The 143,863-nt window shown below is 43.5% G+C and overlaps 7 protein-coding genes and 1 pseudogene across 19 annotated transcripts; 6 read left to right on the forward strand and 2 right to left on the reverse strand.

Moving 5' to 3' along the window:
- The first annotated feature begins 8,515 nt into the window (after window positions 1-8,515).
- On the forward strand, window positions 8,516-13,780 carry LOC123999670 (ran GTPase-activating protein 1-like). The gene is given in 16 exon segments (XM_046305649.1): window positions 8,516-8,657; window positions 9,340-9,459; window positions 9,763-9,890; window positions 10,140-10,199; window positions 10,288-10,467; window positions 10,707-10,841; window positions 11,093-11,251; window positions 11,375-11,488; window positions 11,606-11,705; window positions 11,841-11,925; window positions 12,041-12,134; window positions 12,136-12,324; window positions 12,464-12,569; window positions 12,689-12,777; window positions 12,869-12,990; window positions 13,220-13,780. Coding segments are annotated over 15 exon segments (1,755 nt in total). The 5' UTR covers window positions 8,516-8,657; window positions 9,340-9,347; the 3' UTR covers window positions 13,302-13,780.
- A 3,099-nt stretch (window positions 13,781-16,879) lies between these two features.
- Window positions 16,880-20,099, forward strand: LOC123999057 (annotated as a pseudogene).
- A 10,649-nt stretch (window positions 20,100-30,748) lies between these two features.
- LOC124000287 (RING-box protein 1) lies at window positions 30,749-33,713 on the forward strand. The gene is made up of 5 exons (XM_046306551.1): window positions 30,749-30,905; window positions 31,582-31,660; window positions 31,734-31,804; window positions 33,171-33,256; window positions 33,493-33,713. Exons 1-5 carry the CDS (start codon window positions 30,828-30,830, stop codon window positions 33,503-33,505), a joined length of 327 nt encoding a protein of 108 aa, XP_046162507.1. The 5' UTR covers window positions 30,749-30,827; the 3' UTR covers window positions 33,506-33,713.
- A 15,750-nt stretch (window positions 33,714-49,463) lies between these two features.
- On the reverse strand, window positions 49,464-56,246 carry LOC123998801 (hsc70-interacting protein-like). Its single transcript, XM_046303951.1, is given in 14 exon segments — window positions 49,464-50,371; window positions 50,477-50,590; window positions 50,592-50,656; window positions 50,879-50,930; window positions 51,015-51,131; window positions 51,244-51,346; window positions 52,162-52,272; window positions 52,372-52,456; window positions 52,575-52,641; window positions 52,867-52,940; window positions 54,978-55,062; window positions 55,155-55,203; window positions 55,633-55,767; window positions 56,087-56,246. Coding segments are annotated over 13 exon segments (1,164 nt in total). The 5' UTR covers window positions 55,743-55,767; window positions 56,087-56,246; the 3' UTR covers window positions 49,464-50,239.
- Window positions 56,247-56,362: 116 nt separating this feature from the next.
- LOC123998800 (xaa-Pro aminopeptidase 3-like) lies at window positions 56,363-63,067 on the forward strand. Of its 2 annotated transcripts, none has more exons than XM_046303949.1 (10): window positions 56,363-56,694; window positions 57,182-57,304; window positions 57,511-57,918; window positions 58,141-58,325; window positions 58,400-58,462; window positions 58,585-58,698; window positions 58,879-58,964; window positions 59,063-59,246; window positions 61,882-62,002; window positions 62,405-63,067. In XM_046303949.1, exons 1-10 carry the CDS (start codon window positions 56,622-56,624, stop codon window positions 62,575-62,577), a joined length of 1,530 nt encoding a protein of 509 aa, XP_046159905.1. In that variant the 5' UTR covers window positions 56,363-56,621; the 3' UTR covers window positions 62,578-63,067. The 2 variants fall into 2 exon arrangements, with proteins under 2 accessions (XP_046159905.1, XP_046159906.1); XM_046303950.1 differs by having other exon boundaries at window positions 57,182-57,266.
- A 552-nt stretch (window positions 63,068-63,619) lies between these two features.
- Window positions 63,620-95,842, forward strand: LOC123998802 (histone acetyltransferase p300-like). 10 transcript variants are annotated; one of them, XM_046303952.1, is made up of 29 exons: window positions 63,620-66,800; window positions 70,226-70,815; window positions 72,174-72,350; window positions 72,898-73,183; window positions 73,485-73,598; window positions 73,769-73,993; window positions 74,189-74,291; window positions 74,762-74,896; window positions 75,105-75,231; window positions 75,385-75,568; window positions 78,287-78,364; window positions 80,082-80,167; window positions 80,310-80,450; window positions 80,547-81,026; window positions 81,309-81,539; window positions 81,702-81,894; window positions 82,179-82,330; window positions 84,710-84,949; window positions 85,111-85,199; window positions 86,687-86,797; window positions 87,313-87,369; window positions 87,630-87,707; window positions 87,973-88,049; window positions 89,540-89,690; window positions 90,070-90,330; window positions 90,560-90,725; window positions 90,864-91,037; window positions 91,262-91,426; window positions 91,516-95,842. In XM_046303952.1, exons 1-29 carry the CDS (start codon window positions 66,707-66,709, stop codon window positions 94,693-94,695), a joined length of 8,145 nt encoding a protein of 2,714 aa, XP_046159908.1. In that variant the 5' UTR covers window positions 63,620-66,706; the 3' UTR covers window positions 94,696-95,842. The 10 variants fall into 10 exon arrangements, with proteins under 10 accessions (XP_046159908.1, XP_046159909.1, XP_046159911.1 ...); XM_046303953.1 differs by having other exon boundaries at window positions 90,864-91,031; XM_046303955.1 differs by having other exon boundaries at window positions 87,973-88,040.
- A 1,979-nt stretch (window positions 95,843-97,821) lies between these two features.
- LOC124000885 lies at window positions 97,822-117,667 on the reverse strand. Of its 3 annotated transcripts, none has more exons than XM_046307565.1 (6): window positions 117,311-117,667; window positions 116,168-116,211; window positions 113,300-113,365; window positions 113,143-113,209; window positions 99,920-100,214; window positions 97,822-99,778 (listed from the first exon to the last, which is right to left on the reverse strand). In XM_046307565.1, the coding sequence occupies exons 1-6, from the start codon at window positions 117,377-117,379 to the stop codon at window positions 99,105-99,107; spliced, it is 1,215 nt and encodes a 404-aa protein (XP_046163521.1). In that variant the 5' UTR covers window positions 117,380-117,667; the 3' UTR covers window positions 97,822-99,104. The 3 variants fall into 3 exon arrangements, with proteins under 3 accessions (XP_046163521.1, XP_046163520.1, XP_046163523.1); XM_046307564.1 differs by having other exon boundaries at window positions 99,920-100,232; XM_046307567.1 differs by lacking the exon at window positions 117,311-117,667 and adding an exon at window positions 116,696-116,834 and having other exon boundaries at window positions 99,920-100,232.
- A 10,119-nt stretch (window positions 117,668-127,786) lies between these two features.
- desi1a (desumoylating isopeptidase 1a) lies at window positions 127,787-130,927 on the forward strand. Its single transcript, XM_046306021.1, has 6 exons — window positions 127,787-128,277; window positions 128,705-128,726; window positions 128,880-128,949; window positions 129,171-129,280; window positions 129,433-129,555; window positions 129,659-130,927. The coding sequence occupies exons 1-6, from the start codon at window positions 128,184-128,186 to the stop codon at window positions 129,744-129,746; spliced, it is 507 nt and encodes a 168-aa protein (XP_046161977.1). The 5' UTR covers window positions 127,787-128,183; the 3' UTR covers window positions 129,747-130,927.
- Window positions 130,928-143,863: the final 12,936 nt, after the last annotated feature.

Consider the following 143,863-nt stretch of genomic DNA (forward strand, 5'->3'; position numbering starts at 1 on the left):
GAAATGATTTGATCTCGGGCAGCAAGTCAACAAATCGCTGCAGTACTTTCCCAGGACTCAACCACCTTACGCAAGTGTGGAGAATCAAGTCACTGTATGCGGCATCAAGCTCATCTAATAAAGATTTAAACCAGCGGTGCTGATGTCCTTTTGCGCAAATCGAATTAACAGTCATAACGACAAGTGTCATGACATGAGACAAGTCCCCTACTTTACTAGCTAGTCCTTGCTGATGGATTACACTGTGATCGTTCAAAAACTCTGGGAAATCGGCGCAACCGCACAGTGCAACGAAGCCCAAATGCACCCCACGCATTGCCGGTGCCCTGTCTGTAGTGATCGCTACCAGTTTATGAATGATGGGAATGCTGTTATCATGCACGTTGTACATTTCCTCACCTCTTGTTCTCCCTTTTAATGGTTAAAGGGTGAGAAAAGACTCCTTAGTAGTTGAATCCTTAAAAGCCATGAGAACAAACTTCATCAGCTGTGCAGTGTCTGTCATATCCTGGGATTCATCAAATTGCAGCGAAAAGCACACACAAAGTGAAAAATCCTTGAGCAATTGTTGGGTGTAGTCTAGTGGTTAGAGCGTTGGACTAGTAACCGAACGGTTGCAAGTTCGAATCCCTGAGCTGACAAGGTACAAATCTGTTATTCTACCCCTGAACAGGAAGTTAACCCACTGTTCCTAGGCCGTCATTGAAAATAAGAATTTGTTCTTAACTGACTTGCATAGTAAAATAATGGTAAAATACTTTTAAAAATTCACGTCCTCCGATAACGACTCTACCCTTCTTGTTACAGTGGCTGGGCCAAGTGGCACACTTCTGATAGCATTTTTAATGTCCTCTTTGTTTTTGAATCCTTTGAATAATGTCTGGGTGACAACGGCCATTGCCTCCTTGTATAGCTCTCAATCAGTGAATGATTTCTTATGTCTAGCCAAGGGATGGCTGACATGGAAGGATGCCTCTGTTGCAGCCTTACTATTAGCTGTCGGTTTGGTAAAAAGCGACTGCTGTGTTTTCAGTACAGACTTGAGCTCATCAACTTTCTTTGAACAAAGATGGCTCTTTTGCGGGTAGGTTTCTTTGAACTTAGGGTGGATGTTGTTGTGGTGCCGCTCCACATTACCCCTTTTTGCAAGCTCTACAGCCTGGTGAAAAGTCTGGTGTTACAACAAGTGCCTGAGCTAGTTAAGGCGGGAGTCAGGGTGTCACGCCCTGGCCATAGAGAGGCTTTTTATTCTCTATTTTGGTTTGGCCAGGGTGTGACTAGGGTGGGCGTTCTATGTTCTTTTTTCTATGTTTTTGTATTTCTTTGTTTTTCGCCGGGTATGGTTCTCAATCAGGGACAGCTGTCTGTCGTTGTCTCTGATTGAGAACCATACTTAGGTAGCTCTTGCCCACATGGGTTTTGTGGGTAGTTATTTTCTGTTTAGTGTGTTTTGCACCTGACGGAGCTGTTTCGGTTGTTTCTTTTGTTCCATGTTGTATTTAGTGTTCAGTTTTTTAAAATAATGATGAACACTTACCACGTTGCATCTTGGTCCTAGAAACTGTATATGATTGGCCAGATATACCCCGCCTCTCGACCCCATCACTACACACAGGGCTCACACATGGCGCGTTTGAAATTAAATGAATAAATAATAATAAATAAATGAAAACATTTAGACATTTCTGATTTTTTTGTCTCTGATTTTGAAAACTCTAACGATCGACTTGGAATGCTTGCCAGCCCTGCTCTCCAGACCTCCAGTGCATCTCTCGGGCCAGGATATCCTGCGTCAGGCACTGCGCACTGTGTCTCCCGTGTGTCTGCACAGCCCAGTGCTTCCTGTACCTGCGCCCTGCACATGCCAGGCTAAAATCACCATCCAGCCAGGACGGGTTGTGCAGGTCCTTAGTTTGAGACCTCCAGTGCGCCTCCTCGGCCCGGTCTATCCTGTGCCTCCTCCAAGGACCAGGCTGTCTCTCCGTCTCCTTCCTCCAGAGTCTCCCTCCAGCCCGGAGCTGCCAGAGTCTCCCTCCAGCCCGGCGCTGCCAGAGTCTCCCTCCAGCCCGGCGCTGCCAGAGTCTCCCTCCAGCCCGGAGCTGCCAGAGTCTCCCTCCAGCCCGGCGCTGCCAGAGTCTCCCTCCAGCCCGGCGCTGCCAGAGCCTCCCGCCTGTCCGGCGCTGCCAGAACCTCCCGCCTGTCCGGAGCTGCCATAGCCACCCTTCACTTCGGAGCTGCCAGAGCCGCACCTCAGTCCAGAGGCGCCCCTCAGTCCAGAGGCGCCCCTCAGTCCAGAGGCGCCCCTCAGTCCAGAGGCGCCCCTCAGTCCAGAGGCACCCCTCAGTCCAGAGGCACCCCTCAGTCCAGAGGTGCCCTCTACGAGGATCTTCAGTCTGGGGCCCGCTGCGAGGGTGGGCCTTCTCACGGTGGCAGCTCGGGTGCGGGACGTGGACCCCGCTCCACTTCAGTCTTGGCTCACTTAGGTGGCGCCTCTGGAGCGGGGTCCACGTCCCGCACCCCGAGCCGCCGCCATAAGAAGGCCCACCCGTGACCCTCACGCCCTGGCCATAGAGGCTTTTTATTCTCTATTTTGGTTAGGCCAGGGTGTGACTAGGGTGGGCGTTCTATGTTCTTTTTTCTATGTTTTTGTATTTCTTTGTTTTTGCCCAGGTATGGTTCTCATTCAGGGACAGCTGTCTGTCGTTGTCTCTGAGAACCATACTTAGGTAGCTCTTGCCCACATGGGTTTTGTGGATAGTCATTTTCTGTTTAGTGTGTTTTGCATCTGACGGAGCTGTTTCGGTTGTTTCTTTTGTTCCTTGTTGTATTTAGTGTTCAGTTTATTAAAATAATGATGAACACTTACCACGCTGCATCTTGGTCCTAGAAACTGTATATGTTTGGCCAGATATACCCCCTTTTTTTCTCTGATTTTGAAAACTCTTCCGATCGATTTGGAATGCTTCCAAGATTGACTTGTCGACCACGATCAACGGGTTGGTGACGCCTGATTTAGAAAAACAATAGGTAAGCAAAAACGCTCACAGTCATCAAGCTAGGTAAGAGATCATTTTTAAATATGTTATTGACAGTTGGTTTAAGTTAAGACTGTACTAGATCAATGATAATTCAATAATCAATATTGTGTTGCAGCTTTAACCAATAGCCTAACTAATGAACAACTTTTACAAATAAAGTACAAAGATTTAACTTTTGATTGACTTTATTTGTTATGCAGGTGAGTGAGGACCCAAAAGCGACTTAACAGAAACTGAGTTTATTAAAGTCCAAACAGAGAAAACATCATCCTCAATCCTTTACAGGAAATGTCCAAACAGGGAAAACATAAATCCTCTTAGTTGTTGAGGAGAATTGCAGGATAAGCGGCAACAGACTGCAGGTCCCTTCGGGTAGGCGCGGGCCGTAGCGGACAGAGCATCTGATGAAAAGGCAAAACACGACAGGACGGAACAAGGACACAGCAAACAGCAAACAACAAACAGCAAACAAGAATCCGACAAGGACAGAGGCAGAAACCGAGAGAGAAATAGGGACCTAATCAGAGGGCAAAATAGGGGACAGGTGTGAGAGAGTAAACAAGGTCGTTAGGAGAATGAGGAACAGCTGGGAGCAGGAACTGAACATAGAGAGAGAGAGGGATAGAGAGAGAGAAAGAAACCTAATATGACAGCAGGGGGAAACAAGAGAAGAGAAAGCACAGGGACAAGACATGACAATACATGACATTATTAAGACATCCTCTATCAAATTTCAGCCAGTCCGCCCAGCCAGCACGAGCCACCTGCACGCCCGACCCCCACCAGTCTAGTCAATAACTCAACTCTGTCCCAAACACAACTTCCTTCCCCTCTTTTTTTATGTCTCAAGGGAAAGGTTTGGAAAACAAAAATGTAATAAAAAAAAATAAAAAAATGGGGGGGTGTGCCTGTTTTGCATGTTATTTTGCCATTAATACGTGTCACATATCAGTCTGCAAACATTTATTTAAAAAAAAACATTAGTTAGTTAAGCTGCATGCAAACATTATCTCTTTTTTGCTTTCTTGAGTAAGGCAGCTCCAAAATACAGGTATTTCAGCATAGCTCAGTGCTTTCTGTGGGGTTGGGGCAGCCAGCAGAATATACAGGATTGTAGGGGTTGGTAATGTTCTCTAGTTGCGCCGTGATTGGCTCAGTGTTCTGTCACTCATGGGGACACTATGTCACCGCAAAATCTACGGGGAGAGCATAAAAATTCAAGCTCCTTGGGTGCTACCATAGAGTTACAGAAGTACCCATCCAAGAAGGCTCAAGGTCATTGGCCACAGATAAAATGACGTCAAATGACGTTATATCTACTGTAGCTTTGATTGGACTGGTCATGTGTGATGGAACATTTTATGTTTTTGCTTCACTAATAACCAATTTCTGTCTTCATGCAAGTGACTGATTGAACGAATCCTCACTATCAGCATTTGCAATTTGGCAGTACACCCAGAACCTTGTTTTGAGAACGAAATGATATCTCAGTTTCAAGGTCTCAGCTTGGAGAGAAGAAGCCTTGTGAGGTATTGGTCTGTCACATGCATGAACCAGTATTGGTCTGTCACATGTATGAACCAGTATTGGTCTGTCACATGCATGAACCAGTATTGGTCTGTCACATGCATGAACCAGTATTGATCGGTCACATGCATGAACCAGTATTGATCGGTCACATGCATGAACCAGTATTGGTCGGTCACATGCATGAACCAGTATTGGTCGGTCACATGCATGAACCAGTATTGGTCTGTCACATGCATGAACCAGTATTGGTCGGTCACATGCATGAACCAGTATTGATCGGTCACATGCATGGTACCAAACCTTAATGATTAATGAATTATGAATAAGGAATAAGCTGAATCATGCAAATATAACTTGTCTGTGTAAGCAGTATATAAGAGAACTAACGGGACTGCCTTGGTGGAGCTCACTTCAGACTGGTACTTTATGCATCTAAGTTTCACTGTGATCTCTCCAGCTTCTGTTAATAAAGGATTATTCATTTAAGATTGACTTTGAGTGTCCCTGTGTAGAATTTCATCCTCATGAAATAAGTCGACAATCTACTGGCAAATCCTTTTCAATATTTGTCATATGAAGACGAATAATGAAGAGAAATTATAGCTAAAACGTATCTGTGTTGGGACTGCTGTTGGGACTCTGCTGTTTGGACAACTTTTGTAGGCCCTAAGTTTGTGGGCACTGTTTGTCACTGTTATAGTGTAATTAATGTATTGTTTAGTGTTGTGTTGTGCTGTGTAGTGGCTTTGCTGGCTTGCCTCTAAAAATAAATGTTGAGTTTCCCACACCAAGATTTACATGCTAAAATTGCCACTGAAAATGAGTGACAAAACATTACAGATAATTTCAAGTTACCAGTCTTAAATCAAAGTCGAGTCCCGAGTCTTGAGGCTCCACGTCAAAGTCAGATCTCAAGTTATTTTATTTTATTCCAAGTCGAGTCTCAAGTCATCAAATTTGTGGATTGTTTTAGGGGGCATTACAGCCACACAGGGGCTGCAATGCCTATGGTCGTCGATGCCGCCGGGAAATTTGAGGCATGATGCGGGCATTGCCCGGTGTCGAGGGAAGTGACCTCAGAGTGGGCTGCAGGATGCTGGAGTTACCGCTGCTGGGATCACCGCCACTATGGTCACTATAGTTGGTCTGGTCACCGCCACTGAGGTCACTATCGCTGGGGTCACCGCTTCTGGGATCTCCGCCGCTGGGGTCGCAAATCGTTGGTCTGGTCAATGTCGCTGAGGTCACCATCACTGAGTCACTGCCGCTGGGATCCCCATCGCTGGTGTCACTGTCACTGGAGGGCTCACCATCCCTGTGTACAACATTGCCGGGGGCAGCACTGGCACTTCTCTTCTCCCCCTCTCCTCTGGCATTGCTGTTAGGACTGGGTCGCTGCTGCACCTCTCTCCTCTCTTACTGGTCCAAACTTAAATTGAAAATAAAATGAAAAACTAAACATCCAGAAGAGGAAAAATTTATAACTTGAACAAAAATAGGCCTGGCTGTCTCTCTGCAGCGGCAGGGTCTTGTTTTCACAGTTCTAGCTGCCTTTTGGTTGCCATAGCAACAAGTTCAGGGCTTGCACACAGATATAACGACTATAAAAATATTTGGCTTGCAGCACATGGAGAGGGAGGGCAGACCTGAATCTAGCAACTGAATTTAGCTAGCTAACAAGCTAGCTAGCAATGTCACGATCAGTGAGAACACCCCAAAATGTCAGAAAGTCCACAGAAAAGATTGGATGGCTCACAAAAAGAACACACATTTCAACAAAAAGAACTTCTGACACCGGTGTTGTGGTTTGAGATCTTTACTGATCGTGAGCTAATGTTAGCTAATGCTCAATCACCTCAGTACACTAGCTAACCTGGCTAGCACTGTGAATCTAACTAGCTAATTATTTACTATACAGGTAATGTGGAGGACATAGGTGGAAAGACCCTAACAAACCTTCTTTCCCTGATGTTTATTATACACAAACAACAAACACATTTAAAGACTGACTAACTTTAGCACAGAACAATCTGGGTTTTATGCTGTAGCCATACGTCAAGTCAACTGCCCCAAAATGAAAGTTACACAGAACATGAATGTGGTGCTGACTGGTGATTGGCCAACACTATTGCCAGTCACCCCACATGGTAGGTGGGACATAAAAGAGGTATATATCAATATTTGCCCATAAATGAGTTTCCACCAGATGAGGCTGGTGGTATGAGCTATAGGAGGACAGGCTCATTGTAATGGCTGGAATGGATTTCATTGAACGGTATCAAACACATCAAACATATGGAAACCACACGTTTGACTCTGTTCCATTTTTTCCATTCCACCCATTACAATCAGCCTGTCCTCCTATAGCTCCTTCTACCAGCCTCCACTGGTTTCCACCACCATTTCTCACATTATTAATTTTACCGACACAAAAGGATCCCACCATGTCAGATGAACAAATGATTTGTTGGCATTTATAAAATTGTACCGAAACTTCCTATTTTCATCGTAGCTTTCGGTATTTTATTTTATATGTATGACTTTACTCACATTAAAAACTGTGGATGGAAACGTGGTTTATGACTTGAATATCGCCATCTGTCAGCCTTTGGGCTACTGGAGATCTCCCAAGCACTGATAACTCAGAGAACTGATCAAATAAAGCTGTAAATATAGCTACACTGTTCAGTATCACAGGATTTTTTAAAGTGTGTTTGCTTTTTGACATAAAATAAAGCTTCAGATGAGATTAGCCAAAGAGGCTATTTTGATTGTTGAGAGCGGTGGCAGCGAGTAGTGCGGACGAAATGGAGAGAAGGTTGGTGAAGCAACAGCTGTGCTGGAATTCGAACAATATGGATGACCGTTCTGATGGTATGGAGCGGGAGGAAGAGGGCCAGAATGGTCGGTAGTGGAAAGATATAGGAAGAAGAGGGCTCATGATACAGAAAGCAGTGGAGCATCTGGTAAAGAAAGCATAAAGGTAGGAAGCATGAGTAACTTTGTGTTGGAGAGGGAAGTGGTGATGGTGTTTGAGAAGACCACAGGGCCTCATTTCCACCCTATCTGACTAAAAGAAGTCAAATTAGAGAAAGAAGTCAAATTACCTTGGTTAATTGGAAATGGTAGATTGTTCATATTTTGTGGTAGCCAGGCTCAGCAAGTGAAGATTCTGAAAATACTGTAGAAACACTTAAGAATAAAATTCAAAGCCATGTCCCAGGTGCTTATGCTAGGTTATGAGGTGTCATCACTGGGGTCCCAATACCTATGCCCATAGATTATATTAAAGAAAATGTGAAAGGAGTGATTGAGGACAAAAGGTTGATCAGAAGTGAAAGCTTTTCAGTGCTGCTGAGGTTTGATGATAAGGTTTTTTCTGGAAGAGTACAGATAGGATTCCTTAGTTTAAATGTCAGAGTTATTTGTCCCATCCCCATTGCGGTGTTTCAAATGCCAAGGAATGGGACATGTAGCTGTACAATGTAAAGGAAGGAAAACATGTGCCAAGTGTGGAGGGGAACATGATTACAGTGAATGTGGGAGCAATGTGAAAGTTAAGTGTTATAACTGTGGGGGGAACATAGGGCAGCATTTGGTGGATGTCAGGTGCAGAGAGAGGCTAGAGAGGCTCAGATATATAGAAGTAGTCATGATGTTTCGTTTGCAGAATCTGTAAGACAGATTGGTGGAGCTACAGTGTGGAATGATGGAGCTTCCATGGCTGGACCTAATGTCGGGAGGGTGGGGGGGGGGGGTTGGGGGGGGTAGAAGTTTGTAGGGATTTATTTCTTATTGTATTTGTATTCGTATGACTTTTTAACGGTAGTGCAGAATTGAGCAGATCATGATTAATTGTACATTCCTGCACAGTAGGTGGCGGCATACACTTTAACGTTTGTTTGCGGACCGCCATTATGTAATAGAAGAAGATGAGGCAACGAAACTGCCTGGAACTACAAGTCCCGTGTGTCCCGCGTCAGCCATGGTCCTCGAAGTGTTTAAACGTCAGAACCGAGCGGGAGACAGCTTGTGTGACAGATAGCGCTGTTCTGGAAACAACTAGTTATACGCAGAAATTTCGAATTTGTAAGCATTGATACACGTTTCATAGACATTTTCGCTTGCAAATATATTCAGGGAAACGTTAGTAAGGTCACACGTGAGGGGAGGTGCCATATTTATCAGATCAAATTGGTCGATGCCTTACCAGGGCATGCCCTGCTCTTGCTAAGCTAGCTAGCTAGCTAACTAACTATAGCTAGTATGTTATGACTTTGTCAAGTCAGAACAACGTTAAGTAACTTGCTTTGATGGCTGTATTCTTGTAGAACATTTCCAGCTTTATCACACCATTGGAAATGATCAACCATATTCAGCTTTTTCTACCTAGCTAGTTAGCCTCAACTATCCTAGCATGAGATGGTGTGTGCCAAGTGTTTATAACTCGTTGGCAGATAGTTACGACACTATAAACATATATTGCTACTTGGCTAACATTAGTTAGCAAGGGTTTCCACTTCTTCCAGAGGGTAGCACAATGATAGCAAGATAGCAACGTTTACAGACAGAGCAACTTTCCACCCCCTGTGTATATTAGCTAAAGTTAACTAGCTAGCTAACTGAATGTTTATAACGTCACTTCAAACTGCATGTGTTTGGTAACGCTAGGTCTTTGGCAGGTACTCTACTAGGTGGTAATTGATCATATATTATGTGTTGCTTAAGTAAGTAGTGCATATTCTTGTTCATAAGTTAGTATGTTCCCCAGGTGTCCTGATGGCGACGGATGCTGTTGCACAGTTGGCCGACTCTCTGGCAAAAACTCAGGTGACTGAGGGAGAGTTGAGTTATAAAGGCCAAGGACGCAAATTCGACAATGCACAATCTGGTAAGTATTCCAACCATTGACCATTGACTCATTATGCTTATGCTCCTTCAATTGTCATCCAATAGGTTGTTCAAGTACAATGTGGTATCCAATCAATGCCAAATGATTTTTGTTGTTGTATTTAAAAAAACTCTAATCACGTTCGGATGTGATACAGCCTGGATTCTAACCAGGGACTGTAGTGACTCCTCTTGCACTGAGATGCAGTGCCTTAGACCACTGTGCCACTCGGGAGAACAATGTATTGTTCTTCAAACAATCATGGTCTGTGTCTTCAATCTTTCCCTCTCTCTTTCTTTCCAGTGAAAGAGATGGTGAAAGAGATCCAGGAGTTCAAGGGTTTGCAAGCACTCAGGCTGGAGGGGAACACTTATGGGGTGGAGGCAGCACAGGCCATCGCTAAAGCCCTGGAGACAAAGAGTGAATTTAAGGTACCAGTCACAGAGTGATTATGAGATGAAGTGTGTTTTGATTGCATTGTTCATGGTACAGAGGACAGGTATTGATTCCACTGACTGCCACATGGAGAAAGATGGATGATCTCATATGTTGATTTTGATGAGATACCCGCTTTTGGCTCTGTTCCATCTTGCTTTCATATCTGTCATATATATATATATATATATATCTCTAGCTAGACAATACTTAGCTGACCCTTTATATAACCCTCTCTCCCTCAGTACTGTTACTGGAGTGACATGTTTACTGGGCGACTGCGTTCTGAGATCCCTCCAGCCCTGGTGAGAATATTTAAAAAATACTTACTCCCTTTTGATAGATGAAATGTGGTCTGGGATTGTAAACTCAGCCTTCATCACCCCTATTCAGAACTCCCTGGGTGCGGCGCTAATGACAGCAGGCGCCAGACTGACCGTGCTGGACCTCAGTGACAACGCCTTTGGACCAGACGGAGTGAAGGGCATCGAGAAGTTGCTTAAGAGCACTGCCTGTCACACACTGCAGGAACTGAGGCTCAACAACTGCGGCATGGGCATTGGTGGAGGCAAGGTGGGCAGAATGTCTCCAGTTTGATAGGAGCTGCATTGCGTTATTGAGCAGACTCCACAACATAAAGTTGCCCCCCTCAGTATAATTTCAGAGAAGATCTAAAGCTAATTTAACTTCTCATGAAATGTATAGCTTGTGTTAAGGTTGAATAATGATATCATGATTTAATATCTATCATGACAATCATAACTTTTCCAACATAGTTTTTTCACTGTGCTCTGTATGTGTGGTCTCCTCAGATCTTAGCTGCGGCATTGACGGAGTGCTATAAGCAGTCCAGTGCACAGGGCACCCCCCTTGGGCTGAAGGTGTTCATCGCAGGCAGAAACCGTCTGGAGAACGATGGGGCCACTGCCCTTGCCCAGGCCTTCCAGGTACAGACACTGGCTCCTGAGCTGAACATATCAGAATTTCTGACAATCTGGACTTGTAGAGTATATGCAGTTAGTCACCACAGTGGTTCACATGGAGCTCTTTAGCATTAGTACTGGCAGCAGCATGGATAAAAGCTCCTTGAACACTCCCAACGTAATGCCACTGAGTTTATGATTAAACTGTACTGACCGTGACAAGCCATATACTGTCTATATAGCTATCTCTGTCTGATGCTACTGTATGACCTCAGCTGATGGGTAGTCTGGAGGAGGTGCACGTGCCCCAGAATGGGATCAACCACCCTGGGGTGACTGCTCTGGCCACTGCCATGCAACACAACCCCCAGCTCCGGGTCCTCAACCTCAACGACAACACCTTCACCAAGAAAGGAGCTATCGCCATGGCACAGGTACAGTAGTGGTTTGCCTTGTGTACGAAGGCCGCATGACAATGAAACTCTCATGAAGTTGATGTATGCTCAAATGCACTTGCCATACTATGACTGACACTGAGTGTTTTGTTCCACCTTTAGGCTCTGAAACATTTGCGCAGTATCCAGGTGATAAACTTTGGAGACTGTCTGGTGCGTTCCGAGGGGGCTATAGCCATCGCAGAGGCAGTCACTGAGGGGCTTCCCATCCTCAAGGTACAGGGTAGCACTGGTCCCACCCTTGGCTGCAGGAACATCTACTGCACTTGATTGTTAATTCATGTGTGTTCATACACCTGACTCATACCCATATGTTTTTAATGTCTTTGTCAGGAGCTGAATCTGTCATTTGGGGAGATCACAGGAGAAGCTGCACTGCTGGTGGCACAATCAGTTGAGGGCAAAGCCACACTGGAGAAACTGGACCTAAATGGTACATGATGGATACACACTTGACTTACAACACATGAAAACTGGATTGAAAATGTTGCATTGGCTAGTAATGTTTTCGTAGGATCTGTAGAGTTCATCTGTGACTTTGTTGTGTTTTGTGTGTTGGTACTGTCAGGTAACTGCCTGGGGGAGGAGGGCTGTGATGATCTCAGAGAGGTAATGGATGGCCTGAACATGGGAGACCTGCTGGGATCACTCAGGTACTGGATTTAAATATTAAATGAGTTTATACTTTTAGACTTACCCACACTGGACCTCAACCATCCTATCTTTTATCACAAGCCGCCATGAGAAAATCTTTGTCTCTACCTGCAGCGATGATGAAGGGGAGCCGGAGGACGATGAGGAGGAGGATGATGAAGACGAGGAGGAGGGTGATGAAGACGAGGAGGAAGGTGATGAAGATGAGGGAGAATGATGAAGATGATGTGGAGAATGATGAAGATGATGTGGGGGAAGAAGAGGACAGCAGTGTGAATCAGGTTTCCTCTCCTCCGTCAGTGCCCCGATCCCCAGATGCCGCCTCCTTCCTCTGCTTCCCCTCCCCCGACAAGCTGCTCAAACTGGGCACCAAGAGGGCCCTGCTCTTTGAACAGCAGGTTAACACACCCTGTAATGAATTCCTTACACAGCAAACTACTTAGTGGAAACCTGAGGTGACATACAGTGTGTGTCAGTAGGCTGAAACAGGTTGATTTTGACGTGTTTAACCTTTTGTCCATGTTCTTCTCTTTCCAGGTAGATGTGGCTGATGCTGGTAAGACAGCGGAGGCTTTCCTGAAAATCTCCTCTGTGTACAATGAGGACGATGAACAGGTTAAGAGTGCTGTCCTAGATAGTATTGGTAAGGGCCACTTTATCTTAGTTCTGAGTACTTACTGAAGACATGGGGCCAAATATGCGACTGTTTCTGTTCATCTGTATGACCGAATGTTAAGTATATATGTCCTCTTTGTTATGCAGATGCAATTCTCAGGAAAGCCTTCGCAAGTCCCTCCTTCCAAGGTTACAACTTTGTATCATCGCTGTTAGTAATGCTGGGACTCCTCAAGGTACACGTTCTATGAATTTGTAGAAAAACACCTGGTTTTCTTCTGCCTTGTATTATTGTAGTCCTCATGTCTCCCCCTCTCTCTCATTCAGAGTGAGGACAAGGTGAAGCCAGTACATGTGGTGCCTGGTCATTTGCAGGCCCTGGAGTATGTTGTGCGTCAGGACTACTTCCCCCAGGACCACATCGCTGTGCTGGAGGCCTTCATGTCCCGGTAAGGGCATGAGTGATGGGCGGCAGCGTAGCTCTCAGGTACCCTCTCCGACTGCAGATAAACACACCACATTGGCACAAAGTTCACCAAGGATATTGCCAACATGCTCCAAATTGCACATTGTACCCATGTTCCTATGTTGTCAGGCTGCTGTGTCTAAAAACAGTAAAGATGAAAGGTACGACTGTCCATCATTGCAACGGTGTGACTGTATATTTGTGACTTTCAGACACGTCCAGGCCCTGGAGTCGTGCAGCAGCGCCAGGAACATCCTCAAGTCCACGCTGGAGCATTTCAGGCCTGAGAACTGAGTCACACCGGACCACACAGACACTCTCACGGATTTATGAACAGAACAATTCCCACCCCCAGACATAAGGGGGCCCTTAGCGCACACAACAAGGACTTAACTGTTGCACTGCACTCTATTTCGCCAACTCAGAAGACTCACAGCAGGAGCCTTGCCCATCATCTTATGGACGTACATTATTTTATGGATGGACCGATTTGAAATATTACAGACAAACATTTGGGAGATGAATGGTTTATCCTGCCTCACCTGCAGTGAAAGGACTGAAATGTGATCTTAAACACAGGTTCTCTCCATATTTACCCAATAAGTAATGGTTTTATATTAAAATAAAAAAGGGTTAAATGGATATAAAATATAAATGTGTGATATGGGCTGCTGTGGAAATGTAATTTTGATTTTAATCAAAAGGGAAGAACTGAATAAATGTGTTAATTTCTTTGTCGCAGCTATTAAACAGACTATTTCGGTGTCTCCGTATACTGGATGGCCTGGGAACATTACAATTTAGCAAGCACTACCCTGAATAAGGATCTAATTCAACCATATTTACTTTTTACAGTAGGAAGAAACTATTGTTATGGGTGTAGGTTCTTTTTCATCCCAAATTTTGAAACCTACACTGAATAAAAATATAAACGCAACAATTTCAAAGATTTTTCCTAGTTACAGTTGTTCTAAGGAAATCAGTCAATTGAAAAATTAATTTGGCCTTAATCTATGGATTTCACATGACTGGGCAGGGGTGCAGCCATGGGAGGGCATAGGCACACCCACTTGGGAGCCAGGCCCTGCCAATCAGAATGAGTTTTCTGCACAATAGGGCTTTATTATAGACAGAAATACTCCTCAGCACCCCCCACCATTTCTGACGATCCCGCAGGTGAAGAAGCCAGATGTGGAGGTCCTTGGCTGGCGTGGTTGTCTGCAGTTGGGAGGCCGGTTGGGCATACTGCCAAATTCTCTAAAATTACGTTGGAGGTGGCCTATGTTAGAGAAATTGACATTAAATTGTCTGGCAACTGATCTGGTGGACAGCACGCCAATTGCATGCTCCCTCAAAACTTGAGACATCTGTGGCATTGTGTTATGTGACAAAACTGCACATTTTAGAGTGGTATGTTATTGTCATTGTGTAATGATTATGCTGTTTAATCAGCTTCTTGATCTATCACACTTGTCAGGTGGATTGATTATCTTGACAAAGGATAAAATAACCACTAACAGGGATGTAAACACATTTGTGCACAACATTTTTGTGAGTATGGAACATTTCTGGGATATTGTATTACAGCTCATGACACATGGAACCAACACTTTATATGTTGTGTTTATAATTTTGTTCAGTGTATAATGCTCCTGTGGCTAATACTGAGCAAGGTGCACACAACACCTTCTGTTCAACCTTCATTTTTACTGGAAATATTCTCAGATAAGGGAGAATGTGTTGGGGCTAAAATGCATAGAGAAAGCCATCTATTCAAGGAAGCAGCAGACCACTGTACTTGATCCACTTGTATGGGGACCTGCCACTTCATCTGGGAAAGAGATTAGGCCTGGGATGTGCTTTTGAATGAATAAACTGTTTGTTGGACATTAACTCAGTTGAATGGGCTGAAAAGGTCATAGATAAACTACATATCCATAACATTTAACATAACGGATTCATACAGTATTTCTAATATTAAATAAGTACACCACATCAGTCTTTGATCTTTGTTAATTGCATTAACCAATTTAATGGCAAGCTGCTCTACACTTTTAAACTAGTGAAGGTTAGAGCAATGCTTTCACCAGACCCATTCTTGGGCACAGTTTGCTGCCTCTTCTCAAGCATAGAAAAACAGCCCTTTAAAAATATATATTTTATTCAGTGAGTTTGCACTCCAGTGACCTTAGGGTAGTGGGTAGTTTACTGGAAGTGAGATTGGTAGCCAGCCTGGTCTCATAGACTAGACGTAACATAGTAAATGTAAATCCAGGACACTAAACGTAGTATTATATGTTAACGTTTGGCATGGTTACAAAAACTAAAGTCAGGTGGTTAGTCTGGGTGTGTGTGGATGGGTGGGCGTATATCTCGAACATCTAGCAACCCAAAGGTTTTGAATCTCATCTGGACAATTTTAGCTAATTAGCAACTTCAACCACTCTTTAGCTACTTTGTAACTACTTAGAATGAAAGCTTACCCTTTAAACTAACCATTCCATAACCGTAACCATTTTAGCTAACCCTTCCCCTGATCTTAACTCTTTAACCTAACTCCTGAACTTAAACCCTAGCCTAGCTAATGTCAGCAAGCTAGCTAATGTTAGCCACCTAGCTAGAATTCGTAACATATCATACATTTAGCAAATTTGTTACATCTTGTACGTTTTGCAAATTCATAACATTTAATACAAATTGTAATTTGTATAACATTTCATACGAAATTGTTGATGACATCCACAAATTAATACATACCACACAAAGGGTAACATATCATACCAAATGGAGTGTCTCGGATTTACATACAGAATAATAAGAAATGCTCAGAGACCAGGTTGTGGAAGCAGACTACTGTTAATTGAACTCTGGTTTTAAAAGCTACACAAAAAAGCTGTCAAATTATAGAGTAATTTACGTATTTAGAAATAACCCTGGCAGGTTTGGCGTTAAAATCATGTTCTAATTTTATTTTATGTAGGACACGCACACTGGTTGAATCAATGTTGTTTAATCAACTTGGAATATACATTAAATTGACGTCTATGCCAGTGGGACAGTTGGCTACCTTTGACCTCTAATCTATCAAAAAATGTATTGCCAGAGTGTTCATTTGAGGTTAGGTTTCGCAGGGGCCGAGAGACACGACAAAATAATTTATCAAAGCAGTGTTTGTGAGACCCCTCACTGTTGCAAGTGCTCAGTCATTCTAGAAATGTAGAAGTCTAGTATGTACGTGAACCCCTTGGCGCTCATATTCTCCGTTGTGCGCAGCTCCTACGCAGTGGAACAATTATATACAGACCTACACTTCCTTGAGTAGGAAACTTTATAAAGCTATTTGGGAAGGGTACATACTAAAACCATTGGATGTCAAATTTGACAAATTCAACCATAAAGGTACGTTTATCATCTTAAATATACAATAGGAACATTCTAAAAAGTTACAATATTTATCAAATAGCAAATGTTATGGAATGCTGCTGAATAACAACCAGATAAGTATTTTTAGATTCAATAACTAAACTTTTAAGTCTTTAAATATGCGTTAAATAAAAACTTACAATCCTCCTGGCATTGGAAAAGTGTTTTTATGAGTCCCGAGGGAAAGCCTTTCGGTGCGTAAAGGTTTCCAAGTTGGAGACGGGATTCTCCATGTCTTTGAATATTTTTGTTCCATTGTCGCTATAAGAAGTAGTCTATTGTACTATTTTCACTGTATTTACAATATGTATTCAAAGTTGTGAGACTGTAAAAAATGGCATAACTGTCATTACATTAGGCCTACAGTCAAACCCTGTTTGTGTTTGATGTCTTTTTTCCCAAAACCCCCACAGATGTGTTCCTTTGCTGATTGTCTAGTTGCAGTTTTGATGCTCTTGGTCATACTTTTACCAGCTCAAGCGGGAAAGTGCCCAAGGTTCTGCATCTGCGACAACTCCAAACTCACCATGGCCTGTATCGGCAAGAATCTGACTCAGGTTCCCCCCGTCATAGATGAGGTGAGATGCCAATGAATCAAAATTATCAATGATGAATGTTTTGCAAGTTATTTGATATGGTTTAAACGTTAATATATGACATGCACGCAGTGCTGTAATTTTGCTATTCATCCACCCACACATTTTCCTTTTTCCTTTTCCATTTAAACCTCCCCTACCTTTTCTATTTCTCATTCCTAATTCCTTTCCCTCAAATTACAGTGAAACTGGACCTGAGTAAAAATGGCATCCAGGTGCTTCCGACCCATGCGATCCTGCAAATCCTGCACCTCACCCTTCAGCGGTGTAACATCAGGGCGGTGTGCGTGAAGGGGCCTTCCGCACCCTGGGCCGCCTGGTCTCCCTCAACCTGGCCAACATCAACATTGAGATCCTTTACCAGGTGAGGTAGCGGCTGGCACTGTCACTGGGGACATGGGGTAAACAAATAAATGTCAGTTTTGGTGAGTGAAGCACCAGATCAGATTGACGTAGAATACTCTAGTAACATTGATACCTACATGGTACCTTTCAGGTGCAAGTTATGTTGTACATGTAATCGATGTGAAATGGCTAGCTAGTTAGCAGTGGTGCGCGCTAATAGCGTTTCAATCGTTGACGTCACTCGCTCTGAGACCTTGAAGTAATTGTTCCCCTTGCTCTGCAAGGGCCGTGGCTTTTGTGGCGCGATGGGTAACGGTGCTTCGAGGGTGTCAGTTGTCTGTGTGCAGAGGGTTCCTGGTTCGAGCTCGGCGAGGGGATGGCCTAAGTTAAATTGTTACATACACATAGCTATCACTTCTTGCACAAAGGCCATACTCCCATCCACCAACTTTTCTTAGCTGTTTAATGTCACATGCATCATGTCTTCTCCCTCTCTCCTCATCCAACAGGAGTCTTTTGATGGCCTGTCATCCCTAAAGCAGCTGACGTTGGACCATAACCGTGTTGAAGAGATCCAGCCAGGGGCCTTCACTCAGCTGGGCTTCCTCAACATGCTGTCCCTCACACATAACCAGCTGGTCTACATCCCCAACATGGCCTTCCAGGACCTGCACAACATCAAGTGGCTGCGTCTCAGTCGCAACTCCCTCAACAACCTGGCCTCTTCACCGTCACAAGCCTCAGTCTCGACCACAATGAGCTGCATTTCTTCCCCTCAAAGTCTATGACCCGGTGGGAAACTGTGCAGATGTCTGACACTATTGTGCAATGGTGCCCTGGTCCAATAGTATCTTGATGACTCTTGACCTGTTTATGCTCTTTCCATTTTCTTTCCTTTATTTAAGACTGGCTCAAGTCACCCGCCTGGACCTGAGCTACAACCCCATGACCTACCTGGGTGAGGATACTGTCTCCATGCCGAAGCTCACCCACCTCTACCTGGACCACATGTCCCTCCAGGACCTCGCAGACACAGCCATGTGCCAGGCCACCCTCCTCTCCCACCTAGACCTCAGCCACAACCAGCTGCGCTACCTGGAGCCCCTCTCTGGCCCCATGGAGCTAGCCTGCCTCAACCTAACAGGAAACCCCATCCACTGTAACTGCTACCTCAGGCCCCTGAAGGAGTGGGCCAAGAAAGGGAAGGTGAAGTTGATTGGGGTCTGCGCAGGTCCCCCTCACCTCTCTGACGGCAGTGGGGCCTATGGAGCTGCGCTGCCGAAGCAGGGAGGACATGATAAAGGAGGAGTTAAAAGACCAGGAGGAGAGCAGGGAGCGTGCACTGCCCACAGCCAAGCCTAAGAAGAAGAGCAAGTGTCCGGATAACTGTGACTGCGATGTGAGTTGCTGTTGTTGTTAATACTGAGATGGTGTATGGGGTGCTGAGGGATGATGCAATGTTGTGCCACAAATGATGTTCAAACCTGCTGCCATGACAGCACACTTGCCATCATACTCAGAGAAGAATTGGACTGATAATTCAGTCATCCATATAAAAAATGCTCTCCAATTCTTGTTTGAAAATGTCCCTCTGAAACCATCTCCCTCTCTCTGTCCCCTGCTTAGGTGAAGGCTTAGCACGCCACATGTGAGAACCGTGGTCACACCAAAGTCCCCTACGGCTTCCCCTCTAATACCCAGCTCCTGGACCTTCGCAGCAACCATTTCCATTATGTCCCTAGCAACAGTTTCCCTGGTACAGACCAGGTGGTCTCTCTGCATCTGGAGCACTGCAAGGTCCGTGAGATCGAAGGCGGTGCCTTCCGGGGCATGAAGGCCCTGGTCTACCTCTACCTGTCTGACAATCAACTCACCTCCCTGGGCTCACAGACTTTCACTGGGGCCCCTGAGATCACCTACCTCCACCTGGAAGGGAACCAGCTGGCCATGTTCCCTGGAGCTGCCCTGGCCCCCTGCCCAGCCTGCTTGTGCTCCATCTGGGAACACTGTCGGTAAGCTGGAGCGGGCAGGCCAGCTTTCCTCAGTCCCCAAGCTGAGAGGTCTCTACCTGACCAATAGCACCATAGCCACTATAGCCCCCGGCGCTCTCAAGTCCGCCCACCTAGATACTCTTCATCTGGGGTCCAATCAGCTTGCTGAGGTGCTTACCGACGGGTTGTCCAAGGCCTCCAGTTTGACCGAGCTCTACCTCTCCAGAAATTCCATTCGCTGGGTTGAACCAAAGGCGTTCCTTCCTGTGTCCAAGAGCCTAAGGTAGGATGGATGACATGGGTCTGGAGAAGGTTTTAGAGATGGGGCGGCAGGGTAGCCTAGTGGTTAGAGCGTTGGACTAGTAACCGGAAGGTTGCAAGTTCAAACCTCCGAGCTGTTCCTAGGCCGTCATTGAAAATAAGAATTTGTTCTTAACTGACTTGCCTAGTTAAATAAGGGTAAAATAAAAGATAAAGAGATGTATTTTGCCAGGTTTGCATTGAGAAATTATCTCTATCTGCAGAATTCTGGTCAATAGCATTTCAAGTTATCAATGAAAAACTGCCCATTAATTTCTATGAAGAATCCACTTTCTGAGTGGTTGCTTCTATTCCGTTCATAGATGTCCAGAGACTCCCTGGTGGGGCTGGGCTCTGGGCTGACCACTCTGTCTCTGGGGGGGGGGGACCAGCTGGAGGAGTTGCCTGACCTGAGCCCACAACCCCCTGCTATGTGATTGCACCCTGCTGCCACTCCGCAGGTCAGTAGTCCACTGCTACGTGAATGACCAGTTTGTGGATGCTGCTGTGCAAGGCAGTCATGCACATGCATGCACATAAATGAAATCAACATTTTATTTGTCACATGCTTCGTAAACAACAGGTGTAGATTAACAATGAAATCCTTACTTACAGGTCCTTCTCCAACATGGCAGAGTTAAGTTAAAAATATATATATATATTTAAATAGAAGTAGTGACACAAAGAAAAATACACAGTGACTAACAAATAACATTAACAAGGAAAAGTAACATGGCTATATACAGGGAGAACCACTACCGAGTCGATGTGCAGTGATACGAGTTAATTGAGGTAGCAATGTACATATAGGTAGGGATAGCAGCAGCAGCGTGTGGTCATTTTGTAATTTTTATTAGGATCCCTATTAGCTATCGCTGTAGTGTTAGCTAATCTTCCTGGGGTCCAAATGTGAGAGTGAGAGTGTGTGGCGTCAGTACGCATGTGTGCGCGTGTAATGTGCGTGTTGCAATGTCAGTGTAACTATGTGAGTGTGTAGGTAGAGTTCAATGTGTGTCCATAGAGTCAGTGCAAGAGAGCTGGTGCAAAAAAAGGGAAAATGCAGGTAGTCCTGGTAGCGATTTGATTAGCTATTTAGCAGTCTTGTTTAGCAGTCTTATGGCTTGGGGGTTGTCAGCCGGATATTGTCAAGCAAAAGCCTGTCGCTCTCACTGTAATTTACCGTTAATGAACATAAACATGGTTTAGCATCTCCAGGCCTCCATGCATACAAGCTGCATATAAGCGGCTGAATGCATGCCTTTGGAACATCTACATTTTAAAATGTCTGATAAATTAATACAAATGTGGTCCCTTGCAGTCGGATTCCAAGCAGTTGCATTAGTAAACGATGATGAAGCCAGTCAAAATGCTCTCAATGGTGCAGCTTTAGAAGTTTTTGAGGATCTGAGGGCCCATGCCAAATCTTTTCATCCTCCTGAGGGGAAAGAAGCATGGTCGTCCCTTTGTCACAACTGTGTTGGTGTGAGTGGACCATGTTAATTCCTTAGTGATGTGGACACCGAGGAACTTGAAGCTCTCAACCCACTCTACTACAGCCCGGTCAACGTGGATGGGGGTGTGCTCGGCCCTCCTTTTTTTGTAGTCCGCATTGAGGGAGAGATTGTTGTCCTGGCAGTGTGTCTCTGACCACCTCCATATAGGCTGTCTTATCACCGTCGGTGATCAGGCCAACCACCGTCGAGTCTTCAGCAAACTTAATGATGGCATTAGAGTCGTGCGCAGCCACGCAGTCATGGGTGAACAGGGAGTACAGGAGGGGACTAAGCACTCACCCCTGAGGAGCCCCTGTGTGTTGGTTGTGTTGTTGCCTATCCTCACCACCTGGGGTCGACCCATCAGGTATCCAGTTGCAGAGGGAGGTGTTCAGTCCCAGGGTCCTTAGCTTAGTGATGAGCTTGGAGGGCACTATGGTGTTGAACACTGAGCTGTAGTCAATCAACAGCATTTTCACATAGGTGTTCTTCTTGTCCAGGTGGGAGATAGAAGTGTGGCATGCAATAGATTGATCTGTTGGGGCAGTATGCAAATTAGAGTTGGCCCAGTGTGTCTGGGATGATGGTGTTGATGTGAACCATGACCAGCTTTTCAAAGCAAGAGTGCTACGGGGCGATAGTAATTTAGACAGGTTACCTTGGCGTTCTTGGGCATAGGGACTATAGTTGTCTGCTTGAAACATGTAGGTATTACAGACTGGGTCAGGGAGAGGTACACACAAATTATTTAACCTTGCTAACCCTCAGGCTCTAACAACTTTGCGTCCCCTCTCTCTGCTCAGGTGGATGTAGAATGTGATCCTGAAGATGACAGCCACCTGTGGTCACCCTCCTGAGATCCGGGGCCAAAGTGTGAGGAATGTCCATGTCTTTAAGAGTTGTCCAGGGGAGAGTGCTTCTCCTAGCAAGATCCTCAAATGTTTCAAGGATACAAAATCAATCGAACCCAAACTCACTCTCCTCAAGGTGACAATGACAAAGGCCAAGCCAGGAAAGGCTAAACCCATGCCAACCAAGCCCAAAGCAAAGCCTCTGAAGAATCCTAAGGCACCAGCATCCCCAAAAAACAAGAAGACTGTAATAAAAAGTAAGAAATCAGTGATGTAAATGGCTGTAAGTCTACTGCTTGGACAGAACTCTATATGTCCCAAATGGACAAGTACTATTTCACTGAATGTAATTTGAACATGCAGAAATGTGTTTTTTAAATTGTATTTGTGAGTCTGTAAGTTCATTTTCTGATTGATTTTCAGTCTATTTTAGAACTTGGATGCAAGAGACCCAAAGCCCTATTTGCAGTACCATACATTTCCACCATGTGTCACATGATGCTATTAGATTTTTCTGCTCTAGTTCGACCAACTTTTCTATTACACACACAATGTTATGTTTCATATATATCCTTTGTGCAAATGAAGAACAAGGCTGAGTTGTTGCATTTTCAGCTGTTACATAGCGCTTAGATGCATGTACATCAATGCACATTGGCTTCTTGCTCATTAAATCTCCTACAACACTAAGTCAGTGTCTAACAGTTTTGTTTGATTTTCATGTTCCTGACAGAGATGTGCAAGGATTGGTCCATTGCATGCTTTATCTGATCCTCTACATAACAATTCTGGGTAAGTACACCATCAAAGTATTTTATGTAATGTGGCTCCATGCAATTACATGTATGTGCCAGTCAGTGGTACTGTCTTGAGGTAAAGGTATCATCACATTCCAGGTGCCATCTCATTAGTTCATGGTATCTTGTGTGCAGTTGCCTCTTTGTCCATTTTTACAGTCTATGGCTGTTGCAGTTTGTTGTATTTTACATTTAGACTGTAAAATATAATCTGTCACTGTCTCTATTTGCACTGGCACTATCTCTATTTGCAGAGCCCATCGACTGCCACCAGGTGCCAGAACAGGCCTATGGTGTAAGGGTTAGCACTCTGGACTCCAGCCCTCTGAATCCATCGATCTGATTCAAATCTCGGTAGAACATGACTTTTTACCTTCTCTGCTCTTTTGGTGATACTTATCTTCTCAGAGAGTGGGCCTGCATGGACAGAACCTTGGCCACCGTTAACAGATACTTATGACAAGATGGGAAACTCCATTGGAATTGTATGCTGCGTTCAAAACAACTGGGAACTCGGAAATCTCCTACTTCCAACTTAAGTGCATTTAAGACAACTGGGAACTTGGGAGAAAAACGAGATCCAACTGGGAAAATCGTTTTGAACAGTCATCCAATTTGGAATTCCAAGTCGGTATCTTTCTAGAACCAGGCTGTATCACATCCAATAGGGCGGCACACAATTGGCCCAGCATCGTCCGGGTTTGGCCGGAGTAGGATGTCATTGTAAATAAGAATTTGTTCTTAACTGACTTGCCTAGTTAAGTAAAGGTTAAATAAATAAAAATGTATAAAAAATAACTGACTTTCTTACCTGAAAATCACTGTCATGATTTTACCTCATTTTTTCTGAGTTCCTAGTTGTCTTGAAAGCACCACTATTAATGCCCATTGTGTACTTTGCCCTTGTGTCATCAGTAGTTACCACAGCCACAAAGTCCTCCTATAGGGAGGAGGTCAGATACCTGGCCATGTGGTGCCAGCACAACAACCTCTCCCTCCACTAATCAAGACAAAGGAGATGATGGTCACTGGCTTACTGGTGCTCTTTCATGCCGTCCCTAGGAGGGGTGCGTCACTTGAGTGGGTTGAGTCACTGATGTGATCTTCCTGTCTGGGTTGGCGCCCCCCCTTGGGTTGTGCCGTGGCGGAGATCTTTGTGGGTTATACTTGGCCTTGTCTCAGGATGGTAAGTTAGTGGTGTGGGGGCTGTGCTTTGGCAAAGTGGGTGGGGTTATATCCTTCCTGTTTATATCCTTCCCTGTCTGGGGGTATCATCGGATGGGGCCACAGTTTCTCCTGACCCCTCCTGTCTCAGCCTCCAGTATTTATGCTGCAGTAGTTTATGTCTGGGGGCTAGGGTCAGTTTGTTATATCTGGAGTACTTCTCCTGTCTTATCCGGTGTCCTGTGTGAATTTAAGTATGCTCTCTCTAATTCTCTCTTTCTTTCTTTCTCTCTCTCGGAGGACATGAGCCCTAGGACCATGCCTCAGGACTACCTGGCATGATGACTCATTGCTGTCCCCAGTCCACCTGGCCGTGCTGCTGCTCCAGTTTCAACTGTTCTGCCTGCAGCTATGGAATCCTGACCTGTTCACCAGACATGTTACCTGTCCCAGACCTATTATTTGACCATGCTGGTCATTTATGAACATTTGAACATCTTGGCCATGTTCTGTTATCTCCACCCGGCACAGTCAGAAGAAGACTGACCACTCCTCATAGGCTGGTTCCTCTCTAGGTTTCTTCCTAGGTTTTGGCCTGTTTCAACGTGCTTCAACACCTGCATTGCTTGCTGTTTGGGGTTTTAGGCTGGGTTTCTGTACAGCACTTTGAGATATCAGCTGATGTACGAAAGGCTATATAAATACATTTGATTTGATGATGGTGGACTACAGGAAAAGGAGGACCGAGCATGCCCCAGTTCTCAATCGACAAGGCTGCAGTGTAGCAGTTTGAGAGCTACAAGTTCCTTGGTGTCCACATCACCAACAAAATATCATTGTACAAACACACTAGGACAGTCGTGAAGAGGGCACTACAAAGTCTATTCCCCCTCAGGAGTCTGAAAATATTTGGTATGGATCCTCAGATCCTCAAAAGGTTCTACAGCCGCACCATCGAGAGCATCCTGACTGGTTGCATCACTGCCTGGTATGGCAACTGCTCGGCCTCCGACCGCAAATCACTACAGAGGGTAGTGCGTACGGGCCCAGTACATCACCGTGGCCAAGCTTTGTGCCATCCATTACATTTACATTTAAGTCATTTAGCAGACGCTCTTATCCAGAGCGACTTACAAATTGGTGCATTCACCTTATTATCCAGTGGAACAGTCACTTTACAATAGTGCATCTAAATCTTAAAGGGGGGGGGTGAGAGGGAGGATCTCTATACCAGGCAGTGTCAGAGGCAGTGTCAGAGGAAGCCCTAAAAATTGTCAGAGGTTCCAGCCACCCTTGTCATGGACTATTCTCTCTGCTAACGCATGGCAAGTCTAGGTCCAAAAGACTTCTTAACAGCTTCAACCCCCAAGCCATAATACTCCTGAACAGCTAATCAAAGGGCTACCCAGACCCCTCTTTTATGCTGCTGCTACTCTGTTTATTATCTATGCATAGTCACTTTAACTCTACCTACATGTACATATTACCTCAATTACCTCAAAAACCGGTGCCCCTGCACATTGACTCTGTACCGGTACCCCCTGTATATAGCCTCGCTATTGTTATTTTACTGCTGCTGTTTCATTATTTGTTGCTTTTATTTTGTATTTTTTACCTTCTGTTTTTTACTTAACACTTTTTTTTCTTAACTTCTTAAAACATTGTTGATTAAGGGCTTGTAAGTAAGCATTTCAGTGTTGTATTCAGCGCATGTGACAAATAACATTTGATTTGATTTTAAACCTAACCTATTTCTAAAATGTATCTTCTTAAAGGTGCAATAAGAAAATAAATCGCCCCGCAATTTCTTGGTTCTTAAAATTCAAATATTGTATTTTCAGCTGTTTGAAGCTGGTGTACAAAAGTAAAAGACGCAAAAACAAAACTTAAGAACGGGAAGCATAGAAATAACACACATAGAACAGATCTACTCAAGATAGACCACAGCTTGACGTTTCCAGTGGGAGAAAATTAATCACAGAGGGCAGAACAAGCAACATGATGGGTAAAGCCAAGAACGAGCTAGTGAGATCCTATTAGCATATTTTAGCATGTATTTGGTTATTTCCGTTAGGGAACGCCTACTCTGTGAAGTGCATGTGTGCAATAACTCAATTTGCCCCTGCGCTCCTTCTGAAGAACACAAATTTGTTTAAACTTTGGCAAAGGGTAAAGTCTACAAAACTTGTTCGTAACATATAACATATTCTAGTTTTGGAAACAAAACTGTCAAATGTTAATCTATGAGAAAATTATAAGAATATCGGCCAAAATCCATCTCGCTTCATCTTCTCCCACTGCCGGCCACTAGACTTCCTCTCATCATCATATTTGCTAGTGAGTGTAAATGCCAACCGGTTACTTCACATTTGTACATCTGGTGAAATATCTGACTCGTTGTTCTATCGGATGATCTGCCGCTTCTTAGACTTGCTTTCACATGAGAATTACAGATCTGCTTTTTACTCTTAATTTGGCCATCACCCAAAATGTGACCATCATCCACACTGCTAACATTATGCCTAATCTTGAATTGAGACCAAAAAAACAATTTTTTGTTTTCATTACTTTTTACTAAAAAGTCCATTCTAACATTGTGGCTGTACTATCTTGTGGAAATGTCGTCACTGGGTTGCATGGTGCATTCTGGGTGATTCTTGGACAAGAAGAGCTCTCCTTCAAGAAGGGAATAGACCCTAATTGGGCGATAGCTAACAGAAAAAAAACATTAGCATGAATTTCGTCAACAACAAGTACAACATTACAAATATTTTCCGAGATGTGAGATAATTCACTTGTTCTCTGTAATATCATATAGCTTTGGAATTGTTACATTATGTACTTCCGAGGAAAATCGGCAGGTTTCTCAACTCTTGGTGACTTTAAGACAACTGGAAACTCTGGGAAAAACCTTGGTCAAATCATGACGTCAGTGATTTCCAGGTCGTACCGATGGCCGTGCTGCATAGGCAAGATGCAGTAGATGGTATGGAATATAGTATATACATATGAGATTAGTAATGTAGGATATGTAAACATTATTAAAGTGGCGTTATTTAAAGGGACTAGTGATCCATTTATTAAAGTGGTCAGAGATTTGAGTCTGTATGTCTGTTTAACAGTCTGATGGCCTTGAGATAGAAGCTGTTTTTCAGTCTCTCGGTCCCAGCTTTGATGCACAAGTACTGACCTCACCTTCTGGATGATAGCAGGGTGAACAGGCAGTGGCTCGGGTGGTTGTTGTCCTTGATGATCTTTTTGTCCTTCATGTGACATCGGGTGCTGTAGGTGTCCTGGAGGGCAGGTTGTTTGCCCCCGGTGATGCAATGTGCAGACCGCACAACCCTCTGGAGAGCCTTGCGGTTGAGGGCGGTGCAATTGCCATACCAGGCGTTGATACAGCCCGACAGGATGCTCGCGATTGTGCATCTCTAAAAGTTTGTGAGTGTTTTAGATGACACATCAAATTTCTTCAGCCTCCTGAGGTTGAAGAGGTGCTGTTGCGCCTTCACCACGCTGTCTGTGTGGGTGGACCATTTCAGTTTGTCCGTGATGTGTATGCCGAGGAACTTAAAACTTTCCACCTTCTCCACTAATCTCCCGTCGATGTGGATGGGGGGTGCTCCCTCTGCTGTTTCCTGTAGTCCACAATCATCTCCTTTGTTTTGTTGATGTTGAGTGAGAGGTTATTTTCCTGACACCACACTCCAAGGGCCCTCAACTCATCCCTGTAAGCCGTCTCGTCGTTGTTGGTAATCAGGCCTACCACTGTAGTTTCGTCTTCAAACTTAATGATTGAGTTGGAAGCGTGCATGGCCATGCAGTCATGGGTTTTCAGGGAGTACAGTCGAGGACTGATAACGCACGCTTGTGGGGCCCCAGTGTTGAGGATCAGTGGGGTGGAGATGCACTTCATGATGACAGAAGTGAGTGCAATGGGGCAATAGTAATTTAGTTCAGTTACCTTAGCTTTCTTGGGAACTGGAACAATGGTGGCCATCTTGAAGCTTGTAGGGACAACAGACTGGGATAGAGATTGGTTGGATATGACCTTAAACACACCAGCCATCTGGTCTGCCCATGCTCTGAGGACGCGTCTGGGACGGCATCCCTGCGAGGGTTAACAGATTTAAATGTCTTACGTTGGCACTGTTTGTATTTGGTCATGTTTCTGGTTGCCTTGCCATGATTGAAAGCGGTGGTTCGCGCTTTCAGTTTTGCGCGAATGCTTCCATTAATCCACGGTTTCTGGTTAGGGAAGGTTTTAATAGTCAGAGCGGGTACAACATCTACGATGCACTTGCTAATAAACTAGCTCACCGAGTCAGTGTATACATCAATGTTGTTGTCTAAGGCTATCCGGAACATATCCCAGTCCATGTGATCGAAGCAATCTTGAAGCGTGGAATCCGATTGGTCAGACCAGCGTTGTATTAACCTGAGCACAGGCGTTTCCTGTTTTAGTTTCTGTCTATAGGCTGGGAGCAACCAAATGGATTCATGGTCAGATTTTCCGAAGGCAGGGCGTGTGAGGGCTTTATATGCATCGCGGAAGTTCGAGCAGATCCAGAATTCTGCCAGCTCGTGTCGCGCATTCATTATGCTGATAGAATTTATGGAGTATTAATCTTAGGTTTGCTTTGTTAAAATCCCCAGCTACAATAAATGCAGCCTCAGGATGTATGGTTTCCAGTTTAAAAGATTCCAGTGAACTTCTTTCAGGGCCGACGAGGTATTTGCTTGGGGTCACGGCTGTGACGGCATACACCCCGCCCTTCTTCTTACCAGAGAGATGTTTGTTTCTGTCGGCGCGATGTGTGAAGAAATCGGGTGGTTGTACCGACTCTGACAACAGGTTGAGAGCTTCAAATTCCTTGGTGTCCACATCAACAACAAACTAGAATGGTCCAAACACACCAAGGCAGTTGTGAAGAGAGCACGACAAAGCCTTTCCCCCTCAGGAAACTAAAAAGATTTGGCATGGGTCCTGAGATCCTCAAAAGGTTCTACAGCTGCAACATTGAGAGCATCCTGACCGGTTGCATCACTGCCTGGTACGGCAATTGCTCGGCCTCCGACCGCAAGGCACTTCAGAGGGTAGTGCGTACGGCCCAGTACATCACTGGGGCAAAGCTGCCTGCCATCCAGGACCTCTACACCAGGCAGTGTCAGAGGAAGGCCCTGACAATTGTCAAAGACCCCAGTCATAGACTGTTCTCTCTACTACAGCATGGTAAGCGGTACCGGAGTGCCACATCTAGGACAAAAAAGGCTTCTCAAGAGTTTTTACGCCCAAGCCATAAGACTCCTGAACAGGTAACAAAATTGTTACCCGGACTATTTGCATAGTGTGCCCCCCCAACCCCTCTTTTACGATGCTGCTACTCTCTGTTTATCTATTATGCATAGTCACTTCAACTATACATTCATGTACATACTACCTCAATTGGCCCGACCAACCAGTGCTCCTGCACATTGGCTAACCGGGCTATCTGAATTGTGTCCCACCACTCGCCAACCCCTCTTTTTACGCTACTGCTACTCTCTGTTCATCATATGCATAGTCACTTTAACCATACCCACATGTACATACTACCTCAATAAGCCCGACTAACCGGTGTCTGTATATAGCCTTGCTACTCTTATTTTCAAAAAGTAATGTCTTTTTACTATTGCTTTATTTCTTTACTTACCTACACACACACTTGTTTCCGTGAAACAGAGAATGTTACGATCTCTGATGTCTCTCTGGAAGGCAACTCATGCCCTAATTTCATCCACCTTGTTACCTAGAGATTGGACATTGGCGAGTCTGACCAGTAGACCTTCTGAGTCTGACCAGTAGGCCACTCCATCTGCCTCTCCTGTGGCGACTATGTTGTTTTGGGTCGGCCTCTGGGATAAGATCGCATGGCCAGGGTGGAGGTCCGAACCAAGAATCCGCTTCCGGAAAGACGTATTCCTGGTCGTAATGATGGTAAGTTGACATCGCTTTTATATAGTTCTTCCCAACTGTATTTAATAACACCTGAGATTTTCTGGGCTAACAATGCAAGAAATAGTACATAAAAACAACAAATAACTGCATAGTTTTCTAAGGATCTGAAGCGAGGCGACCATCTCTGTCTGCGCCATCTTGCAAAGGGACTTGGAATCGCGAGTTGGATGACCGATCAGAACGATTTTCCATAGTCGGAGTTAGTTTTTTCCGATTTCCCAGTTGTCTTGAACGCACTGAAGTCGGATGTTTCCGGTTCACAGTTGTTTTGAACGAGGGATTCCAACTTGGGAACTCGGGCCTCTTGCAGCGTTCAAAACAATTGGAACTCGGTCATCTCAGAATTCAGAGCATTTAAACAATTGGGAACTCGGTTAAAATGAACTCCTACTGGGAAACATCGATTTCAACGGTAATCCAACTCTTTCTGGAGCTCCAACTTTCCGACCTGAAGATCACTGACGTCATGATTTGCCTCGTATTTTTCCATGTTCCTATGTCGTGTTCAAAACAACTGGAACTTGGAAAAATACGAAGCCAGGGATCTTCGGGTCGGAAAGTCGTAGCTCTAGAAAGGTTCCCAAGTTGGAATTCCGAGTTGGATGTCCGTTCAAATCGATTTTTCAAGTTGAGCTTGTTTTTTCTGAGTTCCGAGGTAGTTTTGAACATGACATTGTATCCCGACTTTGAGAAAGAATTGCGTGACGATTCATTTAGCAAATGTGTGACGCAGCATGACAACGTCAGCACGATTGGTCGACATGCGGTATGGGGCGTTACGTCTTGCTATTCATATGCTAAGGGAGTGTATATCTCCTCCTTTTTCTAATATCTCTGTTCACACGAAAGTTCGATAGTCAACATGGCGGCAGCGATGGATGTTGATACACCAAGCGCCACGAATAGTGGAGCAAGCAAGAAACGTTTTGAAGTGAAGAAGGTATTTATTTTAAAAATAAATCATAGCTACATTTTAGACATACCGTAAGGTTCGATATTATTATAGGCTTAATACGGGTTTGGGTACATTCTACGCGCGATTAGTTAGCATAACTTGCTAGCTCGCGAGCTGAAACTAGACGGAGTCCCTGTTTGGCTGTATCTACTTTTGGGGAGTGAGTTTGCGTTTCACTTTTAGGGCTGATCGCTACCTAATTAGTTAACTAATCTCACTGTTTGTGGTGATAGAAGCTAGCCAACCACTACTTGGTTCGGTTTGAGATGCATTGACACACGAAATCAATGACTAGCTAATTTGCTCAACTGGCTAACGTCAGCTTCCTAGTTATCTTGCTAATATGACAGGCCCAGTTGCACGTGAGGTTGTCTATTTATTGACGCTGAATGAGTGAGAAATTATGTATCAAACACTAACATTTTCACCCTGGCCTTGTTTGTGATCAATGTGGATAGTGAAATAAGCCTAACTTGTCTGATGAAATGCCAATTGCAATAGTGATTTGAATGACTAAATGTCTCCTGACACCAGATTAACATGAATAAATTGTAAATAACAATATGCTAATTTTTTAATACCTATTTGAAGTAGCAGCAATATCAAGCAAACACTAACTGCCAGTGATATGATCTTAATTTCATGTGACTCTTCTTTATAGTGGAATGCAGTGGCACTTTGGGCCTGGGACATTGTGGTGGACAACTGTGCCATCTGTAGGAATCACATAATGGATCTCTGTGAGTATGCATGAACATTATTTGACTACTGGGCTAATAAAGGTGTGTTACACATTTCTCTTGTCCTCCATAGGCATAGAGTGCCAGGCTAACCAGGCCTCTGCCACATCAGAGGAGTGCACCGTAGCCTGGGGAGTCTGCAATGTGAGTCAGACTTATTTGCATTTGTATATTTTGCATGCATCCTGATCAGTTAGATTGTAAAGTTCAGTGTGAGAGTATTGAAATAACAGCAGCATGATCTAAACTAATCTGCATTATATTGAACTACCCTAAAAGTATAGAATTTGAATGTAATTTTTGAGCTGTGTTCGAATACTCATACTAACCCACTAACCATACTATTTGTGATGTAAATTGAATATGTAGTATGCTTATTGGTCATAGAATGGATATAGTTCCTGGATGTTGTACTAAATTTGCCAAATACAAATACAAAGTATACAAGCAGTAAACACTCTTTCTGTGCTTTTTTGGCCCATAAGGCAATTCTTCAGAAAATGGGCGTGGCTTCACAGCGTTTTCAGATTTGAAGAAAATGTTGGGAAACTTTTTAGCCGATGTCCGAGAGTGTATATACAAATTCCTTGCTTTAACTAATTATGACAAATGTTGAGCAATGTAATAAAGTCATGACTTTTCAAATAAGTTACATGTTATGTTGGCTGAAAATTTGTTAGCTTAACTCTCCTTAGGAATAGCATTACAGCAGTATGTACTAGTATGTTAGCTAGTTACCTAATGTTAGTTGGCTACTAATACATCGATCTTACCAGGCAGTATATTAACTATAATCTAACGAACTACACAATGTTTATTTACTAATTATTCACGTAATTCTTAGCTAAGTATTATAGTTGTGTGCTTTCTCAATGGACACGGTTAATTATGGCTATCTACTCCGATTAGAGCACTTTGAGTGTGCCAGAGGCCAGAATAACTGATGAATTTACGAATGCTCAACAGCCGGTGAATATATGGCCGTGGTCAGTTAACTTCAGGGGGAAAAAGCGTAAATAAATTGTTGCCAGCAGCACGTTTAGTCGCCAACGCTCTGTATAACATAAACAGCCTAACCAGCTCTTTGCCAGTCAGCTTGGGTGCTTGACTGCCGTTGTGAGGTCAGAATGCTCGGATCAACCCTATTCCTCAGCAAGAGTGTCCAGTGACGCACTCCTAGGGCAAAATGCTCTGAATTTATGAACGGACAATCTGCCAAGGCTCTGGATTTCCGAACACACAGAGTGCACTCTGGCACTCCAGATTGAATTTACAAACACACAAAATTGTAAAATGTCAAGCTAGTCAATTGTTATGCTAGCGAGAGGTTGCATGGCAACAGCATTAACTTCCAGGTAGACAGGCGAAGGTCTAGTATGATCAACTGAAAGAATACCATTTGTTTACAGTGTACTAAAATGAGCTAATAGGGTAGATGCTCTAAGTATGTGTATTCAAACATGGCTATTGTCTTGGTTTGCTGTTATGTCAATAATATCTTCTCTCCCAGCATGCATTCCATTTCCACTGTATCTCCCGTTGGTTGAAGACCAGGCAGGTGTGCCCCCTAGACAACAGGGAGTGGGAGTTTCAGAAGTGAGTGTCATAATTTTATTCATAACACTTATTCAAAACACTACTACATGGTCCTAGCTAAACTGCAGTCAATCAGAGCTGCAGTATGCTAGCCTTTTGCGGAAGTAGATGGCTGAAAAAAACAACAGCCATGCGTCCATTTTACTGGTGCTAATGCATTATTCCACCGCCTCATTGTAGATGAGTTGTGTATGTCAAACAGTTAATAACTAACACTCCCTTTCCCTCTCTTACAGATATGGACACTAGGTGGAAGACTCTGGACCATTACTTGGGCTTCTGCAAGTTTCATGGTTTCTGTTGCTTTCTTTCTTCGTATGATAGACTCCACTTTAAGTATATTGCAAATACTGAGGACATCCACCCCACATCTCATTGTTTTATGCTTGCTGGAAAACAATGTTTTTTAAGTTAAATTTGCAATGTAGTAAATTATAAATAAACAATGTTCTGTGTAGCTGCCTTGATTTGGAATTGATGACTAGACATGGAAATACAATTTTAGAAATACCATGTAGGCCATCATTTTAAATAAGAATTTATTCTTAACTGACTTGCCTAGTTAAATAGCTGAAATTAAGTTATTTTTCTAATATTATTTAGAAATTGTATTTTTTTCATGTTGGAAGTTACAGATCATTGGTTGAAAGACCAAATTGACAAAACGGTTTTGTAAGATGAAGTGGTTCATAACTTAGTTGCACTATGCAGAAATTGCGCCTCCATTTCCTGGTTGCTAAAACTCTTAATAGTTCGCCTAATTTCAGTTAGTGAAAAAACAAGTTAGTGTAGATAAATATTGTACCTTCTAAATAGCTGTGAAATATTTTCCATAAGCAAAAATTGTTTCAGCTGTGTGAAACTAGTCTACAAAATCGAAAGTAAGAAACAAAACTTAAGAACGGGAAGCATAGAAATTGCGCCCATGGAAAATATCTACGGCTTCTTAGACTTGCTTTCAAGTAGAATAAAACATCTATAACTCACATTTCTTTGAATTTGGTCAGGCCTCCCAAAAAGTTACATATTGCCACTTTAACACAAATTACCACATCCAGCACTAATTTGCAGTCCCATTTTCTATTTGCTATGATTCTCTAGTATGAATGACAGTCATAATGCTACATTGGTTATACTGCTGAGACTACAGTAGTGGTCGATGTGGTTTATCGGACTGGATGGAGGGTAGACCCTTCCAGAACCTCTCGTCCCCAAAATGGAGCCATTTATTGCGGGAGACAATTTTGAAGAGGATAATCTGTGGAGCGAGCATGGACTGTGAGGAGCTGACCCACTATTGGTCACTAATAGTCACCGGCAGAAGATGACCTTGTGAGACCGAGGTAGAGTTTTTACATTTTTTTATTCTGACCTTCAACAGACATTCGCCAAAAGCAATTTAAGAATGTAAATATCAATAACTAATTCACCGTTTGTCACAGAATCATCAAGCTGGATATGATTTAGTCTATAAATGTCTAGCATACTTTTACAACCTCTGTTTTGAGGAAAAATTCCAGTTTTGATTTAATAGAAATACAAAATCTATAAAATGCCATTTAAAGTGGAAATCAACGTTTTCACTGATTATGACAGAATCATCAAACTAGGTATGATTTATTCTATAAGTGTCTAGCATACTTAAACTTTGTTTTGAGTAGAAATTCCAGTTTTGATTTGATAGAAATACATAAAATATATTGCATTTACAGATGAAGAAATCTAATTCAGTGATTGTCCCAGAAAAAAGTGAAAATATGCATTTATTTCCAATAACTTTAAAAAAAATAATTTCAAGTGCAATTTGTTCTATATGAAATTAGTACAACTTTATGTAAACGGTCTACCTTAAATTGTATGCCAAATCAATGTTTGCATATATTAGTGCAACAGTTCCACATGTTAAAGTAGTTACAAGGCACAACAGTAATTTATTTACACGTCTCTAATTTAACAGCGAAGAAGCTCCTTCCAATCATTTTCTATTTTCGCTTTGTTGAAGTCCTTTGTACCATTCAGCTTGTCTGGGGATGACAATCTCTGACACACAGAGCATTCTATCGGAAGTATTAAAAACATAAAACAGGGTTATGTTTATTTACATGTAAATTACAATTCTGGAATACCCCAATTCTGTTACATGCTTTTACAATGAGGAACATTTTCAAATTGAATTGGATTTTTGTTCAATTGCCAAATTGACTTTAAATGACATGCATTTGACCACAACCCTGACAGAAACGCACACAACTGCAGTGTTAATCACCGTTGAGTATTCTGGCAATATAAATCATAGTAATAAAGACATACCTTTTTTATCAACACATATTTTTTGCAAATGTATCACATCAATGTTGTAATATTAAACATTACAATAATAGCAGTCTTTGAAATCCAAATCAGTTTAATCGTCACTTGTGCCAGATACGTGTGTACCTATTACAGGTAATTGCTGTCATAGTATCTCTCATAGTAGAAGACTAACATTAGAGCAATAACTAGGGTTGCAAAGGACGGAAATTTTCCATGGGAAGTTAAGCCCAGGAATTTCCCTTAAATTCATCAAAAAAAGTTAGCTTATAACAGTGAATATTCTTTGGTGGGATACACAAGGCAATTCTAGGTCATGTGGCATATTTTGGTTAAACCATCCCCAATTTAATGGAATTGTAAACCTCTACATGCACAGTGTATTATTCCATCACATGTACAGCTGATTTTTCAAGATCTTGCACACTAATGACATGCTATTGAGCCCACACTACTACACTGTCTGAGCCAATGACTACATGCTTTCTGGTAAGTTTTGATTACAATACTGGGTGGGGTGAATATATTTTATGACATACGTGATTTTTTTGTTAACTAGTAAATAGTAGCCTACAGTAAAGTGTGTTTAAATCATTTCTAACTTATTAACAATTACTGCTAGTTAGTTTTTGCTACCATGTGGGGTTTAGCTTGCTTGAGCCTGCTAACTGAGAAGTGTCAATTCACCTGTTTCCATACATGTTTAATTTTAAACCATTTATCTTATAAAGGAGTTGTTTAATCTAACTGCTTAACTCTATCTGTACATGGAATTGTATTTGTTTTTGTTTACTCCTTTTCTTCTGATCTTTACAGGAAAATGCCACAGGCTCTCTGATGTGTGGAGACATTTCACTGCAGCTAATGTAGAAGGAAAAGCTGTGTACATTTGCAAATACTGAGCCAAATCGTATGTGAAGAATGCAACCAAGATGCAGAATCATCTGGCCAAGTGCATAAAGTTCCCTCAGTGATCACAACAAGCAACCTCTGACAAAAGTCCCTCTACTTTTATTCGAGGTGAAAATGATGAATCAGATACCTTACAGCTGTAATCAGACACTTTTTTCACTCGATGGGGGAACGTAGTCAGAAATGCTGATGGATGACTTGCTCGAGCTGCGTATCCAACTGGTTGACCTCTGATGCTCACAGGCAATGTGTATTGGAAGATATTTCTGAATGTTCTTTGCCCAGCATACACCCCTCCAATCAGACCCGCTTTATCTACTCATTTGCTGGATGCAAAGTTCAGAGTTCAAGTGAAGGTCAAGCAAATCATAGATAAAGCAGACTGTATTGCAATCATCTCTGATGGGGGGGGGGTGAATGTTCGTGGGCAAGGAATAATTAACTACACTCTCCACCCTTCAAACAGTATTCTACAAGAGCATAGACACCAGGGACAACAAACACACCGGTCTCTACATTGCAGTTGAGCTGAAGACAGTCATCAATGATCTGGGACCACAGAATGTATTTGCACTGGTGACAGACAATGTTGAGAACATGAAGGCTGCTTGGTCTAAAGTGGAGTCTTACCCTCACATCACACCCATTGGCTGTGCTGCTCATTCATTGAATCTGCTCCTCAAGGACATCATGGCACTGAAAACAATGCAAACACTCTACAAAGGAGCCAATGAAATGGTTAGGTATGTGAAGGGTCATCAAGTTATAGCAGCAATCTACCTCATCAAGCAAAGTGAGAAGACTAAGAGCACATTGAAGCTGCCCAGCAACACCCATAGAGGTGGTGTCGCCATCATGTTTGACAGTATCCTGGAGGGGAAGGAGTCTCCAAGAAATGGCCATGTCACAGTCTGCCAATATGGACAGCCCCATCAAGAGGATCCTTCTGGATGATGTATTTTGGGAAAGAGTGGTAAGGAGCCTGAAACCTAAACCTAGCAGTAGCCATTGCATGGATTGAGGGAGACAATGCCACCCTGTCTGATGTTCAGACTCTGCTTGCAGATGTAAGAAAATAAATCCGTACTGCCCTGCCCACTTCACTGTTGCTCCAAGCAGAGGGAACTGCAGTTCTTAAATACTGTACATCAAAAAGTGTGAAGACTTCTGCCAGAAGCCCATACACGCCACAGTGTACATGTTGGACCCCAAGTATGCTGGCTGGTGCAGAGATCAACAAGGCCTATGGTGTCATCACTACCGTGTCTTGCCACCTTGGCCTGGATGAGGGCAGGGTTCTTGGCAGTCTGGTGAAGTACACTTCCAAGCAAGGGCTTTGGGATGGAGATGTAATATAGCAGTCGTGCCAACATATCTCATCAGCCATTTGGTGGAAGGGACTTTGTGGATCTGAGGCTCTTTCCCCTGCTGCCTCCATCCTCCAAATTCAACCGTCATCAGCCGCCTCAGAGTGCAACTGGTCCTTGTTTGGGAGCACACACCAAAGCAAGCAACAGGCTGACCAATACAAGGGTTGAAAAATTGGTGGCCAACTGGGCAAATTTGAGACTTTTTTTAGCCTGACAACGAGCAATCCTCAACATTGTTGGAAAGTGACAGTGAAGATGAGGCCTCAGAGTCTGATGTTCAAGAGGTGGACATTGAGGATGTCCAGGGAGAAGACATGGAAGCCTGAGAGGAAGACAACAAAAGCTTTAGTTTCTAGACTATCATTTTACAGATTTATGTTAAACGTTTTTGGGAGATGCGATGGATCATTGGGGATCATTCAATATTCCCTTTCTTTTGTTGTTCAGTGAAATCATCCCATGTGAAGAGTCAACTAATTTAATTCAACTTCAATTCGTAACCCTTTAAGATTTAGATGCACTATTGTAAAGTGACTGTTCTACTGGATGTCATAAGGTGAATGCACCAATTTGTAAGTCGCTCTGGATAAGAGCGTCTGCTAAACGACTTAAATGTAATGTAAATGTAACTAAATTGATTTTTATTTCTATTAGAAGGATTTAATCATTTGCTGTTGTGTCTATTTATGATAAGGTAAAATGTTTGTTTCTGTCTCCATATGATAGATATATCCAATGCAAAAGACATCTACATTTAAATGGTATTAATATTCATTTTCACATATTTCCATTAATTCCCATATTTTCCTGTTAATTTCCACGGAAAGTTTCCACCTCTGAATATTCCCCAAAATGTGCAACTCTAGTAATAACACAAGGATCACCCTGATAAAAAGTTTCAAGACAAAGTTTCATACTTCTAAATGTCTTGAAGGCTGAAACTACATGAGTTTTCATAGCCTACCATTATATTACACCATGACAAACCCAGTTGGTCAGATCATCATTTTTATCTGGATGATGCTCAATGTGTGCTTTGCAGTCTTCCTTCGCATTGAAGACTGTAAAAATAAAAGAGAAAGAGGACCACATTTTTATGCATTGTTGACACATTTAAAGACGCTTTCTGGAACCCATACAAGCAGTGAGCATTCAGACAGATTATTATAGTTTATTCCATTCATGTTGTTATAGTCCATCTCCTGTTTGCTTCTCTACTGATGTAGTGCTTCAAAGACAAAAATGTCCCTCAGTTACATACTACATTGTTCTCTCACTGCCTGCTTTGCCTCCTTCCCACACCCTGTAGCAAAGGGTTCCCGAAAGATTGTTTTTCTGCTTTACATGACCCATTGGAGCCAAACGTTTACCTCAAACACCTAGTCAACCTTGTAAGCTACTGTAAGTCTGAGCTTTTCCCTCCCTTTTTTCTGTATTTCCTGTTAGCCTAATGCAGAATTTAAATAACACCTCCCCTGGCTAAGACATAAAAACAGCAAGGTTCCACATGTGGGATTTAAAAATATATGTAACATGAATCACAATAACTACAGTAGGTTTAACAAACCTACAACAAAGTATATTAAACCTCCCAAAATGTTTTTTCCAGTATCAGTATTTCCTTTTTCAGGCTTTTTTCCCTGAGGTAATATATTCAGCTGTTCAACACTTACAGCCAAATGTTTAATACCCTGGTAATTCCCAGAACACATTCTGGAAAGTCTATAGATTCCGTGGTCACTTTATTAGATACAACCCCCTTTGCATCTGGAACAGTATGAATTCAAAACTGTTGATGAACCTGGGAAAGGAGATGGACTGTTCAAGTTATTAAGTCCAGTTGGAGTTTATTACAGTCAGTACAAGTTTTGGAACTTTTCTGAGTTACAAAAGACCATCACAGACTGTGCTGTCATTTTGCACATTCTAAAGTTCAAACCGTAACAGAATACCTGAATACTTCTCTGCATGCTTTACTTGTCTAGCAAGCCAAGACCACTGGACTTGGTGTGTGTAGGAGCAATTTATTTTTGTGAATAGGGTGGTGAACCTAATAAAGTGGCAACTGAGTGTAGATATCACAAACGACTCCTTTTGAGCAGTGTCTGTCTGTTATACGTTAGATCAATGGGTATAATGGTAAATCTGACCCCCAAAGGTTTCATAGGCTCACTTGGATATATAGAGTTGGAGGTAAAGAAATAAATATGAAACTAGGACATTAAAACACTGGCAGAGTTCTTTCATCCACATCCATTGACATAAAATATGTATTTTAAAGTATAAATACCCTTCTAAGACCACTGTATTTCTGGGTGTTTTAAAAGGTTTGCAAATAGTTATTTCTGCAAGGAATGTGAATGGAAAGGGATTTGGTAATACCTATCTAGGTGATGTAGCTTCTGCACTGGTATAATGGGTCAAATGTGTGGCAATTTCACACCTCCCTGCTGAATTACAGTGGGGAGAACAAGTATTTGATACACAGCCGATTTTGCAGATTTTCCTACTTACAAAGCATGTAGAGGTCTGTATTTTAAAAAAATCATAGGTACACTTCAACTGTGAGAGATGGAATCTAAAACAAAAATCCAGAAAATCACTGATTTTAAGTAATTAATTTGCATTTTATTGCATGACACAAGTATTTGATTACCTACCAACCAGTAAGAATTCTGACTCTCACAGACCTGTTAGATTTTCACCTGTCCACACACTCAATCAATCAGACTCCAACGTCTCCACAATGGCCAAGACCAGGGAGCTGTGTAAGGACATCAGGGTTAAATTGTAGACCTACACAAGGCTGGGATGGGCTACAGGACAATAGGCAAGCAGCTTGGTGAGAAGGCAATAACTGTTGGCGCAATTATTAGAAAATGGAAGAAGTTAAAGACGACGGTCAATCACCCTCGGTCTGGGGCTCCATGCAAGATCTCACCTCGTGGGGCATCAATGATCATGAGGAAGGTGAGGAATCAGCCCAGAACTACACGGCAGGACCTGGTCAATGACCTGAAGAGAGCTGGGACCACAGTCTCAAAGAAAACGATTAGTAACACACTACTCCGCCATGGATTAAAATCCTGCAGCGCACATAAGGTCCCCCTGCTCAAGCCAGCGCATGTCCAGGCCCGTCTGAAGTTTGCCAATTACCATCTGGATGATCCAGAGGAGGAATGGGAGAAGGTCATGTGGTCTGATGAGACAAAAATAGAGCTTTTTGGTTTAATCTCCACTCGCCGTGTTTGAAGGATGAAGAAGGATGAGTACAACCCCAAGAACACCATCCCAACCGTGAAGCATGGAGGTGGAAACATCATTCTTTGGGGATGCTTTTCTGCAAAGGGGACAGGACGTCTACACTGTATTGAGGGGAGGATGGATGGGGCCATGTATCGCGAGATCTTGGCCAACAACCTCCTTCCCTCAGTAAGAGCATTGAAGATGGGTCGTGGCTGGGTCTTCCAGCATGACAACGACCTGAAACACACAGCCAGGGAAACTAAGGAGTGGCTCCGTAAGAAGCATCTCAAGGTCCTGGAGTGGCCTAGCCAGTCTCCAGACCTGAACCCAATAGAAAATCTTTGGAGGGAGCTGAAAGTCCGTATTGCCCAGTGACAGCCCTGAAACCTGAAGGAACTGGAGAAGGTCTGTATGGAGGAGTGGGCCAAAATCCCTGCTGCAGTGTGTGCAAACCTTGGTCGGTAGGGATGTCCTTGTCTTATCGCGCACCAGCGACTCCTGTGGCCGACCGGGCGCAGTGCACGCTAACCAAGGTTGCCAGATGCACGGTGTTTCCTCCGACACATTGGTGCGGCTGGCTTCCGGGTTGGATGCGCGCTGTGTTAAGAAGCAGTACGGCTTGGTTGGGTAGTGTATTGGAGGACGCATGACTTTCAACCTTCGTCTCTTCCGAGCCCGTACGGGAGTTGTAGCAATGAGACAAGATAGTAGCTACTAAAACAATTGGATACCACGAAATTGGGGAGAAAAAGGGGTACATTTTTTAAAATCATAATCATACAATGTGATTTTCTGGGTTTTTGTTTTAGATTCCGTCTCAAAATTTGAAGTGTACCTATGATAAAAATTACAGACCTCTACATGCTTTGTTTTTTTGGAAAACAAAGCTAAATCTGCAAAATCGGCAGTGTATCAAATACGTGCTGCCACCCCCATGCTTCTGTATGTAGAGCTGATTTGGGCCAGTTTATTTTTTTTTTTCATGAACTTTTGTGAAAAAACACATTTTCACATAGGTTTTGTGCTAGCAGTTTAAGAGAGCAAATAGCAGAGGGACAGCTTGGTTGAAGTCCTAGTTTCTAATGGTTAGTGCAAGTAGATTGCAGAGGGGTTCACATACAGTTCAGAAGCAAATCATTAAGTATACATTCAGCCCAAAAACCATACATGTACCTTCTACTTCTTATTAGTGCTTTTTTTGTTATCCACCCTCTAGTATTTTTCAATACACACGTTAATATATATACATACTGTATATGCAGTTGAAATTGGAAGTTTACATACACATTAGTCAAATACATTTAAACTCAGTTTTTCACAATTCCTGACATTTAATCCTAGTAAAAATTGTGTCTTAGGTCAGTTAGGATCACCACTTTATTGTAATGTGAAATGTCAGAATAATAGTAGAGAATGATTTGTTTCAGCTTTTATTTCTTTCATCACATTCCCAGTGGGTCAGAAGTTTACATACACTCAATTAGTATTTGGTAGCATTGCCTTTGAATTGTTTAACTTGGGTCAAACGTTTCAGGTAGCCTTCCACATGTTTCCCCCAATAAGTTGGGTGAATTTTGGCCCATTCCCCTTGACAGAGCTGGTGTAACTGAGTCAGGTTTGTAGGCCTTCTTGCTCGCACACGCTTTTTCAGTTCTGCCCACAAATGTTTTATGGGATTGAGGTCAGGGCTTTGTAATGGCCACTCCAATACCTTGACTTTGTTGTCCTTAAACCATTTGCCACAACTTTGGAAGTATGCTTGGGGTCATGGTCCATTTGGAAGACCCATTTGCGACCAAGCTTTAACTTCCTGACTGATGTCTTGAGATGTTGCTTCAATATATCCACATCATTTTCCGTACTCATGATGCCATCTATTTTGTGAAGTGCACCAGTCCCTCCTGCAGCAAAGCACGCCCACAACATGATGCTGCCAACCCCATGCTTCACGGTTGGGATGGTATTCTTCAGCTTGCACGCATCCCCCTTTTTCCTCCAAACATAACGATGGTCATTATGGCCAAACAGTTCTATTTTTGTGTCATCAGACCAGAGGACATTTCTCCAAAAGTACAATCTTTGTCTACATGTGCAATTGCAAACCATAGTCTGGCTTTTTTAGAGAGGTTTTGGAGCAGTGGCTTCTTCCTTGTTAAGCGGCCTTTCAGCTTATGTCGATATAGGATAGGACTCGTTTTACTGTGAACATAGATACTTTTGTACCTGTTCCCTCCAGCATCTTCACAAGGTCCTTTGCTGTTGTTCTGAGATTGTTTTGCACTTTTCATACCAAAGTACTTTCATCTCTAGGAGACAGAATACGTCTCCTTCCTGAGCAGTATGATGGCTACGTGGTCCCATGGTGTTTATACTTGCGTACTATTGTTTGTACAGATGAATGTGGTACCTTCAGGCATTTGGAAATTTCTCCCAAGGATGAACCAGACTTGTGGAGGTCTACAATTTTTTTTCTGAGGTCTTGGCTGATTTCTTTTGATTTTCCCATGATGTCAAGCAATGAGGCACTGAGTTTGAAGGTAGGCCTTGAAATACATCCACAGCTACACCTCCAATTGACTGAAATGATGTCAATTAGCCTATCAGAAGCTTCTAAATCCATGACATAATTTTCTGGAATTTTCCAAGCTGTTTAAAGGCACAGTCAACTTAGTGTTTGTAAACTTCTGACCCACTGGAATTGTGATACAGTGAATTATAAGTGAAATAATCAGTCTGTAAACAATTATTGGAAAAATTACTTGTGTAATGCACAAACTAGATGTCCTAACCAACTTGCCAAAACTATAGTTCGTTAACAAGACATTTGTGGAGTGGTTGAAAAACGAGTTTTAATGACTCCAACCTAAGTGTATGTCAACTTCCGACTTCAACTGTACGTATGTTATCTTATCACTCTTAGTTTTTCTTATTTCCACTGTGGAATGTCCATGTTGATCCTCTTGGTTGTCTTGGTCCTCTTGATCCATCCACCTGTCTTCTTTGTTAGTCAGGCCTGACCCCTTCATCCTGTACTTTTGTCCTGTAATCTAATTTAATATGACTGAAGATACAGAATTTTATGCCAGACCCCTTCGTATATGGTATACCAGACTCGTTAGAACTTTGACCACACGCCCTCTAGACGGACTACATGCCCTCTAACAAATCAAACCTGGAATTTTTACTCAAAACAAAGGTTGTAAAAGTATGCTCGACATTTATAGAATAAATCACATCTAGCTTGATGATTATGTGACAAACGGTGAATTAGTTATTGATTTTAACATTTTAAATAGCTTTTGGCGAATGTCTGTTGAATGTATTTCTATAAAATTAAAACAGTAATTTTTCCTCAAAACAAAGGTTGTAAAGTATGCTCAACAATTATAGAATAAATCATACATAGTTTTATTATTTTGTGACAAATGGTGAATTAGTTATTGATTTTTAAATGGCTTTTGGCGAATGTCTGTTGAATGTCCGAATGTGTGAATATAAAACCAACTTTACCTCAGTCTTGTGAGACCAGTGGGGAATACTAAAGTTGCCCCGCATACTAAGTTCGGTTTGCTCCTAAACTCAGCAAAAAAAGAAACGTCTCCTTTTCAGGACCCTGTCTTTCAAAGATAATTCGTAAATATCCAAATAACTTCACAGATCTTCATTGTAAAGGGTTTAAACACTTTCCCATGCTTGGTCAATGATCCATAAACAATTAATGAACATGGAACTGTCATTAAGACACTAACAGCTTACAGATGATAGGCAATTAAGGTCACAGTTATGTAAACTTAGGACACTAAAGAAGTCTTTCTACTGAATCTGAAAAACACCAAAAGAAAGATGCCCATGCTTTTCTGCATAAAAGTGCCTTAGGCATGCTGCAAGGAGGCATGAGGACTGCAGATGTAGACAGGGAAATATATTGCAATGTCCGTACTGTGAGACGCCTAAGACAATGCTACAGGGAGACAGGACAGACAGCTGATCGTCCTCGCAGTGGCAGACCACGTGTAGCAACACTTGCACAGGATCGGTACATCCAAACATCACACCTGCAGGACGGGTACAGGATGGCAACAACAACTGCCCGAGTTACACCAGGAATACACAATCCCTCCATCAGTGCTCAGACTGTCCGCAATAGGCTGAGAGAGGCTGGACTGAGGGCTTGTAGGCCTGTTTTGAGGCAGGTCCTCACTAGACATCACCTGCAACAACGTCCCCCATGGGCACAAACCCACTGTCGCTGGACCAGACAGGACTGGCAAAAAGTGCTCTTCACTGAAGAGTTGCGGTCTTTTCTCACCAGAGGTGATGGTCGGATTCGCATTTATCGTCGGAGGAATGAGCGTCATACCAAAGCGGGATCGATTTGGAGGTGGAGGGTCTGTCATGGTCTGGGGCGGTATGTCACAGCATCATCGGACTGGGCTTGTTGTCATTGCAGGAAAACTCAATGCTGTGCGTTTACAGTGAAGAGATCCTAATCCCTCATTTGGTACCCTTCCCGCAGGCTCATCCTGACATAACCTTCTAGCATGACAATGCCAGCAGACAATGATCCCTCCTGTCTCAGCCTCCAGTATTTATGCTGAAATAGTTTGTGTCGGGGGGCTAGGGTCAGTCTGTTATATCTGGAGTATTTCTCCTGTCTTATCCAGTGTCCTATGTGAATTTAAGTATTCTCTCTCTCACTCACTCGCACTCACCTAGCTTGATGACTCCTTGTTGGCCCCAGTCCACCTGGTCGTGCTGCAGCTCCAGTTTCAACTGTTTTGCCTGCGGCTATGGAACCCTGACCTGTTCACTGGACATGCTATTTTCAACTCTCTAGAGACAGCAGGAGCGATAGAAATACTCTGAATTATCTGCTATGAAAAGCCAACTGACATTTACTCATGAGGTGCTGACCTGTTGCACCCTCTACAACCACTGTGATTATTATTATTTGACCCTGCTGGTAATCTATGAACATTTGAACATCTTGGCCATGTTCTGTTATAATATCCACCCGGCACAGCCAGAAGAAGACTGACCACTCCTCATAGTCTGGTTCCTCTTTAGGTTTCATCCTAGGTTCTGGCCTTTCTAGGGAGTTTTTCCTAGCCACCGTGCTTCTACACCTGCATTGCTTGCTGTTTGGGGTTTTAGGCTGGGTTTCTGTACAGCACTTTGTGACATCAGCTGATGTAAGAAGGGCTTTATAAATACATTTGATTGATTGATTGATTGATTGATTGATTGATTGACCGGTCATACTGCACGTTCAGTGCGTGATTTCCTGCAAGACAGGAATGTCAGTGTTCTGCCATGACCAGCAAAGAGCCCGGATCTCAATCCCATTGAGCACATCTGGGACCTGTTGGATTGGAGGGTGAGGGCTAGGGCCATTCCCCCCAGAAATGTCTGGGAACTTGCAGGTGCCTTGGTGGAAGAGTGGGGTAACATCTCACAGCAAGAACTGGCAAATATGGTGCAGTCCATGGGAAGATGCACTGCAGTACTTAATGCAGCTGGTGGCCACACCAGATACATCTGTTACTTTTGATTTTGACCTCCACCTCCTTTGTTCAGTCACAGATTATTCTGTGTCTGTGGAACTTGTTAAGTTTATGTCTCAGTTGTTGAATCTCATGTTCAGACAAATATTTACATATGTTAAGTTTGCTGACAATATATGCAGTTGATAGTGAGAGGACGTTTATTTTTTTGCTGAGTTTAGTAGAACTCGGCTAGGCGAAGACAACGTCTGTGCCTCGTATACTCCCTTCAGCTGTGTAGTGCTAGGGCAAAAACACAAAACATTCACCCCTTGGAGTCTCGGGGACAGAGTGGGAAACCCTGCTCTATACTATAGGATAGAGAGCAATCACTGCAGCTGTTCACGCCATGTTAGTGGCCAAATCAAAACCCAACCTTCATTTATCCGTTGTGACGCAGAGATGTTAATTATTATTACCAAAATACTTTTATTTACACGTTGTAGTCAATTTTGACATTAGAATAACTGTTTGACTCAACTCGATGCAACATAGGCCGTTTTCAAAGGGATTCGTTGCTTTTCAAAAGGCAGTCCTTTTTAAAGTTTTATTTAAGTGTCAATATTACAGTGTCCCTCTTGCGATAAAATAGCTTTCTCAAATTAGTTAATCTAAACTAAATCAAGAAATCTGTAATTCGTTTAGATGTTTTTGCCGAAGAGGTCTTAGAGACGCGAAATTTTACATCTAACTAAGATGCTTGGTGCAGTATTTCTCAAATGGAAACATTTGCACGAAAACAACTATTCTCATTGGAGGAATGACAACAAACACTTCAATAAAGATTCCTGTACATATTTCCCACTGAGGGAGTTATATTACCCTGGCCCAGGTTGAACCGGGCAATGGCCTGACACGTCATTGGGGCAGAAACAGGGAGGGAGGAGGCACTTTTTAAATCAAACCGTAATCTGCGCCCGCTCGGTCATATTGTCAACAAAGGCAGCATGGTACATCTTCCAGAAACATCTCTTTACATAAAATACATTTTGAATTTTCAAACTACTTTGAATTTTGATGGCAGATTAAGCGTTTTTTTTAATAAAGAGTAAAATCACAGAATCCTACTCATCACTCCATGTGCTTAATCATGTCACTTTTGTTTTGAGACGATTTTGCTGTCAGCCAGAGCGGGCACGTCGCTCACGCTCAGGAGGCAAACAGGCTCCTACTCGGAGTAGTTTAAACCGGGTGAAAAGTGATTGCGTCCTACTCGGAGTAGTACTGTTGACCAAACTGAGGAAGCAGATAGATTTCAGCTACCGAACTTCGATTTGCCTCAACAACAAACAAAAAAGTGTGTGCACGAACAGCCGACAGTACTACGAACAGATGGTAATCCCCAGCAGGAAGACAAATAGCCAGGGAAAATCCCGGCCACAGCAGTGAGATCACCTGTGGTACAGGCTGGAGGCCACAAGGCCCAATTAGTCAGTAGCTAGGATTATATCAAATTGGCGACAGATTTGAATGTTTATATTCTAAAATCCGCAAAAAGAAAATATGCGCATTTTCCCACCAGTAACCAGGTTTCCGTACAACTTTAAGTGAGTAAAGTGTAATGACAGGCCTGATGAAAACTGAAAATGTTACGTCAAACTGTCCAAATGTCGACCTAAAAATACGCTAGACAAGGTGGGATCTGTTTCTGGATAAGAGCGATACTATTTATTTTAAACAGCAGTCAAGCATTTATCACCATCTCACCAGAACCTCAATATTTATTGGAAAGAAGCATCAAGATCACCGTGCACTTTCATCACCCTTTGTTGTTCATAAATTATTTAATTTTAGCCTAATAAACTGCATGGTTTCTGGGTTCGTAGTGGGAGGACCACACACCGTATCATCGGGTTTCCAAGTTTACTTTGTTTTTATATCAATATTTGCGCATAAAGGCGTTTCAATCACCATTTTCACAACAAGATCCACCATGTCATACTAACAAATGAGCATTTTTACAATCATACCGAAACCTCTTGTTTCCATCAGAGCGGTCTTAATTTATTTATTACATAAAAGTGTGATTGGAAACGTGTTCTATAGCATCAAAACTGTGAGATCATGGGTAAATTGTGACCGACGGACTTATCTACAAATAAGTTATTTATGATGCAAGGTGATTTGTAAATTAGTCAGTCACGCCTTGCTTTTAAAATCGTCTGCAATGACAAACGCGCCCAGTGATGGCCACTGCCTTTCGAAGCATTATGGAGATAATTGTCTGACTTGCGCCTGCCTACATGATTGTTAGGGCGGAGGCAAGCCATCCATCTCACCATTATATACAGTATCCCTGCAAGTTTCTGTAGTTGCTCCTCAACAACTTCATTCTGCTACCATCGCCTGCATTGTGGGAGGCTCTCTACTGTCAACCAATATATTAGGGTGTTTGACCCACGTGAACAAATGCATGACTGAAATAGGAACCAACGCGATTCATACAGTGGATATCAGTGGAGGCTGGTGAAGGGAGGGCAGTTCCATAGCTGGAATGTAATGAAACACTCCATCCACACATTACATTTCATCTACTCCATTCCAGCTACTAATTTGGCCGTCCTCCACTCACCAGCCTCCACTGGTGGATATATACAAATAAATGTGATAGGAGGCATTCTGGTTGTAGCCAAAAATGTACACGCCTTGTGCCTCTTGACAAGTAGTTGAATGATAAATTGATGGGAATTAATTGACAAATGCACCAAGGGCATTCAGAACTGGTGAAATTAAGCAACGTTTTCCTAATGCCATGATCTGTGTTCATCATGGGAACTTACATTTTAATGATCAACTCATCTGATTAAAACAACCATGACAAATTAATTTGCAACAACCAAATATTTATTGATTCAAATTGATATTTCCATCACAGTTTCAAAATCAAACAAAATAGTAATATTACTTGTTTTTTTGCATTTGGAAGGAGAGTCAGACATTAAAATAATGTACGTTACAGTAAAAGTGAGTAAAACAGAAAACCTGAGGGAAATAGCTTTACCACATCCACTCCTGATAGAAAACAAATAGCCATTGATTTGGTTGGCTCAGTAGAAAACACAGAAGATGACAACTCCATATAATAATGTCTCTAAACTGTTCCTCTGAGCTGATGTCTAATGTGTGAGTCCTGTTTGACTATTCCAGATTCAGGTAAAAAACAACAAGGGATGGGGTGGGTGGGAAGAGAAGTCGATGGGAATTCTGAATGAGAAGGCTCTGACAGGCTGTTTTGATTCCCCATCATTAACCAGTAGTGGTCCCATCAGTATCCATGAGTTGGCTTGAGTAACCACTAAGAGCTAACAGCCCCAAATAGGTGGGCTCCATTTAAGAACATACAGTATAAGAGTTGCTGTTGACCCCCCCCCCCCATCCACAAACCCTTGTCTAGTGTAAAACTTGCTGCATGCCTCTAGTCTCCTCTTTACCCATATGCCAATCAACATTACCCATTTGATCCATACACAGTGGAATAATCTCAAATAAGCTTTTTTAGCTCTCCCAACACCTGACGACATCCATTTGTTACTCTCCCGCCACTCGTTCTTCTTCCCGCTCCCCTCTTTTTAAATCGCCCCTCTTTTTTCTTCACCTCTCCTCTAGGGCGAAGGGCTCCCGAACTTGGCGCTCAGCTTGGTGATGAGGGCCATGACCTTGGGGTTACCCTGGTACTTGGCGATGTTAGCTGGGTTCTGAGCCACATCCTGGAAAGCTGCCATCACCTCAGGGTCCTGGAGAAAAAAACCCAGGAGAGATGAGATTAGATATGGATACTGACAAGGAATCCAAGGGCTAACTGTAAGACTGCAAACACTTCAATTTAAGGGGCATTGTACCTTCATGGCGTTGAGGACCTCTGGGTCGTTAAAGAGCTCTCCCAGACCAGGCATGCCGAAAGGAGAGCCTCCAGCCCCCCCTGGGAAACCGCCAGCCCCCCCTGGGAAACCGCCAGCCCCCTGGGAAACCGCCAGCCCCCCCTGGGAAACCGCCAGCCCCCCCTGGGAAACTGCCAGCTCCTACAGCATGAAACAAGGAACCCAGGATTAATGCGATTACAGGGCTCCAATGGACCCTTGGGTGATGGTCAGATAATGTAGAGCAGTGGTCATCAGCCCAGGTACTGGAGAATTACAGGGCCAGGGATTACAGGCCTTTGTTCAAGCCCTGCACTAACAAACCTGATTTAGCTAATCAACTTATCGTCAAGACATTTCATGAACCCATATTCCCTCTCTTACCTGGGAAACCTGGGAAGCCACCTCCTCCTGCTGCTTGTCTAGCCTCCTCCTCCTGTGCAGAGTTTAAAACATTTTTACACTGAGACACTATTTTGAAATTATTATTCTCCTTTCTGTTCTTGCACCAAACACTCACCCTCTGAGCTTTCTCATGCTCTTCCCTCGCTTTCTTTACCCTCTCCTTCCTGTCCTTGATCTCTCGCTCCTCCCTCTTGCGCTCATACTTGCGCCGGTGCTCAATGATTTTGTTAGCCTGAGGAGAGAAAGAGCATGAGTTGAAAGTCAGACCAGAAGACACTGATTGACCAGACAACCTTGAAACTGCTCTGGTTTCAAAAAGACAGTTAGTGGCTGGGGCTGGGTACCTTGGGCTGGACCTCTTTCAGCATAGCGCTGGCGTCCTCATCGTAGTCCAGTTTGCAGGCAGTGGCCAGGTCCTTAGCTGCCTCCTCCCAGTGCCCCAGCAACCTGACACACAGGGAGGAAAGAGACTCAATCCAAGTATTGTATTAGGGGTGTGCCAAAATGGCCATACTCGTAATCGTATCTGTAAATTGACAGTTGATAGTCAGATCAGATGATACTCGTGAGCGGAAAAAACAGAAGTGTTTTAATATTTTATTTAACTATGGACTTATTAGATGTTAGCAAAATACCTCCCTGCACATTCACTGCAAAATAAAGCTGCAGATTAGGAGCAGCATGCGGCTGTGTGTGTCTGTGTCCTCAACTTGCAGTGGGCTGCCAAGTTTGCTGACACTCATTCAGAATGCCCATCAGAGTTTCATACCCCCCCCCCCTACCCATGCCTCACATGTTAGACATTATGTACATCTTCATAGCAAATGTCATCGCCATGTGATTTATCATAGTAGCAGGCAGCAGCAATCTAAATGATCAGCCTGAAAAATATGCAAGAAAAACTGATCTGGTGAAGGTATGACTTGAGTGGAAATACAGCTTCACTATCCAATCAGAGCATCATGATCAACGTACAGCCAGGCCTTTTCTTTAGACAGCCAGCCAGTTGAGTTATTTAGTGTAGAACCTTGCACATGACTGACTAACTTGAGAAAGATGTGGCTGACACTCAAATGTATTTTTTCCAATCACAAATAATAAAAATGCTGTGATCACAATAGTTTCCAGAAAATTGACAATATCCTTTACGATACTCATTTTGTCCGACTACTTGGCACCCCCATATATTGTATTACTTATAAATCATATACAACTCCACTGTGTCTGATGAGATTGAATATGCAGCCTATCTAGCAGCATACTTGTGAGCTTTCCCCCTCCACTTGTAGGGCTGTGCAGAATCTGGGTTGATGTCAATGGCTCTGTCGCAGTCCCGCTTAGCTGCATTGGGTTTCTGCATCCGGACGTAGACGCTGGCAAAGAACATAAGTCATTCTGTATGAATACTACGTGATCATGTACTAGAGCACATCATGTGGTATGGCATTGTTAAGTCTAGCAGTGGGACTCACCTCGCCCTCTTGGCATACATGATAGCTACCCGTGGATTGAGTTTGATGGCTTCAGTGAAGAGGTCCAGGGCTTTCTGCAAGTCACCTGTATTTGACAGCAACAAAAAGTGATAATTATAACCACTGGTCATTAAAATAATCTTCCCGATTTACTACAAGGTCAGTGCAATGTCAATGCAAGAACCTTAGAACAACCAACCCACCGTCTCCTAACGCTTCGATAGCTTCCATCTTCTTCTCGTTGGCCTGGTCCATCATTTCCTCTGTCACCTAAAAGAAGAACACACTATTTACCTGCAAGACATGAGATGCCATGTGGTCTTCTGCTTTGGCTGGGAAAATTCAAGCAGTCTTTTTCAGGGCTTAAATGCTCACTAGATGCATTTCTCAATAGTTCTCATCTGCAGAAACCCCCAAATGAAGAGCACTTCATGCACTCTCCCATCCTTAAGTTATATTAATAATGGATGTCTTCAGTAGAGTAAATATTCTCACCTCCAGATTTTCAAAGTCTCCCATCTCCTGAGGTTCGTCTGTGTCTGGCTCAATCACCCCATCTTGGTCGATCTCTGAAGTAGCAAGGGGATCCATCAAGGACTTCAGAATTTTAGCAGATATGAGACACTGAAAGCTTGCGCCTCTAATTCCGTTATTGTATGTTGTATACAGTGGCAACCCGTCATTCAGGACAGGTGGGACAGAGCCCAACCTGTTTTGAGCCCAACATTTATTTGTGGGCTTGCCTGTTTAAAACTTTTATTTTAGCATGAATACGAGTCACATATCAGTTCGCAAACAATGTAAAAATAAATATATATCATTGAGTTAATAAATCCGCATACAAATATGGTCTTTCAGCCTAGCTCAGTGCTTTCTGTGGAGGTGGGGAAAGCCTGCAGAAAATAGAGGAGCGTTGCGCCGTGATTGGCTCAGTGTTGTATCACTCACAGGGACACTACGTCACAAACAAGTAGTAAGGGTAGACATAGAAAATTCAAGCCCTTTGGCTCCTGCCATAGAATTACATTAGTAGTGCCCTTCCAAGAAGGTTCAAGTTCTTTGTCGACACATAAAATGACATCAAATCACGTTATGTACAGTAGCTTTGATTGGACTGATCATGTCAAAATCTTAGCTAGCAGTCATCAATTCAACAATCTACTGGCAAATCACTTTTAATTGTTGTCATATGAAAATAAATTGAGAAATTATAGTTAAATGTATTTATAAATAAAATAAAACGTATTGGTGCTCATTGGCCATAAACATTACACAAGTTGGAAAACACAAATTCATCAATGAGTTGTTTGGAAGGAATTTGTGACAGTGGCTAACTGCAAGCATTGCAACTGGGAAGTTGGGGATAAACGAGCTCAGACTGGGAAAATAAGTTTTGAACGGTCATCCAAATCGGAATTGTAAATCCGGCCCAGGTCTTTCTTTGATGACAAAATGTGCCTGCGAAGGATCGCCACACCATCTTCCTTTTCAAGTGAGCAAATCACAACAAGGAGAGTCCAAAAATGTCTTATATGCTGCTGCATAAATGATATAACATGCCAGGGAGATATGTATACTGTAGCTAAGAAAGTAATACTAAGTATATTACATTTACATTACATTTAAGTCATTTAGCAGACGCTCTTATATGTTGTGTAGTAAGCTGTTAGTAGCCCATGCGCCTCACCCTAATAATTTTGTCTATTTTCACCTCTTAATTTCACCTGAAGTTACTGTTCTGACTCGGTGGTGTACATGTAGCCTATAACCTGTTTTTGATAAATGTCATCATTGAATATTGTAAGAGCTTTCATTGTGTGCTTATATGCCCCTTTTATTTATCCTATGGTTCTGATTTGGTGTACAGGGAAAACACTAAGAACGGCCCATGTTCTGAAATATGTCACTGTACATTTCAAAAGTGCAGAACAAATAGTTATATTGACTACATCCGTCCTGGTTCGCTCATTGTATTAATCAAAATTACTGATTACCTCTTATCCGCTTGTCCCCTTATGCCATAGTTTGTACCTCTCAATTGTCAGTAGAAACCACATTTGCTTAAGCAAGTCAGTCATATCAGCTGTTTTTTTAAAAGGCAGTAAATGAGGCTGAATTAACTGTTTTGCTGCCAGACAAGGCTCCGCTGATAGCCAGGTGTAACAGTGGTAAGGTGTTGTAACTGCTGTAGGGACAGCTTTATGTAGGCCCTAACAGTTTGTGGGCATCGTTTGTCACCATTATAGTGCAATTAATGTATCATTTAGTGGAGCAACATTTTTTTGCCCCACCAAGATTTACATGCTGTAATCGCCACTGGTTGTATAAGCACTGCTCAAGAGCTTGGCAAGGCAGCGTTACAAACTGTGTGGTCATGCAACGTATTGTTTGTTGATCTGCGGTCTTCACTGTATCACAATGTATTAGATGGAATGGAACTAAATGTCTGGGTGATGATTTATTGGTATGGTGTGAGAGTCTAAAAAATAATTTCCTTTTCAGAGGATAATAACCCTTTGGCCTGTGTACTCATTTTCTTTATGAACTGGATGGGTGACTGTGGGAAAATGTGTGGGCCAGGTGTGAGAAAGCTGCCATGGACATACCTAGTTCACTCTCCTCACTCTCAGAGGGGGAATGGGGCTCAGGAGCAGAGGCGGGGGGAGGAGCACCAGCACATGGACACCCACCCTGAAATGAATTAAGTTTTATTGGCTGAACTGTACTGGTAGGCTGTCAAATATAGCAACTGGATGGATATATGAAACAAGTCATACTTATACCTTGCATGAGGAGTCATTTTGGGGGGCTTGTGGAATTGTAGCTCCCATTCTGAAAAAAAATATCTTCTTTCAATTTCATACTTTCCAATATGAGCATTTCAATTTTGCCAACTGCTGTCAGTACATGTTGGTGAATTACTTAGTACAGTAGGAATTTCTATCTTTTATTCAATTAAGTCAGTACAACGTACTTTATTATCAGACAGAGAAATATGCCTGATACTTAGCAGCAGCGAGTGGGTGTGACTGCGGCATTCTCGTTCAGGGTAGTTGGAGAATTGGCAACAACAAAAATCACACAAATGCATTAACAATGAATTCATTCATTTAACTCTAATACTCTTGATATCCGGGGAATAAACCGGGTTTTGAACATGGGTTGATCCGACTCCTAACACATAGTGGCCCGCTAATTTTAACGATAAAGAGCAAGTGCACGCTTGACGCTATGCGATAAACAGAAGGATTATCAACTGACCCTTGCAACCAGGCCCGGAGGAAGCCGAGCTCGGGAAGGTGCAATATGGAGGGATTTTCGTCGCACAACTTCACGAAGGCCTTCAACTCATGCACTTTCCGCGGGTCCATTCTCACTTCACAGGTCCAGAACACGCTACACAACAAGAAAGTGCGAGGAAGTAAAAATGAAACTGCTAGCTAGTTAAATATGAGCATTGATAGCATACACTTGTGCTGCACAGCCTCATTTAGTATTATTAGTAAACTAGCTAACTCCTTTATCTCAGAAAACAGTTTGTCCCAGGGCACGTGCATAAATGTAGCATGGATTGTGAGGATAGAATATTCTGGAATTCTGTCGAGTTAGTCATGCCGTGGGGATTATTTGAATGCATGATCAAATCAGAGAAAACAAACCAGAAATGTTAACTATTTCCAATAAAACACAGCACATGAGGGTTAGTTTTAGCTACCTGTATGCCCAGACAGCTCTTCAACGACGGGTAGCTTCGAGTAGAGGGGTGCAATCAAACCTCCACAACAATCGCTTTAAAATACTAGTCGATGGTGTATGTTGTTCCGTAGATGTATTTAACGCAGGCATTAATTAGATAGAAACATATGACAAACAAAACAAGCGATGAGGTCCTGCGTGAATGGATCAAGTCGCAAACAAAAGAGGTCATATAATTGCTATCCAATCAAAAAACGTAAAATTGTACTTCCACCAATGGTAACGATTGTCTTACAGGGGAGGCTGAAACTTGTCACTTCACAAGCACTGCAGACGGACAGACGCATTTAGCGACATGATATAGTCACAGATTCCTAAATGTTGGCTTGGTATGAAGAGGTAGTTGTGTTATATAGTTTATGTTTGGTTTTTAGTCATCTAAAGTATTTATATTTGATGTAATTGTATATACCTCAATACAATTTAGCGACACCACTTGTGACATCATGATGTTGCGAGTTAACTGTCGCTGATAGTCTGACCGAGTTGCAACAATGTTGCCCTCACCTAACATTTTGACCAGATCCGCTACCCAATTGGTGTCATACTCAAAGTTTTGGAGTCAAGGTGAGTGGTGAAATATTTGGTTATTTGTATTTAATGTATTACAATGGCAGAAGGTCATTTTTATATCTTGCCACTGTACAGACAAATTAGCTTATATAACTACTGTAGTCAGGGTCAAGATCACAATTGTGTACTTCTGGCGTCCTTTTCTCAAATCCTATTGGAGGAGAAGGTCTGAGGGGAGGGACCTCTTGCTTTCTCACCGAATGGGTTTTTAGAGAGGACGCGTGGATTATGCAATTGAGATCTTCCCCATGATTTATGCAAGCTAATTTCACATGTCATGTTTGAATTACACAAATGCTTGCCTCAGCAAGATGGAAGGCATAATGCATGTTATTCCCCAATAATGTCATACTTTTATTATAGGTCTTAAATAAGGTAGATTTGTGTGGCCAGCTGATTGTGGAAGATTCTTTAAGACCTAGGTGAAAAAGAACTGTGAATTTATTAGCAAACTTTTCCCTCACTGGCAACCTCTCTGCAGGTCATCTGTGGTGCCCATGCCGGAATGTCTCCGTTAAACCAGAAGGGTGGAAACCGCAGAAGGTTCCACCAAGATACCTCGGCCAGCTAAGCCCCTTCACTCATCCACACCTCATAAAAAATGGTTTATGTACTCATGGGCATACAGCTATTTCCCATTTCTGCCAATCAGTTACTCTACAGCATTTACCTGAAATCAAAGCTCATTGTTATCCTATTCACAACCACAAACTATGGCTATGAATACTGTTGTGTAGTATAGAGCAGTCGCTTCAGGGAGTTTTGAATGGTGGGTTTATAACTTCTTCCCCTTCTTGCTCTCTGTCACAGGTGAGGTGACCCCTGGCTTAACCCAAACAGAGTTTGATCTCCGTCGGCAAAGACTGGCCTCTCTCATTGAGGTTCAAGCAGATCGGCTGGGACCCACTGTTTCGTCCAACAAACACCTCGTCATAGTCCTCTCCCACCCAATCCGCTACATGACCAATGACATCCCCTACCCCTTCCACCAGAACCAGGACTTCCTCTACCTCACAGGCATCCTTGAGCCAGACAGCGCCCTGGTTCTGTGTGGTACCAGCCGCCCGGACCAAGCCATCCTCTTTGTACCCCGCAGGGACCCGGCCAGGGAGCTGTGGGACGGGCCCAGGTCAGGGAAGGACGGGGCGGCAGCATTGACGGGGGTGGAGAGGGTCCACTGCACAGAAGAGTTGGGACTTGTACTCAAAAGCCTTAAAGGTAGGTGTAACTAGGAGAAAGTAATTTGAACATACATATTTTAGAGTAAATGTTACTCTTGGGATGAAAGATTAGGGTTTAAAAGCCTGAGGAACATAGCTCCAAATTGTGGATCACATTTTAATTCCGAACAAATGCAACTGTTTTAACCAATTTAAACTGATGTGAAGAAATTAGACAAACTATATCACTAACAATTCTACTTTGATTGTTCCCTCTCAGGTAGCACTGTGTGGTATGATGGCTCCAAGCCCTGCCACCCTGGGCTCCACCAGACCCATGTTCGGCCCCTGTTGGAAGGGGGGCCCATGGTGCGCTCTCTCAGACCCCTTACACACTCCCTCAGGGCCCTCAAGAGCCCAGCCGAGGTGGCTCTCATGAAGGAGGCTGGTCGCATCACAGCACAGGTGAGTCACCTCACACACGCCATGAGTGAAGCACTCTCAACTGTTCACGTAACCCTTTGCATCCCCTCTTTCAGGCATTCAAGAAGACTATGGGTATGTCTCAAGGGGACATTGATGAATCTCTACTGTATGCTAAGGTGAGTTACAGGTCTTTAGACACTTTATAATTATGGTGTGTTGTCATTGAAAATATGGTTTAACACCTATGGTAGCAACGATAATGTTGAAATGTTAATGTGAATCTCTTTCTCAACCCTAGTTTGATTTTGAGTGCCGTGCCCATGGAGCCAATTTCTTGGCCTATCCTCCTGTGGTTGCTGGTGGAAACCGAGCCAATACACTTCATTACATAAACAACAACCAGATTGTCAAGGTGAAGGGACATATGTAATGTTGCTGCTGAATGTGGGCCCACAATTGAGGTTAGAAGTTTTAGAATTATTAACACCCCAGCTTTGCCACGATGGTACATAATACATCTATAACAGTAACTCTCTGTCTGTGTCCAGACAAACAAGACTTTGCCCAATTCCTTGTCTTTTCTTTCTCTCAGAATGGGGAGATGGTGCTACTTGATGGAGGGTGTGAATACTTCTGTTATGTCAGTGATATTACTCGCACCTGGCCGGTGAACGGAAAGTGAGTTGCATCAACAGAGATACCATTTTGGATATTCTCTCCTTCTCTCCATTCTTTTAAGTCTCCTTTTCTACCCCTCTCTTGCATGGTGAGCCCAGGTTCAGCCCTGCCCAGGCAGAGTTGTATGAGGGGGTGTTGGAGGTGCAGAAGGCCTGTCTGTCTCTGTGCTCCCCAGGAGTCAGTCTGGACCACATCTACAGCACCATGTTGGCTCTGCTGGGACGCCAACTCAAAAAGCTGGGTATCGTGAAGGGCTCCACCAGTGATGCTGATACACTTAAGGTACGCTCAGTGTCGCTGTGTCCTTCTGCTCAAAGTAGTTACATGGTTGGAGAAAATAACTCCATGTCCAGGTTAACTGATAATGGTATCAAATGCATGCATAGATAACTGAAGGGTGTTTTGCATCAACGTAAATTATAATATATCACTTATTAACTCAAATGTTTTAATAGTAATATTTAACTGAAAGTAATAGGTTATATTTTGTGGCTTAAGGGGACTTAACCACGTAGACTCAATGGCTAGGAAAGGGTATTAGAGGTTAATGCTGTTTATCAAAAACCTGATTGTATAACAAACACTTTAATACTAATAACGTTCAGTAATAAACCATTTAGGTTCTTTATAATCCTTAAATTTATGTGCTGAACTTTTTCAATTCAGATGGGTAAGAAATGTCAGGATCTGAGTTTGATTGCACATTTCCTGACAGTAAATGGTCTCCTGAGTGGCGCAGCGGTCTAAGGCACTGCATCTCAGTGCAAGAGGTGACACTGGTTTGATTTCCGGCTGTATCACAACTGGCCGTGATTGGGAGTCCCATAGGGTGGCGCACAATTTTCCCAGCGTCGTCTGGGTTAGGGTAGGCTGTCATTTTAAATAAGAATTAGTTCTTAACTGACTTTCCTAGTTAAATGTATTTTTTACATTTTTTACCTTTATTTAACTAGGCAAGTCAGTTAAGAACAAATTCTTATTTTCAATGACGGCCTAGGAACAGTGGGTTAACTGCCTTGTTCAGGGGCAGAACGACAGATTTTGACCTTGCAAGATCGAATCCCTGAGCTGACAACCTTCCGGTTACTCGTCCAACGCTCTAACCACTAGGCTATCTGCCGCCCCAATAAAATAAAGGTTAAATAAACATTTTTAAAAGCAACAAAAATAATGGCAAGTCTAGTTCGGATTTTACATTTTGATTCAGACAGTACTAGAATCAGTCTTTAACACCACTGATTTCAAAAGGTGCGTACATTCCAGAAACATGGTTAATTACCGACAGAACAATCTAGATATGTAAACGCAAACGTGCAGATTTTTCCGTGTCAAATGTGAAAAACACGCAGTTCTCTAGTGCAATACTTGGGCAAGCGTATCGTTTCTCCCAGGATGCAACATTGTAAAAACACTCAAATCTCTCCGCGTTTATGAGGCATCGGGCACTAAATTCATCATCCTCGGTGTAAGTCTAGGGTAGACAATAGCAACATGTTCATTTGTAGCCTACAGATCAACGTGAGAAATAGCCATACGTTTTCTAAGACTCCGATTTAAAATATTAGGCCTATGAGGTTGCAAAGTAATCAGGCCTGGGTGGTAGTTGGGAGAAGACCGAAAGGTGGGGGACAAGGATTGCAGCACACCACAGGAGTAGCCTAGGTATCACACAGGCTTGGGTGATGCTTGTGTTGGGAGGCTGGGTAGGAGAGAAGGCATTCAGCAAGACTGGTGCGTGGTGGAGGAGCTTTCAGCAATGGCACCGAAGTGATTGATATCTGTTTGTTTTCTCGATTTATAGTTCTTTATAAATGTTTAGAGTGACCCGTGGAATTTCTCAGCAAAAGATGGACATGCCATTGCCATGTTAGGCATTCTAGATGGTCTCAAAATGGCCTAGAATAGGGGTTCCCAAACTTTTGGCCTGCGACCCAATTTTGATAAAATAAACATAAAAATAGTGACCCCACCATGTTAAAAAAAAAATATAATCAACGGCCAATGTAAACTTTTTAAAAATTGGGCTATGACAGTCAGTCATATCAGTCTGACAGTATTTTTGACAGTATTTCAATTGGTATGGTTTGAAATGACTGAAATGCATCAGAAAGGTATTGGGAAATTCAGAAGATTATCAGGCAATAATGTTGTATGATCTTCTGTGTAGAAAAGAACATCACCACCTCAAGTCTGATTTAGTGCCTAATCTTGTCCACTCGGTTGTAGGAAGAAAACAGAAACTGCTCTGTTCATTACAACTGCATTTAGCGGATACCGGTGGTTACTGATGTAACCCCGTTTCTATTAACTAAATGTGAATTCTCTCACGACCCCACTACAAATCAGGTGACCACACATGGGGTCGTGACCCCTAGTTTGGGAAAATCTGGCCTAGAACATGTCAATGTTAAAGGAATAAGAACACAACACAGAATGTTTAAGGAAATATATTGAACATTTTATTCCAGAACAATCACACTGTTGTAGTAGTGTGATGTACTAATGTTGGAGTAATGATTAATAAATGTTGAACAAACTGTTTGTAAATGGTTTATTACTGACCGTTATTATAAAGTGTTAGGCCTACCCATGATGGCAGGTAGCCTAGCGATCAGCGCGTTAGTCCAGGAACTGAAAGGTTGCTGGTTCAAATACCTGAGACGACAAGGTGAAAATCTGACTGTGCCCTTGAGCAAAGCACTTAACCCTAATTTACTCCTGGTGTGCTGTACTACTATGGCTGACCCTGTAAAACAACACATTTCACTGCACCTATCTGGTGTATGTGCCAAATATGTCAAAATAAAAGGCAGACACAGAACTGAAAGAAGGGACCCTATCAAACAGTCACATTCAGTTCAGCGCTTGAGCATGCAGTGTACTTTGTTGCTTCAGTGACCTGTATTGCTGCTTCCAGGCGGCACGGCGCTACTGCCCCCACCATGTTGGTCACTACCTGGGCATGGATGTACACGATACCCCTGAGCTTTCCCGCTCTCAGCCCCTCCAGCCTGGAATGGCAATCACAATAGAGCCAGGTACTGTATCCATGAGCCAGGGTACAATCTCTCTCTCACTCACTCAGTTCTTCATATTAGTCATATTCAACTGATTGACAAACTTTGAAAAACTGTGCACTTTGTAGGCTGGATTAACACTCCACTAGGGGTATTCTGCCCTAGAGGCAACACTTTATTACTGCACCACTCACCGCACGCATGGTGGGCTCCACATAGTTTGCATGGTAGAATTTGTAACTTTACACAAGCATAATTTATGTTTGCTAAGGAGAATGTTTTGTGTAGTCTAAACCCAGCCTTCCCAGTGAAACAGCCAGAGATTCCTATACAAACACTGAAGTACTACTGTTCCAGTGTTTAATGCATGTGTGTGCATGAATACATCAAGTGACTACACTCCAGTCCATCTCTCTCTTTCAGGGCTGTACATATGTGAGGACGATGACCAGGTTCCAGATCGATTCCGTGGACTTGGGGTGAGAATAGAGGACGACGTTGTGATTCAAGACGAGATAAACCCCTTGATCCTGTCCTCTGACACACCCAAAACCATTGCTGATGTTGAAAGAGCCTGTGCACAGAGTTGGGGCTGAGAGAGACTAGACATGGGGAGGGTATATACCTTGCTCCCAACTGGAGTGTGACTGTATACACTCCTCAAAATGCTAAGTGTGAGCAAGAGTGAGTGTTCATCCCTCTCGTGTGACTGGTCACATTTCAGTGGGTTCGTCTTCAGTATATTGGCGATTGCACAATTTAATGTGCATCCCGCCACCTACTGTGTGGGATGGAAACGGGGTTTCTCCCAAAAATGGAACTACCAACAAAAACTAACAAAAATAAATATCAAACAACCTTACTGTTAAAAAAATAATCTGATCCCTACACAGGCCCAGGGGGAGCCTGGGAGGGTGGGCTGTCTTCCGGCACCAATACCCCTTCCAAGTGCTTCAGTTGTATACTAAACAAAAATATAAACGCAACATCTAAATTGTTGGTCCCATGTTTCATGAGCTGAAATAAAAGATTCCTGAAATGTTCCATAGACACAAAAAGCTTATTGCTCTCAAATTTTGTGTGCAAATGTGTTTTTAAGTCTCTGTTAGTGAGCATTTCTCCTTTGCAAAGCTAATCAATCCACCTGACAGGTTTGGCATATCAAGAAGCTGATTAAACAGCATGATCATTAAACTGGTGCACTTTGTGCTGGGAACAATAAAAGGCCACTCTAAAATGCGCAGTTTTGTCACACAACACAATGCCACAGATGTCTCAAGTTTTGAGTGCAATTGGCATGCTGACATGGCAGGAATGTCCAAACAGAGCTGTTGCCAGAGAATTTACTGTTAATTTCTCTACCATAAGCCATCTCCGACGTTGTTTTCGAGAATTTGTCAGTACATCCAACCGGCCTCAACCACAGACCACGTTTAACAATGCCAGACCAGGACCTCCACATCTGGCTTCTTGCCGGGGGATTGTCTGAGAAGGGGGAGGTTGTATTTCTGTCTGTAATAAAGCCCTTTTGTGGGGGAAAACTAATTCTGATCGGCTGGGCCTGGCTCTCCAGTGGGTGGGCCTGGCTCTCCAGTGGGTGGGCCTGGCTCCCAATTGGCTGTGCCCCTGCCGGGTCATGTGAAATCCATAGAATTAGGGCCTAATGAATTTATTTCAATTGACTGATTTCCTTCTATGTACTGTAACTCAGTGAAATATTTGCAATTGTTGCATGTTGCGTTTATATTTTTTGTTCAGTATAAAATCCTTAAGTCCCAAAAACGTTTCTGCTGCAAGCCACAATAATGTCCAGTTTCTTAGACTTCTTTGAGATTTGAGCCACAGTTTATAACTGGCAATGAGCACCACAAAATCCACCTTTTTAACAGAGGGTATCTTTTGACTGGCAGAAAACATTTACTAAAGGCTGTGGTACATCCACTACCATGTATTCACTAGCATCACTTGTTTTCACAATTATTTATATGGGTTTCTGGAGGACTGCTTGATTATTCCTCATGGATCTGAATGCGGTAATGTTTTCATTGTCTTTTCTATTGTAAAAATAGAAAATGTCTGTTCTCACAAACGAATACAATTAACAGGTTCCTTGCTGGATAGGAGAGCATTAGATAATGGCTCTATTGTGCAAGAATTGTCTCATTTATTAGGAATATTGGGATTTGCGATGAGTTTATTGATGTAGACAAAATGTATATTTTGTGTGTGTTAGTTTTTATACGTAGTCATGTCTAATTGAAAATGCTGTTATAACAGAATATTCAGTTATATTATTTGTAACGGGTGGTCCTAAATGTACCTAAATGAGACACCTGATATAGCCTATATGAGCATCGTTTGCCGCAATGATAATCTTATTTGTATCGATAGAAGCGAAGCGCCCTCTTAAATATATTCTGATATGTTGGTGGAACACTACTGCCCTCTACAGATGATAACACTAGTATTGCCGCTCCGAAAAAATACGAAAGGATTTTCCGGGCAAACCCGAGTACCAACCCCCTTCACGCCTAATGTTGCTGTACCTCAACCCTCCCCCGTATCAGAGGAGTAGAAACAACAAGCCGCCATTTTGTTTGTGCGGACAGACGGAGAGAGGCAGGAGATACCGAGAAAGAAAGCGACTTCAGCACCGATAATAGCGACTCCGAGACCCGCGGGTGAAAGAGTGGCAATGTCGTGTCGGTGCGAAAAGAGGGAAGAGAGTAAAAATAAAAGATAAGGCAGAAGAAGAATGAGGGAGTGAAAAAGGGAAATTCTCCGAAAATCCAAGGAAGGGGTGTTTTTACGGAGTGGAGAGGAGAGGCGGAAGAAGGCAATATATTTAACGAAGAAAAAACCTGCGAGCGAAAGAAAAATACAACATGAAAAAAAATCGTAATTTACCCATCGCCACAGATGAAAAAATGCCCGCATAGACAAATATACCGATAATTGTATATTGGGTATTTGAGGGGGGAGTAAAAAGGAAGGTTTAAAGGAAAATATAAATTAGGATAATCGTGAAGGGGGGCATTTACCACCACAAAGACTCAAAGGATTTTGTGGACCACATACGTTTGGGGGTGTTGCTATCATTATTTTATGGACGAAGCTTGACACTTTTCTAAAATAGCCATAATGTTGTAGCGACCCTCTCGCTTTATCAGATTTTCGCTCATCGCTGTGTTCTCTTGTTCTTGGTCGGGATTTTTTTCTTTGCAACCTAAATCTGTATACGCAGTGACCGATGATTTCTTATATTTATCAACCAATTTCATCTTTCTAATCAATGGTGATCTTATTGCAGTAGGTTATATGATTACCTTTCTTGGGTAAGCTTTAAATCTCAACACTTGGGCAAGTAAACCAAACGTCCTCTGCAAAATAAAACTAGGACTAATTGAATCAATTTGATAGGACATTAATTGGCACACTGGGCTATAACTCAAACGATTTTTGCAACATCAAATCTCAGAATTTAGCCTAAATTATTTGTCATAACACAAACTAATTGCTCAAAATTGTGTTGCTTAAATTGAACCTCATTGCATGTAATTGGCATAATCGCGCAAAGGTTGCAACATCCAAATGTGCATTCACATGTCCGTTATTTTTTCCAATTCAGTGCCTTGCATTGACAAACTAACAAACTAATGACACGATGTAGACTACAAGTAGATGGTAAGGGAAATGTATTAAATGCATGGAATTAATTTATCGAATAGGAGCCCATAGGTGTAGTACAGTCTATTGGAGAACAGAACTTGATCAGTCAGCTTCACTATTATTTTTCAGATCTGAATTGCACCCCTATACAATGGTATTTATCTAAAATACAATGCGAATTGTTTTCAATGTTGAATGAGGTTTTTAACCCATGCTTTAGATGCATCTTAAACCACTATCACTCATTGGGACTGGGTATCCCGGTTTCATAGCCCCAAATATAGATAAGCCTATCCGGTTCTTGTTTCTTGACGATCCCAATTTACATATGGGGATGATTTTGATATTATGTCACTGTCGGACACATTCATCCGTGTTTTTTTTTATTAGACTAAGGACCTAACGCCATAATTGTATTCTTTGACAACTCGTTACTTTGTGGTAATGTTGGGATCAAATTGCATTGACTGCAATGGCAATTCAGACAAAGTGGAAGATTTATCCGTTTTTGGCTCCCTCATAACTGTTGCATGAGACGAGGCCCCCAAAGGTACCACTGGGGTACGGTTTGCTTGCGGTTTTTATCGCGTTTCCCATTTTGCTTCCCTGGACACGACCCCTCAGCAGAGTGCTCTAGAATTAAACACTCGATTTCGCCGGCGACTATGGCGGAAAAGACTGATGCTGCCATGGAGGACAGGTCTTGGGACAATTTTTCCGACACTAAAAGAGGCTAAATGAGATTGTCGAAGGCATACTTGCTTGTCTTTTTCATCGACTCTACCTTCCCTCCTTCTAAACTCGGAGAAAGCTATAAAGGAACAACATCTCCGACAGGGGAGGGGGATTGATAGCGACGGATAAGCATAGATCGAGAGTGGGAACCCTGAAAGGAAGAGTGTATCGCAATTGCCTCCTTTCCCCCTACCGTCCCTAAACGGTGGGGGAAGAATCACAAACATTTACAGAAGGGAAGTTTGAAAGAACTCGGACGCAAACAAGGGAATAAGCCAATCCTTTGTGGATATATAGCTATTTTTTAATTCTTGAAAAAATATGGCCGATAATGTTCTGGAGTCCGGCCCGCCTTCAGCCAAGAGGCCTAAACTATCATCCCCTGCCCTCTCAGTCTCCGCCAGTGATGGAAACGGTAAACATTTTAAATGCTATAACAGTCCTGCCTAGCTGTTCAGGGATGTTATTTTGCCTAGCAAGTTAACCTGCTTGTTTTACTAAGTTCACAAGAATGAGCCACATCCATCATCGGCCAAGTTATGATGCCAACGTTAGCTACCAATTAGGTGGTAGTAGTAAAGGTTTGCTTGTTACCCAACTGGTCAAAGTAAAGTTGACTGGCTAATGGCCCCCCCAGTGTGATGGTCTGAAGTGAAAGTTTAAAGTCATCTGCCCGCTTGAAACAATTGGATAGTCCACGTATAGCAAGTTGTGAACTCACAGTATTGGAATGTATTAGGTAGCTACAGTAGCTAGTTAGCCAATTTAGCTAGTTAACGTTACTTCTATTTAACTAGCTGCAGCTTGCTACCATTTATGGATAGCCAGCTAGTTAGCTAACGTTAGATATTTAACTTAATAAAGATGAATGCTTTTGATGTGTGGGTAGCTAACTAGCTGAACGTTAGCTCTTATCAATCTTAGGTAAGATGGCATAGCTAGCTTATCAGATAGGTGACACCATGTACATTATCAGTATTGGATTGGTGTAGGGGTTTATTTATTTGAACCTGTTCAGACAACTTCGCTGTAACATGGTGTCTGAAGTGCTGTTATACTTACGGCAGTTAGTTAGCGTTGTGACCGAGCCATCACCACTTCTGTGTGTTGTGTACTGCTGCATTGTTGTCTAGTGGCTACACTTGATAGCTAGAGTCAAGTTGCTCGTGAGCAGACGAAAGTTGTAGTGCCTTATGTCGCTACATATGTGGCAGCGTAATGTTATTTTATGCGTTTGTATGCGTGTCTAGCTTTTTCATACCCGTTGTTTTAAAGTCTGAATTGTTTGGACGTTATTCCTACCATTGAGTCCTGTCGTTGTTTTTTTGCCCCTAATTTGCAGGACTGCTACAATCTTAACTCCTTCGAATACTTTGATAACATGGTAAAAGTTCAATGTCAAGCTTAAATTATTATAGGCCAGATTGAAAAACACATCTAATTGTGCAGACCCCACTCCCTGACGCATGCAATTCATATTTATTCAATGGGTATGCTAAATTAGCTGGTAGTTGGCACCCACGATTCCCCATTTTGTTTGTTTCTCCATGTTAAGTCTGTCATCAGGATGCTTTTAATCACAAATTAAACTATTCAGGATTGCCCAAATAGGTCCCTCTATAAATTGTAGCTTTCGTTTCAATGCAATTTCTCATGACACGAAGTCGCGATGTAACTTTTTTGGAGCACTATGGACACAATTCGGTAAGAGATCAGAATCTGTACTGTACTAGCTCAACCAAGTCGCCATTACACATGAAGCATATGCCTTGTACAAGCATGTTCTCTCAACATACAGCTCTGATTTAAGTGTCATCCAAGTTCTGTTGTACCAACTGAGTCATTACTGGAATTCTAAGAAAGGCTGCACAGGTCTAACAAACCACTCTGTGGTGAAAAGTTGATTCTGTTTGGAAAGGGAAGAGCAAATGCAACATGCTACCCCCCTCCTTTCCTAAAAAAAAAACACAAAAAAAACTTTTCACCCTGTGAAGGATCAATCGGTTGGGCTGTGAAAATGGTGATGTCAGTCCAGTAAACCTCTGCTGTTTGTTGCCTCCCATTGTGATGGGAGCCTGAGGCGTTGGTGCTGGACTGCATCTTGTGGACCAGGTGTAGCTCACAGTAGCATTTGCACAACCAAGCATTTGCAAAATCACTTCTTTAGAGGTAGTTTCTGTCATCGATCATCCCCCAGACACAAGTGTACACAATTTACCATGCGTCTCATTGGTCACGGTGGGGGGGGATTAGCCTAGATCTTCATTTTAGTAAGAGTCGGGAGATCTGAGGTAAATTGAGAAGGCTCTCTTTCTTGTTTATGAGACTGACGGGGTTCAACATCTGTATCAAGCTCCTCTTGTCTTAAACTACACGTACGGATGTTGTATCCATGCCGTGCAGAAGAACAATTTGAGTGTTGCCTGTGCTATAGTCACTGCAACTTGGAGGATAGTGTAGAAATATCAATACACCCACCTGTTTCTCTAAAAGAGACTTGGGCTTGACTGAGAATGCATGCTTGCATATTTGAGTGGATCAGCTCTTGTGTGTTTCATGTTAGATTTTTTTCCCCTCTAAGATGGCTGCAGTCTGCTGCTCTAAGCTAGAGATGGCAAGAGGTGAGACTGTGATGCTTCTGATGCCATAGGCGTTTCAAGTCTCTGCCAAGTACATCCTCAACCTGGTGTCATAAATGGACCACTTGCCCCCCTGTTTCCGAAGTTCTATATCCAGAGGTGTTTGTTTGCCATATGATAGTCATAAAGGACACAAAGGTTTGCCTTAGTTTGGTATCCACCATGCACTGTAAGTGAATGCACGCGTCTCAGACAGGGGCAATTCAAGTAGATCTCGCAACTCTTGCTTTTTCCCTTTCTATATGAAGAGGCAGAGAAATGTCCTCTATACACACACATCCACCTGCTGTTCAGTCAGTGTTTACTTCTGTGGCTTTGCACTCTGACCCTAACCTGTCCACCCTGTTTGACACCCCATCAAACCACAAACTGGCCCAGGAGAGGAAACTCTTTGGTGGGAGGCTGCAGCCAGCCGCTGCACTGACTTAGGTTCCAGAAAGGGGAGGGATTAATTTAGTTGGTTGCAGCCAGCTGCTGCACTGACTTAAGGCGTCCTCATGCTTCCCATCTGAAACAGTTTGTGCGTATATTATGATGACATTTTGTGTTCGGCAAGGGTTCGTTCGGCTGTTTGTGCACACCACAGTTTTTCATGAGGCAAGCCGAAGTCCCGTAACCGAAGTCTACGCCCTTTGTCGGTGATTGGTCAACAGTACGGATTCTTCAATAAAGTGTTTGTCATTAAACGAGAGACTAATTGTTTTCATGCACGTTTTTTCACTTGTGAAATACTGCAACAAACATCTTGGTTAGATGTAAAATTGCATGACTAAGACCACCTCAGCAAAAACATCCAAGTGAATTACAGATTTCTTGTGATATCTTAAATTTATTCAGGCCATTTTGAGGAAGTGTATACTGGCTAAGGTCTTTTAAGCAGATATCTTTTAAGTGAGTATGCGAGGCACATACGTTCATCTCGCCTAACCAAGTTTTTCTAGGAGAAAACGGAACATAGTATGCAGACGCTGTTGGTGTCCAGAAAGAGGAGGGATTCATTTAGTTGGTTCTTTTTAGATGGAGTTATTTCCCTTTCCAGAATGAGTTATTGCTGCACCTACATTTGAAGGAGGTTAGACCTTTGTTAGTGAGCTTGCAATGTCAAGGGGCACAAGTGCATTTTGTTTTTGCTACTGCTCTCAATGTACACCTCAGGATATCCCACTTACCCTGCCCTCTCTTTCCTCTTACCCCCTCCCAGATTTCGGTTCACTCTTTGACCTGGAGCACGACTTACCTGATGAGCTCATCAACTCGTCGGAGCTGGGCCTGGTCAACGGAGGGGACCTCAGCCAGCTGCACACCAGCCTGGGAGGAGGAATGGGAGGAGGCCAGGACGCTGCTGCCAAACACAAACAGCTCTCGGAGCTTCTCCGGGCTGGAGCGCTGCCACCCTCGGGTCAACAGGGAGCCACCAACAGCCCCGGTGGTTCCATGGGACTCCTGGGCAGCATGAATGCCTCCCCTGGGCCCCAGAGTATGGGTCCCCAGGGGCAGCACCCCTCACCCCAGCAGGCTGGCATGATGCAGCAGGTGGGTATGGTGGCTGGACTGAACAGGGCCATGATGGGGGCCCAGAAGGGCAATGGACAGCAGCAAGGGCCCACACCCCAGGGCATGATGGGAAGCCAGGTGATGAATGGCTCGCCCCGAATGGGTTACCAGGTCAACCCGGGCATGGGAAGTAACAGTAACCTGCTGGCAGAAACCCTGCAGCAGCAGGGGGGGCAGCAAATGGGGGCAGGGGGGCAGGCTGGGATGAGGCCACAGCAACCTGGAGCACTGAACAAGGTAAGACCTGCTAATTGTTTTGTAGATGGACTTGTGTTCATTAATGTCTACAGGAGCAGGAATCCTCTTTTACACATATTGACGTTACTGCACTTTAGCTCTGTGCTGGTCTTGGTGTTCAGTGCATCTGGCTATGCTAGCGGTCTTGACACCAGACAACGGTGAGATGCTATGTTTAATATGTCATTAGATGGTTTCAAGATTGCTCTAAATGAACATTAATTGACCAGAATCGAGAAGAGTATTTAGTGTGTGAACCCTGAAGTGCCTCTTTCGGAACTGATCAAGTATGTCTGACGGCAGCAGAGCAGATTCATCAACCTTTAACCCTGTTACTGTGTATCCCAGCTATCATGTTGCCATAGGCTAATTTTAAATACGCACTTCACATTGCTATGAAAATAATTGGATCAGTATGTTGGTGCTTTTCAGTTGAAATGCTTGTTTGTTGGTGCTGTAAATATGACAATCCAATCAGTTGTCAGAGCTGTTTTCACGAGGGCCGGGGATTGCTGGGTGCAGTGGATGCTGTCATGTTCAGGCTGATGTTGCCTTGCTTAACACCTCCAGAGCTGTAGACTGGCTGAGGCTAAAAGCACAAACCATCAGTGCATGTTCTCTTTTAGTTTGGGCAGCTAAGAGCATAGATGTTTGTTGTCAGTTGGGGCAGTGTCTACATGCGTTTCCATAAGGTGTCTAAAACAGTGGGGAGTAAGAAGGGTGCAGACTTAGAGCCGTAAAGTTCCATCCAAAACGATCCTGATGGGACCCAGCTGAGCAGTGACCAGCTTATTTATCTGTTGGCCGTATCCGTCTTTTGTTGGAAGTAGTTGATTACATTCCTTTAGGCTGATGATATTTTGTAAGGATAAGGGTTAACAGATGATGAAAGCTGCTGGAGCAAGAGCTGATTTGGTCTTTCTCCCCCTTAGCAAGCAGCTGTTCTCTCATTGTCACCCCTAGATCACTATTGTCTTCAACAGAGCTTGGTGTTTGTGTGAAAAGGCTAGGAAATTCAAGCTATTTGTTGAATTATGTTTTTGTAAGTATGTCAGCGTTAATGCTTTCTTAACAACCTCCGTGAATAAGACCAGACTGACTACTGCTCAAAGCAGTGTAATGCCTAATGGTCCAGAGATTGAACTCTATTATCTGTCAACAACTTATCTCAGGTTGCTAGTGATTTTAAAGTTGATGAAGCTTCATTAGTGTCGTTTAATCTGCTCTAAAAAAATCTGGCAATTATTTATTTTTGTCCAATAAAGAAAACCAGGAACATGAGTGTAAACCAGATCTCACTCACCTAACATTCCCTTAATTTCTCCCCATCTCTTCCTCTGCCCCCGTCTCTGTCTCAGATGAATATGATGGCTAATGCGGGCCCCTATGGTGGTCCGTACGGTCAGTTAGCAGGCCAGGGTCTGAGTGGTGCTGGGCTGTGCCCACAGCACCAGAACAAGGCTGGTCTGGCCAACAGCCTGGCCCAGTTCAACCTGGACAAGAAGACACCACCTATACAGGGCATGGCTGGGATGGTGAGAGCATGCTCCTTCTGACTTCTATCTTTTTCTGTTCCTCTTATTTTAGTGACAAATATAGGGCCTGGGACAATACCACTATTGCAATACGTGTCGTGGCAAGGAAACAAAACATGAAATGGATTTCACTTCATTAGGCTAACAGCCCTAGTGTTGGAAACAAGTGTCATTCTGTTGTCATCCAGAGTCACATTTATTTGTTTCCCAAGCTATAACAGACTATTTTACATACTGCAGGTTTTTAAAGAACTAAACAGTTTGGTCTGCTTCCCGTTTTCATTTTTGCCATGCAAAAAACATTGCGATATTGGTGTTGTCATTCCTACTAAAATACTAGATTAAAGACCCTCTGGACTTAAGTGGTAATCAACTCACAACCCACTGCTCTTAGTTCGGCCCATCCCACCTTGTCAACTTGATCTCCTTTTTAAAGGCCCTCCCTTGTCTTTAATCCTCCATACAGCCCCTCTATCCCTGCCATCTTCCTTCTACATCCCCCTATCCCCTCTAGTTAACGCACTCTCTTTTCACTCCGTGTCATCAGGCCTCACAGCAGACCTCGGCAGTAGGGTCAGTGTCGGTGGTTGGAGCCGGGGCCCAGGCTGGCCTTGGTACTGTGGCAACAGGTCCGGGGGCAGCGCCTCCCACTGCCGACCCGGAGAAGCGCAAGCTGATTCAGCAGCAGCTGGTGCTCCTGCTCCACGCCCACAAGTGCCAGCGGCGGGAGCAGGCCAACGGGGAGGTGCGCCAGTGCAGCCTGCCCCACTGCCGCACCATGAAGAACGTCCTCAACCACATGACCCACTGCCAGGCTGGCAAGTCCTGCCAGGGTGAGTTGGTAGTCCTTTTCAATACTGTTATTCTTGGTTTGTTAATATTCTGAAATGTCTTCCACTCTCTCCTTAGAGGAAGCTACTTTAGACTGTTGAGATGCATCCTTCATCTTGGTTTGAGCTTAATTTCATTCATGTTTCTGTAGGTTGCTTTTCAACAATCAGGCCAATCATGCTCTGGGGGTTCCTTTGTTTTTACAGTTAGATTACAGCCTTATTTCTGACATTAGGTCTCTACTGGGACACAGTCATTGTGTTGCGCTGTCAGTTGTCTCACTTTCTCTCTCGTCCCCCTCAGTGGCACACTGTGCCTCGTCACGACAGATCATCTCTCACTGGAAGAACTGTACTCGGCACGACTGTCCTGTCTGCCTGCCGCTAAAGAACGCTGGAGATAAAAGGAACCAGCAGTGTGAGTATGGTTTGTATTGAGCTATGTGTCCGTCCTCTGCATTGTGATGTACTACGTGTGTTTGAACCAAGATGGCTGGCTACCTGTTCAGCATCTGTTCCCGTCATCGATCATGGCAAGTTGATTATCTCTCATTCTCACTACTTTTCCCTCTCTCTCCATCTCCACAGCTTTACTAAGCAGTGCTGGGGTTGGCCTGGGCAACTCATTAGGGGCAGTGCCAGGGGGTCAGCCCAGCACCCCTAACCTCACCCCACCCAGCCAGATCGACCCCAGCTCCATTGAGAGGGCCTACGCCGCCCTGGGCCTCACCTACCAGGGCAACCAGATGCCTCAGCAACCGCCGCAGTCCAACCTGCCCAACCAGCCTGGCATGCGGTCGTTAAACGCCATGGGTGAGTGGGCATTGGCTCGTCAACAACAGTGTTGATGAAGAGGAGGAAGAATCTAGAAAAATGAACAACGACCAGGGGCAGTGTAGCAGACTTCTTAGTTTAGTCATTGATTGAGCAGGAGAACATTTTTTAAAGTGAATGGTTGTGATTCCGAGGAAAGGAACTGCTTTGAACCTGTCCTCTCTGCCCCTGTAGGAGGGAACCCCATGGGGATGAATGGAGGGGTGGGGGTGCAGCCCCCCAATCAGTCCAACCTGCTACCAGATGCCATGCTTCACAACAATATGAATGTGCAAAGGTACAACAACACACTCATACCCTCCCCCTGAAATCAAATTTTATTTGTCACATGTGCCGAATACAGCAGGTGTAGGTAGACCTTAACATGAAATGCTTACTTACAAGCACTTAACCAATAATGCAGTTCAAGAAATAGAGTTAAGAAAATATTTACTAAATAAACTAAAGTAAAATAATAAATAATAATTGAATCAATCAAAAAGTAACAAGACATACATAACAATAATGGGGCTGTATACAGGGGGTACCGGTACTGAGTCAATGTGCAGGGGTAGAGGTTAATCGAGGTAAGAACTCACTATCCTTGGAATTCAATACTGATTTTATGGTCCTGCCAGCTCTAAAGACTTAAAACATTATTTTACACAGCAACACACTCACAAGTTCACAAAGCTACTTCATTGACTACCTTGAGCAAAATGATGACTTCCAGCTTGTCGTTTCTTTCCCTCTCTCGTCGTCTCTCAGTTTGCTGAACGACGGCAGCGGGGTGGGCAGCCTGGGCTCCATGCCCATGGCGACCCCTCCCTCATCCGCGGGCATGAGGAAGAACTGGCACGAGGACATCACTCAGGACCTGCGCAACCACCTCGTCCACAAGCTGTGAGTCTGCCCTGACTGCACCAGAGTCACAGAGGGGGACACGTAGGCCATTGCAGTTTAAATGAAAAAGTGTTTTATCTGCTGTTGCTATTAGACGGGTACTCTGAATATGTGACTCTGGACTGCACCCACACCACACAATTATGGTTCATTGCAGGCTGCCAGTGTCTTTTGGCTTATCTCTCTGTATCTCTTTATCCGTCTGCTGGGTGAGCAGTGTGCAGGCCATCTTCCCCACCCCGGACCCGGCTGCGCTGAAGGACCGGCGGATGGAGAACCTGGTGGCTTACGCTCGTAAAGTAGAGGGGGACATGTACGAGTCGGCCAACAGCAGGGTGAGAACTGACTCCTCAATGTTGTGGGTGAAGACTGGTATTACAGTAGTATACCAGGAAGTTTAAATCACTGTGTTCAATAACTGACCACAACAAGTAATGGCGGACTAGAGGGTGTATATACATTTACTGAATTTCCTAAATCGCTACTAGGCGGAGTACTACCACCTCCTGGCTGAGAAGATCTATAAAATCCAGAAGGAACTGGAGGAGAAGCGGCGGACGCGGTTACAGAAGCAGGGCATGATGCCCACGCAACCCGGCATGCCCCCCTCAGGCCTGCCACAGGGACCCCTTGGCATGGGCCAGTCACCTCTGGCCCCCGGACAGCCGTCCAGTGAGTAGACACTTTAACACACACACACACACACACACACACACACACACACACACACACACACACACACACACACACACACACACACACACACACACACACACACACACACACACACTTGACAACATACAGTTGAAGTCAGAAGTTTACATACACCTTAGTCAAATACATTTAAACTCAGTTTTTCACAATTCCTGACATATAATCCTAGTAAAAAGTCAGTGTCTTAGGTCAGTCAGGATCACCACTTTATTTTAAGAATGTGAAATGTCAGAATAATAGTAGTGATTTATTTCAGCTTTTATTTCTTTCACCACATTCCCAGTGGGTCAGAAGTTTACATACACTCAATTAGTATTTGGTAACATTGCCTTTAAATTGTTTAACTTGGTTCAAACATTTCAGGTAGCCTTCCACAAGTTTCCCACAATAAGTTGGGTGAATTTTGGCCCGTTCCTCCTGACAGAGCTGGTGTAACTGAGTCAGATTTGTAGGCCTCCGAGCTCGCACACGCTTTTTCAGTTCTGCCCACAAATGTTCTATAGGATTGAGGTCAGGGCTTTGTGATGGCCACTCCAATACCTTGACATTGTTGTCCTTACGCCATTTTGTCTCAACTTTGGAAGTTTGCTTGGGGTCATTGTCCATTTGGAAGACCCATTTGCGACCAAGCTTTAACTGATGTCTTGATATGTTGCTTCAATATATCTACATCATTTTCCATCCTCGTGATGCCATCTATTTTGTGAAGTGCCCCAGTCCCTCCTGCAGCAAAGCACCCCCACAACATGATGCTGCCACCCCCATCGTTCACGGTTGGGATGGTGTTCTTCAGCTTGCAAGCCTCCCCCTTTTTCCTCCAAATATAACGATGGTCATTATGGCCAAACGGTTCTATTTTTGTTTCATCAGACCAGAGAACATTTCTCCAAAAAGTACGATCTTTGTCCCCTTGTGCAGTTGCAAACTATAGTCTGGCTTTTTCTTAATGGTGGTTTTAGAGCAGTGGCTTCTTCCTTGCTGAGTGGCCTTTCAGGTTATGTCAATATAGGACTCGTTTTACAGTGGATATAGATACTTTGGTACCTGTTTCCTCCAGCATCTTCACAAGGTCCTTTGCTGCTGGTCTGGGATTGATTTGCACTTTCGGCACCAAAGTACGTTCATCTCTAGGAAACAGAGTGCATCTCCTTCCTGAGCGGTATGACGGCTGCATGGTCCTATGGTGTTTATACTTGGGTACTATTGTTTGTACAGATGAGTGTGGTACCTTCAGGCGTTTGGAAATTGCCTCTAAGGATGAACCAGACTTGTGGAGGTCTACAATTCTTTTGGCTGATTTCTTTTGATTTTCCCATGATGTCAAGCAAAGAGGCACTGAGTTTGAAGGTAGGCCTTGAAATACATCCACAGGTACACCTCCAATTGACTCAAATGATGTCATTTAGCCTATCAGAAGCTTCTAAAGCCATGACATAATTTTCTGGAATTTTACAAGCTGTTTAAAGGCACAGTCAACTTAGTGTATGTAAACTTCTGACCCACTGGAATTGTGATACAGTGAAATAATCTGTCTGTAAACAATTGGTGGAAAAATTGCTTGTCATGCACAAAGTAGATGTCCTAACCGACTTGCCAAAACTATAGTTTGTTAACAAGAAATTTGTGGAGTGGTTGAAAAACGAGTTTTAATGACTCCAACAAAAGTGTATGTAAACTTCCGACTACAGCTGTCGCTACTCTCTTTCAACATAGGTATGATTTGCACTGCTTGATCCCAATTGCCTGGCTCTATTTACTTCAATAGCTAGATTTCCATCCAATGGGCAACAGATTTTCAAGACTTCAAAAATCAGCATAAAAACTAAATTAGCATTCTCCCAGCAGAGGTTTGTGTCCATCAAACTTATTTTATTCCTCTTTTGTGTGTGTTTTTTTTTTTAGTTAATTTCTCTGTTTTTTAAACTCTGCATCATTGAGAAGGGCTTGAAAACAATCATTTCACTGTAAAGTCTACACCTGTTGTATTCTGCACATGTGACAAATAGCTTTTAAACTGCATGAAATTCTATGTGTAATGACAGAATGCATATAAAATGTACTTTTGCGGTTAATTCTCAGGTACTGTAACTAATAACAGAAGTTTAATGTGTTTCAAGCACATTTTCAACTCTACTGATGGGTTTGTCACAAACTGTTAATTACACAAGTATGCTGGTAAAGTGGACAGGGTGGGTTATATGATATGAAAAGAACAAGATCCTTTTATTTGTTAATTGGCAGCCAAACACCAATCATCTTGTCACCAACATTCAAATAATGGCCTACCGTCAATATTTTGGGGAAACTTGCAAGATCACCGTGCACTTAACCACCATGTGAAGTTGATCATAGCTTGTTTAATCTGCATATAAACTCTTCATGCTTTTTCACGTCGTGTTGTTGTGGTAGGCCTACAATGTAACATATCATTGCGTTACTCTGAGTTTACTTCGATATGATGGTTATTATATCAATATTTCTACCGGAATTGTCGCTTAATCAGTTATCCACCCTTGTCTAGCGTATTTTGTTTTTGGAAATGAGGATATTTTACCGACACATTTCCTGTTTCCATCAGGCCGTCAGTTAATTCATCCGCATGCAATGGTTGGATGGAAACCTGGTTACTGGAGCCATAGATGCAAAGCTAATGAATGTGTTTCTCTTCACTCTCAGATGGTTCTCATGCTGACCCCTCCATGGTTCGACCCACCGGACCCAATCTGATGGTGAACAGGATGCAGAACCCTGCAGGTAAGTTGTTCCTACAGTTGAAGTCGGAAGTTTACATACACCTTAGCTAAGTACATTTAAACTCAGTTTTTCACAATTCCTGGCATTTAATCCTAGTAAAATTTCCCTGTTTTAGGTCAGTTAGGATCACCACTTTATTTTAAGAATGTGAAATGTCAGAATAATAGTAGAGAATGATTTCTTTCAGCTTTTATTTCTTTCATCACATTCACAGTGGGTCAGAAGTTTACATACACCAAATTAGTATTTGGTAGCATTGCCTTTAAATTGTTTAACATTTCAGGTAGCCTTCCACAAGTTTCCCACAATAAGTTGGGTGAATTTTGGCCCATTCCTCCTGACAGCTGGTGTAACTGAGTCAGGTTTGTAGGCATCCTTGCTCGCACACGCTTTTTCAGTTTTGCCCACACATTTTCTATAGGATTGGGGTCAGGGCTTTGTGATGGCCACTCCAATACCTTGACTTTGTTGTCCTTAGGCCATATTGCCACAACTTTGGAAGTATGCTTGGGGTCATCCATTTGGAAGACCCTTTTGCGATCAAGCTTTAACTTCCTGACTGATGTCTTAAGATGTTGCTTCAATATATCCACTTCATTTTCTTCCCTCATGATGCCATCTATTTTGTGAAGTGCACCAGTCCCTCCTGCAGCAAAGCACCCCCACAACATGATGCTGCCACCCCCGTGCTTCACGGTTGGGATGGTGTTCTTCAGCTTGAAAGCATCCCCCTTTTTCCTCCAAACATAACGATGGTCAGTATGGCCAAACAGTTCTATTTTTGTTTCATCAGACCAGAGGACATTTCTCCAAAAAGTACGATCTTTGTACCCATGTGTAGTTGCAAACCTTAGTCTGGCTTTTTTTAATGGCGGTTTTGGAGCAGTGGCTTCTTCCTTGCTGAGCGGCCTTTCAGGTTATGTTGATATAGGACTCGTTTTACTGTGGATATAGATACTTTTGTACTGGTTTCCTCCATCTTCACAAGGTTCTTTGCTGTTGTTCTGGGATTGATTTGCACTTTTCGCACTAAAGTACGTTCATCTCTAGGAGACAGAACGCGTCTCCTTCCTGAGCGGTATGACGGCTGCGTAGTCCCATGGTTTTTATACTTGTGTGACATTGTTTGTACAGATGAACGTGGCACCTTCAGGCATTTGGAAATTGCTCCCAAGGATGAACCAGACTTGTGGCGTTCTACTTTTTTTTTTTAAGGTCTTGGCTGACTTTTTAATTTTTCCATGATGTCAAGCAAAGAGGCACTTAGTTTGAAGGTAGGCCTTGAAATACATCCACAGGTACACCTCCAATTGACTCAAGTGATGTCAATTAGCCTATCATAAGCTTCTAAAGTCATGACATAATTTTCTGGAATTTTCCAAGCTGTTTCAAGGAACAGTCAACTTAGTGTATGTAAACTTCTGACCCACCGGAATTGTGATACAGTGAAATAATCTGTTTCTGAACAATTGTTGGAAAAATTACATGTCATGCACTAAGTAGATGTCCTAACCGACTTGTTTACAAGAAATTTGTGGAGTGGTTGAAAAACAAGTTTTAATGACTCCAATGACTCCAACCACAGTGGTATGTAAAACTTTGAACTGTATATGCTCAGCTTAGTTTGCTGCTTGACACAACCCGAACCAGTTTGAAGGGTGGACATATACTGGTGGCTAATGTGTGTTACTGGTTTGCTCTCTCTCGTCTGTCTCAGGGATGAATCAGTTTGGACAAATGGGTATGCAGTCATTAGGTCAGAGGTCAACGCCTCCCCTCCCACTTGGTGGACCTCTAAATCAGGTTCGTCGCCATCTCTCATTACAAATATCCAAATTAAGTTTAACTGCATTCAATATTGATAGAAATGTATTATATTTCAACATTTTAACCATGGTCTCATTAGAACAAAATTGAGTAATTTATATTGTTTGGTCTCACTCAGATGGGTATGGGGCCAACGCGGATGGGGCAGCCCAACGTGCCCCAGTACCTCCCTCCTGGTCAGTTTCCTGGGTCCAGTCCTGGCCTCGGGGCTGGCACAGTCAGCATGAACCATCCAGGGCCACAAGGAGGTGTGGCACAGGTAAATAGATACTGGAACCAATGCTATAAGTAAAGGGTGACAGTAAAGTAGTTGTTTGCTATTAACTCTAACCGTCTCCTCCATGGTGTTTTCCAGATGCCCACGCCGCCCTCGCTCCCGGTCAGCAGCCCTGCAGCCCAGCCAGGCTCAGTGGCAGGATTGGGGCCCTCCCAGGGCTCTATGGGGCCAGGCAGTGTAGGTGGAGGCCCTCCTTCCAACCTGCAACTGCCCAACTCCTCTCAGCTCAACTCACACCCGCACTGCACCCCCATCCGACAGAACTCCCCCTCCCCGGCACGCAGCCTCACGCCAACCCCTCATCAGAAGCCGCCTGGTCTGCCAGGCTCGCAAACCCCCCAGCCTCACACGCCCAACCTGCCCCAGGTTGCCACTCCGCTCCCGCAGCAGCAGCTAGCGTCGTCACAACCAATGGGGCAAGGAATGAACTCTGAGAAGCCCAGTCAGCTCCAGCAGCAGACAAACGGTGGTGGAGCTTCTGGAGTCCTCCAGACGGGGCAGGCTCAGTCTGTGCCTACCCAGAATGCCCATGTGCCAACCCAGCTTCCGCGAACTCCAGTGAGTAGTTTCCCCCCATAGTCTCACTAACCCAACTCCTTGTGGTTGTCAGAAGTTATTTTCTTTGGATTTCTAAGCTGATCCCTGATCTCTGGCTATACCTCCATATACCGTCACGTCTCTGAGATTTCCCTCGTTGCCTGGACAGACACCTTAGCCGTTCTCTTGCCCTCTGTTCTTTGTTGGTCTACGTCTTTGCCTGTTCACTCTTTTCACTATCTTTTTTGGCTGGTTCTGTTATTAATTTCCTTTCCATTAACTTTTCTCTCTCTGTCCTCCCAGCTGTCTCAGAAGTCTTCACTGGCGGCAGACGGCCAGGCTTCCACTCCGGCCTCGGTGAGCAGCGTGGACCCTAGCTCCCAGCTGACCTCGTCTGACGCCCCTGCCCCAGCTGAGCCCAAGATGGAGGTGAAACAGCAGGACGATGAGGATGCCGAGGACCAGGGAGAGGGGAAGGCCTCTGGGAAGATGGGCAAGGGACAGGCAGACATAAAGTCAGAGGAGAAACCTGAGGTGAGGCTTCCAGTTTTTCTAAGGCAGGGGTCCAAAAGCAAAAGACAGTGCTTGCTAGCCAGCGTGGTGAAGATTATTTTACACACAGCTAACAGATTTTATTACATTCAGGATGATGCCTGGAAATGTGTATAGGATATTGAACATGATGTCCCCTCTCAGATTAAGAAGGAGAAGCCTTCAGGCGACGGCTGCAAGGGCGAGCCTATGGACACATCGTCATCGGTAGCAACGCCAAAGATGGAGGACAGAGACAGGAAGCCAGAGGTGAAGACTGAGCCCAAGGACGAAGAGGAGAGTTCGGGGGCATCGGGCACGCACAGCTCCCCCGCCAGCGCTCAAAACAAGAGGAAAAGTAAGAACCCCCACCCCTTACTCTTTCCTCTCTTCTTCATAGGAGTAATGTACCTGGAGTAGGAGTAATGTACCTCAACATTTGTTTCTCATCTAAGTCAGACATGGTGTATAGATCTAGGCTATGAATCTTTGAAGCGACGTGTATATTCACCGGTAAACAGCCTAATCAAAAACAATTTTTCACATCTTTCTTGCTCCTCCTTTTCCACCACTTGCACTGCCAACATCCCCACTTCCTCTCCTTTGTCGCTCCCTCTCTCCTCCTCCTTTCCACTACCCCAGTCTTTAAGCCTGAGGAGCTGCGTCAGGCTCTGATGCCCACCCTGGAGGCCTTGTACCGCCAAGACCCTGAGTCCCTGCCCTTCCGCCAACCGGTGGACCCCCAGTTACTGGGAATACCCGTACGTATTCGAACTAGTAACAAAACTAACCTGGTAAGGGACTGCGCTGGCTTCCATTTTGCTTCCCTCTAAAAACGTTCTTACCGTTCTTTTTAGTTCATTTTTCTCTCATTCCTTTTTTCTTTCATACCTCTTCATCCTTACCACTGCCACATGTGTGCAAGAGTGGGCTGAGGGAGTGACTGTTGGCTAGGGGAGTTGTAGCGATACTGTGTGTGTGTGTTAGAGAAAGCTGTCTCAATCCTGAATTTGATTGTTATGTCTCTGCCCAGGTAGAGTATACTATACATCCAACGTAGGTCAGTTGGTTTTTACTGTAGGTTCTTGGGTGTGTGTGTGTGTGTGTGTGTGTGTGTGTGTGTGTGTGTGTGTGTGTGTGTGTGTGTGTGTGTGTGTGTGTGTGTGTGTGTGTGTCAGCTCATGCTTGCTTCTTTCGAATTCTCTTCCACCACAAAAAAAACACATCGATGCTATGTACATTTTTTAAAACTTGTTTTGCTTGTAAACCAAGTTAGCAGAAATCAATAAGTCTGTCAGTAACATTTAAGAGATGCAAATTTAAACAATTTCTGCCAAATATTTTTGGATTGGGTTTCTTCCGGTCAGTTTTGATTCAAATCAACACTTGAGGGGTGGTTTGGCCCTGGCCATGAATGTTAGACCCCCGGGCCTTGTTAATGGTGGCTTGTGTTTTTGCCTTTCATCAGACTTCAAAAGGCCTAAAATAAGCAGCCATTTTATCAGTGGCACATCACCGTTCTGCGTTTAAAGTAACATGCCCTAAAAGGGAAATTTAGTAGTGAAAAACGTTCATAGCCCATTACTTTCTTTTATTCTTTCAACTGCCTTCTTTCAATTGCATTTTTTTTCTCCCACATATGCCTATTCATAGAAGCTTTCTAGACAGTTCCTCGCCAGTAATAAGTATTGTTGAAGTTGATTGTGAGTTATGTGAAGAGTTGTGCCAATGCCTGTATGCAGCAGTAGTGTGTCTCAGATAATGCTAATAGCTAGCAAATCAAATATCTCAGACCTCTTAATGAACACCCGTGAAGAGATACCCAGGCAATGTCTGGCACTAATTACAATAATTGTTTGTACGCCATTGAGGCTGCATGTACACAGGCAGCCCAATTCTGATATTTTTCCCCCAATTATTGGCAGAGGAGCTGATCTGATTGGTCAAAAGACCAATTAGTAGAAAAAGATCAGAACTATAGGCTGACTGTAAATGCAGCCTGAGAGGGGGACTTAATATCGTATGGTCCTCACCATAGTTTTAATTCTCCTCAAGCAGTGCTAGGGCACACTTACTCCATTCTCAGAGGTCATTGGCACACTTCTCCTCAGTAACCCTCAATAGCCCCAGTGATGCACCTGACCCCAGAACACCACCTGGGTATTCAACATGGACACACAACCAGGCTCAGAAACTGCTCAAATACCTTTAACATGCTCAAATAACTAGCAATACCACACCTTTATAAGTGCAGGGATTTATCCATCCACAATGGGATTATCACACCTCAATTTCCAATACAATGGTAGAAACAGCACTCATAGTTGTTGTAATTGAGCTCAGATGAATGGAATGCAGCATACTTTGTGCCATGTGTTCATGCATCACAGGCTGCTGTGTCCTCTGTTTGTCAAAGTGAAGGGTCTCATTTCCTGTTTGTGTTTCCCTGGAGAGAGATCCTTGGCTTTGCCCCTTTGTCTCAGTGCTCTTGGCTTTGACTGCCGTGTTGCCAACCTCCATGCTGCCAGTTTACCAGTGTGTGTGTTGTTACTGCTGGACTGACTGATGTTACTGCTCTGTTCACCTCAGCTTTGCACCCTGACTCATGCCCTGAAGATGCTCTCCTTCAGGAGAGTCTGTAGAGGAGGAAGCGGTTGCACTGGAACCGTCTCACTGCTTGACAAACAAACACACATTTACACTGCACAACAGGTGCTTTTCCTGTCGTTTCTGATAACTGTTGGATGTAAAGGTTGGTCTGCCTTTAGAGTACTAATCTAGTCTTGATTTGAGGAGTTTGAATTTGGGCAGAATGGGAGGGGACAAGCATGGCCACCCAAGTGTCCTTCCTTGACCTGTTCCCCATTTAATGTAGAAATGGTGCAAAGTTTGAGTGATGAAGGGGAGAAGCTGTCATGTCTCTCTGTCTGCATGTGAACCTCTCTGCAGCCGTCAACATTGTCCCCTGCACCCTCTTCTCTCCCCTCCTCTGGTTCCACCTGGATGTCCACCACAACTTCTGCTACTTCAACAACTACAATGATGATGATGACGACCATGGTCATCTCTACCCCCCACCACCCCCTGCATCAATGACCACATCCCTTTTCTCCCCACCTTCCTTTCCGGGCTGAACCGTACTCTCGCTGACACCTGGACTTGGTCCTCTCCAGGACTACTTTGACATTGTAAAGAACCCCATAGACCTGTCGACGATAAAGCGCAAGCTGGACACGGGACAGTACCAGGAGCCCTGGCAATATGTGGATGACATCTGGCTCATGTTTAACAACGCCTGGCTGTACAACCGCAAGACGTCCCGCGTCTATAAGTACTGCTCCAAGCTGGCCGAGGTGTTCGAAGCCGAAATCGACCCGGTTATGCAGGGCCTGGGCTACTGCTGCGGGAGGAAGGTGAGTGGATGTGTGTAACATCAGTCATTGAAGTCAGCACAGCTTTTACCTTCTCCTTACCACTGCGTGTTAAACATACTATCGTACAAAATAATTGGCTTCCTGGTTAAGTCTTTTTCAGTACATAGACTATCTCTTACTATGTCCTCTTATGTTTGCAGCTTGAGTTTTCCCCTCAAACGCTATGCTGCTATGGGAAACAGTTATGCACCATCCCGCGCGACGCTGCTTATTTTAGCTACCAGAACAGGTAAGGGGCGTACAGAAGCACAAACATACTCAGACACTGAAAGGAGCAGGGTCATTCACACCCTCAATGGTTCTCGCTCACACACACACCCACATACACAAGTCATGTTTTCTGAATATTTTATATAAATCCACATTTCACAAATCTACTTGAGTGATTGTCTTATTGTGATATTGTGCATGCTGATATTCTCTGCAGTATAGCATTGTTCATCACAAATGAGTTAAGTTTTAATATGGCTTTAAATGGTTACACCCTGCCACCGTTTTCATCTTCATCCTTCACCAATTTAATTTTCACTTTTGACATTTACAAAGTGGGTTCCCTGTCTTGAGATTATTTTGAAATCTACATGTTTTCACTAGTCTACTTAGAATGCATAGAGAAATGTATTTATCAATTACAGGTAAGGAATTGAATCAAACTGATATTTGGCAAATGGATACATAATTTATTTTGGACACAATACTTCAAATAAGACTCAGGGCGATATTGCTGCACAGCTGCAGTGAACACTTTGATTTGCAGAACATTTCATTGAACAAAGCTGTAGAGCTGATTGGCTTGATTCATTTCACCGTCAAGACAGAATCACTATAGTGTAGTTATGTTAGGGCAACAGTATTAACAACCTCACTACATGTATGATACTTCCTCTCCAACACGAGAAAGGAACCCTCTTTATAAATGGAGCAGAAGGATGATCGGTCGCTGTTGCACTACCACTTGCTTTTCCTCATCCACACTGTTTTTTGAGCCCCCCCCTTTTTACTGTGTTAATTTAAAGGGATACTTTGGGATTTTGGCAGATTAATTTGTGGATTAATTTTGTCTGTCGATTATGAAGGAAGAAAGATAGAGGTAGTTTCATGAGTCAATGCTAACTAGCAGTAGCACAATTACCCATAGTCTTCCAGTCATTGTGCTAATGCTAGTTAACTTCCTTAACCACACTGCGGCATAAAAATGTTATCGACGTTCATCCGATTCTGGGGAAGTAGATAAAGGGCCTCGCTCCCAAAATCTCGGAGTATCCCTTTAATTATGTTTTTGTCCACTCACTGACTGACACTAATCTGTGCTTTGCATTGGATCTCTGTCCTTGTTGATGTTATGTTCTCCATGTTCCTCAACCTTCCCATCCTATTCATCCCTCCATTGTCCTCGTCTCGACCTGTAACGATTTATTTCACGCTTTTTTAATATTCATTTTGCCCTCCCTTCCCCCATCTCTTCCCTTCTCTCCCTCCTTTTTTAACGCTTGTGATGTCTGCATTGGCCTGCTTTGGTGTGACCAATCATCCACTCCAAATTTTAACTGCAAAATCAAAACACCTGCCCACACAAAAACCCTGCATCATGATTGGCTGCTACCTGGCGACGACCTTGCCCTCTGCTCTTCTCCTGGCCTGTCCTGCCCTGCCTGATTGGTGACTGCTTCCTCGTGCCTTCTCTGTGATTGGCTGTGCGGTTGGCGAATGGTCTAGTTCACCACAATTTGGGCTTCTTGCTGACAGGTACCACTTCTGTGAGAAGTGTTTCAACGAAATCCAGGGCGAGTGCGTGTCCCTGGGGGATGATCCTTCTCAGCCTCAGACGTGAGTACTAGCACCCCCCCCCCCCCCCCACCATGTTAATACTGACATGGTTCTTCTATTGCTCATTTTGATGACATGTAAATATCGTTTGGTTCGATTGATTTATCAATGCGTTTGAGAAATGTTTAAGCTCTTCAATGGGACTTCTCTTTTTCCCCATCACTGAATACCTTTTCAGTCTCTCCCTTAGTGAAATGGTCAACTTAAAATAAAAATCAAATGCATTTCTCTCTCCTCTACCTCTTTTAAGGCAGCAGTTAATCTCAACTGCCATCTCCATCCTTTTACTTGATTTCTGCCTCTTCTCTCTTCAGCCAAAACCCCAACATACTGAGGGCTCCTAATGTTCTGGAAGTGTTAGATTATGTTTTCAAAATGGCTGAATCCTAGCCTGTATATATTGCTTGTGACTTCTTTGTGGCTGTAATATAGTACATTGCATTTCTGGCCCAGTGATTGGCTTGAGTCTGTTCTTACCTCCCACACTCCTGGGCCTCTCTCCCTCCTCTTCACAGGTCCATCAGCAAAGATCAGTTTCAGAGGAAGAAGAATGACACGCTCGACCCAGAATGGTACCTACTCTTTTTTTTTCTTCCCCTTTTACATTTGATCTGTACTTGTTTTCCATGTGGTACATTTGCATGAACTTGAGATACTGTAATATTTCATCTTTACTGTGCTTTAGTCAGTTACTCAAGGTTATCGTCATGGCTTTTGTGTTTGAACTGTTCTGCTAGTTGAACCTCCCGTTGAGAAGATAATGACTATTTCCGTGTGTGACACATGGTGTCAATAACCCGTGACTCTCTGTCCACCTCTCTCTCTTCTGTAGGCTTGTGGAATGTACCGACTGTGGGCGAAAAATGCACCAAATCTGTGTCCTGCATAATGACACCATATGGCCGGCAGGGTGAGCCAACCTGTGTACACATTCTGTACATCTTACGTGAATGCGACTGTTAGAACTGTGAAACTGCCCACTTTATTCCAAGGTGCAGTTCCAGGTTCAATCTTACAGTGGTTGTGTTGCCCGTTTGCCTTCATGACCCTCAGCAATACCTTACAACATTCATTGCAGACAACTTATTCAGTAGGGCAAAGAGAAGTGAAGCTGAAGGCCACTGAGAAATGATAAATAACAAATGCATGTGTTCCTTTTCCTCTCATCTCCACAGCTTTGTATGTGACAGCTGCCTTAAGAAGGCCAATAAGACGCGGAAAGAGAACAAATACGCGGCCAGAAGTAAGTGGAGTAAGTGACAAACGGGGGGCGCTCATCTACCGTCATCTTCATCGGGGTGTCAGTCTGTGTCTCCCCTCCCCTCTCCAGTCACTCAGCCGTTTCTTTTCGGTGTTCTCTTTATCCCTCTTCTCCTTTGGTGCTGTTACTGACACATGCTAATTTCCTAAACACACATCCCACAAGTATAACACCATACTTTCATGTGAAGACGCAACTGACTTTTCCCCCCCTTCAAATCTTTGTATAAATGTATGATTTGGTGCACTGTGTATTCCAAATAATTTTCTTATTTCCTCCGAGGCAGTCTGGTTTAATTCCCGACGCCCTGATACACTACTCGAGAGGACGAGTGTTCCAGTTAACACACATTCTACCTTTTTCCATTTCCATTTCCATGACCCAACCCTTTCGTATCTCCCCCTCCCTCCCCAATGAAAATGTTATATGTAACCAACCCTATTTTTGTATTTCAGAAGCCAGTCCTCAGACAATAGTTGCCGCTGCCAGTCCGCTGCAGCCTTTTCTGGTTCGATTTCACTCTTATCCCAGGCCTGTACACACTGGCCATGGCAAAACATTGTCATTCAGGGTTTCTCGGTTTACAGTTTGCTGTTTTTAAGGTTTATGTGTCACTGAGGCAGTCATGGACCTCCTTTTTTAAATATTTTTTTTAAATCTTCTTGGAGCCTTATTTATGTCATATTTTTTTCCTCAGTGGGTGTCCACTGTCCAGAAATCATCATATTTTGGGTGAATTTTTTTCCGTTTGCAATGGCATCGATACTCACGCTTTTCCCCCCAACTTTTTTGACAGTTGTCCTGTTTTTGAGAGCCTAAAATCCTTCCACGTGTGGAAAATCTTACCTCCCCCATCCCATTCTCCACACCCTCAATGAAGGCAAAGTTTTTAGGGAGCCACAGGTAGGCGAGCGGGCGTGCAAATTAAAAGGACCAACTAGCCTAGTCTCATACAAGGACCTCAATGAAATATGTCTTGAATGGAAGAGGGGGGAATGTCCTTATATGGTGTCAGATCTAGTTTGCACCTTGTCATATCTTCTGATTTATTGAGTTTTCAGAGCAGAGGATTAGTCCAAGTCTCAGATATGTTGTTAGTTGCCAAATTGACAACGCTATCAAGGCATTTTAGATATTAATTGACCAAGTGCCTTAGACTGATTCCAGAGTACTCTGAAACACTCTAGAAGCAGTCAGTGGTTGAGTTTGTATGCTTCTGACTTGCCCTTTTATAAAAACATTTTTTAACTGTCAGATTAGAGCCCAGTGGTTCTTCCGTCTTTAATGTCACTAGTGAAGTTCTCTGCTCTGAGCTACTTAACAGACATAACCCCGATACACCTACCTACCACCCCAGACTGGGTTGGCTTTTACCAAAACCATGTGACCTTTCCTTTAATCTCTTATCACCCATTTCCTCTCTTCCCTCCTCTTTCTCCCTCCCTCTCCCATTCTATTCTTCCCCTACTTAATTTTCACAGGGCTGCCCCAAACTAAGTTGGGCAGCTTCCTAGAGGGGCGAGTGAATGACTACCTCAGGCGGCAGAACCATCCAGAGTCCGGTGACGTCACTATCCGTGTGGTCCATGTCTCCGACAAGGTGGTGGAGGTCAAGCCAGGCATGAAGTCCAGGTGAGAGTCTTGAGGGCACAGTGGGGTAGTGAATCTTTAACATGGAGTCAAATATAGACTACCAAGAATGATGTCAAATTGATCCTAGCGTAAATGGACTCACGGTTCATGTGGGATTTCAATTAGTCCCATTGTAGACTGGAGAGTTAGACTTATCCTAACAACGTTATCTGTTCTCATGGGACAGAGCCTATACAGGTTTGTGTAGGTGTGTCTACTTACGCTCTCCTTTAACTGATACAGGTTTGTGTAGGTGTGTCTACTTACGCTCTCCTTTAACTGATACAGGGTTTGTGTGGGTGTGTCTACTTATGCTCTCCTTTAACTGATACAGGTTTGTGTAGGTGTGTCTACTTATGCTGTCCTTTAACTGATACAGGTTTGTGGACACCGGGGAGATGTCCGAGTCCTTTCCCTACAGGACGAAGGCGCTGTTTGCGTTCGAGGACATAGACGGGGCTGACGTCTGCTTCTTCGGCATGCATGTGCAGGAGTACGGTTCAGACAGCCCTCCGCCCAACCAGAGACGCGTGTATATCTCTTACCTGGACAGCGTGCACTTCTTCCAACCTCGACACCTCCGCACAGGCGTCTACCATGAGATACTCATAGGGTACCTGGAGTACGTCAAGAAGTTGGGGTAAGAGACAAGGCCTTTTTATTTTTTTTATTTTTTACTAAGCTCAACCTATTAGTGGGCATAGATTCTTGAGAACACAACTTGACCTCATCACTCTAAACATAGTGTAATGATATGTACTAAATCTCTAAAGGGTCAGTTGCAGATTTCATTCTACTTTATTGTTCTAATAAGATTCACTCCTTCCAGTTGCTGGTCTGATTCTTCAACCCTACCTCTCCCATGGCAGGTTTACAACAGGGCACATCTGGGCTTGTCCCCCAAGTGAAGGGGACGACTACATCTTCCACTGTCATCCTGTGGACCAGAAGATCCCCAAGCCCAAGCGTCTACAGGAGTGGTACAAGAAGATGCTGGACAAGGCCGTAGTTGAGCGCATTGTGCATGACTACAAGGTGACTACAATCAGTTTTGTTTTGTCAGACATAGCACAGGCTGTGCCAGGCAGAAATCCAACTGCTTTCTTCTGAGGTAATTGTATGCATGTAGTCCCCCCACCCCCCTTGACACATCTTATTCATGCTCTGTTTCAGGATGTCTTCAAGCAGGCCACAGAGGACCGTCTCACCAGTGCCAACGAACTACCATACTTTGAGGGGGACTTCTGGCCCAACGTGCTGGAGGAAAGCATCAAGGAGCTGGAGCAGGAGGAGGAAGAGAGGAAGAGGGAGGAGAACAGCACCTCCAGCGAGAGCGTAGATGTGAGTGTAAGGACTTCAATACAACAGGAGAGAGGAGTGTTTTTGTGAATATGGTACAGGGTGTGGGATATTGGTTGTCCTCAATAATAACATGATAGGAGTAGATGTTGTTAAGTATTGCTTAGAGGATAGATATTGAACCATTGCTAATTGGGTCCATTTTGAGGCTGCTTCAGATTCAGTGCTTTAATGGAATGTATTGGCGTTAATCTGGTGTTCTCCACACATAGGCCCCGAAAAGTGACAGCAAGAATGCCAAAAAGAAGAACAGTAAGAAGACGAGCAAGAACAAGAACAGCAGCCTGATCCGAGCCAATAAGAAGAAACCAGGGATGCCCAATGTGTCCAATGACCTCTCCCAGAAGCTCTACGCTTGTATGGAGAAACACAAGGAGGTATTTGATGCTGTCGCCATCTTCTAAATAAAGCCACATACACATATTCTCAGTCCCCGTGCTTATCCTTTCTTCTCTGCCCCATACAGGTGTTCTTTGTGATCCGTCTCATCGCAGGCCCCACTGCCAACTCCCTGCCCCCCATCACGGACCCGGACCCCCTAATGGCCTGCGACCTGATGGATGGGCGTGACGCCTTCCTGACGCTGGCCCGGGACAAGCACCTGGAGTTCTCCTCCCTGAGGAGAGCCAAGTGGAGCTCCATGTGCATGCTGGTGGAGCTACACAATCAGAGCCAGGACCGCTTCGTCTACACCTGCAACGAGTGCAAGGCCAGCGTGGAGACACGCTTCCACTGCACCGTCTGTGAGGACTACGACCTGTGTATCACCTGCTATAACACAAAGGGCCATGAACACAAGATGGAGAAGCTGGGCCTGGGCCTGGACGACGAGAGCAACAGCGCAGCGGCCGCTGCCACTCAGAGCCCCGGGGACTCCCGCCGCCTCAGCATTCAGCGCTGCATCCAGTCCCTGGTCCACGCCTGCCAATGCCGCAATGCCAACTGCTCCCTGCCGTCCTGCCAGAAGATGAAACGTGTGGTGCAGCACACCAAGGGATGCAAGCGCAAGACCAACGGTGGCTGCCCCATCTGCAAGCAACTCATTGCTCTGTGCTGCTACCATGCGAAGCACTGCCAGGAGAACAAGTGCCCCGTACCCTTCTGCCTCAACATCAAGCACAAGCTCCGCCAGCAGCAACTCCAGCACCGTCTCCAGCAGGCTCAGATGCTTCGGAGAAGGATGGCCAGCATGCAGAGGGTGGGCCAGCCTGCCTGCGGTGGAGGAGGACCTCCTGGGGGGCTGCCATCACCAGGTAACAATGGCACCACAGCCCCCAGTACACCCACATCAGGAGGCACCCAGCCCCCAACACCACAGACACCCACCCAGCCCAATATGCCTCCTGGGCCCCAGCCAGGGATGGGTGGTGGAGGAACTTTGCAGCAAGGTGGGATGCCTCAGCAGCACCACCAGCTTCACCACCAGTTTCAGCAGATGCCTGGAGGAGGGGGGATGATGAACTCCCCCCAGCAACAGCAGATGGTTCCTCAGGTCCAGCAGCAGTCCCAAGCCTCAAACCCTCAACAGCTCCAGCAACACCCCAACAGCCTGTCCCCTTACACCAACAGGCCTCCAGGCTCCTCACCGCACCCTCAGTCCCAAGGCAAACCGGGCCTGGGACCAGCCACACCACCTCAGCAGCAACCACCACAACAGCAACCCAACCCTGGCCAGCCTTCTATGCCCCAGCAGCAGCAGCAACCTCCTTCAGGGCCTCCTCCAGCGGCTGTGGAGATCGCCATGAAGATTCAACAAGTGGCAGACGCCCAAAGGAAGATGTCCCTCCAGAGGCAGGCGGCGCAGGCAGCTGGCATGATGCCTCCGCACCCTCACCACCAACAGCCCCAGAGCCAGATGGGCATGGTGGGGGCCCAGGGGCTGCCTCCCCAGGCTCAGGCTGCTGCCAGGGCTCACATGGAGCAGCAGCAGCAACAACAGCAGCAGCAGCAGCAGGGTCCTCCAGGTATGATGGTGGGCCCTGGCTCCATGCAGCAGCAGTCCCAGCAGCCTAACCCCCAAGGCCAGCTGCCTCCACAGGTGCAGCAGCAGAGGGTTGGTCCCCCGCTTCAGAATCCCCAGCAACAGTGGGCCGGCCAGGGAATGCCACCCCAGCAGAGGCAAGCCATGATGGGACATCCAGGCATGGTGGCGCCTCAGCAGCAACAACCGCAGCAAATGCAACAGCGGCAGCAGGCTCAGGGACCTGGTGGGTTGATTGGTATGGTGCAGCAAGGTGGTGCAGCTGGGGGTGGGAACCTCCCGCAGGCTGCCCTTCAGGAACTGCTGCGTACCCTTCGCTCCCCCAGCTCACCCGAGCAGCAACAGCAGGTGCTCAACATCCTCCGCTCAAACCCTCAGCTAATGGCTGCCTTTATCAAGCAGAGAGCCTCCAAGTATAAGGGGGGCCCAGGACCTCCGGGAGCCCCTGGCGGGCCAAGTCCAGGCAGAGTTCCAGGAGGTATGGGTGGCCAACAGGTCAATGTGAATGCTGTGGCTGGTCAGCCAGGTATGCACATGGGTCAGGGAGTCAACATGCCCACCATGACCCAGCTACAGCAAGTACAGCAGCTACAACAGCAGCAGCAACAACAACAACAGCAACAACCGCAGCAGCAGCGTCCTATGCTTAGTAGTTTGCAGCAGCAACAGGTGGCAGCACTTCAGCAGCATCAACAGCATCAGCAAGGAGGGATGCCAGGCCAGCAGGCACCTAACATGGCCAACATAAACCCCCAGTTCAGAGAGCTCCTTATGAGGAGGCATCTCCAACTACAACAGCAACAGCAGCAGCAACAGATTGGGAACCATGCCCAGTTCCAGCAGCAGGGCTACATGGGCCAGCCGGGCATGGCCCCCCAGCAGCCTGGTCAGGGCCAGTCTGGACTGCAGCAGCAGCCTGGAGCCCAGCCAGGGCAGCAGCAGCAGGGTTACCCCAGCACGGTGGCCCAGCAGCAGGCTGCTGCAGTGCTCCAGCAGAGGCTCCAGCATCAGCACCAACTTCAGATGCAGCAGCAGCAGCAACACCAGAATGTCATGTCTGGTCACCAGGGGGCTGAGGGGGGTCCGGGTACTGGAGTAGGAGGCCCCCCTCAGCAGCCCCAGCCCCCGCAGGGCGCCCCCCAGCCGCAGTCCTCCCAGGCTCTGCTCCAGCAGGCACTGCACCAGAGGCTGCTTCAACAGCAGCAGCACCTGGGTGGGGGCTCTCCGGCCCAGCACAGCAGCCCCATGAGCCCCCAGCAGCAGATGGCCCAGTCCCCTCACCTGCAGGGCCAGACGCTGTCTACATCCCTCAGCAACCAAGTGCGCTCGCCACAACCCTCCCCGCGACCCCAGTCCCAGCCACCACACTCTAGCCCCTCCCCGCGTATGCAGCCCCAGCCTTCCCCTCACCATATCTCCCCACAGACCCAGACAGGCTCCCCGCACCCGGGCCAGCTACCCCAGCACCACCCTGGTATGGTGGTCCCCTCTCAACAGCCGCCTCAGCAGCAGAACTCAATGGACCACTTTGGGTCAGACCAGAATGCCATGCTGTCTCAACTCAGTGGGATGGGTGGTCTCCATGGGCCTGGAGGACCTGACATGCTGTCTGGGAACAGCCAGGACCTTGGGCAGAACATTAATCATAACACTTTAGACATGTAGCCGTGCTTTCGGGACTGCACCTGGGACAGTGTTAGCCTTTCTTTTTCTTTTTACTATTAATATTATTTAATGTTTTCAATAAAAAAATACATTGAAGTGAACTTCCTATGGGAGATGCAACTATAAATCAACACGACGATTAATTAATAAATGAATGGTAAGTTATTGCTGTTAATATATTTTTTGCCAATTGTGTACAAATAGGGGGATGGTATCTCCCTTAGAGAATACGACGCAGGTAATATTTTTGGGGTTTGGGACTATGGGAGTATTTGCCTTTTTAAGAAATGTTTAAGATTTAAAAAAATAAAAAATAAAAATGTAAGAGCAAATGATTTAATGCAATGGACTTATTGTAATTTATCCATAAATCAGTTTTGCAGATGTGTTTGGATTAATATTATTATAAATCCAAACATCATGCATATCTTTAAGTTTGAGTTTTCTTTATTTATTTTTGTTTTTTGATGGTTTGTTGGCATATACCCGAAGACTGCTACAATTCACATAGAATATATTTTTGTTATTGAAATGGGGGTGGGGTGATTTCATTTCACTTATGTCTGGGTTGGGCTTTCAATCTGGAATAAAATGAGTGTTTTTGTGGTTGAGGGCCTGCTGCAAGTTTCAGTGGCCAATGGAGACTACATTTGAAATGCCTAGCCATTGGACATCAATACCGGAAGGGCCATCCCTCTCACTGACCACACATGCCCTCCCTCACCCTCATGTGTGAGCACTCCTGTAAGACACTTAGTATTGGAGGTGGGGGCACATACCTATATGCCTGTAAAGTTTAGAGTACATGAGGTATGGGGGAGGTCCGCCAGTGCAGAGGACATTACGGTTCTTGTAAAATAGAGGGAATGGATCCAAATGAACTGTGCTGCATAGAACTGAGGAAGGGGGAGTTGTGACCAGTCACACTCTGCCTCACCCTTACTTTTCCCTCTGGACTTAACCCCAGCAGCTCAAGAGCCCAATGCACTGGTCCCCTTCTCCTGCCCCAGAATAATTGCTGTCTCTCCTCCCAACCCCAATTTACCTTTCTGCTCAGAACTTTGAGAGTTTAATTTAATATTTTTTACTGTACAAAGAACTGTGGACTCAAATACTGTTTTTTATAATAAAATGAAAATGAAATGTGCTGAATATTTTCTTCTTGTAGCTAGTCAAATTAAGAGTGCATGTTATTTTGGGGTGGGGGGATCGCCCTAAATACAGTGGGGAGAACAAATATTTGATACACTGCCGATTTTGCAGGTTTTCCTACTAACAAAGCATGTAGAGGTCTGCAACTGTTCTGCCTTATTATTATTCGACCATGCTGGTCATTTATGAACATTTTAACATCTTGGCCATGTACTGTTATAATCTCCACCCGGCACAGCCAGAAGAGGACTGGCCACCCCTCATAGCCTGGTTCTTCTCTAGGTTTCTTCCTAGTTTTTGGCCTTTCTAGGGAGTTTTTACGAGCCACCGTGCTTCTACACCTGCATTGCTTGCTGTTTGGGGTTTTAGGCTGGGTTTCTGTACAGCACTTTGAGATATCAGCTGATGTAGGAAGGGCTATATAAATAAATTTGATTTGATTGAATATTTATCATTGGTACACTTCAACTGTGAGAGATGGAATCTAAAACAAAAATTAAAATCACATTGTATGATTTAATTAATTAGCATTTTATTGCATGACTTAAGTATTTGATCACCTGCCAACCAGTAAGAATTCCGGCTCTCACAGACCTGTTAGTTTTTCTTTAAGAAGCCCTCCTGTTCTCCACTCATTACCTGTATTAACTGCACCTGTTTGAACTCATTACCTGTATACATTTACCTTTACATTTAAGTCATTTAGCAGACGCTCTTATCCAGAGCGACTTACAAATTGGTGCATTCACCTTATGATAAAAGACACCTCTCCACACACTCAATCAAACAGACTCCAACATCTCCACAATGGCCAAGACCAGGGAACTGTGGGGCTCCATGCAAGATCTCACCTCGTGGGGAATCAATGATCATGAGGAAGGTGAGGGATCAGGCCAGAACTACACAGCAGTAATCAATGACCTGAAGAGAGCTGGGACCACAGTCTCAAAGAAAACCATTAGTAACACACTACACCGTCCTCGATTAAAATCCTGCAGCGCACGCAAGGTCCCCCTGCTCAAGCCAGTGCATGTCCAGGCCCGTCTGAAGTTTGCCAATGACCATCTGGATGATCCAGAGGAGGAATGGGAGAAGGTCATGTGGTCTGATGAGACAGAAATATAGCTTTTTGGTCTAAACTCCACTCGCTGTGTTTGGAAGAAGAAGGATGAGTACAACCCCAAGAACACCATCCCAACCATGAAGCATGGAGGTGGAAACATCATTCTTTGGGGATGCTTTTCTGCAAAGGGGACAGGACGACTACACCATATTGAGGGGAGGATGGATGGGGCCATGTATCGTGAGATCTTGGCCAACAACCTCCTTCCCTCAGTAAGAGCATTGAAGATGGGTCAAGGCTGGGTGTTCAAGCATGGCAACGACCTGAAACACACAGCCAGGGCAACTTAGGAATGGCTCTGTAAGAAGCATCTCAAGGTCCTGGAGTGGCCTAGCCAGTCTCCAGACCTGAACCCAATAGAAAATCTTTGGAGGGAGCTGAAAGTCTGTATTGCCCAGCGACAGCCCCGAAACCTGAAGGATCTGGAGAAGGTCTGTATGGAGAAGTGGGCCAAAATCCCTGCTGCAGTGTGTGCAAACCTGGTCAAGAACTACAGGAAACGTATGATCTCTGTAATTGCAAACAAAGGTTTCTGTACCAAATATTAAGTTCTGCTTTTCTGATGTATCAAATACTTATGTCATGCAATAAAATGCAAATTAATTACTTAAAAATCATACAATGCGATTTTCTGGATTTTTGTTTTAGATTTCGTCTCACAGTTGAGGTGTACCTATGATAAAAATTACAAACCTCTACATGCTTTATAAGTATGCTCTGCAAAATCGGCAGTGTATCAAATACTTGTCCTCCCCACTGTACTTGGTTCCCTAAGGAGCCTGACCCCTAGTGGTGATAAGAGGCAAAAGTAGCTGCAAATGCATTTCCAAAACGGCTGCTAAAATGGACCAGTGAGGACACTTCTGTTACTGCTAACATGTTTTATTCCATGCTAAAATGTTGAGGTAAGATCCATCCTGTTATATGAATCTCAAACACAAGTAGATTTTACACTGTATTTCTAGGCATATGGTATAGAGAAGACATTTGACATGTCATTGTGACTAAAGATACATTTTTCAACACGTGACATTTAAATGAGCTTTTACATGTGACATGCGATAAATACAACCGAGAACATTTGCTTCAATTTGCACATTTCCTACTGCAAAAGTGGTGTAAACTGATATCTCCTCTTTAGAAATGCACAAAGGCTTCGTGAGAGGGGTGGACTATCAATTGGTAATACAAGAATATGCCTTTTTGTTTTGTTTTACCTGGAAGTAAAAACAATACTTCAACGTAGCCAGCCTTCATCTTGAAATGCTGAACTTCTATCCTTTTAGGAATTCCTTCTTTCCTTTCTATTTTTGTCATAGAAATAAACATATTAAATGAAATGAAGGACAAGGCTGTGCGTGATTGACATGCAGAACTTACTGTAAATACTGAGGAAGACAGTCGACTTTATACAAAAGCGTTAGAAAAAGGAGTAAATGAAATGAGACCTAAAAAACACATTTGGGAATGAGTGGTGTAAATTGATATCCCCTCTTTAGAAATGCACAAAGGCTTAGCGAGAGGGGTGGACTATCAAATGGTAATACAAAAATAGATTCAGGTAGGCTCTTTTAATTTGAGAAGTAAAATAAAGAAAAACAATATACTTCAGCGCTAAACTTCTATCCCTCCAGGCATTCCTTCTCTCCTTTCTATTTCTTTCTTTCAAACTAACAAATTGAACGGAGGACAAGGGTGTGCGTGACATACGGGACATGCACAACTTACTGTTCATACTGAGGAAGACAGACGACAAAAGCGTTAGAAAAAAGAGCAACCGAAATGAGCCTCCTGGAATAAGAGACGTTGGAGACGTAGTAATGTTATAAATATGACATTCAGGAGTCAACTGCTCTCTCCCTCATCCATCTTCCCTCATCCTCTCTTACTAATCTTCTTTCCAGAACCAAACACAACGTGAAAATTACCAGCCAATTCTCAAAGGTACAATACCTCACCAAAACCCTAGTAATTGGTATCAATATATTTTCATAGGCTTTGTAAACATCTTTAATGACAAATTATATTGTGGCTGTTTATCTAAACATGTTCCGAAGTGGTAAATTCAACATATGGGCTGCATTTCATGTATAACCTCACATGTTCTCTAAATCCTCTCTCAGAACTCTGTCCTTCAGCTCTTAAAAAACCCTTCAGCTGCCAGGGCCTCTTTGAAAGTTACGGTCAAAGAGTTGATAGTCACATCGGTCACAATCACTTTGCCAGGATTCACTTCTGCGCCACTACTGTCTGGACACTGTGTCACAACCTCTTCACCTTGCTGTTTTGTGTCATTCTCCACCACTTCCTCTGCAACCTCAACATCGGTACAGACCACAGAACCATCAGCCACGGTTTCATCTCTAACATCCACCACTGAAGTGATATCCCTGTCAATCAGAATATGTCCCCCCATCTCCTCTACCCTGTCAATAAAATAATCTGTCCCCAACCCCTCTACCCTCTCAATAACATTAGCTGTGCCTAACCTTTCTACCTTGTCAATCAAGGTATCTGTCCCCAATTCCACTTCTGTGTCACTGTCCACCAACCTATTGCTAATGTTGTCTTTTGGTCCCACTGCAGAAACACAGCTCTCTGATTGGTCAGTCCTATCTATTTGTTCCTGTCCAGTTTCAGAGGTCCTACCCTCTGACCTGTACCATGCCCCTGTCACCCTCAACAAGGCCCCACCCCCCAATGTCTCATCTCCAGAGCCCAGTGCGGAACCACAACTCTCCACTCTGTCAGTCGGCTCCTCCACTTCCTGCTCCATCATGGGAGAGCTGCACTCTGACCGGCTATGCCCTTAAGAGAGAAAGAGACAGGAAATGAGATCAATATACCACAAATAGGACCAATCCTGACCTTCAAACCGAGATAAAAAATAGATAATCAAATATTTAATTAAATGTTTGATAGAAAACAAACTGAATAGACTGTTTTCACGTGTGTCTGTTGTTAACTCTGATTCCGGTCTCTCCTCTGCGCCTTGCCATTCATGCTCCATGGGGTCCTGTATGCGGGTCAGTGGTTGGAGGGAATTGTTGTCAGACACAGGTTTGGACACCCTCTGCTTGTTCTTGCGTCTTGCCAGGCGGCGGTAGACGCTCCCTCCCTCCCCCGCCCTGTATGGCAGACTGCCCTGGTCCAGCTCGGAGCCCATGGAGCGCGTAAGGGAGAGGCGCAGACGAGGGGTATCTGGGACTTTGTGTGCACTACGGAGGTCCATGGCATAGATATTCTGTAGGAGAAGAGAAGACTAAAGCCGATGTCACACAAAGCAATCTGGACGCAATTTCTGTTGATTGCAACAAAGTGGCATTTATGATGCTGTGTGTCACCGCAAAAGTTGCCAGCAACTTAGTTGCAACGCAAGAGATAGAAATCAATCCTGTCACGCAACTGACTGTATGCAATGTCCAATCAGGGCGCAGAAAAAAGTTTACATGAGTGGTCATATCATTCCGTTCGGAACTCCAACCCAGTAAACTAATGGCCAATCTTCAAAAAGGGATTTAGTCTTTGAGATACAGCTACCCGAGGTATAAAAAAAGCACAACCATGTTTTTCCATATCTCTAAGGTCTCCCACACAGTGCCTTCGATAAGTATTTAGACCCCTTGACTTCTTCCACATTTTGTTACAGCCTTGTTCTAAAATGGATGAAAGAAGAAAAATCCTCAGCAATCTACACACAATACCCAATAATGACAAAGCGAAAACAGGTGTTAGCAAATCTTTGCAAATACCATATTTACAAAAGTATTCAGACCCTTTGCTATCAGGTTCGATATTGAGCTCCGGTGCATTCTATTTCCATTGATCATCCATGAGATGTTTCTACAACGTCATTGGAGTCCACCTGTGGTAAATTCAATTGATTGGACATGATTTGGAAAGTCCCACACCTGTCTATATAAAGGTCCCACAGTTGACAGTGCATGTCAGAACAAAATCCAAGCCATGAGGTCGAAGGAATTGTCCGTAGAGCTCTGAGACAGGGTTGTGTCGAGGAACAGATCTGGGGAAGGGTACCAAAATTGAAGGTCCCCAAGAACACAGTGGCCTCCATCATTCTTAAATGGAAGAAGTTTAGAACCACCAAGACTCTTTCTAGAGCTTGCCGCCCGACCAAACTGAGCAATCGGGGGAGAAGGTCCTTGGTCAGAGAGGTGACCAAGAACCAGATGATTACTCTGACAGAGCTCTAGCGTTCCTCTGTGGAGATAGGAGAACCTTTCAGAAGGACAACCATCCTCAGTAAAAGGCACATGACAGCCCACTTGAAGTTTGCCAAAAGGCACCTAAAGTCTCTCAGACCATGGGAAACAAGATTCTTTGGTCTGATGAAACCGAGATTGATCTCTTTGGCCTGAATGCCAAGCGTCACGTCTGGAGGAAACCTGGCACCACCCCTACAGTGAAGCATGGTGGCAGCATCATGCTGAGGCAAAGTTTTTCAGCGGCAGGTTCTGGGAGACTAGTCAGGATCAAGGGAAAGATGAATGGAGCACAGAGATATTCTTGATGAAAACAGACCAGTCAGGACCTCAGACTTGGGCGAACGTTCATCTTCCAACAGGACAACGACCTTAAGCACACAGCCAAGACAACCCAGGATTGGCTTCGGGACAAGTCTCAATGTCTCAGCCAGAGCCCGGACTTGAACCCGATCGAACATCCGGAGAGACCTGAAAATAGCTGTGTAGCAATGCTCCACATCCAACCTGACAGAGCTTGAGAGGATCTGCAGAGAAGAATGGGAGAAACTCCCCAAATGTTTTTATTTATTTTTTATTTCACCTTTATTTACCCAGGTAGGCCAGTTGAGAACAAGTTCTAATTTACAACTGCGAGCTGTCCGAGATAAAGCAAAGCAGGGCGACACAAACAACACAGAATTATACATGGAATAAACAAACGTACAGTCAATAACACAATAGAAGTCTATATAGTGTGTGCAAATGAAGTAAGATTAGGGAGGTAAGGCAATAAATAGGCCATAATGGCAAAATAATTACAATTTAGCAATTAAACACTGGAGTGATAGCTGTGCAGAAGATGAATGTGCAAGTAAAGATACTGGGGTGCAAAGAAGCAAAAAATAAATAACAATATGGGTATGATATAGTTGGGTGGGCTATTTAAAGATGGGCTATGTACAGGTGCAATGATCTGGAAGCTGCTCTGACAGCTGATGCTTAAAGTTAGTGAGGAGGATATGAGTCTCCAGCTTCAGTGATTTTTGCAATTAGTTCCAGTCGTTGGCAGCAGAGAACTGGAAGGAAAGGCAGCCAAAGGGGGAGTTGGCTTTGGGGGTGACCAGTGAAATATACCTGCTGGAGCGCGTGCTACGGGTGTGTGCTGCTATGGTGACCAGTGAGCTGAGATAAGGCGGGGCTTTACCTAGCAAAGACTTATAGATGATCTGGAGCCAATGGGGTTGGCGACGAATATGGGCCAGCCAACGAGAGCATACAGGTGGGTAATATATAGGGCTCCAATTTGCTGAGTAGAGTGTTGGAAAATATTTTGTAAATTACATCGCCGAAGACAATGATCGGTAGGATAGTCCGTTTTACAAGGGTATGTTTGGCAGCATGAATGAAGGATGCTTTGTTTGTGAAATAGGAAGCCGATTCTAGATTTAATTTTGGATTGGAGAAGCTTGGATGTGAGTCTGGAAGAAGAGTTTACAGTCTAACCAGACACCTAGGTATTTGTAATTGTCCACATATTCTAAGTCAGAACCGTCCAGAATAGTGATGCTAGATGGGCGGGCATGTGCAGGCAGCGATCGGTTGAAGAGCATGCATTTAGTTTTACTAGCATTTAAGAGCAGTTGGAGGCCACGGAAGGAGAGTTGTATGGCATTGAAGCTTGTCTGGAGGTTTGTTAATACAGTATCCAAAGAAGGGCCAGAAGTATACATAATGGTGTCGTCTGTGTAGAGGTGGATCAGAGAATCACCAGCAGCAAGAGCGACAGTATTGATGTATACAGAGAAAAGAGTCGGCCTGAGAATTGAACCCTTTGGCACCCCCATAGAGACTGCCAGAGGTCCTGACAACAGGCCCTCCGATTTGACACACTGAACTCTGTCTGAGAAGTAGTTGGTGACTTAGAAATACAGGTGTGCCAAGCTTGTAGCGTCATAACCAAGAAGAATCGAGGCTGTAATCTCTGCCAAAGGTGCTTCAACAAAGTACTGAGTAAAGGGTCTGAATACTATTTCTGTATTAGCAAAAATGTCTAAAAATCCCATTTTTCTTTGTCATTATGGGGTAATGTATTAATGAGGGGGGGAAAACAATGTAATCAATTTTAGAATAAGGCTGTAACCTAACAAAATGTGGAAAAAGTCAAGGGGTCTGAATACATTTTGAAGACACTGTATATGAAATGGATGCTTGTGTAAAAATATTTTACTGCAAAAGTAGTTCAATTTATAATTTGGGACCCCTAAACTCAAACAGTACAGAATAATGCCTGGCTGGAGGGGTGGTGGGCCACATAAACTCATTTAATCCAATATTGCAAGCTCTTATATTGCTAACATTTGGAATATGAGCAGTCAATTATCTGCCCTACATACAAAAAAAACATTAGGACATCTTAAAGCATTTAGGAAATATCACAGGTACAATAGGTGGAAGTATCAATGAATGAGGAATGAAACCTCACAACTTTCCAAGTCAAATTTGCTCTCATTCAGTGGTGTATGGTTATGCCTGACAAAAAAGGCATACAGTTACACTTTAATTGATGTTGTGGCTATTGTAAATTGGCTCTAAGGCAAGTGGGCTCAGACACAGAAAACTGTCATGTGCAGACCCTACTCTTGCAATTACGTTAGGGGGCCCCCCTAGATTTGCCTCCAAATCCAATTTCAAACAACGATTCAACCACAAAGACCAATGATGTTTTCCAATGCCTCGCAAAGAAGGGCACCTATTGGTAGATGGGTAAAAATTGTGGATGGTGTATCAACACACCCAGTCAAAGAGAAGAGTAGTCCTTCCTAACTCAGTTGCCGGAGAGGAAGGAAACCGCTCAGGGATTTCACCATGAGGCCAATGGTGAATGTAAAACAGTTTGAGTTTTACTTAATCTTGAAATCGAGTTCTTACTATGCTATAAGTAGTAAGACAGCACCACTGAATCATATTCAACTATGAAACCACCGAAGTCCTGTCTTTGCCACGGCAGGCAGTGATTGGCCCCTCCCACAAGGGTATAATATGCACTGCCCTTTCGGAGAGTGTCACTCTTGCTTTATTCAGCCACTGTTGTTTATCAAAGCCACCATTCTTATCATCTGTACATTCATCTATACTTATTTTTCGTCTAAACTGAGCAATTTCAGACGGCCTACAACTTCAACCAAATGGTGAAGAACATACAGTACCAGTCAAACGTTTGGCCACACCTACTCATTCAAGGATTTTTCTTGATTTTTACTATTTTCTACATTGTAGAATAATAGTGAAGACATCAACACTATGAAATAACACATATGGAATCATTTAGTAAACAAAAATGTGTTAAAGAAATTAAAATATATTTTATATTTCAGATTCTTCAAAGTATCCACCCTTTGCCTTGATAACAGTTTTGCACACTCTTGTTATTCTCTCAACCAGCTTCATGGGGTCGTCACCTGGAATGCATTTCAATTAACAGGTGTGCCTTGTTAGAAGTTAATTTATGGAATTTCTTTCCAATCATTTGTGTTGTGACAAGGTAGGGGTGGTATACATATGATAGCCCTATTTGCTAAATGATCAAATCCATTTTATGGAAAGAACAGCTCAAATAAGCAAGCAGAAATGACAGTCCATCATTACTTTAAGACATGAAGGTCAGTCAATGTGGAACATTTCAAGAACATTGAAAGTTTCTTCAAGTGCAATTTCAAAAACCATCAAGAGCTATGATGAATCTGGCTTTCATGAGGACCGTCACAGGAAAGGAAGACTCAGAGTTACCCCTGCTGCAGAGGATAAGATCATTAGAGTTAAATGCACCTCAGATTGCAGCCCAAATAAATGTTTCAAGTAACAGACACATCTCAACATTAACTGTTCAGAAGAGACTGCGTGGATCAGGCCTTCATCGGTGAATTGTTGCAAAGAAACCACTAATAAAGGCCACCAATAACAAGAGACTTGCTTGGGTAAAGAAACACGAGCAATGGACATTAGACAAGTGGAAATCTGTACTTTGGCCTGATGAGTACACATTTTTTGTTCCAACCGACATGGCTTTGTGAGACGTAGAGTAGATGAACGGATGATCTCCACATGTGTGGTGCCCACTGTGAAGCATGGAGGAGATGTGATGTGCTTTGCTGGTGACACTGTCTGTGATTTATTTAGAATTCAAGGCATGGCTACCACAGCATTCTGCAGCGATACGCCATCCCATCTGGTTTGCGCTTAGTGGAACTATGATTTGTTTTTCAACAGGAAAATGACTCAACACATCTCCAGGCTTTGTAAGGGCTATTTGACCAAGAAGGAGAGTGATGGAGGGCTACATCAGATGACCTGGTCTCCACAATCAACCAACCTCAACCCAATTGAGATGGTTTGGGATGAGTTGGACTGCAGAGTGACGGAAAAGCAGCCAACAAGTGCTCAGCATATGTGGGAAATCCTTCAAGACTGTTGGTAAAGCATTCCAGGTGAAGCTGGTGGAGAGAATAACAAGAGTGTGCAAAGCTGTCATCAATACAAAGGGTGGCTACTTTGAAGAATCAAAAATACATTTTGATTTGTTTAACACTTTGTTGGTTGCTACATGACTCCATATGTCTTATGTCATAGTTTTGATGTCTTCACTATTATTCTACAATGTAGAAAATAGTCAAAATAAAGAAAACCCTTGAATGAGTAGGTATGTCCAAACTTTTGACTGGTACTGTGTATATATATTTTTCTTTAGATTCCTTCAACATCGGTCCGTTTAGTAGCCTGAGTCAGCTAGCTTGCTAGCCACTCTTTGCTAGTGGTCCTTCTAGCTAGCTAGCTAATGCGTCACACTTGCAGGAGACCAAAGATTCTGAGGTCATTATTAAATAATCGCCTTCCCAATCACACTCAAAGAGTGTTCGTAAGCTTTGAGTGAAGGTACCAGAGAGATTCCATCAGGTTTTTCAATGATTTTTTCTCCTCAGGGAGAGATGTCGTTCCCTCCATGGTTAAAATAGTGCTTCAAGTGCAAGGCACACATGTCGGGGAGGGAAGTAACAGAGACTGCGCCGATGGCTTGGACCAGAGCACGGAGCTGGCTCTTATGGACCCCTTCTTATGTATCCACTGCTCTGGGGTTCCTCTGCCTTCCCTTCATCATCAAGTGCAGCTGGCCTCTATCTCTCCACCACCCAGCTCGTCCCGTATAGCTCCCGCAAGCCTACAGACGAGGGGGTGAGGTGCAGCTCTCCAATACTCAACAGTCTCCACACCTCTGCCCTTCCCGAACCTGCTGCTTATTTCGAGGATGCGGCACACCGGGAGCTGAGAGACTTCCATGCCAGCCAATGGGACGCCTATGGAGATCCTGGCTCAGATGAAAGGGCTCAGAGTGAGGAAGAGACATAGAGGAAGAGGACAATGAGGAGACGCCGGCTGCCCCTCCGATCTCTGACAAGGACCCTTACAACAAGGAGTTCATGGAGGTCCTGGACAGGGCTGTGACTAAGCTAGGCCTATCCACAACCAGCCCCTGAAACCATGTTGGCAGGGGCTTACTTCCCACAGTCAGTCACCCAGTCTCTGGCCAGATACCCAGCCCCGCCCTAGACCCTCCACTGTTCTCAGATGTCAGGAATGATGTGAGGCGATCCTGGGAGAAGCCACAACAGACACGCTCTTCCATCCAGAGCTTCAACTCATGGTCCAGGATCGACAGAGCTGTCCATGCCCCTGCTCAAAGAAACCATAGCCTCACACCTCTCAGTAGCCTCTGCGGCAGTGAAGCCGCAGCTATCATCCAGAGAATGACGTATTATCACTTCCCTGGCGGAGAAGTCTTACAGGGCAGCCGGTCAAGTCAGCAGCCATGTTGAACACCATGGCCATCCTCCAGGCCTACCAGGCCCAGCTCCTCCGGGACATGGAACGGCAGGCTACTCCAGAGATGTACGTTGAGCTCAAGAAGGCGACAGACTTCACTCTACACTTGACGAGGTGTGCTGCCCAGGAAACAGGCAGAATCATAGGATTCTTGGTCATGATACACCGTCACTTGTGGCTCAACCTCACCCAAATGTCAGAAAGGGTGAAGAATGTGCTGCTGAATGCACCTGTCACAGTATTTGGGCTATTCAGGCCTATAGTGGAGACCATCACACACAAGTTTGAGCAGCAACAGAAGGGCTCTGCAGCCTTCAAGGCTATCATGCCACTCAGGCCCCGGGCTCCTTTCCCTGCCCCATCCCAACCAGCCTCGACCAAGACAGGGGAGGCTCGCCATTGCTCTGTGAGTACTTCCCAGGCCCAGGACAGACCCACTCAGACGCCTGAGGTGTCCCACGCTGGTGCGAGAGGCTAGAACTGCAATCCTTTCCGCCCTCAGCAACAGCACGCTGCCCAGGCGTACAGAGTGGATAAACCACTGAGGGCCTGTGAGCCTTCCTGTGAGGGACTTTGTGTTGTATCCTATAGTCAGAGAATCCTGCTCCACTCCTGGTAGCAACATGAAAGAGAAGACTAGCTACACATTGCCCACTGCCAGCAAAAGCCGCCCGGTATATGTCCACACAAGACACACACTTCCACTCATCCCTCCAGCGCACACTATGTGTACACACTCCTGTGTCTCCCATCCATTCTCCTTTCCACTCGTTCTTATGAATGCCATGGCCTTAGACAAAGATTCTATGAGTACAAGGCAAAACATAGGGCTGGGACAGTTAGGTTTCACAGAGACACACAGTTTAATTCCAGTCATACAGCAGCCTCTGCCTGTGACTTGGCTAAACAGTCAAAAATATAAATCGTCAAACTGCACAGCAGCCTCTGCCTGTAGCCCAGTTAGCTATTCCAAATCAAATGACAGCCCTGCCCTCTCTAATAGAAAGAGCAGACCTGTCCAGCAGACTGAGTGTATGGAAACACGAATGCACAGCTTCCCCTTAGGTAACGAATACAATTGGGAAGGGTTACGCGTTGCAGTTCGCTGGTGTCACGCCCACGACAGTTTCAGCTCAAGCGGCCCCTATTCTAGAACAGGAAATAACCTTGTAGGAAAAGGAGCTATTCGCTCAGTGATGGAAGCAGACAAAAACATGGATCATTTTCAGCCATATTTTTGCGTGCCAAGAAAGACAGTGGCATGAGACTGATCTTAGATTTGAGGGTGTTGAATAAATCATTACAAAAACTTTTTGCATGTTAACACTATTCAAAGTAGTCAGACAGACAGGATACGGATATTGTGCTATCTAGACGACTGTCTTATAATAGCGAAGTCAAGAGAATTGGTCGAGACACACACCAGGATAGTGATAAATCATACCCACAATCTGGTTTTCCTGATAAACTGTGAAAAGAGTTCTCTCACTCTTCACCAACAAACAAGCTTCTTAGGCTTGGAACTGAACTCTACGCACTCACGTCTAACAGTCACCAGACAGAGGTGCATTCTGACTGCAGCATGCACACTCCACCGGAGCCGTACTTTCAGGGCTCGCCGGGTTATGGTTTCACAGGGGCTGATGGTTGTAGCATCAGCAGTTTTACCACTTGGCCTATTACGCATGAGACCTATCCAACAATGGTTTATAAGCCAACGCATTCATCCGAACAGAGACCGTTATCGAATGATAAACATTACGTGGCAATGTCACCACAGCCTATCCTTCTGGCAAATCCAAAGGATACTCTCAGCTGGGGTCCAGCTGGGTCCAGTAGTCTTGCAGGTTGTCATAAAGACCGACACCTCCCTGAAGGGATGGGGGGGAAGTTTGCGATGGACGCATAACGAACGGTCAGTGGGAAGAACACAAATCTTCATAGAAATGTTTTGGAGCTGGAAGCGATTCGGCTGATTCTATTACATTACAGGAGAGAGGCAAAATTTGTTTTTCGAATGAATCACGTTCTGATTCATTCCAACAACTCAACCTCGATCGCGTACGTCAATTGCCAGGGCGGAGTCCGCTCACTGGCCATGCCCCAAGTGGCATCACGGATCATCTGTGGGCACACACACACACACCTGCGCTCACTGTCAGCAGCGCACATTCCAGGCCAGTTGAATCTAGGTGCAGACCTATTGTCGAGAGGATAGCCTCAGTCTGTGGAGTGGCGTATCCAGCCCCCCTAAGATTTAGATGCACTATTGTAAAGTGACTGTTCCACTGGATGTCATAATGTGAATGCACCAATTTGTAAGTCGCTCTGGATAAGAGCGTCTGCTAAATGACTTAAATGTAAATGTAAATTTGATGCCAGTTTGGACGAGCCTTACCAAGAAAACACTGAATGTTCCTCATTGGTCTAGTTTCAGTTTTTGCTTAAATCATCTTGAAAATCTATTGCAGGACTTGAAAATGGCTGTCTAGCAAAATTCAACAACCAACTTGACAAAGCTGGAAGAATAAACAAATAAATAATGTGCTAATCCAGGTGTGCAAAGCTCTTAAAGACTCACAGCTGTAACCACTGCAAAAAGAGATGCTAACATGTATTGACCTTGTCAATACTTATGTAAATGAGATATTTCTGTACTTTATTTTCAATATATTTGCAACAATTTCTAAAAACATGTGTTCACGTTGTCATTATGGGGTAGTGTGTCGTAGATATGTGAGAGGAAAAAAATGAATCAATTTTGAATCCAGCTTGTAACAAAATGTTGAATAAATCAAGGGGTTATGAATACTTTCTGAAGCCACTGTATAAAAAGGCAGCAGACTGCTTGGGATGGCAACACCACAAGCCTATGAGTGTCAATGAGGCAACTGGGAGGCTCCAATGAAAGGAAAGAGAATCATCCAACCCTGGACTCTGGCACCCTCTCCCTAGATCTACAACTTGCCCTCATAACTTGCACCTCCAGGATTGGGCTCTTAAGTCACATCCTTATCATTTAGAAGTGAGCTTTGATTCATTGCTAGTACAATACGTCTGCCTGAATTGAACATGACCTTCCTCTGGCTCACTGCATTTGTGATGCACATTGGGATGTTCCAGTGCACTCTTATACTGTTCAGGTTGAGCTGCTTCTTCCAGACAATCATGTCCACCATCCTGGCTGTCTGCCCTGGAGTTGCCGTATATGTTGACTTTTTGACATTATGGTGTATGAGGAGGATGCAACCACACGTCACAAGCGCATAAGGTTCCCTACAATGAACCAACACAACCTGACACTCATTGACAAGAAATACCATCAACTTAGTGGGCATGTCATAGGAATTGCACTGATAGGCCCATTCCACCATCAGTCCTCTCCTCAGGCAGTTACTAGAGACAGAGACACCATGGAACTGGACTGCCTCATGTCAGGGGGCCATTCAACAGCCAACATGCTGTCTGGAAATTGATGGCGTGCATTGCCCTCCTACCTATTTAGCTACCAACCATGGCTGGCCAGCCCATGTGACACCTGAAATGGGCTGCATTGTAAAGAATGAGCTCTCATGCTGGGGTGACATATGCACTGGTCTGGAAAACTGTGCAGTAATTCCAACATACCTTTAACGAAAATATGCCATTTATGGCAAACAAGAGGCACATCAGGATGGTAAAACTTGCTGTATGTGATTGTTTATGGTGGCTGGGGATTGACTGAGATAGTGGTCTTTGTGCACCGTGCTTGATCAGCTCCACTTCCTCTGCAACCCACCAACTGTCCATCAATGCCCATGCACATGTGTCTGGAGCTGTGCAATATCCAGTTAGTCAATGGGTCTCATTGGCATGCAAGCTGCATTTGCTGACTGCCTATACTGAACTATAGAAATGGAAACTGACCCCCCCCCCCCAGCCCCAATACCCCGCCAGTCATACAGGAAGGATATTGTGCAAGCTCGTCAGGCCCCAGAACTCCAACCACCACTGGCTACTTTGTCTCCTCACACTGTTAGGACACACCAATGTCCTGGTCACCTCAGAGACTTTGGATCAATGTTGCACATTTGGTTTTATTGGGGAAAAGAGGGCTGTAAATATACTGTGCATTCAGAAAGTATTCAGACCTCTTGACTTTTTCCACATTTTGTTATGTTACAGCCTTATTCTAAAATTGATTAAATTGTTTTTTCCCCCCTTATCAATCTACACACATTACACCAAAATGAGGAAGCAAAAACAGGTTTTTGGGAATATTACATTTGCATAAGTATTCAGACCCTTTACTCAGTACTTTGTTGAAGCAGCTTTGGCAGCGATTACAGCCTCGAGTCTTCTTGGGTATGACGCTAGAACCTTGGCACACCTGTATTTGGGGAGTTTCTCCCAATCTTCTCTGCAGATCCTCTCAAGCTCTGTCAGGTTGGATGGGGAGAGTCGCTACACTGAAAGACATCCCCACAGCCACTGAAAAACATCCCCACAGCATTTTTTTTATTTATTTCACCTTTATTTAACCAGGTAGGCTAGTTGAGAACAAGTTCTCATTTGCAACTGCGACCTGGCCAAGATAAAGCATAGCAGTGTGAACAGACAACACAGAGTTACACATGGAGTAAACAATTAACAAGTCAATAACACAGTAGAAAAAAAGGGGGAGTCTATATACAATGTGTGCAAAAGGCATGAGGTAGGCGAATAATTACAATTTTGCAGATTAACACGAGTGATAAATGATCAGATGGTCATGTACAGGTAGAGATATTGGTGTGCAAAAGAGCAGAAAAGTAAATAAATAAAACAGTATGGGGATGAGGTAGGTGAAAATGGGTGGGCTATTTACCAATAGACTATGTACAGCTGCAGCGATCGGTTAGCTGCTCAGATAGCTGATGTCTGAAGTTGGTGAGGGAGATAAAAGTCTCCCTCACCTGCTGCCACATCTATGCTTCACCGTAGGGATGGTGCCAGGTTTCCTCCAGACGTTACGCTTGGCATTCAGGCCAAAGAGTTCCATCTTGGTTTCATCAGACCACAGAATCTTGCTTCTCATGGTCTGAAAGTCCTTTAGGTGCCTTTTGGCAAACTCCAAGTGGGCTGTTGTGACTTTTACTGAGGAGCGGCTTCCATCTGGCCCCTCTACCATAAAGGCCTGATTGTGCTGCAGAGATGGTTGTCCTTCTGTAAGGTTCTCCCATCTCCACAGAGGAACTCTGGAGCTCTGTCAGAGTGACCATCGGCTTCTTGGTCACCTCCCTGTCCAAGGCCCTTCTCCCCCGATTGCTCAGTTTGGCCTTGCGGCCAGCTTGAGGAAGAGTCTTGGTGGTTCCAAACTTCTTCCATTTAAGAATAATGGAAGCCACTGTGTTCTTGGGGACCTTCAATGCTGCAGACATTTTTTTGTGTACCCTTCCCCAGAACTGTGCCTCGACACAATCCTGTCTCAGAGCTCTACGGACAATTCCTTTGACCTCATGGCTTGGTTTTTGCTCTGACATGCACTGTCAACTGTGGGACCTTATATAGACAGGTGTGTGCCTTTCCAAATCATATCCCATCAATTGAATTTACCACAGGTGGACTCCAATCAAGTTGTAGAAACCTCTCACAGATGATCAATGGAAACAGGATGCACCTGAGCAAAATGTCTAGTCTCATAGCAAAGGGTCTGAATACTTACATAAATAAGGTATCTGTTTTTTATTACATTTGCAAACATTTCTAAAAACCTGTTTTCGCTTTGTCATTATGGGGTATGTGTGTAGATTGATTAGGAAAAGGTTTTATTTAATCCTTTTTAGAATAAGGCTGTAACGTAACAAAATGTTGAAAAAGTCAAGGGATCTGAATACTTTCCAAACCATGATGACAAGATTGGACATTGCATGCAATTTCAATTGCGTTTGAACTGCTTCATGTATCAGCAAAGTTGCTTGAGATGACACAAATTGCTTTGTGTGACACAGGCTTAAGATAAAAGTATATTAAGTTAAGTTTAGTCATTTTTGTAATTGCTATGTTAATGTAACGGACATAAAAATGGATTAAGAAAGTGGATGTTCTGGACAAGGAGAAAGGTAAGCGCTGTACCCGCAAGACGAGTCTCCGTGGTCTGAGTCCTTTCCTACGGTATGCCAGGGCTCGGTCCTTCTCCTCCCTGATAAGACACAGAGAATATGAAATTGCAATGGCTGGAGCAAAAGTAGTATGCAGTATTCATACTAACAGCACTCTCTGTACTACTCACTTCTCTTCATAAGCCAGCACCAGGCGTGGGTCCAGTATGTGGTCCTCTGGTTCCCAGGTGCTATACCTGTAAAACAATCACGCTCTATAAGCACTGTTTATGCAGGATCATCATGGCATGATACCCTTGAATAAGGCAAGGAGGTACAATGACAGGAGTTGTTATAGAATCATATGTGAACTTTCAATGGATTTCTGTAAAGAGACTGCTAGCGGTTATACCTTACCTTTTAAAACCCTGGCAGAATGTAAATTGTCAATAGCTATCATTACAAGTGAGTCGTTCTGAGTCGTTCTGGAATTTGTTATGGTTTCCCCACTTGTCTCGACTCCTGAGGGGTATACTGCTAAGCGGGATAGAGGAGTTAGCGAGCTAACTTTGGTCCATTCTGAGTTCAACTCTCGATAACTGTTGACACGAAGGTGGCTCACCTTTTAGCCAGGTAAATTTATATGGCAACGAATACTTTAGCTCTAACCTGCTCTGGGGCAGGCTAACTTCACTTCATCCTAAATGAAGTGCTTGAGCTGAGAGTTGAGGACCAACAAATCAGATTCCCTCCCTCTTGCAAAGAGCAAGTCATCATCCCCTTCATTCTCCGAAACCATTTAAGAGGACTGACTTAATTTTTTATTGTGTTAATAATATTCAAATACCCTACAGTATCTCATTACACATTTAGTAATGTGTAGTGAGAATTTGAAACGTCACACACAGTACAATTTTCATATGACTTAATACAATCATTTTATCGATAGGTGTGGGGGGAAAAAAGGTGCTCGTGCACCCAAAGACAGCATTAACAATTGTGTAATAAAAGACACCACTTCTAATAACCTATTTCACACCATAGCCTGCTGAATTTGCAGGATAAGTTCTTTCATTTCAGCAGAAAACGTCAAATGTGGCACAGACTTGCTGATGTATTCCTGTTTCAGCATTTTATCAATGAAGATTTCGGCGTTCGACTAGTCACGTGCGACATACAAGCGCAGTTACAAACCTGGCTGGAGTTAGCGGCAGCTGAACAATCTAAATGCATGGTCGTAACATGGATGAAGCCTGAGCTGGAATATGAAGCTTAGTGAAGCTAGCTAGCTTTCGAAAATCCTGAGTAGATCTAGCTAGCGTCGTAGTATACCCCTCTATTTCTATTGAAAGTGTTGGTAAACAAGGGTACCCTTCAGTTTTAGATGCGTGCGGAATCGGATTAACGCTGGATCTGGACGGACTCTTCACATTACGAAAATGCACCAAATGGCGTACGGTGGTTGCCAGTTCTCCTGTCAGTGTACTTCCTTGATTAAGGAAATCGGAATTAGGGGTGTAAATATAAGATGCACTTTAACCAATGATATGACGTTTTTACTAAGACATCAGAAGCAGGGGGAACATTACAGTGCCTTCAGAAAGTATTCACACCCGTTGACTTATTCCACATTTTGTTGTGTTACAGCCTGAATTCAAAATGGATTAAATATATTTTCTCACCCATCTACACACAATACCCCACAAAACATGTTTTTAGACATTTTAATTTACATAGGTATTCAACCCCCTGAGTCAATACATGTTAGAATCACCTTTGGCAGCGATTTCAGCTGTGATTCTTTCTGGGTGAGTCTCTTTCCACACCTGGATTATGCAAAATTTGCCCATTACTGTTTTCAAAATTATTTAAATTCTGTTAAATTGGTTATTGATCATTGCTAGACAACCATATTCAAATCTTGCTATAGATTTAAGTCAAAACTGTAACTCGGCCACTGGCCTTGTGTTTCAGGTTATTGTCTTGCTGAAAGGATGAATTCATCTCCCAGTGTCTGGTGGAAAGCAGACTGAACTAGCTTTTCCTCAAGGATTTTGCCTGTGCTTAGCTCCATTCCATTTTTTAAATCCTGAAAAACTCCCCAGTCCTTAACGATTACAAGCATACACATAACATGATGCAGCCACCACTATGCTTGAAATTAGGAGAGTTGTACTCATTAATGTGTTGGATTTTTTGCAAACATAACACTTCGTATTCCGGACAAAAAGTTATTGCTTTGCCACATTTTTTGCAGTGTTACTTTAGTGCCTTGTTGCAAACAGGATGCATGTTTTGGAATATTTTTTACTCTGTACAGGCTTCCTTCTTTTCACTATGTCAATTAGGTTAGTATTGTGGAGTAACTACAACGTTGTGGATCCATCCTTAGTTTTCTCCTATCACAGCCATTAAAATGTTTTAAAGTCACCATTGGCATCATGGTGAAATCCCTGAGCAGTTTCCTTCCTCTCCAACAACTAAGTTAGGAAGGACACCTACATTTTTTTGACCCATCTACCAATAGGGGCCCTTCTTGGCGAAGCATTGGAAAACTTCCCTGGTCTTTGTGGTTTAATCTGTATTTGACATTCACTGCTCACTGGAGGGACCTTACAGATAACTGTATGTATACAGTACAAAGATGAGGTAGTAATAATTAAATAAATAAAAGTTCAACACTGTTATTGCACACAGTGTGAGTCCAAGCAACTCATTATGTGACTTGTTAAGCAAATGTTTACTTATTTAGGCCATAACAAAAGGGTTGAATACTTATTGGCACAATACATTTGCACTTTTAATTTTGAATTCATTTGTAAACTTTTCTAAAAATATAATTCTACTTTGATATTATGGGGTATTGTGAACAAATGTTTTTTATATTTTTTATTCAGGCTGTAACAGTTACAGCAAAATATGGAAAAGGTCAATGGGTGTAAATCATTTCTGATGGCACTATATGTACCCAGGTCAGTGGGAGGATAAAACATCAGTCATACATACATGACTCATAAACATTTGTAATGCATTCACTAATTAATAAGAAGAATACTTACTTTGGTGGCCATCCCTGCCACTTCAATAAGTATTCCACATTACCCTAAGAAGCAAAAGAGAAAGGCACATTTAGCAAGAGAGCAAATAACACAATTAGTACTCTTTGCACGGTAGTTCATGGAGCATAAAAAGATGACTGTCGCTTTAAAGGGTCGGAGTCGAGATCATTGGGGTAATTTAACATTTTCAAATGGAGATTGTACGAGATGACGTCAATGTAAAGGCCTCGAACTCTACTATTGTGATGACGTGATCGCACATGGATGGGTTTTATGTAAAATAGTTTTATTGAACGTCAAAAAGCGATGGAAATAGGTAGGATTTTACATGTAAACAACTTGCGTTGCGCAACGTGCTGCACATCGAAGGTCTCCGCGTTGGACCACCCATTGACAAAATATAATTGTACGGCGTGCGTGTATAGAATACTCAATAAATAGAATGAAACATTACTGTATTATAATCTTCAATTTTCAAACCAACTTTACCACATTAAAGCACAAGTAAATGCATAGTAAGATTCATACCATAAAAAACAAAAACATAGGCTCATTGCGATGATCATACTACAACAACATAATATGACTATATTGAATGGATCATGCGAGGTGTAACATTACGCAGCAGTTTTTGTTCTCACGCAGATAACCCAATCCATCATCCCGTCCTCTGTTCTCCTCCTGTTGGCGTAACTTACAAAAAAACTGCGTAGCTCACACACATTGGCCGCGCGGACAATCCCACCAGTGATACCCCACGATTGAGACCCGATTTTGGTAAACACACCCCTTCTACATTTTACTACTTGAGGTAGTAGTCTATATTCAGAACATACAACATACACAAACCAAGGAAAACGAAAAGATTCCACAATCTCTTTATTCAAAATGATGTAGCCAACAGGCAACATTCTGTGCAGAATATATTATCAACTTTTTGCGTGTTATAATTAGCAGCTTTCACGCAGCAGAATGACAATATTAATATATTGCGTAAACTACGGAAAGTGCGTAGCAATACTTTTGTGTAATGGCTGATATAGACTGTGTAAGAATACAGGTAGAACATCGGCTGTTAAAACCAAAAGACACCAATGATAGGTAGACTACATTTCTATTCGCAAGCACGGCTACATTGCTTACCTTTCTGACTCTCTTCTTGGTTATTGATTCAACTGCAAACACTTGTTCGCCTATAGATGACAGTTCCATCGCTCCTAGGCTGCTAGTCGCACGCTCAAAACAGGGAACGCGGATTGTTTCTCGTTCTTTCCAAGACAAATCCCCCCAAATCCCCCAAACTCACTGCAGCGGCTAAAACAAGCTTTTTACATACTCTACAACCATGTTCTATTCTTTGAGTCTTTATCACTTACTCACATGCAAGTATTAGATAGTTGAGCGGTATTTTAGGTTCTCTTTCTGAGTTTTAAAAATCTGCGACACATCACTGCCTGGCGCGTGCTTTAGTCAAGCGCGCTCCCTCTGACTCTGGTACGATGCGCCGAGCCCCCAATAATGAACAGAGAAGAAGAGGCTAAAGCGAGAGGGTTTACTTCGCTCAAAATCTGTCCCACGAATATCAGACCACGAAGTGAGTATTCTTTGCTCATTTGCTACGTGAGGATTATTTGATAGAATTTAACTTTCGTAATGGTTAGGTTGTTGCGAATGCACTGATATAAGTGGACACACGTGGTATTCCGTCAACTTTTAAAAAACTACTTTATATTGGAGTTGTGCCTCTTGTTCACACGCGTATCTGCCCTCTCATTGGCTAGAATGGCCCCACCTGATCGCGCCTCCTCCCGATGCCTTCCATCTTTGAGGACATGTATTTCGATTGTTGGAGTGGTCACTCGACTATCTTGTCAATAGCACGCCTGGGTCTTTCACTATTGCAAAACACAGTATTTCAAGAATATGAGTATTATTCTATAAACTCTTAAATGCGTTTTATGGGTTGTTTTCTTTAAATACCATTGAGGAACATCTGTCGAATTTTTGGCACATGATTGTTTTCCATCTTGTTAAAATATCAAGGAGAATGATCTAATGTCAAAATAGTTCCAGGTCCCATGTGATGCTAGGCTATCTGTTATCAAGCTACATGCCTCTATCCCGAATTAATAGGAAAGATAGGCACCATCTCATGTAATAATTTTAGCACCTATTTTGTTTCCCTATTCATATGGAATTGATGCATAAACTGTAACTTGATCTACACAACAGATGGCATGAAACATAGGCTCATCTCAACATTGAACCAACAGAGAACATGCTTTAAATCTCTTAAAATAATTGGGGATCTGATATCCAGAAGGTGTCTGTGCACCTATTTGTGTGATGGTTAGGGAATTATATAGTATATTGCAAGAATCTGGGACTGGGACAGTGTAGTTTTATGTAACAGTTGAATGGACAGGAAAGATCTGAATTGGAAATTAAAGCCTTCTGCAGTTTGGTTGGGGAATGTCTACACCTCCAGCTGTATGCAAAAATGGTTCCAAATATGGCACTCTGGCCATTAATTACACAGCAAGGGGCTTCTAAAATATCTAAAAGAAGACATATTTCTTCTACAGTACATGTAACCAAAAAAAAACAAGATAAGTACAAGATTGGAAAAATTACAATGGTTTCTAAAGGAAATAGGATGATGTTTTTCAACCAAAATATGTATAGCCTCATTAAATAATAATTTAATTGATAACAAAAATAATTTGCATACACAGACTTGCCCCAACCACACTCTTATTGTAGGGTAATTTGATAGAATGTTTATTTAATTTCGCCATGTACAACACACAGTGGTGACCCGCCATTCCCGACAGGCCCTCTATTTTTTTTGTTGTGTGCCTGTTTTGCAAAATCTACGGGGAGAGCTCAAAAATTCAAGCCCCTTGGGTGCTGCCATAGAGTTACATTAGAAGTGCCCTTCCAAGAAGTCTCAAGGTTATTGGCCACAGATAAAATGACGTCAAATCATGTTATATCTACAGTAGCTTTGATTGGACTGATAATGTCTACATCATATTTTAAAAATCTTAGCTAGCAAGCTAGCAGTCATCATCATGAATTAAGTCGACAATCTACTGGCAAATCCTTTTCAATTCTTGTCATATGAAGAGAAATTATGAAGAGAAATGATAGATAATACGTATTGGTGCTCATCGGCCATTGGACATAAACAATACACAACAAGTTGGAAATCGCAAATTCAACAATGAGTGGTTTTGAAGGTATTGGTTGCAAACTGCAAGCATTGCAAAGCAATCATTAGCATGCTATTCAGGGGAGTGGATGTGTGATCCAAGTCAAGGTTTAAGGGTCTCTTTTCCAAGCTTAAAAGGATAAACATTCAACATTGGCCATGCTGTCAATCCAGCATGACTTCTGCCGCTTTCAAAACAACTGGAAACTCGGAACTGGGTTAAAATATCAGACTTCAGTGAGTTTAAGACAACTGGGAACTCGTAAAAAAAACTGGCTCTGACTGGGAAAATACGTTTTGAACGGTCATCCAACTCAGAATTCCAAGTCGGGAACTCAGGCCTCTTTCTAGAGCTCCGCCCTGAAGATCACTGACGTCATTAGACCTCACTTTTTTCAGAGTTCCCAGTTGTCTTGAAAGCACCATAAATCGAGAGAATGCCAGACTTTGATGATAAAATTTGTCCACAAAGGACTGCCGCGCCACCTTCCTGTTCAAGTGAGCACAGTACAACAAGGTGAGACATTTTTTTATTGTATGCTACTGCATAAATGATGTAATATGCCAGGGATATATGTATACTGTAGCGAAGAAAAAATTCTAAGCGTATGTTGTGTAGTAAGCTGTTAGTAGACTATGTGCCTCACCCTAATAATTTGGTCGCTTTTCCTCTCATATTTTAGCCTACTGTTCTGATCTGGTGGTGCACATGTACATGCACATGTTTTAGCGAAATGTCATCATCAAATATTGTAAGAGCTTTCATTGTCTGCTTATATACCCCCTGACTTGGAATACTGTAAGAATGACCCATGTTCTAAATTCTGTCACTGTACATTTCAAAAGTGCTGAATAGATGAATAATACATAAATCATTAAATAGTACCAACAAAACACCAGTCTCAACGTCAACAGTGAAGAGGCGACTCCGGGATGTTGGCCTTCTAGGCAGAGTTGCAAAGAAAAAGCCATATCTCAGACAGGCCAATAAAAATAAAATATTATGGTGGGCAAAAGAACACAGACACTGGACAGAGGAACTCTGCCTAGAAGACCAGCATCCCGGAGTTGCCTCTTCACTGTTGACTTTGAGAAGGGTGTTTTGCGGGTACTATTTAATGAAGCTGCCAGTTGAGGACTTGTGAAGCATTTGTTTCTCAAACTAGACACTGTAATGTACTTGTCCTCTTGCTCAGTTGTGCACCGGGGCCTCCCACTCCTCTTTCTATTCTGGTTAGGCCAGTTTGCACTGTTCTGTGAAAAGAGTAGTTAACAGCGTTGTACGAGATCTTCCGTTTTTAAAATGATATACTTGGATTAACTAACACAACGTGCCATTGGAACACAGGAGTGATGGTTGCTGATAATGGGCCTCTGTACGCCAATGCAAATATTCCATTAAAAATCTGCCGTTTCCAGCTACAATAGTCATTTACAACACTAACAATAGCTACACTGTATTTCTGATCAATTATATGTTATTTTAATGGACAAAAAAATTGCTTTTCTTTCAAAAACAAGGACATTGCTAAGTGACCCCAAACTTTTGAATGGTAGTGTTTTTGAAAAGGCAGTAAATGAGTCTGAATTAACTGTTTCACTGCCAGACAAGGCTCCACTGATAGCCAGGTGAAGCAGTGGTAAGGTGTTGGGACTGCTGTTGGGACAGCTTTATGTAGGCCCTAACAGTTTTTGGGCACCGTTTGTCACCGTTAATGACCAATTCATGTATTGTTTAGTGTTGTGTTGTGTTGTGTGGTGGCCTTGCTGGCATGCATCTAAAACATTTTTTATTAGTTTACCCCACCAATATGTATATGCTAAAATCTCCACTGATAACACAGATAACATACACAGTAGCACTATTGGGTATAGAAGCGGCAGCTTGGTAGCCTAGTGGCTAGAGCGTTGGACTAGTAACCAAAAGGTTTCATGTTCAAATCCCCGAGCTGACAAGGTACAAATCTGTCGTTCTGCCCCTGAACAGGCAGTTAACCCACTGTTCCTAGGCCATCATTGAAAATAAGAATTTGTTCTTAACTGACTTGCCTAGTTAAATAAAGGTAAAAATAAAAAAGCCAATATCCACAAGCTGCCAATCCACAAGGCCCTAGTTCAGCTATAATAGACCAATGAAAATGCAATGAACAGTAAACAAATGCAGTGTTTACCTTTGGTTGACATGGCTTAAATCCAAGAGTTATGATGATTGGCTGATTGACTGTGAAGTCTGTAATTTGTATGTGGGCCTCTGGGAGACATCACTCACCTCTAGTAGATGTCCTCACAGCTCCCTCCCTGCCCTGAAAAGTGTTATAGATCTGTAAGCATAGGTCCCATTGAATCAAGTACAATACATGACAAGGAGTAGTGACGCTGCCCAGTGACCCAAGCCTACCAGACAAGCTCACATTGAGGCAAACAACCCTGAACCATGCATGAGAGCACCAGCTATTCCAAACGACTGTGTAATCTTGCTCTCTGGCCGATGTGAGTAAGAACAGATAACATTCGAAAGGCTGCGGGGCCAGACGAAATACCAGGACTCGTACTCAGAGCATGCGCTGACCAGCTGGCAAGCGTCTTCACTGACATTTTCAACCTATCCCTGACCCGGTCTGTAATAACAACTTGTTTCAAGCAGATCATCATATTCATGTGCCTAAGAATGTTCATGTAACCGGCCTAAGTAACTATCGCCCCCATAACAATCACATCTATAGCCATGAAATTCTTTGAAAGGCAGGTCATGGCTCACATCAACACCATCATCCCAGACACCCTGGACCAACTCCAATTCGCATTCCGCCGCAACAGATCCACAGATGACGCAATCTCTATTGCACTCCACACTGCCCTCACCCACCTATACAAAAGGAACACCTATTTAAGAATGTTGTTCATTGACTACAGCTCAGCATTCAACACCATAGTCCCCTCCAATCTCAGGACCCTGGGATTGAACACCTTCCTCTGCAACTGGATCCTGGACTTCCTGACGGGCCGGCCCCAGGCGGTGAAGGTAGGCAACAATACATCCGCCACGCTGACCATCAAATCAAATTTGCACCGAATACAACTGTTATAGACTTTACAGTGAAATGCTTGCTTACAAACATTTCCCAATGATGCAGAGTAGACTAAATAAATAATATTAACCAACACAAGACAAATAAAATACGCAAGAATGGAGCTATATACAGGGAGTACCAGTTCCAGATCAATGTGCAGAGATACGAGGTACTTGCGGTAGATATGTCCATGAAGGCAGGGTAAAGTAACTAGGCAACCAAATAGATAATAATACGAGTAAAATAAAGAACAGAGTAGCAGCAGCAAATGATGAGTGCAAAAGTGTGTGTGAGTGTGTGTACGTATATTTGTTTGTGTTGTGTCGTCATATGTGTGTGTGTTATTTCTGTTTGAGTGTGTGCGTAAGTATGGTTTGAATGTGTGAGCATAGCCACGGGAAGTAGGGGTGCTGAGGGTGCTACAACACCCGGGTCCTCCTGCACCCTTTTTTGTTGTTGTAGAAAAGTAGGGCACTGGGCCTTTACTAGTCCTGTATTAGCGGACCGTCTGTAGCGCAGGCAATTCACAGCACCCTCCACCACCAAACATCTTCCTACGGCTATGCATATGGGAGATTTGTGTGGGAGTGACAGTGTAGTGTGTGTGAGTGTGTGTATATGGTGTGTATATAAAGTCCAGTGAATGTGCGTAGGGTCAGTGCAAGATACTCAGCCAACAACACGGGGGGCCCCTCAGGGGTGCGAACCTAGTCCCCTCCTGTGCTCCCTGTTCACCCATGACTGTGAGGCCCCACACAACTCCAACACCCTCATCAAGTTTGCTGACAACAAGACGGTGGTAGGACTGATAGAAGATGACAATGAGGCAGCCTATAGGGAGGAGGTCAGAGAACTGGCAGTGTGGTGCCAGGACAACAACCTCTACCTCATTGTCAGCAAAACAAATGAGCTGATCGTAGACTACAGGAAACGGAAGGGCGAGCACGTCCCCATCCACATTGATGGGTCTGAAGTTGAGCGGGTCGAGAGCTTCAAGTTCCTCTGTGTCTACATCACTAATGAATTAACATGGTCCACACACACTCACACAGTTTTGAAGTGGTCACGACATCGCCTCTTCCCCTTCAGGAGGCTGAAAAGATTTGGCATGGGCCCTGAAATCCTCAAAAGGCTGCACCTTTGAAAGCATCTTGACTGGCTGCATCACCGCTTGTTACGGCAACTGCAAGGCGCTACAGAAGGTGGTGAGTACGGCCCAGTACATCACTGGGGCCAAGCTCCCTGCAATCTAGGACCTCTATACCAGGCGGTGTCAGAGGAAGGCCCAAAAAATTGTAAATAACTCCCAAGCAATAGACTGTTGTCTCTGCTACCGCATGGCAAGCGGGACCTGTTCACCAAGTCTGGAACCAACAGGATCCTAAACAGCTTCTACCCCAAGCCATAAGAATGCTAAACAAGACTGATAAATAGCTAATCACATGGATAATCAGAGTACTGCATTTACCATTTTTTATTCTAACTCTCTTGCTCTGACTCTACCCACACATTCACATATACTTACACTGACACCCCAACATACACACACTACATATGCCCACACATGTTTCCACATGCATACTGACTCCACACACACACACACACACACACACACACACACACACACACACACACACACACACACACACACACACACACACACACACACACACACACACACACACACACACACACACACACACACACACACACACACACACACACACACACACACACACACACACACACACACACACACACACACACACACTACTGTCTTATCTATCCTGTTGCCTAGCCACTTTACCCTCTACCTATATCTACAGTACATAGCTACCTCAATTACCTTGTTCCCCTGCACATCAACTTGATTGTGGTACTTATTTTTTTTAACTCTGCATTGTTGGAAAAGGACCAGTAAGTAATAATTTCACTGTTAGTCTAAACCTGTTGTTTATGAAGCATGTGACAAATACAATTAGATGTTAGATTTGATACGAATCTCTATTGGGGAAGCCCCAAGCTGTATTCCACTTTTGTCCCAGGATTTGCCCCATTGTTGAAACGCCTACATACCCCTTCCACAGCCTCCTCTCTGCACCTGGGTCTCTTGCATAATCGACAATCTCCAGATGTCATGGTAACTGTTTCCAAGGTGACCAATAAAAGGCAAAAGGAGGTGTTGGTAGATCAACCTCTCTACTTTAACCTGTGACCTTTGCTAGAGCATTAAAAAACGACTGTATTTATTGTTCCAAAATTGAAAATTGAAAAAATTGCGTTGATTGCTCTACTGGTCTGAACATGTAAATGAAAACAGGCAGGACACACATACGCATGACTCATGCAAGCACAAGCGAATATGTGCACACACACAAACACAGTGCTATATTGGCACCCCTATTAAAATCTATAAGTATCTTGTAAATCAAAATATTCATTTTGTGATATAGTATAACGATGATATACAGCATTGTTCAATCACAGGTTCCAATATGACTTATGGGCTGGTTGTAGGCAGTCACTTTTCAAGAGTGAGTAAATTTACATCGCAAATATTTAAGTGGTCTAAACAGTCCATGCAAACAGAGCTGACGGAGTCCTTTTGTGTCACTCTCTACGTAATCTATGTACATTTATGTGTCTGCATTTTTGGAATGCGATGCAAACGGACCTTGGTTGGATCCGTTTGCTTAGACTTGTAGAGCCCTTTACAGTGGGTATCATAAGTATTCACTTAAGAGACTGTCCCTAGTCTACCTGGTCTTGCTGCTGCTCCAGTTTCAACTGTTCTGCCTGCGGCTATGGAACCCTGACCTGTTCACCGGATGTGCTACCTTGTCCCGCACCTGCTGTTTTCGACTCTCTCTCTACCGCACCTGCTGTCTCTAACTATGAATAATCGGCTATGAAAAGCCAACTGAAATTTACTCCAGAGGTGCTGACCTGTTGCACCCTCTACAACCACTGTGATTATTATTATTTGACCCTGCTGGTAATCTATGAACATTTGAACATCTTGGACATGTACTGTTATAATCTCTACCCGGCACAGCCAGAAGAGGACTGGCCACCCCTCAGAGCCTGGTTCCTCTCTAGATTTCTTCCTAGTTTCCTGCCTTTCTAGGGAGTTTTTCCTAGTCGTGCTTCTACATCTGCATTGCTTGCTGTTTGGGGTTTTCGGCTGGGTTTCTGTATAACACTTTGTGACATCCGCTGATGTAAAAAGGCCTTTATAAATAAATTTGATTGATTCAACCTCCTTGTTTTTTTCAGTATGTTGCGTTACAAATTTTGATTGAAATATATTTCATCGTGTGATATTTTTTTTGTCATTGATCTATACAAAATACTTGATAATTTCAAAGTGAAAAGAAAATTTAAATGTACAACAATTAAATAACTAAAATATAGTCGTTGCATAATTATTCCCCCCCTTTGTTTAGGCAAGCATAAATTAGTTCAGGAGTAAAATGTACATGGACTCATGAAATAATAGGGGTTGACGTGATTTTTTAATGACTAACCCTTTCTCTGTCCCCCATACTATACATACAACATCTGTAAGTTCCCTCAGTCAAGTATTGAATTTCAAGCACAGATTCAACTACAAAGATCAGGGAGCTTTTCGAAAGCCTCATAAAGAAGGGCAGTAATTGGTAGATGGGTAACAACAACAAATCAGACATTGAATATCTCTTTAAGCATGCTGTGGATTATATATTAAACCACCCAGATACAGTCGTCCTTCTGAACTGAGCTGCAGGACAGTAAGGAAACTGATCAGTGACGTCACCATTAGGCCATTGGTAATTTTAAAACAGCTACAGAGTTCAATGGCTACGATGGGAGAAACTGAAGATGGATCAACAACATTGTAGTGTCTCCACAAAAATACAAATATACAGAATACAAATATTCCAAAACATCCATCCTGTAAGCATTTCTAAAGTACGGCAAAGGAATACAATTTTGGCCTAAATGCAAAGTCTTATTATGTTTGTGGCAAATCCAACATATCGCTGAGTAACTGCCTCCTTATTTCCAAGCATGGTGGTGGCTGCACCATGGTATGGGTATGCTTGACATTAGGCAAAGACTGGGGAGTAGCTTCAGTCTGCTTTACACCAGACACTAGACAATAACCTAAAACACAAGGACAAATCTACACTAGAGTTGCTTACCAAGAAGACAGTGGCCAAGTTACAGTTTTGACTTAAATCTGTTTGAAAATCTATGGCAACACTTTAAAATCAATTGCATGGCTTGAACAATTTAGAAAATAATGGGCAAATGGGCAAACAATTCAGGTGTGCAAAGCTCTTAGAGACTTACCTAAAAAAGCTCACAACTGTGATCACTGTCAGAGGTGTTTCTATCATGTATGGACTCAGGGGGCGAGATACAGTAAATTAGTGTTTTATTTTTCATTAATTAAAATAAAACATTTCAATTTATTTTTCTTCCACTTTGACATTACAGAATATTTAGTGTAGATCGTTGACAAACAAATGACAATTAAATCCATTTTTATTCCAATTTGTAACCCAATAAAAAGTGAAGAAATCCAAGGGGATGAATACTTATGATAGGCACTGTATGTGACAACAACCTTCAGACACTTAGTTAGTGAGTAAACCTGTAGGTGAACAAAGTGGGAGTGAACTACAAGCTCCTGATGGATCATAACCGAACATGTAAAGGGTTTTGTTATGCCAATCAAAGGTATACAAAAGTAAAAACAGTTTTATATGAGACACTTGTTAGAACCCTAAACTCACCTGTCAAACCTTGTGAAGTCTCCAAATGCAATCAATGTTGGTTTTGCTGTCCAATTCCATAATTGATGGCCACAAAACTACAATCACTATGCCCTTGGATCTGAAGCTTGAAGACTCAAGTGCACAGAAATATGGGTGTATTGTATTTACTTGCTTTAGACTTGGTGGAGGACAATCACATCACCCCTAACAAACCTTTGCACTATGCGGAGGAATGAAGATGCTGATGCATTTTCACCTCATAATAGCTAGCCCATTACTAAAGGCTGCCTGAATTTTGGTTGGGATAAGTCTTACATGTTATTGGTGTTTGAAGATAGGGCTAAGTCTTCGTGAACTTTGTCACGAGTGTAGAAAGGTACGATGTTGTTCAAGTAAACAAACATGCTAAAAGCAGCAAAATGAGATTCAGCACCATGGACAGCGGCGGGAATAGTACATCCGAAATATAGCACCTGGACAGTGGAGAGCGACTGTCTCGCGCAATGGTCACTCCCCATCCAAACTGGGTGAATCCTATTTAATAGGCTAGAAAGACTATTGATGGTGTTCAGATGCGAGGAGCTGTAGTTGGGGATTTGATGGAGAATATCATGGCAATGCTTTTTTATTTTATATAACAGAGACATTCTTCCACAGAACCTCTAAAGTGCTATGTGGACGCATGGAGGCGCTGATGCACTACCAAGCTCATTAGATGCCAATCTGCAATTTTATGGGGGACAACTGTCTCTGGCAGCCAGGGTACTTGTAGATTGTAATCAGACATCTAAATAGCTAACGTCATAGGTACAACGTTCAGGTAATTTAGCTGATAGTATAATCTCATTTTTCAGTAGACAGCAACCTTGCAAAACCAGCAGTCAGTAGAAAGGCAAGCTAACCGCAAAATAGCTAACGTTACTGTTAGCTTAGCTAGCTAACAAACACATATTTGGGGGTTTAACGTAATGGATAAAAATGACACAACAACATACAGTGTACAACTGTATATATACGACCTGTCAAGAGGAATGGCTCGCAATCTCAGCCCAATCATGTTAGGTAAGTGAAGCTCAGTCTCGACAACTTCCCCAGATAATGAAGATGTGTAGCTTTAGTAGTTAGCTGCGGGTTGAGATTGATGGAGCACGTCGACAAGCCTTTGATGGCTGGCTAGCTAGCTAGCTGGGTAGGCCATCATTACTCTTGCAATGCATAATTTTTTGTTTGTTATTAACTTGCTAGCTAGTTCGTTACAACCTGCCAATTGAAGTAAGTTTGAGCTTGGTTTATACAGTATAGCCCAGCTATTCAAAGGCGTATTGTTCAGAATTTCAGCTCAACAATATTGCAACGTTTACGTTAGCTAAAATGCTAGCTACACACAATACAAGAGTAAAACAGGTTTGTGCGAGCTTGATTGACATGTATGCTCATCAGCAGCGTCAAGCCTCGGTCACACACACATATATATTTTAATGTGTTACAGGAAAACAACTTGATGGCATTTGGTAAGAAATCTCCCACCTATAATTTTGTGACAATACAATTTATCCACACAACTTTGTCTTTACTGTCACTGCAATTTTTCGAAGTATTATTTTCATTGCCATATTGTAACCATCCATTACTGTACACTCAGTCTTGTGTTTCAATTCTCACAGGCACTCAGCCATTGTGGTTTATGGAGACGAGTTCTACTTTGGAGGAGTGGGTATTTCCAGCTGCTCACCGGTAAGCCTAAAATTACGTATTGGCTAATATCCTTCTAATATTTGATAAGACCTACTTCAGTGTTCCCTCTACTCTTTAGCATGGGTTTGCACTAGCTGACAGTAAGACTAGGCCTACATTGGTATGACCTTCAAAGAGGAGGGAAGGTTAACGCATTGGATATACAGAGAAGTTTTGGGGGTTGGTGTTTTGTAGGATAATATGGACTTTATGTGTTTTAGGGGGGAACAATGCTTGGTTCCCCAGACACTGTGGTGGAATTGGGAAACACAGAGGTGACAGAGGAGATCTTCATGGACTACCTGTCCTCGCTAGGAGAGAACACATACAGGTGTGTTTGTGTATGTGTCACAAAAAACGTGTTGTTTTTGGTTAACTCACCTCATACACCACCACTTTGGTGGACACATCAGCCATGAACACAACATAGCAGTGATAGCTGATTTAGATCTGAGATTGCTTTCTGTTGTTGTTCTTCCATAGAGGTGACAAGTATAGGTTGTTTGAGCACAACTGTAACACCTTCACTAATGAGGTGGCCCAGTTCTTAACAGGCCGGAAGATCCCTTCTTACATCACAGACCTGCCCTCCGAAGTGCTCTCCACGTGAGTCTACATACTTATTAGCTGAGCGACAGATACTAGTAATGCATTACTGACTTGTGTACCTCTCTGACCCTCTGGCCTGTTCCTCTGTCTAACCATTTAGACCCTTTGGTCAGATACTCCGGCCTATACTGGACTCCATCCACATCGCTCCTCCTGGGGGGAACATCATCAACGGTCGCCACAGCTAAACTGCCTGAGCTGCACACAGTAGTATTGAGACATGTTCTAATTTACATTTTCAAAATGGAGGTGGGTTATTGACGAAATCGTGGAGGGTGAATCTCAGTGAGTCTAGTCAGTCACACTGCTTTTGTACTGCGTATGCTTGGTTTTAGTATGATTGTTTTGTAACTCCCAACCAGCAATGCTCTTGCCTTTTGTAAGTTTAAAAAAATGTTGCTTCAGTTTCCAGTTTTTGTTTACGGACCTTCCTTATTGCCTCTAAATGGTATGATCCTGATCTGAGGGAAAGTTGCACAACATGAACATTCTCATAAATCTTCCAATATCATTAATATGATTTATAAGAAGGTTAGCATGTATCTCAAGTCAGCGTTTCAGCTTGACTTCCAATGAACTACTCCACTTTGCACCAGATGGTGTGTGCTATATACACCTCTCTCTATGCCTTCACCTCTCTCACCTTAGTGTTAATGATGCTGATAGTGTGATATGAAGGATGAATGCTGAAGTGCACAAAATCTGCATTAGTTCTCTGGATAAAGAAACAGACCATGCGTATCTTGTATGTGTTTGAAATCATCTCAGAAATGTAATTTATTATGGAAAAGTTTGTACAATTTTTGGGGTCAAGTTTGGGATCAAATCATACATATTCTTGTATAATTTTCATTGGGCCATCAGTAGGAGCAATAACTCTTCACATATCTATACTTATTAGACTAGGCATGAAACGTGTAAAGTCATTTTATTAAATGCACGTATTCACTGCAACTCCTGGCACTGGTTAACTATAGTATCATCCAGTAGAACAGTACAGTAAACTGTATGTTCTGTAAAAGACAGCACCTCTGGTATCGCATCAGACAGGTAATTACAGCATAGCATGTTTCATAAAAAGAATGACTCCACCAATAGGTGCTTGTATGTTGAAGGAGACAAGGCCCTTCACCTTGGTATGTTGCTCACGTAACCACCTTCAGCAATCAACCTGACCAATGAAATGTATTGTACACCTCATCCTTATTTGTTGTTTTATTTATTTCAGGATCAGTTGCTGGCTGCTAAATGTAATGATTTCAGTAGATATTTATGAATATTATATTAGTTATGTATGGATGATATTGTTTGCACATTGTTTGCTTGTTTTGTAATTGTATCTAAATAAAGCCATTCACTCCAAATTGTACTATGTGCGCAGTTCTGCGAGAGTGTCTGTGTTACTCTCCCAGTGTTAGGCATGCAAATTATTGGTCCCTCAAGATGGATTTGTAACATGTTTTTGATCCATTAAAGGAACTACAGTTCATTAGATAAATGGTCTAAAGCACAATTTTATTCTGACTTCTTCCTGTTTTGATGTTGATTAGATGTTGCTGTTCACACAGCTGTTGTCAGCAGGACCAACCCCATCACTAGTAATCATGTGAAGGATAAATTGTCCAAATGAACTTCAGTGTACTTGCAGTGACCTTGACTGACGCATCATTTGCTCAGGCTACTGTCACAGTGTGTTAGAGGACAAAGTCTTCAGTCATACTTTTTGCATGCTTGTTATGTTTGTGTCATAGTAGTTGTTCTGTTGTCATGGCCCTGTCTCTAAGTGTTAGTAAAACTTCATATGAAAGTACAGCTGTCAACAAGATTGCGTTTATATCGGCTTCTTATCTGAACCTAGAAATCAACAGTTCAGTGGAATAACAAAGCATTAATGGTTTTTATTTTAATGCAGAATATGGACGATATTATGTAGAAAATGTTGTTGGGGAAACTACAAGTCATGATCTAATAGTCCTTGTTTTATTACCTCATTGCTTCATCCTTGTAAGAGCTGAAAACACACAATGCACCCATGGATAATTCAAGTGCATGTGAAGAGAGAGCACTTGGGCTGTGCTTTGACAGACCTGTCAAGACAAATAACACCATGTTTGCATTTTGGGAACACAAAAGTAGGTATGAGTCTTGGTGCTGTTCTGGGGAAGGCTACCTTGAGGTGCTATGGCTATTTATCTTCACCCCAATCCCCCATCTCTGCTCTCTACACCAACTTCTTCGACTGGTGTCGGAAATGTTGAGGGGGCAAAGTTGTTAACATGGCACTACCTCCGTGAGAGAGACTCTGAGTCACACTCACCCTCCCCAGTGACAAACCGTTATATGACAAACCTTTTTTTTTCTTCCTTTAATGTGACTCAAAGGGGTCATGGACGAGTATCCGAAGGGATGGAAGGTGGTGACGAAGAGGCAACTCTAGGTAAACAACACCTACAGTGGTTGGAGTTGGAGTTCTGGTCATGAATCCTAGGAGGAGCCACTGTATTAGGAACTTGACTTGGACTGCTATGTTTGCATAAGTACATGTAGGTGTTGCTAGTTAATATTCTGTGTGTGAGGACAGATGCTGGGAGACGAGAAGCAAGTATAGGGAGTGAATATTTAATAAATGACAGACATGAAACAAAACACGGACAGCATCTGGATAAGGGAAACATAACGACAATGCTGACACGGGGATCAAACTGAGGAATAGACAGATATAGAGGAGGCAAGCAATAGGTGTTAGAGTACAGGTGAGTTCAATGAAGTGCTGATGCGCGTAACGATGGTGACAGGTGTGCGTAATGATGGGCAGCCTGACCCACTCGAGCGCCAGAGAGGGGGAGCGGGAGCAGGTGTGACACTGTGTGGTAATAGTTAATACAAAATATGGATTCATAATTAAAACGTCAGGTCAAATAATTTGAGTTTACATCAAATCAAATGTATTTATATAGCCCTTCTTACATCAGCTGATATCTCAAAGTGCTGTACAGAAACCCAGCCTAAAACCCCAAACAGCAAGCAATGCAGGCGTAGAAGCACGGTGGCTTGGAAAAACTCCCTAGAAAGGCCAAAACCTAGGAAGAAACCTAGAGAGGAACCAGGCTATGAGGGGTGGAGATTATAACAGAACATGGCCAAGATGTTCAAATGTTCATAAATGACCAGCATGGTCAAATAATAATAACAGTAGTTGTCAAGGGTGCAACAGGTCAGCACCTCAGAGGTAAATGTCAGTTGGCTTTTCATTGCCGATCATTAAGAGTATCTCTACTGCTCCTGCAGTCTCTAGAGAGTTGAAAACAGCAGGTCTGGGACAGGTAGCACGTCAGGGTTCCATAGCCGGAGGCAGAACAGTTGAAATTGGAACAGCAGCAAGGAGTCCTCATGCCAGGCAGCCCTGAGGCATGGTCCTGGGGCTCAGGTCCTCTGAGAGAGAGAAAGAAAAAGAGAAAGAGAGAATTAGATAGAGCATACTTAATTCACACAAGACACTGGATAAGACAGGAAAAATACTCCAGATATAACAAACTGACCCTAGCCCACCAACACATTAACTACTGCAGCATAAATACTGGAGGCTGAGACAGGAGGGGTCAGGAGACACTGTGGCCCCATCCGATGATACCCCCGGACAGGGTCAAACAGGAAGGATATAACCCCACCTACTTTGCCAAAGCACAGCCTCCACACCACTAGAGAGATATCTTCAACCACCAACTTACCATCCTGAGACAAGGCCGAGTATAGCCCACAAAGATCTCCGCCACGGCACAACCCAAGTACATGGCACTCTCTCCTGTAATAATTTGAATTTATACAAATTTTAATTGGCCAAGTCCAAGCACCCCATCACGCAAGTGCTCCACCATGTAGCAATCACATTTAGTTTGATGTAATGTTTATACTGTCCAATCAAGCTTGTTTAAACATCTCTTCATCTATCTTAGGTGTCAGTTTACATGACTGCCAATTTTGTAATGAAACGCACTATATAAAATACATATACAGTATTATTATTATTACCCATTTGTGTCCTCTCAAATCCAACACTCAATTTACACTTTGTCTCAATGTGTGAGAGTTAAATTTAGTCTCAAAGAAATGTTGCTTTCATCATGACATAACAAATGCTAATTGTTTAAATAGGAAGAACCTTGACTCTCCACTTCCTCTCTCTAACTTTCCACCTCAGGAAGCGCCCAGTTGTCAGGGTCACCATATGGGAGATCCCATGAGCAACAGACCTGCCTGACCTCAGAGTCTGAGTCAAGGCAGATACTCTGAACTCCCATGCACCTGCATACATACATAAATATAGGCATCTTTGTCCTCTCCTCCGTCTGGTTGGTCCATCACTGATCCATTTCCTGAAATGCCCTTGGGTTGTCCCATCCGGAGAATGTGTACAGTGGGGCAAAAAGGTATTTAGTCAGCCACCAATTGTGCAAGTTCTCCCATTTAAAAAGATGAGAGAGGCCTGTAATTTTCATCATAGGTACACTTCAACTATGACAGACAAAATGAGAAAACAAATCCAGAAAATCACATTGTAGGATTTTTTATTAATTTATTTGCAAATTATAGTGGAAAATAAGTATTTGGTTTTGGTACCCTTCCCCAGATTTGTTTTGGTACCCTTCCCCAGATTTGTGCCTTGACACAATCCTGTCTCGGAGCTCTATGGAGAATTCCTTCGACCTCATGGCTTGGTGTTTGCTCTGACATGCACTGTCAACTGTGGGACCTTATATAGAGGTGTGTGCCTTTCCAAATCATGTCCAATCAATTTAATATATCACAGGTGGACTCCAATCAAGTTGTAGAAACATCTTGCTTAGGATGTACCTAAGCTTGATTTCGAGTCTCATAGCAAAGCGTCTGAATACTTATATAAATAAGGTATTTTCAAAAATTTGCAAGAACCTGTTTTCACTTTGTCATTATAGGGTATTGTGTGTAGATTGCTGAGGGAAAAGAATGTATGTAATCCATTTTAGAATAAGACTGTAACGTAACAAAATGTGGAAAAAGTCAAGGGGTCTGACTATATTCCGAAGGCCCTGTATTTATAACTTGTCAGAAATGTCCAGATCAACTAGCCCATGTCAGCTAGGTTTTAGATTATTTAGGTTAGGTTATTTTAGGTCATAGATTTTGTAGTAACGTTCCCCAACACTGGAGGGGGCCTGGATTAAAAAGTTTGGGAACCCCTGCACAAGACACATTACAAAACTAACACAGACCCTCTCTCTCTCTCTCTCTCTCTCTCTCTCTCTCTCTCTCTGTCTCTCTGTATCTGGCAGAAGTAACATTCAGAAGGTATTCATATGCTTAATGATGATGGGATTGACACACCAGACTGTGTTTGTTTGTGTATGTGAACAAATTAGTGTGTGGAATTTCCCCCTTGTTGCCATGGCTTAAACTCTAATCTTGAAAACCCGACCCTAGGCAACACAGTGACTAGGCAACAGTGACTAGGCAACAGTGACTAGGCAACAGTGACTAGGCAACAGTGACTAGGCAACAGTGACTAGGCAACACAGTGACTTGGGTCTGGTTTCAATGATGGACTCTTTCCTGTTCAATAAAATAAAAAAATAGTAGCTAGCAAGATGGAGATCATGGAGGCTATTTTTAATGAGTGCATTCATTTCGCATCTACTTTCCTAATGAACTAAATCCACTGCAAAGGTCTTTTTGCTTGGAAACTTTGGTTTTGAATCGTGACATTCTGGCCTGTCTGCCTCTTGATTTGTTGGGAGAGTCCCTGGAACATTTCTTCCCCTTATCGACTTAGGCAGTGACGTAGTTCCTCTATCCAAAAAGAGTCCATCATTGAAACCAGACCCGAGTCACTGTATTGCCTAGTCACGTGTTGCATAGTCACTGTGTTGCCAAGTCACTGTGTTGCATAGTCACTGTGTTGCCTAAGTTAGCGTTTTCAAGACTGCTAAACCCCATCATTCTCAAAGTCCCCCTCCCCTCACCACTTCCCCTTCAAGTTAAGTGAAGGAAATGCAATGAAGCCCCATTAATTCCACCCATTCAGAGAGGTCTGCATAGTGCACACAGAGATGCCATGTGTCAGCCTATAGCGAGCTGCTCTGGTCCCCAAAATCCCACTTGCCTCTATGCCTGGAGGCACCGCTTAGAGGGCAGCTCTAATTACCCATGGGGCTCTTGGGCAGAGAGAGGGAAACCAAGAGCTCCATCATCAGCACTCTGGATTTTTCTCAGTGTTTTCGTATTTATTCACATTTCATCAAGCATTAGTGAAACACCAGCTTTCCTTTCCCTCCTGAGCTGCCTTACAAGTGACTCTGTGACCTGCACTCAAGGACACCGCCAATCTTCACTCCATTAGAGAACCAGCTAGTTGAAATATGTCTGTTTAAAATTACACTATGACACTTCATTTAGATAATACGATGAGTAAGCTTGGCCGCCACTGGGTGGCGCTAGCTGAGAGCAGTTGTAATGGGGGAACCACTGATGAGGCTTTTTAATGGAGCGATCTCAAGACTATTAGATCTGAGTTTGATACAAGTAGTCCAGAATGACATAACACTCTTTATGGTTGCTAATAGTGTTACTTAAGTTCATGCTTTCCATTGCATCTCTCTTACTTTAATTTGAATGGAGGGAGAAGTGACATACTTTGTGAAGTGATTACGTTCACCCTTGTTTAATGGGTTGTGAGAGACACGCAGGTTACAGAATGTATTGATGCACACAGTACACCGTGTATACGACATCAATTCATGTTCTCAATTTAGCGAATCGGAGCATCTGTAATAACCTTCCCTTTGTTCTGTTTTTGGGCAGATTGATGATGAGAGTTCCCTCAATGTCGCTTAAATGTTTCCCCCTGCATTGAATGTGAAGAGTAACAACACTGTGTTGCAGAACTGGTTCCTGACATGTCTTTCTCTCCCTGCATGACGGCGACACGGGAACCCAAGGACAGCTACTGACCTCTGAATCAACAACATTGTGCTTTCAGACACAAGAAATACCACATCTGAAAATTATTTAATTCATTCAACACCCTCTCTCTCAACTTTAAAAAACATATGCATCTGACACAGTCACTCCGTAGTGGTACCAATACCATTCCTGCTTTCTCTGTGGAGAGCTACAGGGTTTAACCACGCCTACAATCTGTGAGAATTGTTGATGAACTCGTTGACTGCAGTTCTCTATGACCTGAAGGACTTACTTGCAGAATAATTATTTCTGATGAAGAAGGCAACTTCTGGCGGATCCAGCTGTGGCAGGGTCAGAGTGTGTCCTCAGCAGGGTCTTCGTTAGAGTGTGTCCTCGTCGGGTCAACATTTGTATGGGCTGATGGGTAGTGGAGCAGCGCGGTGCGTCTCAGTTTGAGAGAGGGGCATGACCCATAAAGGGAGGCTGACAGATGCCCGCTGTAAATAGGACATTAACTGGGATGACCTGAGAGAATGGGGGGTAAGGAAAAGGAACTAGATGAGAAGAAAACAGAGTGAGTAGGAGAGGAAGAAATGCTTAGTGGGCATTTTCATGGAGCTTATAACTGAGGGGAAGCAATTCCATAGTCTCTGCGCAAAAAGTCAACCAAAACATTTATTAACTATCTGTGTGTCAGTGGACACCTGCAGACTGTCCATAGTCAAACATTGTTAAGAATTTTACTGAGGCACTGGTGATGCTTTACTGGTGTTGAGTTTCTCTATACTCGATGAAAGGCTTTTGACAGAGGACATAGATCTGAGTGAATCCAGGATTTTAAATGACTGTGAATTAAAAAAATATATTAGCAAGATATTTAATCTCCACCACTATTTAGCTCATAATCATAGCTTGTATGTGCTGAAACAAAACAGAGAAATGAGAAGGCCGGGGGAGAGAATGACATATCGGTTCAGTCAATAACTGAACTAAAAAAGCAAGGCAGGGGTATTGTCATGATACAACATGATTAACTATTTTGATAACTCCAAATGATTAGCCTTGAGCCAAAACGTGACAACAGAGAGCAAAAGAGAGTGAGAGAGAGAGAGGAAATGAGGAATAACTCGTGGGCCTACGGCTCTGACTTCAGGACGTCACTACCACTGAAGATACTACTGTTGTCAAATGTTGTTGTTTAATTGGATCCAACCATTAAAAGAAAACCTGACCCCAGAACACTAACATGCTGGCAGAGAGGGAGGCAGGGAGTGAAAGAGAGAGAGAGAGAGAGAGAGAGAGAGAGAGAGAGAGAGAGAGAGAGAGAGAGAGAGAGAGAGAGAGAGAGAGAATAAATGGGAACTCGAAACCAGGAGCAAGAGAGAGAGGGTGAGGAAGAAAAAAGAGACAGTCAGTCAGAGTTAGTTGTTCCGCTTTTCATGGGAGCCTGAGCTGCTGTGTGTGGCCCTCGTTAGCTCTCCAGGGCCCCGGCAGCAGTGCTGGAATGGATGGATATATGGAGGGATGGATGGCGATGGGCTTGTTTTGTTGCTCTATGCCCAGAGCTCTGTGGGTGCTCTGAGTGAACGGGAGGGCCCCCGAGCGAAGAGTGTACCAGAGACAGATCGCAATACACGGCCTAGCACTCATCAGCCTCACCACAACATCAACCCTTCATTCTCCACTCCCAATCACCAAACATCTCAGCTCATCTCTACTAAAATACCATTTCACATCTCAGCCCTGACATACATTCACATTGTACTGGATCTTCAGTATATTCACTAATTAGACACTCTTATCTACACTGAAGCCCCTTATAGTACTGTAGCCTTTTCCAACACTTAATGACCAAAAGCGCCCTCTTTGACCTCATTGGTGGATTTGTTATTAATATTTTTTCTAAATTTCATCATTCATTATGATACGTTTTTTAATGACGAAAATCCGGTGTTTCTATGTCAAAAGGTTTTGTTATAAACTCAAACGTCCTCTCACTGTCAACTGTGTTTATTTTCAGCAAACTTAACAGTAACAGTCAGTATCTGTTGTGGCCACCAGCTGCAATATGTACTGCAGTGCATCTCCTCCTCATGGACTGCACCAGATTTGCCAGTTCTTGCTGTGAGATGTGACCCCACTCTTCCACCAAGGCACCAAGTTCCCGGACATTTCTGTGGGGAGTGGCCCTAGCCCTCAACCTCCGATCCACAAGGTCCAAGATATGCTCAATGGGATTGGAATCCGGGCTCTTCGCTGGCCGTGGCAGAACACTGACATTCCTGTCTTGCAGGAAATCGCGCACAGAACGAGCAGTATGGCTGGTGTCAGGATGAGTCAGGATGAGCCTGCAGGAAGGGTACCACACAAGGGGGGAGGATGTCTTACCTGTAACGCACAGCGTTGAGATTGCCTGATTGCCTGAGATTGATGCTGTGACACACCGCCCCAGACCATGATGGACCCTCCACCTCCAAATCGATCCCACTCCAGAGTACAGGCCTCAATGTAACGCTCATTCCTTCGACGATAAACGTGAATCCGACCATCACCCCTGATGAGACAAAACCACGACTCCTCAGTGAAGAGCACATTTTGCCAGTCCTGTCTGGTCCAGCGAGGGTGGATTTGTACCCATAGGCGACGTTGTTGCTGGTGATGTCTGGTGAGGACGTGCCTAACAACAGGCCTACAAGCCCTCAGTCCAGCCTCTCTCAGCCTATTGTGGACAGTCTGAGCACTGATGGAGGAATTGTGTGTTCCTGGTGTAACTCGGGCAGTTGTTGTTGCCATCCTGTACCTGTCCCGCAGGTGTGATGTTCGGATGTACTGATCCTGGGCAGGTGTTGTTACACGTGGTCTGCCACTGCGAGGACGACCATCTGTCCGTCCTGTCTCCCTGTAGCGCTGTCTTAGGCGTCTCACAGTACGGACATTGCAATATATTGCCCTAGCCACATCTGCAGTACTCATACCTACTTGCACCATGCCTAAGGCACGTTCACGCAGAAAAGCATAGACCCCGGGCATCTTTCCTTTGGTGTTTTTCAAGTCAAAACTGTGACCTTAACTGCCTCCCATCTGTAAGCTGTTGCTTTCTTAACGACCGTTCCACAGGTGCATGTTCATTAATTGTTTATGGTTCATCGAATAAGCATGGGTAACAGTGTTTAAACCCTTTAGAATGAAGATCTGTGAAGTTATTTGGATTTTTACGAATGATCTTTTATTGCTGAGTTTATTTCAGTCTTCCGTGATGTATGTAAAGTAATATATTGGGATGCAAACTCAAAATTGAATACATTTTAACTCTACAGTTGAAGTCGGAAGTTTACATGCACTTTAGCCAAATATATTTAAACTCCTGACATTTAATCCTAGTAAATATTCCCTGTCTTAGGTCAGTTAGGATCACCACTTTATTTTAAGAATGTGAAATGTCAGAATAATAGTAGAGCGAATTATTTATTTCAGCTTTTATTTCCTTCATCACATTCCCAGTGGGTCAGAAGTTTACATACACTCAATTAGTATTTGGTAGCATTGCCTTTAAATTGTTTAACTTGGATCAAACGTTTCGGGTAGCCTTCCACAAGCTTCCCACAATAAGTTGGGAGAATGTTGGCCCATTCCTCCTGACAAAGCTGGTGTAACTGAATCAGGTTTGAAGGCCTCCTTGCTCGCACACACTTTTTCAGTTATGCCCACAAATTCTCTATGGGATTGAGGTCAGGTGATGTCCACTAAAATACCTTGACTTTGTTGCCCTTAAGCCATTTTGCCACAACTTTGGAAGTTTGCTTGGGGTCATTGTTCATTTGGAAGGCCCATTTGCGACCAAGCTTTAACTTCCTGACTGATGTCTTGTGATGTTGCTTCAATATATCCACATCATTTTCTTTCCCCATGATGCCATCTATTTTGTGAAGTGCATCAGTCCCTCCTGCAGCAAAGCACCCCCACAACATGATGCTGCCACCCCCGTGCTTCACAGTTGGGATGGTGTTCTTCGGCTTGCAAGCCTCCCCCTTTTTCCTCCAAACATAACGACGGTCATTATGGCCAAACAGTTCCATTTTTGTTTCATCAGACCAGAGGACATTTCTTTTTTCTTTTTCTTTCTTCTTTTTTTTCCCCATGTGCAGTTGCAGTTGCTTTTTTATAGCGGTTTTGGAGCAGTGGCTTCTAACTTGCTGAGCGGCCTTTCAGGTTATGTCGACATAGGACTCGTTTTGCTGTGATATAGATACTTTTGTGCCTGTTTCCTCCAGCATCTTCACAAGGTCCTTTGCTGTTGTTCTGGGATTGATTTGCATTTTTTTCGCACCAAAGTACGTTCATCTCTAGGAGACAGAAAGCATCTCCTTCCTGAGCGGAATGATGGCTGCGTGGTCCCATGGTGTTTATATTTGCGTACTATTGTTTGTACAGATGAACGTGGTACCTTCAGGCGTTTGGAAATTGCTCCCAGGGATGAACCAGTGGAGGTCTACAATTTTTTTGGCTGATTTCTTTTGATTTTCACATGACGTCAAGCAAAGAGTCACTGAGTTTGAACGTAGGCCTTGAAATACATCCACAAGTACACCTCCAATCGACTCAAATTATGTCAATTAGCCTATCAGAAGCTTCTAAAGCCATTACATAATTTTCTGGAATTTTCCAAGCTGTTTAAATGCACAAACTTCTGACCCACTGGAATTGTGATGCAGTGAATTATAGGTGAAATAATCTGTCTGTTAACAATAGATGGAGAATTACTTGTGTCATGCACAACGTAGATGTCCTAACCGACTTGCCAAAACTATAGTTTATTAACAAGAAATGTATGGAGTGATTGAAAAACAAGTTTTATTGACTCCAACCTAACTGTATGTAAACTTCCGACTTCAACTGTATATCTGAAATATTATCATTGTCTTCTTTTTTTTAAGCCCATAACCACTTTATTTTTTAATCTAGGGAAGTCAGTTAAGAACAAATTCTTATTTTCAATGACAGCCTGTATAAAAATGCCCATTTGCCCATTATTTTGGCTACCATGGCTAGAAGAGATCTCAGTGATTTTGAAAGAGGGGTCTCAAAGAAGCATAAAGCGTGTGTATGTATCTCAACCAAATTGAACACTTATGGGAGATTCTGGAGCTGCGCCTGAGACAGCGTTTCTCACCACCATCAACAAAACACCAAATTATGGAATTTCTCGTGGAAGAATGGTATCGTATCACTCCAATAGAGCTCCAGACACTAGTATAATCTATGCCAAGGAGCATTGAAGCTGTTCTGGTGGCCCTATTAGGACAATTTATATTGGTGTTTCCATTATTAACGGCTCCCGAGTGGTGCAGTGGTCTAAGGCACTGCATCTCAGTGCTAGAGGCGTCACTACAGACCCTGGTTTGATTCCAGGCTGTATCACAACTGTCCGTGTTTGAGAGTCCCATAGGGCGGCGCCCAATTAGCCCGGTGTCGTTAGGGTTTGGCTGATGTAGGCCATCATTGTAAATAATAATTTGTTCTTAATTTACTTTCCTTTTTAAATAAAAAAGATGAATCTGTGGGATGTATTTTCAATAACCCAGGGTGACGAGAAAAATATAATTGACTAAAATTGGTGCTTCACTGGCATAGGTTTACGTTTGATCCCACTGGGGACACACTGGTTGAATCATTGTTGTTTCAACTTCATTTGTGAAGATATTGTGATGTGGAAAATACACTACATGGCCAAAAGTATGTGAACACCCTTTCAAATGAGGGCATTTGGCTATTTGAGTCAATCCCATTGCTGGCAGTGTATAAAATTGAACGCACAGCCATGCAATCTCCATAGACAAACATTGGCAGTAGAATGGCCCGTATTGAAGAGCTCAGTGACTTTCAACGTGGCACCGTCATAGGATACAACCTTTCCAACAAGTCAATTCATCAAATCTCTGGCATGCTAGAGCTTCCCTGGTCAACTGTAAGTCCTGTTATTGTGAAGTGGAAACGTCTAGGAGCAACAACTGCTCAGCCGCGAATTGGTAGGCCACAAAAGCTCACAGAACAGGACCGACGAGTGCTGATGCACTGTCCTCGGTTGCAACACTCACTACCTAGTTCCAAACCGCCTCTGGAAGCAACGTCAACACAATAACTGTTTGTGGGGAGCTTTAAGCCTAAGATCACCATGTGCAATGTCAAAGGGTCGGCTGGAGTGGTGTAAAGCGCACCGCCATTGTACTCTGGGCCAGTGGAAACGCGTTCTCTGGAGTGATGAATCACAGTTCACCATCTGGCAGTCCAACGGATTAATCTGGGTTTGGCAGATGCCAGGAGAACGCTGCCACCCCGACTGCACCGTGCCAACTGTAAAGTTTGAATAATGGTCCGGGGCTGTTTTTCATGGTTCATTAGTTCCAGTGAAGGGAAATCTTAATGCTACAGCATACATACATTCTAGACAATTCTGTGCTTCCAACTTTGTGTAAACAGTTTGGGGAAGGTCCTTTCCTGTTTCAGCTTGACAATGTCCTCTTGCACTAAGCGAGGTCCATACGGAAATGGTTTGCTGAGACCAATTTGGAAGAACTTGACTGGCCTGCACAGAGCTCTGACCTCAAACCCATCGAACACCTTTGGATGAATTGGAATGCCTACTGCGAGCCAGGCCTAATTGCCCAACGTCAGTGCCTGACCTCACTAATGCTCTTGTGGCTGAATGGAAGTCCCAGCAGCAATGTTCCAACTTCTAGTGGAAAACCTTCCCAGACGAGTGAGGATGTTATAGTAGCAAAGGGAGACCAACTCCATATTAATTCCATGGTTTTGGAATGAGATGTTTGAGGAGCAGGTGTCCACATACTTTTGGTCATGTAATGTATGTGGGTTTCTTGTAACAGAATTACAAGGCACAAGGCAATACTCCTTAAACTACAAATATTAATAGCTAAATATGGAAAATAAGAAACAGGATTAAAAAAAATAAAAAAAAATATTTAAAAAAAAAATATATATATATGGTATGTTTACAAACATATATTTTGATAAATATAATTGAAATGTGTGTCTCATGATGGTAAGTGGTGAAATAAGTATAGCCAGTTACAACTGTAATGGCCTAGCAGATAATAAGAAAAGACAATGAGTATTTATTTGGCTAAAGAGAAGGAATATAATATCTATTGTTTACAGGAAACTCATTCAACAATTTTAGATTAAGTTTTGTTGAAAAAGGACTGGGGAGCTAAATATATTTCTCCCATGGGGAAAGAAATTCAAAAGGGGTGATAGTTTTAATTAACAGCAATTTTGATCCAAATGTGCAAATTGTCCAAACAGATCATCAAGGTAGATGGATTATTTGTAATATGTTATTGGACAATAA

This window comes from Oncorhynchus gorbuscha, linkage group LG16 (genome assembly GCF_021184085.1).
Source record: "Oncorhynchus gorbuscha isolate QuinsamMale2020 ecotype Even-year linkage group LG16, OgorEven_v1.0, whole genome shotgun sequence".
NCBI lineage: Eukaryota > Metazoa > Chordata > Actinopteri > Salmoniformes > Salmonidae > Oncorhynchus > Oncorhynchus gorbuscha.

Excerpts from the sequence above, each read along its gene's own strand:
- LOC124000287 (XM_046306551.1), top strand. The coding sequence starts at position 30,828 with ATGGCGGCAGCGATGGATGTTGATACACCAAGCGCCACGAATAGTGGA. Across the intron at positions 30,906-31,581 it reads AACGTTTTGAAGTGAAGAAG|TGGAATGCAGTGGCACTTTG; the intron begins GTATTTATTTTA and ends TCTTCTTTATAG. Across the intron at positions 31,805-33,170 it reads TAGCCTGGGGAGTCTGCAAT|CATGCATTCCATTTCCACTG; the intron begins GTGAGTCAGACT and ends CTTCTCTCCCAG.
- LOC123998800 (XM_046303949.1), top strand. The coding sequence starts at position 56,622 with ATGTTGCCCTCACCTAACATTTTGACCAGATCCGCTACCCAATTGGTG. Across the intron at positions 56,695-57,181 it reads CTCAAAGTTTTGGAGTCAAG|GTCATCTGTGGTGCCCATGC; the intron begins GTGAGTGGTGAA and ends ACCTCTCTGCAG. Across the intron at positions 57,919-58,140 it reads TGTACTCAAAAGCCTTAAAG|GTAGCACTGTGTGGTATGAT; the intron begins GTAGGTGTAACT and ends GTTCCCTCTCAG.
- desi1a (XM_046306021.1), top strand. The coding sequence starts at position 128,184 with ATGGATAAAAATGACACAACAACATACAGTGTACAACTGTATATATAC. Across the intron at positions 128,278-128,704 it reads TCTCAGCCCAATCATGTTAG|GAAAACAACTTGATGGCATT; the intron begins GTAAGTGAAGCT and ends AATGTGTTACAG. Across the intron at positions 128,950-129,170 it reads GTATTTCCAGCTGCTCACCG|GGGGGAACAATGCTTGGTTC; the intron begins GTAAGCCTAAAA and ends TATGTGTTTTAG.
- LOC124000885 (XM_046307564.1), bottom strand. The coding sequence starts at position 117,379 with ATGGAACTGTCATCTATAGGCGAACAAGTGTTTGCAGTTGAATCAATA. Across the intron at positions 100,233-113,142 it reads CACGGAGACTCGTCTTGCGG|TCTTCTCTTCTCCTACAGAA; the intron begins GTACAGCGCTTA and ends CATCGGCTTTAG. Across the intron at positions 99,779-99,919 it reads AGAGTTAACAACAGACACAC|GGCATAGCCGGTCAGAGTGC; the intron begins GTGAAAACAGTC and ends TTCTCTCTTAAG.
- LOC123998802 (XM_046303952.1), top strand. The coding sequence starts at position 66,707 with ATGGCCGATAATGTTCTGGAGTCCGGCCCGCCTTCAGCCAAGAGGCCT. Across the intron at positions 74,897-75,104 it reads AACCACCTCGTCCACAAGCT|GGTGAGCAGTGTGCAGGCCA; the intron begins GTGAGTCTGCCC and ends ATCCGTCTGCTG. Across the intron at positions 75,232-75,384 it reads ACGAGTCGGCCAACAGCAGG|GCGGAGTACTACCACCTCCT; the intron begins GTGAGAACTGAC and ends AATCGCTACTAG.